Source organism: Ranitomeya imitator, chromosome 4 (genome assembly GCF_032444005.1).
Source record: "Ranitomeya imitator isolate aRanImi1 chromosome 4, aRanImi1.pri, whole genome shotgun sequence".
Taxonomy (NCBI): domain Eukaryota; kingdom Metazoa; phylum Chordata; class Amphibia; order Anura; family Dendrobatidae; genus Ranitomeya; species Ranitomeya imitator.
The window spans coordinates 208,243,534-208,357,031 of NC_091285.1; the positions used below are offsets into that span (position 1 = coordinate 208,243,534).

A 113,498-nucleotide genomic window follows, 5' to 3' on the forward strand; every position below is an offset into this window, starting at 1 on the left:
TGTGCTGCATTCCATAAATGGTTACAGGTGACCGGTTCCCGTTAAGGATGTTATCATAGTGCTTATAGTGCAGAAGTTTTATCAAGGGCTCTTTCAATACGGCTCATTTTTGCTTGAGTGCCCATCAGTGATTTTCACAGATGGCACTCATACCTGTGATGGTCTATGAAGCCATTCAAATGTCCATGATTTCCACAGAAAATGGCGCTATGTTCGATTTTGTTCCGAGGGACGGATTAAAATAGACAATGCAAGTCAATGAGTCTGTGCCAAAATTAGAATGCACTCAGATGAACCGGAATGCAGCCTGATTTTCACTGTCAGAATTAGGAATTTTTCATTTTCTCACTGTACGAGAAAATTGGATGACCGTTGGACCACACTCTAATCAGAATTGGTCCATTTTACTCGTGCATGGAAAAATCGGACATCCAAAAGAGCCCTGCACTCGATCTTGATAGAGAAAAGTCAGGGTTAGAAACCTAATGGCGGCCTTTCAACTGCATCAATGGGAGTGTCTTTGCCAAAGACACTTTGAACCGGTTCACACCGGTCTTGATGAGATGAGCATTAGTACATTACTTCATGAATCAAGAGTACGGGATTAGAGGCATACACTTGTGTGTGTGTATATCTCGACACAAATCGTACTTCACTCCTACCTCTGCCCCCTTAGTTTTCTCTGATATCCATCTATCCTCGCCTACTGTATCCTCACCCATCCCTTGTAGATTGTGAGCCTTCGCGGGCAGGGTCCTCACTCCTCCTGTACCAGTTATGACTTGTATTGTTTAAGATTATTGTACTTGTTTTTATTATGTATACCCCTCCTCACATGTAAAGCGCCATGGAATAAATGGCGCTATAACAATAAATAATGATAATAATAATAGTCCCATCATCTTGCTCTCGTCTTTTTCCAGGGGCGCAGTTACCAGTAGTTTTCAAGACGTCTTCACCCTCCTGCATCCTTAATGGGATGTTTTCAGAACCCATGACTGTTCTACAGATGATCTGCCCATCAAAGACATCTACAGGCTAAAATTGCAGATGGCAGACTCTATCCCACGCATCAGTTGGATTACAGAGCACGAGAAGACCTCCAAATGATTATTTACAACAATATATTAAAACACCAACACCGTATATTTCCTTAAGCACTAGGTGACCTCCACACCAGGAAATGAACTAGTCTTCACCCATACAAGTGATGGGAGGGAATATAAGGGTGTTGTAATGGGTTCTGAATCACATTACCAGTAGGTAATTACATCTTTTTTCTATCACCCATGACAGCTACACAGAGAATTACAGAGAAAAATAGGATTCAGGGAGGGACCACAGCCTGTAGAACGGTTCTCTCAAAGGTAAGATCAGAAGAGGAGGTCAAACCCAGTCCATAATGTTTATAAAAAGTAGAGGGAGTGGCCCACATCACCGCCTTACGTATCTGCTCAATGGATAAATAATCTTCCTCTGCCCAGGAAACTGCAACAGCTCTCAGAGTGAGCCCTTATATCCCTAGAATAACACTACCACATGGAATAAACTAATATAATAGACTAAAACTATTTAGCTACTCTTCCTAGGACCCTGAAAGGAAACAAACAGCGCTTGAGTTTGTCCCCAGGATTCTGTAACCGATAAATACTTTATCAGACATCTCCTGACAGCTACCGTATGAAGTTTCTCCTCTCCATGATTTTGGGATTAGCAAAAAAAAGAAAAAAAAAAAGAGGAAAGAACCACTTCTTTACTCATGCAAACTGGAAGCTACTTTAAGGAGATGGAGTCATTTTAAAGCCAGATCTCGCCTATCCTCCAGGATCTGTGTAAACGGAGGACCTGCTGACAGGGTCTGAATATCGACAGCACTATGAGATGAGGTTAATACCACTAGGACTGATTTTAACATGATAAATTTAACTGATACTTCGCTTTGACAAACTCTCCCTTTTGAACCAGATTCAGATCCCAAGGACGGACATTCGGACTGAGAATTGGCCTTGGCCTGGAACAGTGTCACATACGTGGATCGTTGACCCACTGTACCACAGGGCTGACTTGCCTAGTAGGGGCATAGCTAAGCGACTGTGATTTTCACAAGAGCTTCAGATGGTGGAGTTAGACTCAAGCTGCCAGGTACCACTCCTAGGTAGTCTCCAGTACTTCAGCTGCTAATCCCAGGGGTTAGTATAGCAGACATGGGCACTGGCTCAGAGTCTCTGGCTGGACAGGATTCGGACACTGTTCAGACAATACGGGTTCTGGGTCACCAGGCAGAATGGACCCAGACCCCGAGTCACAGGCAGGACTGGATTCGGATACAGGAACAGGCTCGGGCAGTGCGAACTCTAACCAGAACAAAGTTTGGTGCTGGATCAAGCACAGCCAGAATAGTTACAGGTTCAGGTACCGCGGGAGCGACTTCATGTTCAGATATTGCTGATGTGGCTTCAGGCTCAGGCACCACTAGGGTGGTTGGAGGGATCAGGGACCGCTGATGCAGCTTCAGGTATGACAGGAGTGGGGTCAGGGTTCAGGTACCGCTGGCAACAAGAACAGGCAGTTTCAGGGATGGGTTCAGGAACCTGACCACTAACTTAACAGGAAAAGACTAAACTAACACTAAGGGGGATACTGTAGATGCATCTACCTACCGGGGCGTATGCCTTAAATACTAGACACCTCCCAGCAATTGGCTGGAGGGATTTCTAAAGTGCGAGTTCTGCCCCTTTAAGAATTTTGGAGCACATGTGCACTAGGCGCACCAATGGGAGGAGTGCGCACAACCCAAGGAATCAGCGGTGTAGGGCACGGAGACACAGCTGAGCATCAAGTATGTCAGTGTGCATGCTGGAAGGGAACATGCAGGGATGCCAGCATAGCGTTACAAGCAGGCTTTAACCCCTTCACCAGTTTTGACATATCCATACATAACCTCGGATCCCGGCTCAGAAACATGCGACTTCCCGCAGCGCACCATGCTTTTGCACATAGTGAGTACAGATTTATCGATTTCGATTGGACAACCCCTTTAAGTAGTTTGGGTTCACAGCAGGGGTTGTCTTGCCAGAAAGGCCTTGGTACCAGCTAGACTGCTGGGGGTGTGAGATTTTGAAGCTGTACCACCAGCTGAACAAAGTGCCCTGTCTCAGCTGCACAGTTTGAAAAAGGTCTATAATTTCGGACCGAATATGATAGTCAATTGGCATTAAATTATATTCCTCATTTTCTTCACATGTACCTTTATGGATTCCATCTTGAATGCCCAGAATTTTCAATTTTGTTCAGGCTCTTCATTATCGTTCTGAAAGTCTCGTCTGTTTTTTTTAATCAAAATGAGAGGGGGAATACAATAAAAATCCTTTCCCTTGTTGTACTGGAATCTCCAAAAGGACGGATTTTTTGCACCAGCCCCAAGACCTTTGATTCCAAGAAGAATCCTCAGAGAAGTCCGAGGAGATGTCTCTACAAACGTCTGTGGAGGTACAGCCCGAAACTCCAGTGTTAAGACACTCAAAGACATGTATTTCCAAGCAGAGAAAAAGAGGGAGAGCCTTCCCCATTCCCAGGGAAAATGGTTACTGAGTCCCTTCCCCCCCCCCCCCCCCCCTCATGGGAGGGACCGACAAACAAATCTTGTACTCTTATTCCTCTGGTCTTCCCATTTGTCTTGATCTCTGGAAGGGTTTTCTCCGGTTATATCTCCTACTCCGAAAGGCTCTCTTGTAAGCTGGAAAAGACAAGTTAGGGAATCCTTACTGTCTCCTTTTTTCCCCAGAATGTCATCTAAAACTGGGCCAAACAGGTATTCTCTAATTTTCACTTGGCTTGAATGTCCCCTGCTAGCACTTTATCCAGAGAGTTCTACAGGTTGCATTAGAGAGTGCTGCTGATCTAGCTGCCAACCTGGCTGAATCCATTGATGTAAAACAGAAAAGCTGATAGCCCACAACAGAATTGTGGCCAAAATGTACTCCCTTGCTACCTTATCCTTCAGCTGGCTTTCTAGACGATCTAACCATACCATTAAAGACCTAGCAGTTCATGTTGGTGACATGGCTGGTGTTAAGGCCCCTGCAGAGGATTCCCAGGTATTTTTAAGAAAGCCATCTGGTTTTCTATCAAAGGGATCCTTAAGCATCTCCATACATTCAAAGGGCAATGCTAAATTCTTAAATGCCTTTGAGACAGCCACAACTAACTTTGGGGCTTTGACAAAGATTCTGGATCATCTTGGGATAAAGATATTTCCTGACAACAAATGGTTAGTAGCAATAATCAGCTGATCTATCTAATCAGTAACTGATCTCTCATGAGATAATGTGTTAGCAGTAAGGAAAGATTCTAATAAAATATACAATTTTAATATTAAACTTTTCCCCGATACAATAGTCCCGCCTTCCCCTTTTTTTGCTGTCAATGCCACTCCCGCCACCTTTAATATCGAATGTATGAAAATATATTAAAGGGACTGTCACCTGAATTTGGCGGGACTGGTTTTGGGTCATATGGGCGGAGTTTTCGGGTGTTTGATTCACCCTTTCCTTACCTGCTGGCTGCATGCTGGCTGCAATATTGGATTGAAGTTCATTCTATGTCCTCCGTAGTACATGCCTGCGCAAAGCAATCTTACCTTGTGCAGGCGTGTACTACGGAGGACAGAGAATGAACTTCAATCCAATATTGCAGCCAGCATGCAGCCAGCGAGTAAGGAAAGGGTGTATCAAACACCCGAAAACTCCGCCCATATGACCCAAAACCAGTCCGGCCAAATTCAGGTGACAGGTTCCCTTTAAATTTATTGCTTCTGGGTCCCACTAGATATAATTTGGTTCCCCTTTACTAACTACCCATAAAATCAGCTTTTATTTCATAATTGGCTTTTTGTGTAATGGTGCTGAGGCAAAAAAACCTCTTCATTATGCTTTAGGCATACACTAAGCCTGAGCAAACCAAGAATAAAAATTTCCCCCTAAAGTAAACTTTTACATTTATTATAAACAAAAGACTGACACTTTCAAATAAGAAAACTTGTGTGCACATGTGTGAACTAAGAGCAACCATCTCTATTCATAAGTTGCACTCTGCAACATAGTTATTAAGGTTGAAGAAAGATTTTGAGTCCATCTAGTTAGTAGTAGTGCTAAAGCATGTAAATATGAATGGCATTCCTGCTCTAGATAAGAAATAATGGAGATACTTGGCACATAATTTGGCCAATTCATGCATGCCCAGAAGCCAACGACAAGGCGATCTCCGGTTATTTCAGCAGGATACTAGCCATAAATTTTGGCTTTAGAGAGGTGTTCACACAAGATAGATTCCCAGCAAACCGGAGATCGCTTTGTCGTTGGCCATGCTGCAAAAAGAATGGAGCAAAGCCTCATCCAGAATTACCTCGGACCCAAAATATCAGGGAACTACGCAATCAAACATTCTGGAAACAATTGTAAATTTTCCTATAGTGAACTGTACAAAATAGTGATTTATTTGCAACTCAAAATACATGATGAATATTGCACTTGTAAACCGCTTCAACTTCAGAACTGCAATAAAAATGAAAAACAAAAACTTAGAACCAGTAAAAACTTGCCACAAGCTGTGCATGACTGAGGTTTATAAAACACAGGGATACAAATTAGGCGTTTTAGATAAAGTGTTCCGGCAGTCATACAAAAACCAAACGTAAAGTCTTATACATTCTACTAGTCCCTTTACTATAGAGGATATAGAGCCCATTGATGTAAAAATGTATATACAATTACTGCCACAATAGCAGCAAAACAACGCACTCTTACAGAGTCCATTAGCAGCAGGCAAAATTCAATACTTTCTACCAAAATCAACAGTCTTCAGTACAGGAGATCTGCGAGCTCGCAGAACACGACTGTAAGGACTGTTCTCAAGTAGTGCTTTTTGTCCAGGAGTCCTGGACAGGAGGTTGCGGAGAAACGGCCTCTTCTCGGAGCTTTGGATCGGCTGGAGATTCTCATTGTTGCATGTACGTTTTAGACCAGATGTTCCTTGTAGTCTTTGCACAGTATTGTACTGCTCTGCAATGCAAATTGCTTTCTTTCTCAGATCCATCTTCACCAGGACCATGTTGTTTTGCAGCTCTGCTAAAGTCTTTTCCTAAGAAAGATGTACATTTTCCATTAGAATGTTATAGACAATGTACTTTTACTTTGCCCTCTTAAACAACAACAGTTGTTGCATACATTTGGTAATTTATACAATAGAAATCTTTTGACTGTCACCTCTTGGGAAGCTGGGTGATAGCCAGTATGGCCATAATGGTGAGGTTATCACCCAGCTTTCTTGGAGCCCGGAAAAGCAAATTTGTCAAGTCATCTAGATTCCCTTACTGTTCTATGTACAGAAAAGCAGAAAGGGAGTCAGATATACATGACAAGTTTCACAATTACAGCTTGCATTCTAGTCAAACCATGTTGATCACACATAAAACCCAGACATGAAGTGCGCCAAGTCTCTTAGTGGATCAAAAATGATAACTATTTGTCTCTGCAGTCAATTCTCTATTTTTAAGTGGGGAATAAATTCCAAATGGCGGTTTGGGAAAAATATATTGGGGTTGTTTTTAACCCCTTCAAGACGGAGCCCACCATGCGGGAAGTAAGCGGATCATGTGCAGATGGTACCCAGGGTGGAGGAGAGGAGATTCTCCTCCACGGACTGGGCACCATGTAACTGTCAAAAAAAAAAGAAAGAAAGAATAAAAAAAAAAAAAAAAAAAAAAAGATATTCTCACCTTCCGATGGCCCCCGAAGTCCTCCCGCCTCTCAGCGGTGCACGCGGCGGCTTCTGTTCCCAGGGATGCTATGCGTGAAGGACCTGGGATGACGTCGCGGTCACGTGACCGTGATGTCATCCCAGGTCCTTCGCACAAAGCATCCCTGGGAACGGAAGCCACCACGTACACCGCTGAGGAGATTGGGGGCCGTCGGAAGGTGAGAATAACCATTTTTTAAATATTTTTAACATTAGATCTTTTTTTACTATTGATGCTGCATCAATAGTAAAAAGTTGGTCACACTTGTCAAACACGGTTTGACAAGTGTGACCAACCTGTCAATCAGTTTTCCAAGCGATGCTACAGATCGCTTGGAAAATGCTATCATTCTGCAAGTTAATTACGCTTGTAAAACGTTAGTGTTTAGTGGGAAAACGCATGCCAATTCTGCATGCGGTATACCCGCGGCAGGAGTTGCAGAATTGCAGCGGAAATTTCCACGGCAATTCTGCAACATGTGCACTTACCCTGAGAAGTCCCGAAAGCTTGCTTTGTAACATCATTTATTTTATTTGTTAGCCATTAAAAGGTATCATAACTACAAGATTACCGTATCTTGTTTTCACACTGAAAGCATTAATGTACTAAGAAAAACGAGAAACATTTTCAATTGAAGTAAAATGGTGGGAAAAATTATGCAATTCCAAAATGGTTATTTGGGTTTTGTTTTATGGAGTTCATTGTATGGTAAAAAATTATTTTGCACATGTATGTATGTAGAGGGGGCACCACGGACAAAAAAGTGGGATCACCCTGACCTGCAAGAAAATGTGAACCTAAAAGCAGCCGTTTTTAAGTTGTGTTTTCCTTATAGCTTGTTTCATATGTACTGTATTAATAAAATTATACCTATTTTTTGCTGAATCCATTGTGTGGTGATCCCCATTTGTATGACCTTCACTTTTCTCTCGGCTGCTTTTAGGTTAAAAAATTATTTTGCTGCATGATTCTCCAGGTCAGTACGATTACAGTGATTCCAAACTTGCATAGATTGAAAATCTACTCTACATATAACTTTCTATACTTATTTTTCATTTACATATCATGCAGTATCTTTTGGTTTGTGTCAATTGAACTGTGTGATGGCTTGTTTTTTTAGATGGCGAGCAGACTTTTTATTGATTTCAATTCAGAGTACACACGACACTTTGGCCACTTTTTCTAACATTTTTGCAGGGAGGTGTGGTGACCAAATAAAACAAAAAAAAATTTTTTTTCCTTCTCATTACAGCATCTACTGTATGGGTATATTTTGATTGACTGAACATTAAAGGGCATGGCAATGAGACTTGAACCTGCGATCATTCGATCACTTAGACCATATACTACAATACCATAGCATATAGTGAAAATCCTATGAAGCATAGCTTTTGGAAGAGTTTCATAGTAATATGATGACATGTTCAAGACCCTCGTCACTGCTATCTGTTATCTTGGCAGCCCATCTATGCGACGCAGGAGATGGGAGCCAATGCACGAGACCCAGCAACCACACCATATAAATGCCACTGTCAGAGTTTGACAATGGCATTTAAACAGTTACCAGCAATGAATGGAGCTCCGTTACGGCCACAGCTGCAGGCTACGTAATATTGCCGATATCATCTGCTGTTGGAGAGAGCTCAGCTCTTGAATCTATAACATCTTGTAAATACAAAAAATTGCTACCATAAACTGCTGAATATTTAGTTATAGTCCAAATCCTCGATAAACATAGCTCAGCCATTATCAGGCTATTGATTTCAGTAGCTGGAATACACAAAGATGGGAACCAACCTGTCTAGACAAGATGTCATCACAACCAGACAGGGCCTGTCTCAGTTTCTCTGCTCCAGTCGTATGGCAGCATGCCCTATCAACCTGTTGTAAAGAGGCACCAAACTTCTGGATTTCTGTGCGCAACAACCTGATGTTCTGTTGAGGGGAACAAAAAACAAGATCACAGTCAAAAGTATATTCTTCTTGAATAAGCACTAACCCACCACTAGAAGCGATCCACCCCATGACTCTCACCCAATGGGAAAGGAAGGAAGCAGGATTCTGTGCAGAAGCATGGAGACTACATCAGATTCTGGAGAGCAAGCAATTTGCTTCAAAAGTCACAATCTGTCAGGTGGATTTTTGTAACACTACTAATTACAGATTAGAGGCCCCAGTTCTCTGAAACATATTATTCTAGTTACAGTAGAACAACTCTAAAAAGTACAACTTAAAATGCGGATTAACATATTATGGTACCAAAGTAGGCATTCTGCACTATTCTAGAATGTAGAAACAGATCCAGAAAACATGGGGCCCCCATCAATACAGCTGAAATACAAGCAAAGCAAAGACAGGAAAGGACTGCAAAGCAATGGAACACAGCTGCTCCCCAGAACCTTATGGTGAGGAAAAGGTGAAAGTAGACAAAAAAGATGGTTACCCAAAGAGCTCTTGTGTGCTGAAAATCTGTGCACTTGTGATGAGAGCCCAGAAAATACTGCTGGAAAAGTAAAATATAGGAAACATTTTACAGTTTTAAAATACAGCCTTTAATCCCCACAAATTGAGAATGAACCTAGTGAGCTTGGCAAGTGGGAAAGCAAAACATGAAGGGCAGCTATATTGGCTAGACAAATAAAAGCAAAAAAGTCAATGCAATCTTGAGCACCTGAATTATTTCAGGAAGCAGACTTAGCATGCACAAAGAGCAACTCTTTATAACCCGCTTTCAAAAGTGGCTGCCTATTCGTTCCCAACCAAAAAAAGCCATATTCCACAAGCCCCACCGTGGAAACATTAAGCAATCAGCTGCCTTTGCTGGTAAAAACAGCAAGTAGCGCCACAACTGGACAAATGAAATACCACACTTTGCCCATTGAATCAAGTGTGCAACAACAAATAGTTGTGCCAATTCTTTAAAGGGACACTCACCTGAATTTGGAGGGAACAATCTTCAGCCATGGAGGCGGGGTTTTGGGGTTTTTGATTCACCCTTTCCTTACCCGCTGGCTGCAATATTGGATTGAAGTTCATTCTCTGTCCTCCGTAGTACATGCCTGCACAATCTTGCCTTGTGCAGGCGTGTACTATGGAGGAAAGAGAATGAACTTCAATCCAATATTGCAGCCAGCGGGTAAGGAAAGGGTGAATCAAAAACCCCAAAACCCCGCCTCCATGGCTGAAGATTGTTCCCTCCAAATTCAGGTGACAGTGTCCCTTTAAAGAGGACCTTTCACCAAATGTTTCATGTTGAACTGGACAATGGATGTATGGTAACAGTTCCTGCAGAGCAGAATACATTGTTTTTTCCCTCTCTACTGCAGAAATATTAGAAATCAAAGTAATTGGCATCTAATGAGTTAATATTGATTCCAAGTGGCTGCTATACAGGAAAAACACACCCTTTCTGAAGACTGACACACACTTGGCTTTAACAAAGAAAAAAAAAAAAAAAAGGAGAGAAAATGTTAAGTGCAAGAGGTTGTTAGGATCAGTGGACACATTGCATATTTGTAGTATTTTAGTTGTTTTTTTTCTGAGTAGTTTTTTTTTTTTTATAGCAGGCAAACCCTGCTCTCTTGGCAGTAAAAGATGCTGCAGTAGGTTTTGCTTTGTCTTTTGTGCATTTTTCATGCGGATATGTCATGCTACATTTGACGCTTGTGCATGCTGATAATTGTACTTCATCAGGCTTTGGCACAAAGAAAAAAACAAACAAACAAAACAAACAAAAAAAACAGCAATCCCCAATACCTGCACTTTTTGCACCACCCATGGATGAAAAACGCTGAAAAAAAAGCTAAAAGTATTGACACGCTCCATTCTGCAAAACCCAAGGTTTTGCACAAAATACGGAGAAAAAAAAAAGTGATGTGCATGAGATTTCTGAAATCTCAGACATAACTGGTACTGTAAAACGCAAATAAAGTTTGCATTAAAAACATAGCCTAAGGGTTTCCTGATGCCAGCAAAGTGAATGAGAATCCTGAAGTGTCATACACACTTTTTTTAAATGATTTCAAAAAGGTTTTAATTCTAGATAATGCTGTTAAAGGGAACCTGTCACCCCGAAATTCTGTAATGCTGTAGATAAGCCCCCGATGTGACCTAAAAAAGGAGAAAAAGACGTTAGTTTATACTCACCCAGGGGCGGTCCCGCTGCTGGTCAGGTCGGATGGGCGTCTCCGGTCCGCTGCGGCGCCTCCTATCTTCTTTCCATGACGTCCTCTTCTGATCTTCAGCCACGGCTCCGGCGCAGGCGTACTTTGCTCTGCCCTCTTGAGGGCAGAGGATAGTACTGCAGTGCGCAGGCGCCGGAAAGGTCAGAGGCCCGGCGCCTGCGCACTGCAGTACTTTGTCTGCCCTCAACAGGGCAGAGCAAAGTACACCTGCGCCGGAGCCGTGGCTGAAGATCAGAAGAGGACGTCATGGAAAGAAGATCGGTCCGCTGCGGCGCCTCCTATCTTCTTTCCATGACGTCCTCTTCTGATCTTCAGCCACGGCTCCGGCGCAGGCGTACTTTGCTCTGCCCTCTTGAGGGCAGAGGATAGTACTGCAGTGCGCAGGCGCCGGAAAGGTCAGAGGCCCGGCGCCTGCGCACTGCAGTACTTTGTCTGCCCTCAACAGGGCAGAGCAAAGTACACCTGCGCCGGAGCCGTGGCTGAAGATCAGAAGAGGACGTCATGGAAAGAAGATAGGAGGCGCCGCAGCGGACCAGAGACGCCCATCCGACCTGACCAGCAGCGGGACCGCCCCTGGGTGAGTATAAACTAACGTCTTTTTCTCCTTTTTCAGGTTACATCGGGGGCTTATCTACAGCATTACAGAATGCTGCAGATAAGCCCCTGATGCCGGTGGGATTACCTCACCCGCGATTTTCGGGGTGACAGGTTCCCTTTAAATACTTTGTATGGCAGCCACTAGAATTGTTCTAATACCCGTCGCAGAGCTAAGGGTACATGCACATTAGAATTTTCTATTGTGGTGATATTCATGGACTAGTTTATATAATAGGAGGAATCCATCAGCCCCATGTACAAGAGTATGAGTAATAGTACTGAACTATTAAAGGGAACCTGTCACCCTCAAAATGGAAGGTGAGCTAAGCTCACCAGCATCAGGGGCTTATCTACTGCATTCTGTAATGCATTCTGGAATGCTGTAGATAAGCCCCCAATGTATCCTAAAAGATGAGAAAAAGAGGTTAGATTATACTCACCTGGGTGGGCGATCCGATCCGATGGGTGTCGCGGTCCGGCGCCTCCTATCTTCTTACGATGACGTCCTCTTCTTGTCTTCACGCTCCGGCTGTGGCATACTTTGTCCTGTTGAGGGCAGAGCAAAGTACTGCAGTGCGCAGGCGCCGGTAAAGGTCAGAGAGGCCCAGCACCTGCGCACTGCAGTACTTTACGCTGCCCTTAACAGGACAAAGTACACCTGCGCCGGAGCAAGAAGACAAGAAGAGGACGTCATCTGATGAAGATAGGAGGAGCTGGACCGGACCACGACACCCATCGGATCGGACTGCCCCCCGGGTGAGTAATCTAACCTCTTTTTCTCATCTTTTAGGATACATCGGGGGCTTATCTACAGAGTTACAGAATGCTGTAGATAAGCCCCTGATGCTGGTGGGCTTTAAAGGGAACCTGTCACCCCCCCTAGGTGTTTGTAACTAAAAGAGCCACCTTGTGCAGCACTAATGCTGCAATTGGACAAGGTGGCTCTTTTATAGTTATGCTCCTTGCATACGCTGAAATATACACTTATAAAATGTGTCCCCTCATACCGTGAAATCGCCAGGGAGGCTGGACTTTCCTTCCTAATCAGACGCAGCACAGCCGTCATTCATACCCCCTAGGCGGGGCACATGTAAGCTGTTCAAAACAGCTGACATATCCCAGCTTTGATGCGGGCGTTCTGCCATCGGACATACTATTCTGTCCGATGGCAGAAAGAGGTTAAAAGGGTGGTCAATTTTCCCGAGGGGCCACATGAGAGACAGTGAAACCTATAGGTTAAAATTAATTTTGATCAATATTAACCTTATATTAATATCAATGTTATACTTAATGCTGCGCAATATTAAATATTGGCTAGCTGCTATTTCATGCTACAATAGGGCTTATTGTAACACGTTATCAGTAGAAGCTAATCAAAACCATCTATAACTGCTTTTTATAATACATACTGCTACTGTTATTTGGCATTAAAGGGAAGGTGCCGCAATTTTGTTTTTGTATTAAAAATAATTGTTTATATAAACAATTACTTTTAATACAAAATATTTTTTTTTAACTTTAATATATTTTTTATTATTAATTATTTTTGCAGCCACTGGGCGCCGCCATTTTGCTTTGCAGCAGTGTAAGAGTCCCAGCACGACACTTACACTGTGCAAAATACGGCTGCCCTGGACATAGGAGGCTGCGGTCGGGAGGCGACCCATTAGCTACAATTATAAGCTCAGCTTCTCTCTGCTCTGATGTGGCCACGCCCCCTGGGCTGTCTCCACATCACAGCAGGGGCAGGAGATCGGCGCCATCTTGCTTCAGTCTACAGTGGAGTGTACCTGTGAGCTCCACTGTGACTGAGCTGTGCTGTTAGAGGGGCAGCTCCATCTGTCTCCCCTCACACTCAGCGGCGTTCCCTGTCCTCTGGTGTGTGGCTGTAATCCCTAGAGAGGGTGAAGGAGTGCTGCCGTCTGATGTCTATCTGGAGCTGCAGAGAGGTAACAGAGGGGGATGGGGGAGGCTCTGTGCTGCTCCGACCCTGCCTCACTGTAGCTCCTCACAGGACATCAGACCCTGCATCTATCACTATACTGTGCTGAGCCATGTATCTAATCCTCTCCTGTGTGATACTGTCTGCTGAGCCATGCATCTAATCCTCTCCTGTGTGATACTGTCTGCTGAGCCATGTATCTAATCCTCTCCTGTGTGATACTGTCTGCTGAGCCATGCATCTAATCCTCTCCTGTGAGATACTATGCTGAGCCATGCATCTAATCCTATACTGTGTAATATTATACTGAGCAGTGTATCTAATCCTATACTGTGCTGAACCAAGTATCTAATCCTCTCCTGTGTAATACTGTCTGCTGGCCCCTGTATCTAATCCTCTCCTGTGTGATACTGTCTGCTGAGCCGTGTATCTAATCCTATACTGTGTGATATTATGCTGAGCCGTGTATGTAATCCTCTCTTGTGTGATACTGTCTGGTGAACCGTGTATCTAATCCACTTCTATGCACTCCTCTCCCCCCTGCATATCTTTCCCCATTGCACACACAACTCAATGCGTGCGATAACAGGAGCTGCGGGCGTCATGCTGTATTATGGCATTATGTGAGATCTATATGACGGTATTATGTGATCTGTATGGTGGTATTATGCTTGATCAGTATTGTGAGAATTATATGGTGGTATTGTGTGTGATCTATATGGCGGTATTGTGAAAACACTGGCAGTATTATGTGTGATCTATATGGCGGTATGTGAACACTGGTGGTATTATGTGTGATCTATATGGCGGTATGTGAGAACACTGGTGGTATTATGTGTGATCTATATGGCGGTATTATGTGAGAACACTATGGCAGTATTATCTTCAGAAAGCGGACCCATTCTAGGGTGGTTCTGGCTGAGCACCTGCACGCGGGTCTGGGGTAATAGAGGGGACAGCATGACCTCCAGTTAGGTGTAGTCAGGGGAAGGCTGGTGAGGTAGCTGAAGAGAGGGGTCTCATTTTTATGGTTACTATATGGCTACATTTCCTTCCCAGCGTCACCCCAGACTGCGCCTGTAGCCTCGCTTTCACACATCGCCAGGACAGGATGGGGAAGACAAGATCTGAGGAGGGGAATGGGGTCTGTATGCAAAGTCTGGATCAGACCAGGCCATCAATCCGCAGAAATGTTTCCTGGATTTCTGTGGAGCAAACAAGCAGATGGTCCATCCATGTGTATAAAAGACAGCGCTCTATGTACAATCCCTGGCTGCTCCGCACACCGAACAGGGGGCCCCTATAGACCAGCACACTGCTCTCCTGAAATACTCTGTGCTGCTGTCACCCTGCTCCCTCCACCACATATCTCCCAGAATCCTTGCTGCCTGCCATCCTCGGTGACTGTCTACTTGTCAGTATAAGGCTGCTTTCACACTAGCGTCGGTACGGGCCCGTCGTACCGACACATGCTGTGAAAGAAATGTCCGACGTGGGCAGCAGAAGCAGTCTTACGACACTTCCGCTGCCCCATTGTAGGGTCTGGGGAGGATGGGGCGGAGTTTCTGCCGTGCATGCGCGGTCGAAAATGGTGGACTCGACGCACAAACAAACGTTACATGTAACTTTTTTTGTGGCGGCGGTCCACCAAAACATGACGCAACCGTCGCACGACAGTTGCGACGTGTGACAATACGTCGATAATGTTAGTCTATGGGGAAAAAACGCATCCTGCAGACAACTTTGCAGGATGTGTTTTTTCTCCTGAACGACGCATTGCAACGTACAGCCAACAACGCTAGTGTGAAAGTAGCCTAAGGCTTTCACTATCAGTATTTGGTCAGTATTTTACCTCAGTATTTGTAGCTAAAACCAGGAGTGGGTGATAAATACAGAAGTGGTGCATATGTTTCTATTATACTTTTCCTCTATTTGTTCCACTCCTGGTTTTGGCTTACAAATACTGAGGTAAAATACTGACCACATACTGCTAGTGTGATGGCAGCCATACTCTGCAGTCACCAACAAAATGGTTGCTCATTTGGTTCCTGATCATCATCCTCTCTAATCCCTTAGCAGACACACTCAGAAGGGGAGGAGAGGAGACATCACACGTCAGCAGACTCCGCCCATAATTACTGCAGTGCAGTAATGTGAGCTAGTTGTACACTAGGTTTTTCTGAAATTTCAGCAGCTGCTCCCCCTAGTGTTTAACCCCTTCATGACCCAGCCTATTTTGACCTTAATGACCTGGCCGTTTTTTGCAATTCTGACCAGTGTCCCTTTATGAGGTAATAACTCAGGAACGCTTCAACGGATCCTAGCGGTTCTGAGATTGTTTTTTCGTGACATATTGGGCTTCATGTTAGTGGTAAATTTAGGTCAATAAATTCTGCGTTTATTTGTGATAAAAACGGAAATTTGGCGAAAATTTTGAAAATTTCGCAATTTTCACATTTTGAATTTTTATTCTGTTAAACCAGAGAGTTATGTGACACAAAATAGTTAATAAATAACATTTCCCACATGTCTACTTTACACCAGCACAATTTTGGAAACAACATTTTTTTTTGCTAGGAAGTTATAAGAGTTAAAATTTGACCAGCGATTTCTCATTTTTACAACGAAATTTACAAAACCATTTTTTTTAGGGACCACCTCACATTTGAAGTCAGTTTGAGGGGTCTATATGGATGAAAATACCCAAAAGTGACACCATTCTAAAAAATGCACCCCTCAAGGTGCTCAAAACCACATTCAAGAAGTTTTTTAACCCTTCAGGTGCTTCACAGCAGCAGAAGCAACATGGAAGGAAAAAATGAACATTTAACTTTTTAGTCACAAAAATTATCTTTTAGCAACATTTTTTTTATTTTCCCAATGGTACAAGGAGAAACTGAACCACGAAAGTTGTTGTCCAATTTGTCCTGAGTACGCTGATACCTCATATGTGGGGGTAAACCACTGTTTGGGCGCACGGCAGGGCTTGGAAGGGAAGGAGCGCCATTTGACTTTTTGAATGAAAAATTGGCTCCACTCTTTAGCGGACACCATGTCACGTTTGGAGAGCCCCCGTGTGCCTAAAAATTGGAGCTCCCCCACACGTGACCCCATTTTGGAAACTAGACGCCCCAAGGAACTTATCTAGATGCATAGTGAGAACTTTGAACCCCCGGGGGCTTCACAAATTGATCCGTAAAAATGAAAAAGTACTTTTGTTTCACAAAAAAATTCTTTTAGCCTCAATTTTTTTCATTTTCACATGGGCAACAGGATAAAATGGATCCTAAAATTTGTTGGGCAATTTCTCATGAGTACACCGATACCTCACATGTGGAGGTAAACCACTGTTTGGGCACATGGTAAGGTTCGGAAGGGAAGGAGCGCCATTTGACTCTTTGAATGAAAAATTATCTCCATTGTTAGCGGACACCATGTCGTGTTTGGAGAGCCCCCGTGTGCCTAAACATTGGAGCTCCCCCACAAATAACCCCATTTTGGAAACTAGACCCCCCAAGGAACTTATCTAGATGCATATTGAGCACTTTAAACCCTCAGGTGCTTCACAAATTGATCTGTAAAAATGAAAAAGTACTTTTTTTTTCACAAAAAAATTCTTTTCGCCTCAGTTTTTCATTTTCACATGGGCAATAGGATAAAATGAATCCTAAAATTTGTTGAGCAATTTCTCCCGAGTACGCCGATACCTCATATGTGGGGGTAAACCACTGTTTGGGCACACGGCAGGGCTCGGAAGGGAAGGCGCGCCATTTGACTTTTTGAATGGAAAATTAGCTCCAATTGTTAGCGGACACCATGTCGCGTTTAGAGAGCCCCTGTGTGCCTATGCATTGGAGCTCCCCCACAAGTGACCCCATTTTGGAAACTAGACCCCCCAAGGAACTTATCTAGATGCATATTGAGCACTTTAAACCCCCAGGTGCTTCACAGAAGTTTATAATGCAGAGCCATGAAAATAAAAAATAATTTTTCTTTCCTCAAAAATGATTTTTAGCCTGGAATTTCCTATTTTGCCAAGGGTAATAGGAGAAATTGGACCGCAAATGTTGTTGTCCAGTTTGTCCTGAGTACGCTGATACCCCATATGTGGGGGTAAACCACTGTTTGGGCGCACGGCAGGGCTCGGAAGGGAAGGCACGCCAATTGGCTTTTTAAATGGAAAATTAGCTCCAATCATTAGCGGACACCATGTCACGTTTGGAGAGCCCCTGTGTGCCTAAACATTGGAGATCCCCCACATATGACCCCATTTTGGAAACTAGACCCCCAAAGGAACTAATCTAGATGTGTGGTGAGGACTTTGAACTTCCAAGTGCTTCACAGAAGTTTATAACGCAGAGCCATGAAAATAAAATAAAAATTTTATTTTCTCTAAAATGATTTTTTAGCCTGCAATTTATTATTTTCCCAAGGGTAACAGGAGAAATTTGACCCCAAAAGTTGTTGTACAGTTTCTCCTGAGTACGCTGATACCCCATATGTGGGGGTAAACCACAGTTTGGGCACATGTCGGGGCTCGGAAGTCAAGTAGTGACATTTTGAAATGCAGACTTTGATGGAATGCTCTGCGGGCGTTACGTTGCGTTTGCAGAGCCCCTGATGTGGCTAAACAGTAGAAACCCCCCCACAAGTGACCCCATTTTAGAAACTAGACCCCGAAAGGAACTTATCTAGATGTGAGGTGAGCACTTTGAACCCCCAAGTGCTTCACAGAAGTTTATAACACAGAGCAGTGAAAATAATAAATACGTTTTCTTTCCTCAAAAATAATTTTTTAGCCCAGAATTTTTTATTTTCCCAAGGGTTACAGGAGAAATTGGACCCCAAAAGTTGTTGTCCAGTTTCTCCTGAGTACGCTGATACCCCATATGTGGGGGTAAACCACTGTTTGGGCACACGTCGGGGCTCAGAAGGGAAGTAGTGACTTTTGAAATGCAGACTTTGATGGAATGGTCTGCGGGCGTCACGTTGCGTTTGCAGAGCCCCTGGTGTGCCTAAACAGTAGAAACCCCCCACAAGTGACCCCATTTTGGAAACTAGACCCCCCAAGGAACTTATCTAGATATGTGGTGAGCACTTTGAACCCCCAAGTGCTTCACAGACGTTTACAACGCAGAGCCGTGAAAATAAAAAATCATTTTTCTTTCCTCAAAAATGATGTTTTAGCAAGCAATTTTTTATTTTCTCAAGGGTAACAGGAGAAATTGGACCCCAGTAATTGTTGCCCAGTTTGTCCTGAGTACGCTGATACCCCATATGTGGGGGTAAACCACTGTTTGGGCACATGTCGGGGCTCGGAAGTCAAGTAGTGACGTTTTGAAATGCAGACTTTGATGGAATGGTCTGCGGGCGTCACGTTGCGTTTGCAGAGCCCCTGGTGTGCCTAAACAGTAGAAACCCCCCACAAGTGACCCCATTTTGGAAACTAGACCCCCCAAGGAACTTATCTAGATATGTGGTGAGCACTTTGAACCCCCAAGTGCTTCACAGACGTTTACAACGCAGAGCCGTGAAAATAAAAAATCATTTTACTTTCCTCAAAAATGATGTTTTAGCAAGCAATTTTTTATTTTCTCAAGGGTAACAGGAGAAATTGGACCCCAGTAATTGTTGCCCAGTTTGTCCTGAGTACACTGATACCCCATATGTGGGGGTAAACCACTGTTTGGGCACACGTCGGGGCTCGGAAGGGAAGGAGCACCATTTGACTTTTTGAATAAAAGATTGGCTGGAATCAATGGTGGCGCCATGTTGCGTTTGGAGACCCCCTGATGTGCCTAAACAGTGGAAACCCCTCAATTCTTACGCCAACACACCCCTAACCCTTATCCCAACTGTAGCCGTAACCCTAACCACAACCCTAACCGCAACACACCCCTAACCACAACCCTAACCCCAACACACCCCTAACCCTAACCACAACCCTAATTCCAACCCAACCCTAACCCTAAGGCTATGTACCCACGTTGCGGATTCGTGTGAGATTTTTCCGCACCATTTTTGAAAAATCCGCGGGTAAAAGGCACTGCGTTTTACCTGCGGATTTACTGCGGATTTCACCTGCGGATTCCTATTGAGGAATAGGTGTAAAACGCTGCGGAATCCGCACAAAGAATTGACATGCTGCGGAAAATACAACGCAGCGTTTCCGTGCGGTATTTTCCGCACCATGGGCACAGCGGATTTGGTTTTCCATAGGTTTACATGGTACTGTAAACCTGATGGAACACTGCTGCGGATCCGTAGCGGCCAATCCGCTGCGGATCCGCAGCCAAATCCGCACCGTGTGCACATAGCCTAATTCTAAAGGTATGTGCACACGCTTTGGAAAACGCTGCGGATCCGCAGCAGTTTCCCATGAGTTTACATTTCAATGTAAACCTATGGGAAACAAAAATCGCTGTACACATGCTGCGGAAAAACTGCACGGAAACGCAGCGGTTTACATTCCGCAGCATGTCACTTCTTTCTGCGGATTCCACAGCGGTTTTACAACTGCTCCAATAGAAAATCGCAGTTGTAAAACCGCAGTGAAATGCGCAGAAAAACCGCGGTAAATCTGCCATAAATCCGCAGCGGTTTAGCACTGCGGATTTATCAAATCCGCTGCAGAAAAATCCGCAGAGGACCAGAATACGTGTGCACATACCGAAACCCTAACCCTAACCCTAACCCTACCCCTAACCCTACCCCTACCCCTACCCCTAACCCTAACCCTACCCCTAACCCTACCCCTAACCCTACCCCTAACCCTAACCCTAACCCTACCCCTAACCCTAACCCTAACCCTAACCCTAGTTCTAACTCCAACCTTAGTGAAAAAAAAAAAAAATTCTTTATTTTATTATTGTCCCTATCTATGGGGGACAAATGGGGGGGGTCATTTACTGTTTTTTTATTTTGACCACTGTGATAGATTATATCACAGTGATCAAAATTCACATTGGAACGAATCTGCCGGCCGGCAGATTCGGCGGGCGCACTGCGCATGCGCCCGCCATTTTGGAACATGGCGGCGCTCGGGGAAGAAGACTGACGGACCTCGCCAGGATCGGTAAGTATAAGGGGGGGAGATCAGGGCACAGGGGGGGGAGATCAGGGCACGGGGGGGCGTCGGAGCACGGGGGGGGAGGGATCGGAGCATGGGGGAGAGTGATCGGTGTGCGGGCGGGTGGATCGGTGTGCAGGGGGGGGGGATCGGTGTGCAGGGGGGGTGGTTCGGAGCACGGGGGGGGATCGGAGTGCGGGGGGGTTTGATTGGAGCACGGGGGGGTGTGATTGGAGCACGGGGGAGCGGACAGGAGGACGGGGGAGCGGAGCACAGGACGGAGGGGAGCGGACCACCGATCGGGGGGCTGGGGGGGCGATCGGAGGGGTGGGGTGGGGGCACATTAGTATTTCCAGCCATGGCCGATGATATTGCAGCATCGGCCATGGCTGGATTGTAATATTTCACCATTTTTTTAGGTGAAATATTACAAATCGCTCTGATTGGTAGTTTCACTTTCAACAGCCAATCAGAGCGATCGTAGCCACGAGGGGGTGAAGCCACCCCCCCTGGGCTAAACTACCACTCCCCCTGTCCCTGCAGATCGGGTGAAATGGGAGTTAACCCTTTCACCCGGCCTGCAGGGACGCGATCTTTCTGTGACACAGCATATGCGTCACAGGTCGGATTGGCACCGACTTTCATGACGCATACGCTGTGTCACAGGTCGGGAAGGGGTTAAAAGGGGAAATTCCAAAACTTTTCAAATTATTTTTCATATTTTACTAAATTATAAACAAATGATATTTTTTAAGAAAATGTAATCATTAATTCTTCACATTTTTACAATTTCTGAAAAAAATTTTTTTTTTGATGGCACCTTCCCTTTAACCCCTTCACCCCAAAGCCTGTTTTCACCTAAGTGACAGGGCCAATTTTTACAATTCTGACCACTGTCACTTTATGAGGTTATAACTCTGAAACGCTTCAACGGATCCTGGTGATTCTGACACTGTTTTCTCGTGACATATTGTACTTCATGATAGTGGTAAAACTTCTTCGATATGACTTGCATTTATTTGTGAAAAAAACAAAAATTTGTCGGAAATTATGAAAATTTAGCAATTTTCAAACTCTTCGTTTTTATGCCCTTAAATTAGAGAGTTATATCACATAATATAGTTAATAAACAACATTTCCCACATCAGCACAATTTTGGAAACATAATTTTTTTTTGTTAGGACGTTATAAGGGTTAAAAGTTGACCAGCGATTTCTCATTTTTGCAACAAAATTTGCAAAACCATTTTTTTACAGACCGCCTCACACTTGAAGTGACTTTGAGGGGTCTATATGACAGAAAATGCCCAAAAGTGACACCATTCTAAAAACTGCACCCCTCAAGGTACTCAAAACCACATTCAAAGAGTTTATTAACCCTTCAGGTGCTTCACAGGAATGTTTAAAAAAATTGAACATTTAACTTTTTTTTTCACAAAATTTTTACTTCAGGTCCAATTTGTTTCATTTTACCAAGGGTAACAGGAGAAATTGGACCACAAAAGTCGTTGTACAATTTGTCCTGAGTACGCCGATACCCCATATGTGGGGGTAAACCACTGTTTGGGCACATGGCAGAGCTAGGAAGGGAAGGAGCGCTATTTGACTTTTCAATGCAAGATTTGCTGGAATTGAGATCGGAGCCCATGTCACGATTGGAGAGCCCCTGATGTGCCTAAGGGTACCGTCACACAGTGAAATTTTGATCGCTACGACGGCACGATTCGTGACGTTCGAGCGATATATCTGTGACGTTCGAGCGATATCGCAATGTCTGACACGCTCCTGCGATCAGGGACCCCGCTGAGAATCGTACGTCGTAGCAGATCGTTTGAAACTTTCTTTCGTCGTATAGTGTCCCGCTGTGGCGGCATGATTGCATGGTGTAACATATATCGTATACGATGTGGGCATAGTAACCAACGGCTTCTACATCGCACATACGTCATGAAATTATCGCTCCAGCGTCGTAGATTGCAAAGTGTGACAGCAGTCTACGACGCTGGAGCGATATTGTTACGACGCTGGAGCGTCACGGATCGTACCGTCGTAGCGATGAAAATTGCACTGTGTGACGGTACCCTAAACAGTGGAAACCCCCACAGGTGACACCATTTTGGAAAGTAGACCCCCTAAGGAACTAATCTAGATGTGTGGTGAGCACTTTGAACCTCCAAGTGCTTCACAGAAGTTTATAATGTAGAGCCGTAAAAAAAAATATTAATTTTCACAAAAAATGATCTTTTTGCCCCAAATTTTTTATTTTCCCAAGAGTAAAAGGATAAATTGTACCCCAAAAGTTGTTGTGCAATTTGTCCTGAGTACGTCGATACTTCATATATGGGGATAAACCACTGTTTGAGCGCATGGCAGAGCTCGGAAGGGAAGGAGTGCCATTTGACTTTTCAATGCAAAATTGGCTGGAATTGAGATCGGACGCCATGTCGCATTTGGAGAGCCCCTGACGTGCCTTAACAGTGGAAACCCCCCACAAGTGACCCCATTTTGGAAAGAAGACCCCCTAAGGAACTTATCTAGATGTGTGGTGAGCACTTTTAACCCCCAATTGTTTCACTAAAGTTTAGAATGTAGCATTGTGAAAATTAAAAAATCATTTTTCTTTCCACAAAATGATGTTTTAGCCCGCAATTTTTTTTTCCCCCAAGGGTAACAGGAGAAATTGGACCACAAATGTTATTGTCCAATTTGTCCTGAGTACGCTGATACCCCACATGTGGGGGGGAACCACCGTTTGAGTGCATGGCAGAGCTCGGAAGGGAAGGAGCACCGTTTGAAATGCAGACTTAGATGGAATGGACTGCAGGTGTCATGCTGCATTTGCAGAGCCCCTGATGTACCTAAACAGTAGAAACCCACCACAAGTGACCCCATATTGGAAACTAGACCCCCCAAGGAACTTATCTAAATGTGTTGTGAGAGCTTTGAACCAACAAGTGTTTCACTACAGTTTATAACGCAGAGCCGTAAAAATAAAAAATATTTTTTTTTCCACGAAAATGATATTTTATCCCCTATGTTTTTATTTTCCCAAGGGTAACAGGACAAATTGGACCCCAAAAGTTGTTGTCCAACTTGTCCTGAGAACGCTGATACCCCATATGTTGGGGGGAACCACTGTTTGGGTGCACGGCAGAGCTCGGAAGGGAAGGAGCGCCATTTGAAATTCAGACTTAGATGGATTGGTCTGCAGGCGTCATGTTGCATTTGCAGAGCCCCTGATGTACCTAAACAGTAGAAACCCCCCACAAGTGACCCCATATTGGAAACTAGCCCCCAAAGGAACTTATCTAGATGTGTTGTGAGAGCTTTGAACCAACAAGTGCTTCACGGTGGCACAGTGGTTAGGGCAGCAGCCTTGCAGCGCTGGAGTCCTGGGTTCTAATCCCACCTTGGACAACATCTGCAAAGAGTTTGTATGTTCTCTCCGTGTTTGCGTGGGTTTTCTCCGGGCACTCCGGTTTCCTCCCACATTCCAAAGACATACTGATATGGAATTTAGATTGTGAGCCCCATCGGGGACAGCGATGATAATGTGTGCAAACTGTAAAGCGCTGCGTAATATGTTAGCGCTATATAAAAATAAAGATTATTTATTATTATTTAACAAGTGTTTCACTACAGTTTATAACGCAGAGCCATGAAAATAAAAAATATTTTTTTTTTCCACGAAAATGATATTTTATCCCCTATGTTTTTATTTTCCCAAGGGTAACAGGACAAATTGGACCCCAAAAGTTGTTGTCCAACTTGTCCTGAGAACGCTGATACCCCATATGTTGGGGGGAACCACTGTTTGGGCACACAGGAGAACTCGGAAGGGAAGGAGCCCTGTTTTACTTTTTCAAAGCAGAATTGGCTGGAATTGAGATCGGACGCCATGTCGCGTTTGGAGAGCCCCTGATGTGCCTAAACAGTGGAAACCCCCAATTATAACTGAAACCCTAACCCCAACTCTAGCCCTAACCCTAGCCCTAGCCCTAATGGGAAAATGGAAATAAATACATTTTTTTACATTTTATTATTTTTCCCTAACTAAGGGGGTGATGAAGGGGGGTTTGATTTACTTTTATAGCGTTTTTTTGGCGGATTTTTATGATTGGCAGCCGTCACACACTAAAAGACGCTTTTTATTGCAAAAAATAGTTTTTGCATCACCACATTTTGAGAGCTATAATTTATCCATATTTTGGCCCAGAGAGTCATGTGAGATATTGTTTTTTGCGGGACGAGTTGACGTTTTTATTGGTAACATTTTCGGGCAGATGACATTTTTTGATCGCTTTTTATTCCGATTTTTGGGAGGCGGAATGAACAAAAACCAGCAATTCCTGAATTTCTTTTAGGGGGGGGCGTTTATACCGTTCCACGTGTGGTAAAATGGATAAAGCAGTTTTATTCTTCGGGTCAGTACGATTACAGCGATACCTCATTTATGTAATTTTTTTTATGTTTTGGCGCTTTTACACAAAAACTATTTTATATAAAAAAATAATTGTTTTTGCATCGCATTATTCTGAGAGCTATAACTTTTTTATTTTTCTGCTGATGATGCGGCTTTTTTTTGCGGGACAAGATGACGTTTTCAGCGGTACCATGGTTATTTATATCCGTCGTTTTGATCGCGTGTTATTCCACATTTTGTTCGCCTGTATGATAATAAAGCGTTGTTTTTTGCCTTTTTTTTTTTTGCGGTGTTCACTGAAGGGGTTAACTAGTGGGATAGTTTTATAGAGCGGGTCGTTACGGACGCGGCGATATTAAATATGTGTATATTTATTGTTTTTTTTTTTTTTTTTACATAAATAAATGGATTTATTGGGAAATGTTTTTTTTTTTTATTTGGGGATTTTTTTTTTATTTTTTTTTTTTACACATTCTATTTTTTTTTTTTTTTTACTTTCTAACATTGTCCCAGGGTGGGACATCACTGTATTAGATCAGATCGTTGATCTGACACTGTGCATAGCACACTGTCAGATCAACGATCTGACAGGCAGCTTAGCTGGCTTCCAGCGCCTGCTCTCAGCAGGCGCCGGCTAGCCAGGTCACTTCATGACCCGGAAGGAGTCCGGCGGCCATCTTGGATCCGGGGACTCCTTCCGGGTCACCGGAGCAACGCGATCTCATTGCGTTGCTCCGGTGGGAGAGCGCAGGGAGCCCCCGTCCCTGCGCGATCCCCCTCTATGCCGCTGTCACTACTGACAGCGGCATCAGAGGGGTTAAATGCCCGCGATCGGCGATAGCGCCGATCGTGGGCATTGCTGCGGGGTGTCAGCTGTCATATACAGCTGACACCCGCACCCGATCACCGCGGCGCTCAGCGCGAGACCGCGGTGATCGGTGCGCCGTACTAGTACTGCTGCTGGCACTAATGCAGTGCCGGCAGCGCAGTACTAGTACGGCGCGTGTCGCGAAGGGGTTAAAGAGTAACCATTTACAATTTTATTTCATAAATCAGTAGCCATGGAATATAAGTAACTGCCTCTTTCTCCTCCTGAACTGATCTTTCATTTTGAAAATTTGCAATTCCCAGGTAAAATGTGTATTCAGTAAAGACAGATTGTTACATTACTGAGATGGCAGATGATCGTTGCTATTGGTAAGATTTTATATAGATGGGGAGGGGAGCTCTGCCTCTTTTACTCAAACCTCCCATCTACACAATCTCATCAGTGGCAGCCGCCATCTCCCATCTCAGTAATTGGAAAGGGTCTTTACTGAATACACATTTTACCTGGAAATTGAGAATTTTGAAAGTGAAAAATCGGTCCAGGTAGAGAAAGAAGCAGATTTCTCTGATAAGATACATTTCATAGTTTCTGATTTTCATGTGTACAATTGATTTATGAAAAATTGAAACAATGGTTAGACTAAGTATTACAACAGCTCCCCCCCACACAGTATGAGGGTCTAGCCCTGCATTCCTGTTCTGAGGATGAAGACACCATTAAAATTGAGATAACAGACAGTAAGGATCCCCATGCCATCCCATATGTACAGGCAATGTGACACTGTTTTTAGGCGTCTGGTCAGGAGAGCAGCAACCAAAGAGCCAGATGTGGCCTACAGTTTGCTTAGGTCATGTACTACACACAAGAAAAAACCCACACACACTAAAATACCATAAAAGTATGCATCAGTATCTAGTTTGTAGGCATAGAGGATGTTCTAAATTATTTTTAGTTGTTCCAACTGAATAACTCCTCTGCTTTGTATATTCTAAGAAGTGTAATATTTAGGCACACGTTGCGTTTTTTTCGCAGTTTTTCCCCGATAACGCTATATAACCGCAAAAAAACCGCATACAATAAGCATCCCATAATTTAGAATGAATTCCGCATGTTTTGTGCACAAACGCATCGCGGTTAAAAAAACGCAGCATGTTCATTAATTTTGCGTTTTTTTTTTTTTTTTCGGATTTCCCACTACAAAATGCATTGGGAAGTGTCCGGAAAAAACCGCGGCAAAATCGCGTCAAAAACGCATGCGGTTTTCTTGCAGAAAATGTCCGTTTTTTTCTCAGGAATTTTCTGCGAGAAATCCTGAACGTGTGCACATAGCCTTAAAGGGAGTCTGTCACTCCTAAAAAGAAAAAAAAAGTCATTAGCAGTATCAATTTCATTTCTGTGGTTACTTTTAAAACTATTTCATATGCAAAAGAGGGGGCTCGCACACCTTTACACCTCATAAATTCACATGCTGTGCATTTTTCACTTCCGGACTATAATTGACAACACTCAGTTGGTCAGTGCGAGAGCTGCCTGAACCCTGACCATGGCGCTGCATGTCCACACAGACTAGGATGGGCTCCCTACACTCAGAAATGTAACAAGTGGCTGCAGAGAGGAGAGGATCAGTTACGATCGCCTACAAATAGGTCAATATCAGCGAGGACATCAACCTATATTAAGTGATGTACTAAACACGTAACTGATCCGCTATCTCCCTCTGAAGTCACTTGCTACTCTTCTGGGTGTATCAATGTAGTGAGTGATGGCAGCCATCAGGAGGCAAAGAGGATAGTCAACGTAAATGTATAGGGTTGTGGTAAGGGATCGCTCCTCCTGCCAAGCAGCAAGTCAATTTAGGGGGAAGGAGTGGGAACTGCTTGCTATGCAAATTGTAGGAGAGTAAAAGGTGCATTTAACTCCTTCACAACATAGGATGTATCCCTGCCTTTGATGCAGGCTCAAACGTGGAGCCCACATCTTTCCCCGCACATGATAGCGGATTAAGAAAACGAAAAATGCAGTTAAAAGTAATTATAGGAATGAAATGCACAATTCAAATATGATTTTTTATAGAGGCTTAGTCACCTATAGAAATGACTGATTAGTTTAACTTGCATTTCAAGGGTGGAAGACTCTTTACTCATAATAAACCGTTCAAAGTTGCTTTCCTAGTATGGATCAAATTAGAAACAGTTTTCTCTGCTTGGTGTGGTCAGTTTCTTGTTTTCAATAATGCACTCCTACAGGCAAATGCCAGAATTCAGATTAAAGGTTTATTATCCTACATTCATATAATGCTACATAAACTAATCTTACCAATACTTTGCCATCTATATAAAGTGCATTAAGCCAATAAGTAAATATCCACAAATGTAGGACTTACCTTTTGCCCATCTTGAATTTTTCGATCTACATCAGCTGTGATAGTTCTGGCAGATGAAGGTGGTGCGGGAAGGGACTTAAGTCTTCCTATTTCTGTAGCAGATGAATAGTAAAGCGTTTAAACAATGACACACATACATACACTAAAACCCTAAATCTTTGTGCTCCGAATCAAAAAAATGACTAGAATCACAATGCTCTCTTCCTAAAAGTTTCCCACATGTCCTGGCCAGAGGTTAAACTAGGTATTTTGCAACCAGTTAAAAATACTACTCTTGGCATCTTTGAGGAACATTTTAAAGCCAGGAGGATTACGTAATTTGCAGTAAGGCCTTATTCACACATCTGATTTATGAGCATATGAGAAAATCAGGCAGATTATTCTGACCAGACTCTGCTCAGAGATGGGTCAGGTTTTATCTTATGGGGAGGAAAAACAAGTTACCATTCTGAGAGTCCGTGAAAATAGGATTGCCCTAGGATCAGAGTGTGGTCTAATTTTTGCACAGACCCATTGACTCATTTCAGATTTTGATCTCTGAACTATTGAATAAAAAATAAATTAATTGATAACTAAATCGGACATGTCTCCAATAATTGCTGTGGACCACTCAATCCAAAGGGGAAAGGTTGGGGTTATGGGGGGGAAAAAAAAAAAAAAAAAGACATGCGAATGATCTCATAGAATATGAGGAGGAGTGCCATCTGTGAAATCTACTGTTAGGCTGTGTGTAGACGTAGCAGATTTTTCGTGTTTTTTTTTTTTGCGGATTTTCACTATAAAACCGTGAAAAAAACGCTCACATTAAGCATCCTATTTAATAGAATGCAATCCGCATTTTTTGTGCACATGCTGCATTTTTTTCCTGAGCGGAATTGCATTCCAGAAAAAAACGCAGCATGTTCATTAAATTTGCGGAATCGCAGGGATTCCGCACAACTAGGAATGCATTGATCTTCTTACTTCCCACATGTGGCTATTCCCACCATGCGGGAAGTAAGCAGATCATGTGCGGTTGGTACCCAGGGTGGAGGAGAGGAGACTTTCCCCCACAGACTGGGCACCATATAATTGGTAAAAAAAAAAAAAGAATTAAAATAAAAAATCGTGATATACTCACCTTCTGATGGCCCCGGAGTCCTCCCGCCTCTCAGCGGTGCACGCGCCCGCTTCGGTTCCTATAGATGGTGTGTGTGAAGGACCTGCGATGACGTCGCGGTCACATGACCGCGATGATGTCATCGAAGGTCCTGCACACACACCATCTGTAGGAATGGAAGCCGCTGAGGAGATCGGGACGTCAGAAGGCGAGTATAACCATTTTTTATGTATTATTTTTAACATTCTATCTTTTACTATTAATGCGGCATTGGTTGCATCAATAGTAAAAAGTTGGTCACACTTGTCAAACACTATGTTTGACAAGTGTGACCAACCTGTCAATCAGTTTTCCAAGCGATGCTACAGATCGCTTGGAAAAAGCTAGCATTCTGCAAGCTAATTATGCCTGTAAAACACTAGTTTTCTGCGGGAATATGCATGCCAATTCCGCATGCGATATACTCGCGGCAGGAGTTGCAGAAATGCCGTGGAAATTTCCACGGCAATTCTGCAACGTGTGCACTTAGCCTTACACAAGAATCAGATGTGTGAATGAGGCCTTCACATGTTATCCTGTATATAAATGATGTAGCAGGTTCAGATTCCTAGCAATCCAGAGCAGGATTCTGTAATGTTATGTCCACAGTCAGAGGTTCAATGTGAGTTCTAGCAGCAGTTTGAACTTTCATGGAGAACAAATAATCTAATAAACTCTTAGGCTACTTTCACACTAGCGTCGGTACGGGCCCGTCGCAGTGCGTCGGGCCGACATACCGACGCACGCTATGAAGTAAAATCACAACGGGGGCAGCGGATGCAGTTTTACAACGCATCCGCTGCCCCACTGTAAGGTCCGGGGAGGAGGGGGCGGAGTTCCGGCCGCGCATGCGCGGTTGGAAAAGGCGGACCCGACGGACTGCAAAAACACGTCGCATGACGGATGCAACGTGTGGCAATCCGTCACTAATGAAAGTCTATGGAGAAAAAAAGCATCCTGCAGGCAACTTTGCAGGATGCGTTTTTTCTTCAAAACGACGCATTGTGATGTGCGTCGAACGACGCTAGTGTGAAAGTAGCCTTATTGACAGCATGAAAGGTCAAGAAAGCGCTAAAACCCTCACAGAACCTCAGCAAGATAGCCAGAGACATGCCAAAACTAAATTCTGCACAGGACTGATCCAGAGGTGAACAGTGTTTTGCCACTTCTCCCACCCCACTCCACAACATCCTGAATAAGATTCTGTTAGTGCTGAGGGACAGAGAGGGGTATAATATAAAAGACTTCCTCCACACCCTGCTACAAGATTAGCTGAGCCTTGGGGGAAGGGGGGGGGGGGGGGGGGAGGGTTTACAATTCTGACCAAAAACAGGATTTTTGGTTGCTTACCGTAAAATCTGTTTCTTGAAGCCTCCATTGGGGGACACAGGAACCATGGATGTATGCTGCTGCCACTAGGAGGCTGACACTATGCAAATAAAAAAGCTAGCTCCTCCTCTGCAGTGTACACCCCACCGACTGGCATTATACTCTTCAGTTAGTGAGAAAGCAGTAGGAGAAAAGAACAAGGTTGAAAAACCATAACCACAAACTTGAGAACTGTAAGGCTATATTCACACTTTGCGGATTTTGCTGCGGATCCGCAGCGGATTTGACCGCTGCGGATCCGCAGCAGTTTCCCATGAGTTTACATTTCAATGTAAACCTATGGGAAACAAAAAACGCTGTGCACATGCTGCAGAAAAATCCGCGCGGAAACGCTGCGGATTACATTCCGCAGCATGTCACTTCTTTTCTGCGGATTTTCACCTGCTCCAATAGAAAACTGCAGATGAAAATCCGCAGAAGAAAACGCAGTAAAAACCGCGATAAATCCGCAGTAAAAACCGCGATGGGTTTTCACTGCGGATTTTGCAATTCTGCTGCGGAAAAATCCGCAGGGGAATCTGCAGAGTGTGAACATAGCCTAAACGTGAGAACAGACATAAAACAGATAACAACAGAAACATTGGGAGGGAGCTGTGTCCCCCAATGGAGGCTTCAAGAAACAGATTTTACGGTAAGCAATCAAAAATCCTGTTTTCTTTATCGCCTCTCATTGGGGGACACAGGAACCATGGGACGTCCCAAAGCAGTCCCACGGGTGGGAAAAACAGACTTCCATCAGGTCAGAGGACTCACCACTGCCGCCTGCAAGATCCTTATGCCTAGGCTGGCGTCCGCCGAAGCGTAGGTATGGACCTTGTAAAATTTGGCGAACGTGTGGATGGAAGACCAAGTTGCCGCTTGGCAAAGCTGTAGGGCGGAAGCCCTGTGGTGCACCGCCCAGGACGCGCCGACTACCCAGGTAGAGTGAGCCTTAATCCCAGGAGGGGGCACTCTGTTCTTGACCCGGTAAGCCTCCAAAATTGCCATTCTGATCCAGTGAGCAATAGTCGCTTTAGAAGCCGGTTGGCCTCTGCGCGTGCCATCAGGAATGACGAAAAAGGAATCCGTCTTCCGGAAAGCGGACGTTCTGTCCAGATAGATCCTCACTGCCCTGACAAGGTCCAGCTTGTTCAACGATCGCTCCAGAGGATGAGTCGGAGCTGGACAAAAGGATGGTAGAACGATGTCCTCGTTGAGGTGGAAGGTGGAAACCACCTTAGGAAGAAAAGAAGGTGGGGGCCGGAAGACCACCTTGTCCTGGTGCATGACCAAAAACGGAGGACGGCAAGACAGGGCCGCCAGCTCGGAAACGCAGCGAATGGACGTGATGGCCACAAGAAAGGCCACCTTCCAAGGTAAAACTGATAGAGGAATCTCCCTAAGAGGTTCAAAGGGAGAAACCGTCAGAACGTCCAGTACCAGGTATAAGTCCCATGCCTCCACAGGGGCTCTGTACGGCGGGACAGCATGGGCTACCCCTTGAAAGAAGGTCTTAACCTGTGGCCGAGAGGCCAAGGTCTTCTGAAAGGATGGAAAGCGCAGAGACCTGACCCTTCAGGGAGCTAAGAGCCAGGCCCGAATCCAGTCCTGCCTGAAGGAAGGCCAAAAGAGAAGGCAGGGAAAAAACCATAGGCGGAACGCGGTTGGACTCGCACCAACGGAAGTAAGCCTTCCAGGTGCGGTAGTAGATCCTGGAAGACGAAGGCTTCCGAGCCTGAATCATGGTGTGAATCACCCGGTCCGAAAGGCCGGACGCTCTTAGAACCGCAGTCTCAACCGCCACGCTGTTAAACTGAGCGAACGAGAATTCGGGTGGCAGATCGGAACCCTGGGACAGCAGATCGGGCCTGTCTGGAAGGCGCCAGGGAGCGTCCGCGAGAACGTTGACAAGCTCCGCGAACCAAGCTCTCCTGGGCCACTCCGGGGCGATCAGGATGACCGGCACCCCTTCCGCTTTGATCATCTTCAACAGCTTGGGAAGTAATGGAAGGGGTGGGAACAGGTAGGGCAGCTCGAACTGTGACCAAGGAATGGCCAGAGCATCGACGCCCACTGCGAGAGGATCGCAGGACCTGGAGACGAACTGCGGAACCTTCCTGTTGATTCGAGACGCCGTGAGATCCACATCCGGAGTCCCCCATCGAAGACAAATCTGATGGAAGACCTCCGGATGCAAGGACCATTCCCCTGCCGCGAGGCCCTCGCGGCTGAGGAAGTCGGCGGCCCAGTTGTCCACGCCGGGGATATGCACCGCGGATATCACCGGAACCGTTGCCTCTGCCCAAAGGAGGATCTTGGATACCTCGGCAAGGGCCAAGGAGCTCCGGGTCCCCCCGACGGTTGATATATGCCACAGCCGTGGCGTTGTCCGTCTGGATCCGGACTGAAAGACCCCTGAGGATCCTTTCCCAGTGGCGGAGGGACAGAAAGATGGCCCGAATCTCGAGGACATTGATTGGCAGAGTTGACTCCTGCGACGACCAACGGCCCTGAACCGTCAGGTGGCAAAAAACCACACCCCAGCCGATCAGGCTGGCGTCCGTTGTCACCACCTGCCAGTGAACTGGAAAGAAGGACCTGCCCTGGGAGATAAGAGGTGACGTCAGCCACCAGTTGAGGGACCGCTTGACCCGAGAAGAGAGTCTGATCGGCCGATCCAGGGAGAAGACAGACCTGTCCCACTGAGACAGAATGGCTTGCTGAAGGGGTCGCAAATGAAATTGGGCGAAGGGAATCGCTTCCAATGTAGCTACCATCCTCCCCAGAACCTTCATGGCCGAACGGAGGGAGGGAGGCCGAGGACCCTGGAGCAAGCGTATGTCCCGACAAAGAGTGGATCTCTTGTCTTTGGGAAGGAAGACTCTGGTCTGACGAGTGTCGAAAAGCATGCCCAGAAAGATGATGCGCTGAGAAGGAATAAGGCAGGACTTCTTCCGGTTGACCAGCCACCCGAAACGGGCTAAGGTGTCGAGAACAATGGACAGGCTTTCGTGGGCCTGAGCAAAGGACGGAGCCTTGATGAGGATGTCGTCGAGGTATGGATAAAGGACCAAGCCTCTGACTCTCAAGATGGCCATCAGCGCCGCCAAGATCTTCGTGAACACCCTTGGCGCGGTTGCGAGACCGAACGGCAGGGCGACGAACTGAAAATGATCTCATTGCACTGCGAAGCGCAGGAAACGGTGATGTCCAGGAAATATCGGGACATGTAGGTAGGCGTCCTGGATATCTATAGAGCATAGAAATTCCTGAGCCTCCATGGAAGCAATTACTGAACGAAGGGATTCCATCCTGAAGTGTCTCAGGCGAACTCTCCTGTTCAGCAATTTGAGGTCCAGAATGGGACGAACCTTGCCGTCTTTTTTCGGTACCACAAAAAGGTTTGAGTAGAAACCCGTGTACCGTTCCTTTTCTGGGACGGGAACGATTACCCCGGATTTGAGCAGAGAAGCGATGGCTGCGAAGAAGCCCGGAACTAGAGCGGGATCTCTTTGAGGACGGGATTGGAAGAAACGATCCCGGGGTCTGGAAGCGAACTCTATCTTGTATCCCGAGGATACAACTTCCCTGACCCAAGCGTCCTCTACTGCGGAAAACCAGACGTCCCTGAAAAGGAGAAGACGGCCGCCCAATCTGGGAGTTGGGCTGGAGTCTTGCCAAGAGTCATGCGGAGGTGGATCTTCCAGTCCTGGAGGATCTACCCTGGGAGTAGCGAGGACGCCAGGACGGAGTGGGCCTAAAGGACACCGCCTTCTTCTCCTGACGTGCCTGTGGCCTCTGTTGCTGCTGGGAAAAGGAGTTTGATGCAGCGAAGCGACGAAAAGGCGGAAAAGAGCGAAACTGTCGTCTAGGAGGAGGGCGACGAGGCTTAGCCTGGGGGAGAAGAGAACTTGTACCCCCGGTGGCGTCCTTAATGATTTGGTCCAACTGGGAACCAAAGAGACGAGAGCCCTGGAAGGGCAGACTAGTGAGGGACTTTTTGGAGGACAAGTCCGCCTGCCAGGCCTTGAGCCAAACGGTCCGGCGGATGGCAACGGCATTGCTGGAAGCCTGAGCCGCACAAGACGCGACATCCAGGGAGGCGGAAACCAGGTATTCACCAGCGTGGGAAATCTGGTTGGCAAGTTCCGCTAATTGCGCGGGAGGCGCCCTGTCCAGGATACCTCGCCGTAGATCCTTGGCCCATTTTGAGATGGATTTTGAAGCCCAAGTGGAAGCAAAAGCTGGACATAGAGCCGCTGAAGCCGCTTCAAAAGCAGATTTCGCGAAGGATTCTATAACTATCGTTAGAATCCTTCAGAGATGCTCCGCCGGACAGTGGAAGCACCGTGTTGGTGGACAGCCTGGAAACAGGGGGATCCACCGAGGGGGAGACCGTCCAATTGGCGGTAAGTTCTGGTGAAAAAGGATATAACACCCCCAGGCGTTTTCCCCTCTGAAAACGTCTGGTCGGATTCTCTCTCTCTGGACAAGATTTCCTCGAATTCAGGATAAGGAGCGAAAAATTTAGAAGGTGGTTTGGCCCGTCTAAACGAAACCGCCTGATCTGAGGGTTTCGTAGAGGGATCCTTGATGCTACAGGTTTGGTTTATTGCCCCAATGAGGTTGTGGACCGTCTCACTCATGGTGGCGATTTGGTTAGGATCCAGCTCCGAAATATCCTCCGAGGGCACATCAGATAATGCCTCGCCTGACTCAGGGGAGGAGGATCGGTGGGACACCAACCGCGGGGGAGGGCCGTGCGGCGAGATGGAACGAGAAGAGGACTCAGACCGACGTTCCTGTCTGGACCTTTTGTGGCTAATCAAGGAGGGCTCGGGTGGCGGTTCCTGTGACCCGCTGGCCACTGCAGGGGTCTGCAGGGGTAACCGATCCAGCGCGGACACCAGGGTTTGAGATACCAGTGTTAAATCGGCCACCGACTGTGACAGAGAGGCGGACCAGCCTGGGATGGGGGGGATCACTCTCGAGCGGAACAGCCGGGGGATCCTGGGCGGTGGGAACAATCGGGTTGCTGCAGGACTGACACAGCGGGGAGGACTGACCTGAGGGAAGTTTGCCGTTACAGGACGAACATGCAAAGTACGTGACTAAGGCAGTAGATGAAGAAGAAGTAGGGGGGCGAGAGCGGCCCCCTTTAGAGGTAGACATTTTTGAGGGACCCTGAAGATGCCAGTGGGTTAGGGGACAGTGGGCAGAGGGTGGTGTCAGTCTGCAGTGCAGCTACTCACGGACCCGGTCCTGGAAGATGTCCCACTTGTCCTCGGTGGAGAAATCCCCTGAGGTGCTGTATTCTGCAATGCTGAGCCCACAGAAGATGCGGGCGAAGGGGCGTGGCGCGCTGCGTGAGGCACTGCGAGGGCTGCTGCTGTGGGTGTGAAGCGATGCGCACACCAGACGAGTGTCCCACGAGGAAGGGGGCGGAGCCAGACGCAGAGGCGCCAGTGGGCAGGACATAGTATGTCAGGGGGGGAAAAGCCCGCCCGCAGAAGCGGAAGTGAGGGATCCAAGAACCGGAAGTAGGCCCCGGCCGAAGCCGGGGCCTAAATTAGGAACTGGCGGCCGGGAAAAAAAGGGGCCGCGGCGCCGGTACAGAGCGCTGGAGCAATGCGCCGCGACGGGAGGCTGGCGGCGCAGCAGCCTGCTAGGCTGAAGGGTGCCGCAGATAACCACCTCCTGCGGCGCCGCAGCAATGCGCCGCAGCGAGAAGCGGCGCGATAGTCTGCAGGGCTGCCACGCTGAGGATGTGCCCAGGGAAAAACCGCAGCGCTGGTAGTGCGCCGCAGAAAGGAGCGTACGGCAGCCATAGAGCTGTCTTGTAAGAAGGTGCTGGCAACAGGGGATAAGAGCGCGGCGGCCAGAAAGGGGCCCCGCGCTGGAGAGCAAAAGGCCCATGCAGAATGGGGAAAATGTGGACTACCAGGACACCGATAAAATACCGGCCGCGCCGCAGGATACAGGCGATGACCGGGTGAGAGGGTCACCGTCTGGGAGCCCCTAACAAGAACCCCCCCCCCCCCTAACAAAGATCTGGGATGGGATGGGGGAAAATACTCACCTAAAACATCCCACGCCGGTACTAACCTTAAAAGGGGGTGAGACGTCCAGGGAGCTGATGGACGTCCTCGTCTCCTCCAACCGACAGGCTCTGGTGGGCGAGTGGGTGGGGGACGGAGCCAGGACCGGACTTCTGAGCACGCTTGTGTGCTAGGATCTTGGTCCTGGTGAGGGATCTATGAGGATACGGGGGTGGCAGTACACGCCGTACTCATAGTCCGTATTGTGGGAGTACAGGTGTGACTGTTCACCCTGTATCCCTCCGGAAACCTGAAAAGAAACGACGCACATTGAGGTAGATAAGGGTCTAATGAAAGACCCGTGTCCACCTCCTACAGACACTAAGCTAAACTGAAGAGTATAATGCCAGTCGGTGGGGTGTACACTGCAGAGGAGGAGCTAGCTTTTTTTAGTTGCATAGTGTCAGCCTCCTAGTGGCAGCAGCATACACCCATGGTTCCTGTGTCCCCCAATGAGAGGCGATAAAGAAATTAGAATTATGCATGAGACTTTACAGCGTAAAGTAGCCTGCACAGGAGCCAATGATACTTAAACAGGCAACCCTAACATCAATATATATATCAGCTGTTTAATGCCGCCACATGGTTTGATGACCTCTTGAAACAGTAAGGTATTTATATAGGTGAAACAATAGAGAGGGACTTGACATCAAATATTTTATACTGTAGAGCAGGGGTCCCCAACTCCAGTCCTCAAGGCCCACCAACAGGTCATGTTTTCAGGATTTCCTTTGCATTGCACAGGTGATGCAATTATTACCTGGGCAAGATTAAGGAAATCCTGAAAACATGACCTGTTGATGGGCCTTGAGGACTGGAGTTGGGGACCCCTGCTGTAGAGGACCCTGTGGCCCACACTCACCAGTTCAGGGAGAACAATACCACACCACCCACTCAAGTGTAGCAGAGAGCATCTCCCGTTAGGCCTCTTTCACACTTCCGTTGTTGGCTGTGCATCATGGTGCAGTGAAATAACGTGTCAACGGACGTTGTGAAAATAGAGGAAAACGTGTGTGACGCATCCAGTATTATATTATTATACATTATTAAATAATTGTCTATGGGTCACTTCCGTCTTTCTGTCTGTCACGGAAATCCCAAGTCGCTGATTGGTCTTGGTTGTTTGGTCGTGGTTGTTTTGCCGCAACCAATCAGCGACGGGCACAGTCCGGTGGCAAAATGGCCGCTCCTTACTTCCCCCAGTCAGTGGCCGCTCCATAATCCCCTCCAGTCAGCGCTCACACAGGGTTAATGGCAGCGTTAACGGACCGCGGTGTAACGCACTCCATTAACCCTGTGAGACAAATTTTTTACTATTGACGCTGCCTATGCAGCATCAGTAGTAAAAAGATCTAATGTTAAAAATAATTAAAAAAAAATAAACAATCATTATATACTCACCTTCTGTCGGCCCCCGGATGCAGCCCAGGCCTTTCCCGCTCCTCGTGACGCTCGGGTCCATGCATTGCGGTCTCACGAGATGATGACGTGCAGTCTCACGAGACCGCAATGCACTCTTAGGAGCGACCACCACAGTCTGGCCGCGAAATGTACGCTCCATACTCCCCTGCACTCAGTGCCCCCTCCATACCCACGCCCAGTCAGCGCAAGATTGCCATGGGATTTAAATCCCGCTCCCCTGATTGGTCACGCCGGCTGGGCTGGACGCTTCCAAGAGTGCATTACGGGCTCGCGAGATGATGACGTAGCGGTCATCTCGCGAGACCGCAATGCATGGACCCGAGCGTCGCGTGGAGCGGGAAAGGCCTGGGCTGCATTCGGGGGCCGACAGAAGGTGAGTATATAATGATTTTTTTTTTTTTTTTTAATTATTTTTAACATTAGATCTTTTTACTACTGATGCTGCATAGGCAGCGTCAATAGTAAAAAATTGGTCACACAGGGTTAATGGAGTGCGTACACCGCGGCATAACGCGGTCCGTTAATGCTGCCATTGACCCTGTGTGAGCGCTGACTGGAGGGGAGTAAGGAGCGGCCATTTTACCGCCGGACTGTGCCCGCCGCTGATTGGTCGTGGTTGCTTTGCCGCGACTTGGGATTTCCGTGACAGACAGAAAGACAGACAAAAGACGGAAGTGACCCTTAGACACCTACTATATAATTGTCTAAGGGTCACTTCCGTCTTTCTGTCCTTCTGTCTGTCACGGATATTCATTGGTCGCGGCCTCTGTCTGTCATGGAATCCAAGTCGCTGACTGGCCTTGCCAGCTGCCTGTCATGGCTGTCGCGACCAATCAGCGACGGCCCCAGTCCGATTAGTCCCTCCCCTGCAGTCGGCGCCCGCTCCATACTCCCCGCAGTCACCGCTCACACAGGGTTAATGCCAGCGGTAACAGACCGCGTCATGCTGCGGGTAACTCACTCAGTTACCGCCGCTATTAACCCTGTGTGACCAAGTTTTTACGATTGATGCTGCCTATGCAGCGTCAATAGTAAAAACATCTAATGTTAAAAATGATAAAAAAATAAAAATAAAATAAATTATATACTCACCTTTCGCGACGCTCTGGTGACCGCTCCATGCAAGCGGCAGGTTCCGTGCCAAGGATGGTATGGGAGTAGGACCTGCCATGACGTCACGGTCATGTGACCGAACAACAAGAGGCCCTCGGAAGGTGAGTATATGTATTTTTTAACCTGTGACATATACGTGGCTGTGCAATATACTACGTGGGCTGTGCAATATACTACGTGGGCTGTGCAATATACTATGTGGACATGCATATTCTAGAATACCCGATACGTTAGAATCGGGCCACCATCTAGTGTACACATATATACATATACAAACAATCAGTAGATTTGGTTTCCAGTACCATCTCTATGCTGATGACACCCAATTATACACTTATTCTCCTGTTATCACGCCGACCTTTTTAGTAAACACCAGTGAGTGTCTTACCGCTGTCTCTAACATCATGTCCTCCCTCTATCTGAAACTGAACCTGTCAAAAACTGAACTCCTCGTGTTTTCTCCCTCTATTAACCTACCTTTTCCTGACATTGCCATCTCCGTGTGTGGTTCCACCATTACTCCAAAGCAACATGCCTGCTGCCTTGGGGTCATACTCGATTCCGAGCTTTCATTCACCCCCCACATCCGATCACTGGCTCGCTCTTATCTGCATCTCAAAAACATTTCTAGAATTCGCCCTTTTCTTACTTTCGACTCTGCAAAAACTCTTAGGCTACGTTCAGACTAGCGTTGTGCTAGTGTGCGTCGGGCGACGCAGCGGCGACGCACGCGTCATGCGCCCCTATGTTTAACATGGGGGACGCATGCGTTTGTTTGTTGCGTTTTGCAACGCATGCGTCTTTTTTGCCGCAAGCATCGGACCAAGAAAACGCAACAAGTTGCATTTTTCTTGCGTCCGATTTTTAGCAAAAAAAGACGCACGCGTCGCAAAACGCAGCGTTTTTTGCGTGCGTTGTGTCGCCGACGCAGCGGCGCACAACGCTAGTCTGAACGTAGCTTTACTGTTTCACTTATTCATTCTCGTCTGGACTATAGTAACTCTCTACTAATTGGCCTCCCTCTTACCAAACTTTCCCCCCTCCAATCTGTCCTGAATGCTGCAGCCAGGATCATGTTCCTCACCAACCGTTACACCGATGCCTCTACTTTGTGCCAGTCATTACACTGGTTACCCATCCACTCAAGAATCCAGTACAAAACTACTACCCTCATCCACAAAGCACTCCATGGCTCAGCACCACCCTACATCTCCTCTCTGGTCTCAGTCTACCAACCTACCCGTGCCCTCCGCTCCGCTAATGACCTCAGGTTAGCATCCTCAATAATCAGAACCTCCCATTCCCGTCTCCAAGACTTTACACGTGCTGCGCCGATTCTTTGGAATGCACTACCTAGGGCAATACGATTAATCCCCCCAGTTTTAAGCGTGCCCTAAAAACTCATTTGTTCAGATTGCCTACCACCTCAACGCATTAACCTAACTATCCCTGTGTGGCCCATTAAAAAAAAAAAAAACATAATCAGGTTCCTTGCAACATGTTCTCATACACCAGTTAATAGCCCTCTGTGTCTGTACTGCTACATACTTAGGCAGTTAACTGGTTCATGCAGCTTTACATGAATACCTGAGCCTTACACTATGGCTGGTCCGAATAACTAAAGCAATTGTTACCTTCCACCTCTTGTGTGTCTCCCCTTTTCCTCAGATTGTAAGCTTGCGAGCAGGGCCCTCATTCCTCTTGATATCTATTTTGAACTGTGATTTCTGTTATGCTTTAATGTCTATTGTCTGTACAAGTCCCCTCTATAATTTGTAAAGCGCTGCGGAATATGTTGGCGCTAAATAAAATTATTATTAAACATATACATACACATACATACATACATACACACACACATATATACACACACAGTTGTGGCCAAGAGTATTGACACCCCTGCAATTCTGTCAGATAATACTGTTTCTTCCTGAAAATGATTGCAAACACAAATTCTTTGTTATTATCTTCATTTAATTTGTTTTAAATGAAAAAACACAAAAAATTGTTCTAAAGCCAAATTGGATATAATTCCACACCAAACATAAAAAAGGGGGTGGACAAAAGTATTGGCACTGTTCAAAAAGTCATGTGATGCTTCTCTAATTTGTGTAATTAACAGCACCTGTAACTTACCTGTGGCACCTAACAGGTGTTGGCAATAACTAAATCACACTTGCAGCCAGTTGACATATGCCAGAAACGTCATACATCATATGCCAGGGTTACATTGCAACATGATATAAATATTACCAGGGAGGGAACTACCAGTGCTGTCAGTATGGACTCCTGGAAACATAATTAACGGTAAGCTTAATACCTATTTTCCAGGACGTCCCTCCTGACAGCACCCCGGAGAGTACCAAAGCACCTCCTCAGGGTGGGATTACCGCTTGGAGAACCTTTCTCCCAAATGCAGTATGTTGACCAGACAAAACATCAAGCTTATAATGTTTACAAAAGGTGTTGGCGCTAGCCCATGTTGCCGCCTTACAGATCTGCTCTAGAGAGGCTCCTGCCCTCTCAGCCCAGGAAGTAGCTATCCCTCGAGTAGAATGTGCATGGAGACCCTTTGGAGGTGGGAGCCCTTCTGACTGATAAGCCTCAGAGATCATGGAGGTGATCCAACGAGCGATAGAGGCCTTCTTTCCCTTACTCTTACCTCCAAATAAAATGAACAAATTTGGGTCAATGCGCCACGAGTTGGTGGCTGCCAGGTAGTCTAAGACTGCCTGTCTGACATCGAGAGAATGGAGAGCTTTTTCTTTTTCATTAGCCGGGTTATTACAAAAGGACGGTAACACGACTTCCTGATTTCTATTTTAAACTGTTCCCACCTTTGGAATAAAAGAGGGATCCAATCTAAGATTTAGGCTATCCTCTCTAACCTGGAGGTACGGGTCCCTAGTGCACAGGGCTTGAATCTCCCCCACCCTCTTAGCTGTAGTAATCGCAACTAAGAATGCTGTTTTACGAGTGAGGACTGGAATGGGCATATTATCGGCCGAGGCGTAGACGTTTTTACAAAGGAATTTGAGGACCAGATTAAGGTCCCAGAACGGCGACAATTGTCTAATGGTGGGGCGCAACCTCTGGGTGGCTCTGATAAATCTAACTATCCACGGGTGGGATGCTAGGGGATAGTCTAAAAAAGAGCTAAGTGCAGAGATCTGCACTTTCAAGGTGCTTGGTTTGAGACCTGTGTCAAACCCAGCCTGCAGGAAATCTAGAATTCTGGGTAAGTCGGGAGTGCCTGCCGTAACCTCAGACCTGCCACCCTCCAGACAGAAACATTTCGCGATTTTCAAATAAATTGCCGATGTGACTGGCTTCCTGCTGGATTTAATAGTAGCTATCACTTGATCCAATAGCCCTCTTGCCTTCAGGATCCATGCTGAGAGATGGAGATTCTCTGGGTTCGGGTGGTACACTGGACCCTGGTGGATTACATCTGCCCTGAGAGGAAGCTCTACTGGGCTCTCGATTGCCAGGTCTACTAGGAGAGAGAACTAACTCCTTCTCGGCCAAAATGGGACAATCAATATGACTCGAGCTCGATCCTCTTTGATTTTCCTGAGAACAGCTGGAATCAGTGCTAGAGGCGGGAATGCGTACGAGAGGGGTTCCGTACATTCCTGGCTCAGACCATCGATCCCTTGCGGGAGATCTTGAGGGTTCAGTGAGAAAAAGCTTGAGAACTTTGAATTTCTCCTGTTTGCAAATAGGTCTATACTGGGAGTTCCCCAGCGAAGACAAAGATCCTGGAAGATTTCCTGGTTGAGTTCCCACTCTGTTGCAAACACCCGTCTCCTGCTCAGATAGTCTGCTATGTCGTTCTGGGAGCCTTGTAAGTGAATTGCCGAAATGGATAGGACCGAATTTTCTGCCCAACGAAATATTCTTCCCGCCAGCTCCTGAAGCGGATGGTGTCTTGAGCCTCCCTGATGCTTCAGGAAAGATAGTTGTAACGTTGTCGGACAGTATCCTGACATGGCAATTTTCGAGGGTGTGTCGGTTCATTCTTAATGCCTCCCAGACAGCATACAGCTATTTGAAGTTGGAGGAGCTGTGAACGACATCTGCTGGCCACCTTCCTTGTAGGATCCTGCCTTTTAGATGAACTCCCCAGCCCCAGGCGCTGGCGTCTGTAGTTACTACTACATAGGGATCGGTAGACCATAACACCCCGATTCTTAGCTTCTCTGGTTGTTTCCACCAGAGGAGAGATCTTCGTACTGGATACGTCAGCCTTAAAGTACTGTCCAGAGAAGACGGACGACGATCCCATTTGAAGAGGATTAATCTTTGCAGAGGTCTTGAATGGAACTGTGCCCATCTTACACACACACGGTATGCAAGCCGTCATCAGGCCTAGTACTCTCATGGCCGTCCTTATTGATGCTCTGCGCTCTAATAGGAGCCTGATCTGGATTGCCTCCAGCTTGGTCTCAGGTAGCAGGGATATCCTGTTTCTTGAATCCAGACATACTCCCAGGAATATCTTTTTGCATTCCGAAGTCAGGTCGGATTTCTGCCAGTTTATGACCCATCCTAACTGTTCCATCACAGATACGGTTCGGTTCCTGTGGTCTGACAGAATCTCTGGTGTTCTTGCGACCAGGAGAAAGTCGTCGAGATATGGGACTATTATGATCCCCTGGTTTCTCAGGAAAGCGACAATTTCTGACACCAGCTTTGTAAATACACGAGGTGCTGAGGCAAGCCCGAACGGAAGGCATTGAAACTGGTAGTGACAGGTCCCGGACGGCAGCACCACCGTAAACCTCAGAAGCTTCTGAGATGAGGGGTGGACGGGGACCTGATAATAGGCACTCTTCAGGTCGAGAGTGCACATCACAGCATCCCGATCTATAAGGAGAATTGCTGAACGTATGGACTCCATACGGAACCTCTTGTACCTGACCCAGGCATTTAGAGGTTTCAGATTTATTATTGTGCGAGAGTCGCCGGATGCTTTTGCTATGGAAAAAAGAGAGTAGTGTCCCTGGCCTACTTCTAGTGGTGGTACTGGGATTATGACTTCTGAGGAAAGCATATCCTGTAAGTCTATCATCATGGGAGAGTCTCGCATAACCATCATGGGCACGATGAATCTGTCTGGTGGAGGGGAGTAAAGTTCGATCCTGTAGCCTTCTGACACAGCCTGAAGGACCCACTGATTTTGAGTGACCCGTGCCCAATTTTCCGCAAAGTGGCAAAGCCTTCCCCCGATAAGAGTGGTGTCATTGCGTCTTAGATTTAGAAGAGGGGCTGAAGAAGAAACTCCTGTTCTTATTACCCTGGCTACGGGAACCTCTATTGAATCCTCTATTGGATCTACCCCCTCTGTAATCGGGCTGTCTCCTGAAGGGAAAACCTCTCCGAAAGGACTGAGACCTCTTAGGCTTGTCCTCCGGAAAACCCTTCTTATCAGAGGCTGACTCTAGAATAGTGTCTAGGGAAGGACCAAATACCCTTGCTCCTGAGAAGGGAATTGAACATAATTTGGTCTTAGAGGCATTATCACCTGACCAGGATCTTAGCCAGACCGCCCTTCTAGCTGCGTTGGATAATGAACCACTTCCAACTGAAAATCTAACAGATTCAGCTGTCATGTCAGACAGAAAAGCCATGGCAGATCTCATGATGGGAAGAGAGCTTAGAATATCGGACCTTGGGGTTTTATTGGATAGATGCTCTTCCAATTGACCCATCCATAGATACATAGACCGAGCTACCCGCTATGTTAGTCTTAATTAGGGCTGCGGATGATTCCCAGGCCCTCTTTAGCAGTATGTCAGCTTTCCGATCCATGGGATCGCGCAGGTTTAATGAGTCCTCGAATGGTATGGCTGTCTTTTTGGCAACCTTTGCCACCGGAACATCTACTTTGGGTATCTCTTCCCATAGTTTGTCTTCTTCCGGCTCGAAAGGTAGACGAGCTTTGAAGTCTTTAGACAATACCAGCCGACGTTCTGCTTCCTTCCACTCCTCCAGTATCATGGCCTTGATATGCTCACTAACTTGGAATACCGTCTGCCTACGTGACATAAGACTCCCAAACATCAGGTCCTGCCTGGACTGAGGTTTAGAGGTCTCTTCTATCTGCATTGTGCTCCGCACAGCCTGCACAAGATCATTCGTCTCCTCCACCTGGAAGAGGTATTTCCTCTGGTGGTCCTGACTCCCTGAAGGAAGTTCACCCTCTTCTTCTGAGACAAAGTCCTCGGAGTCAGACTTATCCTCAGAACTATACACCGGCTCTCTTAGGTCTCGCTCCCGTCTGGCTCTCTGGCGGCTGGGAACGGGGCTGGATTTCTCCACAATACTGGACAAAGAAGCCTGAACCTCTTCACGTATTAGGGACCTCATCTCTGACAAGAGTGCCGGCTGTTCGTCCCTCATAACCTTAGATGTGCAATCTGCACACAAGGTTTTCACATGAGTGTTCGGCAGTTTCACATTACATATAGGGCATCTACTGGATTTCCCGGAGGCCTTGCTGGACTTCTTAGCTTGACCAGAGGGGGCAGCGGGGGTTCCCTTATCCTTAAATGACGTAAGGTAGGGAGTAAGTAATGGGGTATGTACCTGCGTGCAGATAGGGAGGTCTGCGCTATGCGCACTCACCCCTTCCTCGGCTGGCATGTTTCCTTCCATGGTCCGATGTAGCAGGTCCCCGCAGCTCTCCACGCTGGACAGGAGCACTTCAGCTGCTGTGCGTTCCACACTTGGAGGGCACACACTTCCCCCGCTCTTACAGCGTCACCGGAAGTGACGGTAGCGGATGCTGCGAAACCGGAAGTGACGCGGTTCACTGGGACTTCCGCCTGAAGATGCCGTGCAGGATGCAGTACCGCTCTGGATGCCGCGAAATCCTGCCGCCTGGAACCGCGTCCGCAGCCGAGAGCCTCCCTCCGGGAGGAGCGGCTGCCACCAGGAGCTTCGTCACTCCTGGTCTTTGGAGCAGAGGGACCCCCCTCTGGAGGGTTTCTGCCCTGAGCCTCTTGACAGGTGGAAGGGTATTGGCAAGCTCCGGTAAGCTGCGCAGCATCTCTCGTGCGTCCCTTGCAGGGACAGGAAAAACACTGAGGATTGGGGGTGGGACATGACCTATTGAACTCTCGTGTGTTTCCTGTCCCAGCAAGGGGAGGAGGAGGTCCTCCAGGGTGCTGTCAGGAGGGACGTCCTGGAAAAAGAGGCATTCAAAGAAAAGAACACGGTCCCTATAGTCAAACATGGCGGAGGTTCCCTGATGTTTTGGGGTTGCTTTGCTGCCTCTGGCACTGGACTGCTTGACCGTGTGCATGGCATTATGAAGTCTGAATACTACCAACAAATTTTGCAGCATAATGTAGGGCCCAGTGTGAGAAAGCTTGGTCGCCCTCAGAGGTCATGGGTCTTCCTGCAGGACAAGGACCCAAAACACACTTCAAAAAGCACTAGAAAATAGTTTGAGAAAAAGCACTGGAGACTTCTAAGGTGGCCAGCAATGAGTCCAGACCTGAATCCCATAGAACACCTGTGGAGAGATTTAAAAATAGCAGTTTGGGGAAGGCACCCTTCAAATATCAGGGACCTGGAGCAGTTTGCCAAAGAAGAATGGTCTAAAATTCCAGCAGAGCATTGTAAGAAACTCATTGATGGTTACCAGAAGCGGTTGGTCGCATTTTTTTTGGCTAAAGGTTGTGCAACCAAAAAATGATATGAAATGATCAATGTTCTGCATTTTGCTTCATTGTGTTTTTCATTTAAGACAAATTAAATGAAGATAATACCTAAGAATTTGTGATTGCAATCATTTTCGGAAAAAAATGAGTATTATCTGACAGAATTGCAGGGGTGTCAGTACCTTTGGCCACAACTGTACATACACATACATACATACATGTACAGTACAGACCAAAAGTTTGGACACCTTCTCATTTAAAGATTTTTCTGTATTTTCATGACTATGAAAATTGTACATTCACACTGAAGGCATCAAAACTATGAATTAACATGTGGAATTATATACTTAAAAAAAAGTGTGAAACAACTGAAAATATGTCTTATAGTCTAGGGAGGGAGGGAGAGGGAGAAGGAGAGGGAGAGGGAGAGAGATCTGGATCCGGTTTTCTCAAAAATGTACATGTACATTCCCCTCTTTGGACATTGATTACATGCGTTACGTGCGGTTCCATAGCGTTTCCAAATGTTAATGTGTTCAATTCCTGCAATGTGAATGTATTTAATATGTGTTGTATACAAAATTAGGGATAGAATAGAAAGTAGTATAGAACAATAGTGTGATTGGAATAGAGGGGGCATACTAGAGATAGGGAATAAGAGTATTAGCTTGGGTATAGGCAGCATAGGGGTTTTCCAGACTGAGGAGTTACAGAGTAGTGTAGTGCAGAGTTAGAGAGCAGAGCCCGGGCAGCCATGCCCAGGGCAAGTTGTGATGCAGCAATGAATTGGGACAGTCTGACAGCCGTGGGGATAAGGTTGCATCGGCAAGAAGGGGCCCCCAGGCTGAGTGTCGTGCAGACAGTCATCTGTAGTGAATTCTGTGGCAGAGCTCCCTCCTGTGGTCACAAGGGGTACTTCGGCTGATTCTGTCTGTGAGCTTCCGTTGGTGGAGGAGAGTGGTACTGCGGCTTCTGAGTTTCCTTCCTCAGGTGATGTGGTGAAGTCGTTAGGTGCTGCTCTATTTAACTCCACCTAGTGCTTTGATCCTGGCCTCCAGTCAATGTTCTAGTATTGGACCTGTTTCCTCCTGGATCGTTCCTGTGGACTGCTGCTCTGCATAGCTAAGTTCTGCTTTGCTATTTTGTTTGCTGTTTTTTCTGTCCAGCTTGTCTATTTGTTTTTTCCTGCTTGCTGGAAGCTCTGGGACGCAGAGGGTGTACCTCCGTGCCGTTAGTTCGGTACGGAGGGTCTTTTTGCCCCCTTTGCGTGGTTTTTGTAGGGTTTTGTGTTGACCGCAAAGTTACCTTTCCTATCCTCGCTCTGTTCAGAAAGTCGGGCCTCACTTTGCTAAATCTATTTCATCTCTATGTTTGTCTTTTCATCTTAACTCACAGTCATTATATGTGGGGCTGCCTTTTCCTTTGGGGTATTTCTCTGAGGCAAGGTAGGCTTATTTTCTATCTTCAGGCTAGCTAGTTTCTCAGGCTGTGCCGAGTTGCATAGGGAGCGTTAGGCGCAATCCACAGCTGCCTCTAGTGTGGTTGGAGAGGATTAGGGATTGCGGTCAGCAGAGTTCCCACGTCTCAGAGCTCGTTCTATGTTTTTGGGTTATTGTCAGGTCACTGAATGTGCTCTGACCTCTATGTCCATTGTGGTACTGAATTACCTTATCATAACAGTACTGGAGGCACAAAGTACTAATGATTCTCAATAGAGGGGAAAAAAGTTCTGAGACCATTTTTTTTTCTCTGCACTGTGTTTTGCCTTTTTTTTCCCCTAGACATTTGGGTGGTTCAGGACACAGGTGTAGCGATGGACATTAAAGGTCTGTCTTCATGTGTGGATCAGCTCACGGCAAGAGTACAAAATATTCAAGACTTTGTGGTTCAGAATTCTATGTTAGAACCGAGAATTCCTATTCCTGATTTGTTTTTTGGAGATAGAACTAAATTTCTGAGTTTCAAAAATAATTGTAAACTATTTCTGGCTTTGAAACCTCGCTCCTCTGGTGACCCAGTTCAACAAGTTAGGATCATTATTTCTTTTTTACGTGGCGACCCTCAGGACTGGGCATTTTCTCTTGCGTCAGGAGATCCTGCATTAAGTAATATCGATGCGTTTTTCCTGGCGCTCGGATTGCTGTACGATGAACCTAATTCAGTGGATCAGGCAGAGAAAAATTTGCTGGCTCTGTGTCAGGATGAGATAGAGGTATATTGTCAGAAATTTAGAAAGTGGTCCGTACTCACTCAATGGAATGAAGGTGCGCTTGCAGCTATTTTCAGAAAAGGTCTCTCTGATGCCCTTAAGGATGTCATGGTGGGATTTCCTATGCCTGCTGGTCTGAATGACTATGTCTTTGGCCATTCAGATCGGTCGACGCTTGCGTGAGCGTAAATCTGTGCACCATTTGGCGGTATTACCTGAGCTTAAACCTGAGCCTATGCAGTGCGATAGGACTTTGACCAGAGTTGAACGGCAAGAACACAGACGTCTGAATGGGCTGTGTTTCTACTGTGGTGATTCCACTCATGCTATCTCTGATTGTCCTAAGCGCACTAAGCGGTTCGCTAGGTCTGCCACCATTGGTACGGTACAGTCAAAATTTCTTCTGTCCGTTACCTTGATCTGCTCTTTGTCATCGTATTCTGTCATGGCATTTGTGGATTCAGGCGCTGCCCTGAATTTGATGGACTTGGAGTATGCTAGGCGTTGTGGGTTTTTCTTGGAGCCCTTGCAGTGTCCTATTCCATTGAGAGGAATTGATGCTACGCCTTTGGCCAAGAATAAGCCTCAGTACTGGACCCAGCTGACCATGTGCATGGCTCCTGCACATCAGGAGGTTATTCGCTTTCTGGTGTTGCATAATCTGCATGATGTGGTCGTGTTGGGGTTGCCATGGCTACAAGTCCATAATCCAGTATTAGATTGGAAATCCATGTCTGTGTCCAGCTGGGGTTGTCAGGGGGTACATGGTGATGTCCCATTTCTGACTATTTCGTCATCCACCCCTTCTGAGGTTCCAGAGTTCTTGTCTGATTACCGGGATGTATTTGATGAGCCCAAGTCCGATACCCTACCTCCGCATAGGGATTGTGATTGTGCTATCGATCTGATTCCTGGTAGTAAATTCCCAAAAGGTCGACTGTTTAATTTATCTGTGCCTGAGCACGCCGCTATGCGGAGTTATGTGAAGGAGTCCTTGGAGAAGGGGCATATTCGCCCGTCATCGTCGGCATTAGGAGCAGGGTTCTTTTTTGTAGCCAAGAAGGATGGTTCACTGAGACCTTGTATAGATTACCGCCTTCTAAATAAGATCACGATTAAATTTCAGTACCCCTTGCCGTTGTTATCTGATTTATTTGCTCGGATTAAGGGGGCTGGTTGGTTCACCAAGATAGATCTTCGTGGTGCGTATAATCTTGTGCGTATTAAGCGAGGCGATGAATAGAAAACTGCATTTAATACGCCCGAGGGCCATTTTGAGTATCTAGTAATGCCATTCGGACTTGCTAATGCTCCATCAGTGTTTCAGTCCTTTATGCATGACATCTTCCGAGAGTACCTGGATAAATTCCTGATTGTGTACTTGGATGACATTTTGATCTTCTCGGATGATTGGGAGTCTCATGTGAAGCAGGTCAGAATGGTGTTTCAGGTCCTGCGTGCTAATTCTTTGTTTGTGAAGGGATCAAAGTGTCTCTTTGGTGTTCAGAAGGTTTCATTTTTGGGGCTCATCTTTTCCCCTTCTACTATCGAGATGGACCCTGTTAAGGTCCAAGCCATCCATGATTGGACTCAGCCGACATCTCTGAAAAGTCTGCAAAAGTTCCTGGGCTTTGCTAATTTTTATCGTCGCTTCATCTGCAATTTTTCTAGTATTGCTAAACCATTGACCGATTTGACCAAGAAGGGTGCTGATGTGGTCAATTGGTCTTCTGCTGCTGTGGAAGCTTTTCAAGAGTTGAAGCGTCTTTTTTCTTCTGCCCCTGTGTTGTGTCAACCAGATGTTTCGCTTCCGTTCCAGGTCGAGGTTGATGCTTCTGAGATTGGAGCAGGGGCTGTTTTGTCGCAGAGAAGTTCTGATTGCTGGGTGATGAAACCATGCGCCTTCTTTTCCAGGAAGTTTTCGCCTGCTGAGCGTAATTATGATGTGGGCAATCGAGAGTTGCTGGCCATGAAGTGGGCATTCGAGGAGTGGCGTCATTGGCTTGAAGGAGCTAAGCATCGCGTGGTGGTATTGACTGATCATAAGAACTTGACTTATCTTGAGTCTGCTAAGCGGTTGAATCCTAGACAGGCTCGTTGGTCGCTGTTTTTTGCCCGTTTTGACTTTGTGATTTCGTACCTTCCGGGCTCTAAAAATGTGAAGGCGGATGCTCTGTCTAGGAGTTTTGTGCCCGATTCTCCGGGTTTATCTGAGCCGGCGGGTATCCTCAAAGAGGGAGTAATTGTATCTGCCATCTCCCCTGATTTGCGGCGGGTGCTGCAAAAATTTCAGGCTAATAAACCTAATCGTTGCCCAGCGGAGAAACTGTTTGTCCCTGATAGGTGGACGAATAAAGTTATCTCTGAGGTTCATTGTTCGGTGTTGCCTGGTCATCCTGGAATCTTTGGTACCAGAGAGTTAGTGGCTAGATCCTTTTGGTGGCCATCTCTGTTGCAGGATGTGCGTTCTTTTGTGCAGTCCTGTGGGATTTGTGATCGGGCTAAGCCCTGCTGTTCTCGTGCCAGTGGGTTGCTTTTGCCCTTGCCGGTCCCGAAGAGGCCTTGGACACATATCTCTATGGATTTTATTTCGGAACTCCCCGTCTCTCAAAAGATGTCAGTCATTTGGGTGGTCTGTGATCGCTTCTCTAAGATGGTCCATTTGGTACCCTTGTCGAAATTACCTTCCTCCTCTGATTTGGTGCCATTGTTCTTCCAGCATGTGGTTCGTTTACATGGCATTCCAGAGAATATCGTTTCTGACAGAGGTTCCCAGTTTGTTTCGAGGTTTTGGCGAGCCTTTTGTGGTAGGATGGGCATTGACTTGTCTTTTTCCTCGGCTTTCCATCCTCAGACTAATGGCCAGACCGAACGAACCAATCAGACCTTGGAAACATATCTGAGATGCTTTTTTTCTGCTGATCAGGATGACTGGGTGTCCTTTTTGCCTTTGGCTGAGTTCGCCCTTAATAATCGGGCCAGCTCGGCTACCTTGGTTTCGCCGTTTTTCTGCAACTCTGGGTTCCATCCTCGTTTCTCTTCAGGGCAGGTTGAGTCTTCGGACTGTCCTGGTGTGGATACTGTGGTGGACAGGTTGCAGCAGATTTGGACTCATGTAGTGGACAATTTGATCTTGTCCCAGGAGAAGGCTCAACGTTTCGCTAATCGCAGACGCTGTGTGGGTCCCCGACTTCGTGTTGGGGATCTGGTTTGGTTATCTTCTCGTCATATTCCTATGAAGGTTTCCTCTCCTAAGTTTAAACCTCGTTTCATTGGTCCGTATAGGATTTCTGAGGTTCTTAATCCTGTGTCTTTTCGTCTGACCCTTCCAGATTCTTTTTCCATACATAACGTATTCCATAGGTCATTGTTGCGGAGATACGTGGCACCTATGGTTCCATCTGTTGATCCTCCTGCCCCAGTTTTGGTGGAGGGGGAGTTGGAGTATATTGTGGAGAAGATTTTGGATTCTCGTGTTTCAAAACGGAAACTCCAGTATCTGGTTAAGTGGAAGGGTTATGCTCAGGAAGATAATTCCTGGGTTTTTGCCTCTGATGTCCATGCTTCCGATCTTGTTCGTGCCTTTCATATGGCTCATCCTGGTCGTCCTGGGGGCTCTGGTGAGGGTTCGGTGACCCCTCCTCAAGGGGGGGGGGGGGTACTGTTGTGAATTCTGTGGCAGAGCTCCCTCCTGTGGTTACTAGTGGTACTTCGGCTGATTCTCTCTGTGAGCTTCCGTTGGTGGAGGAAAGTGGTACTGCGGCTTCTGAGTTTCCTTCCTCAGGTGATGTGGTGAAGTCGTTAGGTGCTGCTCTATTTAACTCCACCTAGTGCTTTGATCCTGGCCTCCAGTCAATGTTCTAGTATTGGACCCGTTTCCTCCTGGATCGTTCCTGTGGCCTGCTGCTCTGCATAGCTTAGTTCTGCTTTGCTATTTTGTTTGCTGTTTTTTCTGTCCAGCTTGTCCATTTGTTTTTTCCTGCTTGCTGGAAGCTCTGGGACGCAGAGGGTGTACCTCCGTGCCGTTCGTTCGGTACAGAGGGTCTTTTTGCCCCCTTTGCGTGGTTTTTGTGTTGACCGCAAAGTTACCTTTCCTATCCTCGCTCTGTTCAGAAAGTCGGGCCTCACTTTGCTAAATCTATTTCATCTCTACGTTTGTCTTTTCATCTTAACTCACAGTCATTATATGTGGGGCTGCCTTTTCCTTTGGGGTATTTCTCTGAGGCAAGGTAGGCTTATTTTCTATCTTCAGGCTAGCTAGTTTCTCAGGCTGTGCCGAGTTGCATAGGGAGCGTTAGGCGCAATCCATGGCTGCCTCTAGTGTGGTTGGAGAGGATTAGGGATTGCGGTCAGCAGAGTTCCCACGTCTCAGAGCTCGTTCTATGTTTTTGGGTTATTGTCAGGTCACTGAATGTGCTCTGACCTCTATGTCCATTGTGGTACTGAATTACCTTATCTTAACAGTCATCAGCTCGAACAGGACCATTCCGAGGAGGATACGAAGCTTGCGGCAGGGATTAGGTGAAGCTGAGATGGCGAGCCTTTTATCCTTTAATTTCTAAGCTGGACCAGGGAAATGGCAGGCAGCTGGTGGGCCTAAAGGCACAGACGGGGCAGTGATAGCCCAGGAAAGGGCAGCGATTGCCCAAAGCTAGGCAGGGATTGCCAGGAAGAACAGAGGTTGCCGGGAAAGCCTTAGAGATGTCACTCTCTATACACTGTGCCGCATCTGTACTGAAAACCTTGTTAATTACTAAAGGTGAACTGTTTGGAATGAAAAAGGAGTCTGGAGTGGTTTGTGAGACCCGTGGATCTAGAGCCGGAGTGACAGAAGACGAGTAGACTCCGGAAGCTAATGTGAGTGTCCTGTTGCGCACATTACACACAAGGCAGAAGGGACATATTTCTTCATTTGTGAGGCACCAGGGTGTAGGAACACTACAGCTCGTTGCCACAACTACCGCCATGGCCGCCTAACAGTACCAAGTCGGGTGTGAGAAGGAAGCAGTCTCATTAAAACCAACTCGACTGTGCCCAGTACTCAACAGTGTAGCGAGAGCGGTTCTTGTTACACTAACCAGCGTGTCCTGCTTCACCAGGACGCGTACAGCGAGAGGTGGGTGGTACGTACATGTGTCTGCATTCATCAATCACAGGAATGGTCAGCGTGATGTGGGCACTGGCAAGCACAAAGGAGTGTATACTTAGCATCTCCTGTGCCCAAGCATGGGGTCACCTTCATAAAGGTAGGCTACTAGTTCATTGCAAATGTGCCAATACAACTCTAAGAGTAGATTTAGCACATGAGTAAGATGTTCATTGCTGATAAACATCCATCAATATCATAGATTAAAACATTTTGGGAGCCATGAATGCAGAAAAGTTGTGTCTCCATTCTTACCCTCATTTTTTGAACGCAATTCCTCTTTTAATTTCACCATTTCCAGTTTGAGTCTGTTCAAAGCAACTGACTCGTTTGCGGCTATACGCTCAGACCTACGTACAGTAGTTTCATTATCCTTTTTATTTATGCTGGTGTCTACAAGAACAGATGCTGTATCATTAGCGGATTCCTCCAGAGCAGCCTCTAGTTCCTGAATGTGTTGATCTCGTTCCTAAATAACAAAAAAATTATAATATATAATTTGTATGTTGTTGGATCTTTAGCTAATAAAAAAAAAAGGAAATGTACAGCTGCATGTACATATAACCATTGAAATGATGACATTATAGATAACTACTTTTGAGCTGATAGACCACACTGAAAGCAACAAAATGTATTATATTTCACAAATGTCTACATAATAAGGAACAAGTAAGGCTTCTTTCACACTTCCGTCGGTACTCGGCCGTCACCAGGCGTCGGCGCGACGTACCGACGGAAGCTTCTGAAATTTTGAGTGATGTGAGCAGCGGACGCAGCATTTCAACGCGTCCGCTGCTCATTGTAAAGTCCCAGGGAGGAGGGGGTGGAGTTCCGGCCGGGCATGCGCATTAAAAAATGCAGGAGAGGACGTACGAAAAAACGTTCCCTTGAACGTTTTTTTCGATACGACGGCCCAACAGATACCGACGCATCCAGTGCATGACGTATGGAACGTATGTTCATACGTCGCGATGAGTCGGTAATACAAGTCTATGTGAAAAAAAATGCATCCTGCGGGCAACTTTGCAGGATGCGGTTTTTCCACAGAATGACGCATTGTGACGGTCTGCAAAAGACGGAAGTGTGAAAGAAGCCTAAAGCAGTAGCAGTCAGTACAATTAGAATACATACCTTGCAAATAAACAGTACAAGTGACCCTATAACAGCTTTGTAAAGAGATCCCTTAGGCTGGGTTCACATTGCGTTATGGGCGTAAACGCGGTGTAACGTAGTCCGTTAAGGCCGCCATTAATTCTTATGTCAGACACAATGGGCGTGCGCTAGGGATGTGCCGTCATTGAGTGACGGACCCGAGACGCGGGCTGCAGCGTTTCCGGGTCCATCACTGCTAGCGTAGATAGAGCTAACAGATGCTCTATCTGGGCTAGCGATGTGACAAGTCGGCACTTGCGTCAACAGCAGCCCGCTAACGTATATGTTGAACGGGCTGCTGTTAACACAGTGTGAACCCGACCTTACAGAAGTCATGATATGACCGTAATGTCGTTGATTTAAAAGCAATTTTCTTTCTTGCTTCATTGGGGGACACAGGTTACCATGGGGTGTATGCTGCTGTCGCTAGGAGGCTGACACTATGCAAATAAGGAAACGTTAACTCCTCCTCGGCAGTATACACCCTCCGATAGGCACAATGCAACTCAGTTTTTGCTTAGTGTCTGTAGGAGGCAGACCTGGATCTAACCACCAGATCTGCATTATTTTCTTTTACAGGATTTTTGCGTGTTTATTAATTATTTCCCTTTCAGATTCACTTCTTCGGGTAACAGGGTTCAGCTTCTCACCCTGTTTTTCCCACATTTAAGCAACCAAGAGAGCAGTGTGGTACTTGCCGCATTGCCCACTCTCGGACCAGCTAGCAGGACTTTGTCCTCTGTCACCCTTACGGGTGTTTCAGGGTGACTTCTAGGTGGCCAGTCCTCGCCTTTTCCCCTCCTCACCCCTCTCCGAGGAGAGGGCTGAGAGGAAGACTGTGGTTACCTATGGTGACATCCCCCCTTCTCGTAAGGGCTTGACGCAGTCTTCTGTACCGTCTGGAGATGGTGTGGGAAGGAGGATCTTAATCCCAGGACCCTCTCACAGGGTCAGATTGGAGAAAGGATCCAGAAAGAGGAATCTGTCTAGCTCTTCATACAGCTCTCCAGAACCTGCGGCACCATCTAGAATACCCCTCTCCACCCGTTCCCCCTCATCTGAGGCGGACGTCGGGACGGATGTATTTTCTCATTCAGTCTGATTCAGATGCAGATCAGACCTCTGGCACGCAGGACATGGTAGACAGCCTTATTTCGGCTATTATTTAAACCCTTGAACTTAAGGAGGAAGATTCCACCTCCCAGGAGGACTCCGTTTCATTCAAACGGGTGAAACGACCCTCTTGAGTTTTTCCCAGTCACAAAGAGTTTGAGAATACTACCTCTAGACACTGGGAGCAACCCGGAAAACGTTTTCCAGGAAGAAAGCGTCTGGATATTTTGTACCCCTTTAAGCCCTTAAGCACCAAGGGTGGTTTGCACGTTAATGACGGGGCCAATTTTTACAATTCTGACCACTGTCCCTTTATGAGGTTATAACTCGAACGCTTCAATGGATCCTGAGGATTCTGACATTGTTTTATCGTGACATATTGTACCTCATGATAGTGGTAACATTTATTTGATATTACCTGCGTTTATTTGTGAAAAAAACAAAAACGGAAATGTGGCGAAAATGTCGCAATTTTCCAACTTTGAATTTTTATGCTCTTAAATCACAGAGATAAAAGGGGATTGGGCGCACTGCCATATAATTATATAAAGACATTTATGAGGGTGCGGTAACAGTAATAAACACTATACTGAGAATCCAAAGAGAAAAGCATTACTGCAACAAGTCGCACACCTGCAATTAATGAGCAACAAAATACATAAAATACAAGCTGATTTTATTGACAGATCAAAGAAAAAAAAAAAAAAAACACACCATAAACAATAAAAACGTAATTAAAAACATATAAGCCCCATCAAAAACACGGACCATAATACAGTGTAATAAGGTAACCCAAAATTAACCCAAATGGCTCATGGGGTACAGCGCAAAATTGTAAATAGCGGGACGGTGCCAAAATAGTAAGCCAGGATGCACACAGTGCCAGGCCAACAAAACAATAGTAGGCACAACAATATGTCCCAAGCAGAAGTAAAAAGAGGCGAGCCCAAACAATGGCTAATGGGAAACCAGGCTTCGTCAGGGAAGATCTTCCCTGACGAAGCCTGGTCCGCCGGGCGATACGCGTGGGGCATCACCACACCAGGTTGTATCTTTGTGGAAGGTTATCTCCCGTTTACCTTCTGTGACCCAGTGATTTCACCATATATAGGTTTCCCATTAGCCATATATGTTTTTAATTATGTTTTTATTGTTTATGGTGTGTTTTTTCTTTGATCTGTCAATAAATTCAGCTTGTATTTTATGTATTTTGTTGCTCATTAATTGCAGGTGTGCGACTTGTTGCAGTAATGCTTTTCTCTTTGGATTCTCAAATCACAGAGAGATGTCACACAAAATATTTAAGTAACATTTCCCACATGTCTACTTTACATCAGCACAATTTTGGAACCAAAATTTTTTTCTTAGGGAGTTGTAAGGGTTAAAAGTTGACCAGCAATTTCTCATTTTTACACCACCATTTTTTTTTTTTTTTAGGGACCACATCACATTTGAAGTCATTTTGAGGGTCTATATGATAGAAAATAAAGTGTGACACCATTCTAAAAACTGCACCCCCAAGGTGCTCAAAACCGCATTCAAGAAGTTTATTAACCCTTCGGGTGTGTCACAGGAATTTTTGGAATGTTTAAAACAAAAAAAATGAGCAATGAACATTTAACTTTTTTTCAGAAAAAATTTACTTCAGCTCCAATTTGATTTATTTTACCACGGGTAACAGGAGAAAATGGACCCCAAGAGTTGTTATACAATTTGTCCTGAGTACGCCGATACCCCATATGTGGGGGTAAACTACTGTTTGGGCGCATGGCAGAGCTCGGAAGGGAAGGAGCGTCATTTGACATTTCAATGCAAAAATTGAAAGGAAGACTTGGGTCAGCCAGTGGGAAACCACAGCCTGCAGTATCTTCCTACCCAGGTCTGCATCCGCCTGCTGGGTTGGGCATAGGTAGAGCCTGAATGATGCTTTTGTGGTCAATCCTCAAAAATCCTCAAGTGGACAAACTAAAAACAGTGTGAAACTCAATGCACTGATTAGTCAAGAATTGGTTGCTATCAGTCTGGACTTCATCAAGATGCCGATATCAAGCATGCAAGCCCAAATTGCAGAAGTCTGAGAAATAAGGGGCAACACCATAAGCTTTCATTACTTATTTAGGACTTACCGTAAAGATCTCTCAGCCTTCAATTGAGAGAGAGACCATGGGTGCATGCTGTTGCCACCTATTACAACCTACATGAAAACTTAGCTCCTCAGAAGGCTACACCTGCCTACTGGAAACAAGACAGTGAAAAAAATAGGAGAAGCAGAAAAAAAAAAATTACAAAGGAAAAACCACACAACACACGCCCAAACGTGGCAACAAAACCAGGATGGGTGCTGTGTCCCCTAATGAAGGCTACGAGAAAACAATTTTATGATAAGTCGCAAAAATCCTCTTTCCCAAGCACTTCATTGTGTATTAAGAAAAAAACATGGAATGTACAAAAGCAATTCCCAGGGTGGAAAATATATGAATGGAGGAAAAAAGAGGGATTTTTGGTTCTTACTGTAAAATCTCTTTCTTGGAGCCTTCATTGGGGGACACAGGTAACCATGGGTGTATGCTGCTGTCAGTAGGAGGCTGACACTATGCAAATAAAGAAAGGCAACTCCTCCCCGGCAGTATACACCCTCCGACAGGCATCAGGCAAATCAGTTGGTGCAAAAGCAGTAGTAGGAGCAAGTATAAACAAACTCAACCTATGTACCAACCCAAAACAACGGCACGTTGGCCAGCACAGTACAACATAAAGGGAGGGTGCTGTGTCCCCCAATGAAGGCTCCAAGAAAGATTTTACGGTAAGAACCAAAAATCCCTCTTTCGCTTCATTGGGGGACACAGGTAACCATGGGATGGCCAAAAGCAGTCCCAAGGGAGGGGATAATATGCAGAGAGAAGGAGACTCAGGTTGGCCGGTGAGAAACCGCCGCCTGAAGAATCTTCCTACCCAGGCCTGCGTCCACAGTAGCCTGAGTGAGCACCTTGTAGAACTTTACGAAGGTGTGAATGGACGACCACGTAGCGGCCTTGCCAACCTGCGAGGCCGAAGCTTGGTAGCAAACTGCCCAGGAAGCTCCCCGGAGGAGGCTGTTTGTCAAGGACAAGATATGCCTCCAGAACCGTGGAATGGATCCAACGAGCAATTGTGGATTTGGAGGCGGGGAGCCCCTTCCGACGACCTTCCAAGATGACAGACAGAGGATCAGACCGGCGAAAAGAAGCAGTTCTGGAAAAATAGATTCGGATAGCCCTGACCAATTCCAGCTTGTGAAGAGATTTCTCCAAAGGGTGAACTGGGGAAGGGCACAAGGAAGGAAGGACGATGTCCTCATTGATGTGAAAAGCCGAAACTACCTGGTAGAAAAGGAAGGAATCGGCTGCAGGACCACTTTATCCTGGTGTAGAATCAGGAAGGGAGAACAGCAGGACAACGCTGCCAGCTCGGAAACTCTCCTAATTGAGGTGATGGTGACCAAGAAGGCCACTTTCCAAGAAAGAAGAGAAATGTCCTGGATAGGTTCAAAGGGCGCACTCTGGAGGGTGCCGAGTACGAGGTTGAGATCCCAAGGCTCAACCGGAGGATGGTAAGGAGGCACTATATGGGCAACACCTTGAAGGAAGGTCCTCACCTGGGGAAGGGAGGCCAGGTCTCTTTGAAAGAGGATGGACAAAGTGGAAACCTGACCCTTCAAGGTACTTAGGGAGAGGTCTGAATCGAGACTCGCTTGGAGGAAACCAAGCAGTGAAGGAAGGGAAAAGACCATAGGGAACAAACTGTTGTTCTATGGTAGGTATGTGAAGATGCCGGTTTCCTAGCTTTTATCATGGTTTGTATGAAGCTGTGGGAAAAGCCTGCGTCCTTCAGGACCGCGGCCTCAACGGCCATACCATTAAATTCAGAGACTGAGAATTTGGGTGGAAGAGGGGCCCTTGCGATAGAAGATCCGGACGGTCTGGGTGTCTCCAGGGAACGTCCGATAGCATGTTCACTAGCTCCGCATATCAGGCCCTCAGAGGCCAATCTGGAGCTACTCAGAGAACGTGAACCCCCTCTGACTATCTTTTTTACGATCCTCGGAATCAAGGGAAGAGGCGGAAACAGATAAGGCATCTGAAATTGGGCCCACAAGGTCAAGAGGGCATCGCAGCCGACAGCCATCGGATCCCGAGACCTGGAGATGTACTGGGGAACCTTGTGGTCTGTTCGGGAGGCCATTAGGTCGACATCTGGAACGCCCCACCTTTGACAGATTTGGTCGAAAACGGCGGGGAGAAGAGCCCACTCGCCCGACACGAGCCCCTGGCGGCTGAGGAAGTCTGCTTCCAAATTGTCCACCCCTGGGGATGTGGATGGCCGATATGGAGGGAATGTGGTTCTCCGCATCCGTAGAATCTTTGCCACCTCCCTCATGACCTGCTTGCTGCGAGTCCCTCCCTGGTGGTTAATGTAAGCCACGGCTCTGGCGTGGTCTGACTGAATGCTGACAGGTTTTCCTGTGAGGAGGGACTGCCAGTGGAGAAGGGCCAGGAAGTTTGCCCTGATCTCCGAGAGATTGAACATTCCAGCGGCCGTGAGATGGAGAAAGATCGCACCTCACCCCTGGAGACTGGCGTCGGTGGTGATGACCTGCCAGTGGAGGGGAGAAATGACCTCCCTCGAAGAATGGAGGTGGACAGCGTCCTCCAAGTGAGAGATTGCCTCACATTGAGAGGGAGACAAACTGGACAGTCTAAGGAAAGAGGGCTCCTGTCCCAAGTGGACAGAAGGGCCAGCTGGAGAGGGCGAGAGTGAAATTGAGCATAAGGTACTGCTTCCATGGAAGCTACCATCTGTCCTAGAACCCTCATGCCGAGCCGTAGAGGGGCCGAGCACTTCAGAGCCCTGATGCCCTGCCGAAGGGACATGAACGTCTCCTTTGTGAGGAAGACCTGGGCTTGAATGGTGTCAAATTCCATTCCCAGAAATTCTAGGCATTGGGTTGGAATCAAGGAGGACTTCTGCATGTTGATTATCCAACCTAGACGGACTAGCGTGTCCAGAGCGATCTGGAGATTCTGGGCCAGTCTCGGCGAGACGGACCCTTGACCAGTAGGTCGTCGAGATAGGGTCTTCTTATAATCCCCTTCGATCGAAGGATGGCCATGACCGCTGCCATTACCTTCGGAAAGACCCTGGGGGTGGACGCCAGGCTGAATGGGAGAGCTGTGAATTGATAATGTTGCTCTTGGATCGCAAAACGAAGGAACCTTTGATGCTGTATACAAACAGGAATGAGTAGGTACACATCCTGGATGTCCACAGAACATAGAAATTCTTCCGGTTCCATGGATGCGATCACTGAGACTCCATCTTGAAGTGTCGAATCCGGAGGTGATGGTTCAGCTGCTTGAGGTCTAAAATTGGGCGGAGAGAGCAGTCTTTCTTTGGAACTACGAACAGATTCGAGTAAAAAACGTTTGTGGTAAGTAACTGGGACGATTACCCCTGAGGCGAGGAGTGAAGCAACGGCCTGGAGAAGCCCTGGGACATGGGAGGGCCGTTTGGGTGGACGAGAGAGGACAAAACGTGTTCCTGGGGGCGAAGAAAATTCTATTTTGTAGCCTGAAGTGACGATGTCCCCGACCCATTCGTCGTCGACAGCCGATAACCAGGCCTCTGCTCACAGAACAAGTTCTGGTGGGGGTGACCCGTCATTTTGAAGAAAATCTATGGCCGTGAGATCCAGAGGGCTTAGAGGAGCGGCTTTTAGCTCTCCAGTGAGGGGTAGGCCTGAAGACAGGTTTCTTACGTTCCCCTTTGGTGGTAGACCGATCCTGTTGAGAGGCATCACCAGAGGTGAAGGACCGAAAGGACTGGGGTCCCTTCCTATTGAAGGGACGTCTAGGCTTAGATTGAGGCAGAGAAGTACTTTTACCACCAGTGGCGTCAGATATCATTTGGTCCAGCTGTGTGCCAAAGATCCTTAAGCCCTGGAAGGGCAGACTAGTGAGGGATTTTTCTTTAGAAGCGGGGTCTGCATTCCACGCCTTCAGCCAAAGAATTCGGCGAATGGCAAGGATGTTGCCGTTAGCCCTTGCGGAGCAAGCGGCCGCATCCAGAGAGGCATTTAAGAGATATTTTCCTACGTGGGCAATCTGATCCGCTAAATCCGCTAGCTCCTCTGCAGGAGCCGAAGCTACAATGCCTCTACGCAGGATCTTGGCCCAGGCCGAAACAGCTTTCGCCACCCAAGAGGCGAAATTAGGACAGAGAGAGAAGCCAGAAGCTTCAAATGCTGATTTGGTTAAAGTCCCAATTTGCCTATCTGTGGGGTCCTTTAGAGACGCCGCGTCAGGGATGGACAACACAGTCTGCGAGGATAATCTAGACACAGGTGGATCTACTTTAGGTGATTTGGACCATTTGTTGACAAGGTCTGAATCAAAAGGGTATAAAGTGTCCAGACGCTTCCTTCCCGGAAAGCGCTTTCTGGGATGTTCCCAGTGTCTAGAGGTGGTGTTCTCAAACTCTTTGTGGTTGGGAAAAATTCTAGAGGGACGTTTCAGCCGTTTGAATGAAACAGAGATGGCCTGAGAGGTTGCCTCTTCCTCCTTAAGCTCAAGTGTTTGAATAATAGCCGAAATAAGGCTATCTACCACATACTGCGTCCCAGAGGTCTGATCTGCATTCGAGTCAGACTCCGACTGAGAAGCTAAATCTGACTCGACGTCCGCCTGCGAGGAGAGGGAACGGGTAACATAGTTATTAAGGTTGAAGAAAGACTAAGTCCATCTAGTTCAACCCATAGCCTAACCTAACATGCCCTAACATGTAGAGAGGGGTATTCCGGCTGACGTAGAGTGATCCAATGAACTTGATGAGGATCTAGACAGAGTCCTCTTCTTGGTTCTTTTTTCCAAGTCTGCCCCTGTGAGGGTCCAGGTCAGGTGCGAGCGAATCGCCGTGAGATGCGTTCGTGGCACTGGTGGCAGTAGTTAGAAGCGGAATACGTTCCAGGACCTGAACCAGGGACTGAGACACTTTAGTTAAGTCAGACTGACTGAGAAATAGCAACAGCCCACTCCGGGGGAGTGCACTCATCCCGAGTATTAGGGACTTCCTGACGAACGGACATGGTGGAAGGACTGCAGGATGGACAGAAAGGAGACAGCTGGCCTGCAGCCCACTTTTTCTTACAGCGGGCACAAGCGTAGTGAATCACCGTGGGGATATAGCCGGGGGCCCCTGCAGGGTTGGGCATAGGTACAGAGTGAATGATACCTGAAGCAGGTTGCCAGCAGGCGATGCTGCTTAGGGGAGTACAGGCTGGGGGAGGAGAACAGTAAAGCCTACCAGACACCAGGCGCAGCGGCAGTGCAAGAACCTGTGTATCCTGCGAAGTGGCAGAGATATCCCACCAGAGAAGTGCAGTGCTGTAAACAGGCGCGCGAATAGAGCGCGCTGGAAAAAAGGGGGTGTGGCCAGCCACAAGTGAAACCGACGGCCTTATAGGCTGTTGCAGAAAGGAGGCATGGCCCACCCGAACACGACCAATGCCAGTGCTGGGCTCTGGAGGAGGTGTGCCCAGCGCTGAAGAGAGACGGACTGGGAAAGCCGAGGAGGTGGTGGTGGGGGGGGGGGGATGGGGCGTGGATTACCGGAACAACGTCTGCCGAGGAGAGAGGCAGAGAGAAGCATGCATGGCTGCAAACAGGCACGAAATTTGAATAAATGGCGTCCGAAGGGTTAAAGTTACCGGCGGCGAGTGCTGCAGAAGGGGGAATGCTGCAGCTGGCTGGCGGGGGCAGAGAGGAAGAAAATCTTGTACCTGAATGAAGAGCCATCCCTGTAGCCGAGGATCACGTCAGGAGCCCTCGCAGGGTCCTGGAAGAGGGGATCCTCCTTCCCACGCCACTCCGCGGCTAAGAAGACGGCGTCAACCCCTTAAAAAGGGGGGGGAAGTTACTGCAGGTGACAACCGTCTTCCTCCCAGCCCACTCCGAACAGAGGGATGAGGAGGGGAAACGGGCAAGGACTGGCCACCGAAAAGGGCACCCTGAACACCCATAGGGGTGACAGGGGACGAAGTCCTGCCCAGCGGGTCCGAGAGGGTGTGATGCGGCTGATACCACAGTGCTCTCTCGGCCGCATAATGTAGGGAAAACAGGGTGAGCAAACTGCACCCTGTTATCCAGAGAAGAGGTCTGAAAAATAAAAGGGAAAAAGATTAGTAAATGTTACGGCCGCTACTCACCGCTCCTCGTCTGGGTCCCGCCGCGCTGTCTCCGCTTCTTCTCCTGCTGTCGCCGCTGCTCCTCTCGGCCGCTCGTTCTCCAGGTCCCGGCGTGCTGGTCCGTCTTCCTCCATTGCTGCTCGTTCCTGCAGCCCGGCTTCCGGTGGGCGGTACGCTCGTCCTCAGCGGGCTCCTCCTCCACGTCTTAGACATACTGCTCCTGCGCAGGATCCTGCGTTAGGCATTCCTTCCTGGTTTCCTGATACCGGATGTGTCTCTCCGGTGTGCTGCAGCCAATCCAGGTAGAGTGCCTACTATTTCAGGCCGCCTCCTTTGCTAGGAGGTGCCTGAGTGTCTTTAGCTTTAGCTTTTGCCTCCGGTCACGTTGCTGCTGTGTCTCTGTGTCTCGTGCAGGTTATCCCCATTTCCCTTCAGCTCCGTCTTTGCTCTCCTTCTGTTCCAGTTCATCATTCCCATTTTCACTCATCTCTCCTCTCTCCCTACAGCTCCGTCTCCGGTATTCCACTACTCCAGCCTGTCATTTCATTCCCGAGTCCTCAGTCTCTGGTCCCGTAGTCCTCGGTTCAGGTTTTCTGTTTTTGCCTCATCCTCTGTTTTCTCCCTTTCCTGAGCCGCCCCTCTTGGTATCTGCTACCGTGGATAGGAGACCTCTGGGGCTGCTCCTAACAGCCCCTGTATAGGGGTTGGTTAACATCTGGTTTACTCGCCCAGAGGTAGGTCTACCACGGTCCAGAGGGTCCACTCTCGTTCTTGCCCCTGAAACGTTAGAGTCAACACACAAAACCCTGTAAAGGAAAGATAAAGCGGATCTGGTGTTAGATCCAGGTCCGCCTCCTACAGACACTAAGCAAAAACTGAGTTGCCTGGTGCCTGTTGGAGGGTGTATACTGCCGGGGAGGAGTTGCCTTTCTTTATTTGCATAGTGTCAGCCTCCCAGTGACAGCAGCATACACCCATGGTTACACCCATGGTGTGTCCCCCAATGAAGCGAAAAAGAAATACCTCATGTAGCCACCCGAGCGACTGCCACTGGCAGCAACTTTCTGCACAGACATGCATATTCACAGGCAAAGGAGTGAATCCTCTAGAATTTTAGAAAAAGTATGGACAAAGTCCAAGTAGCGGCCCTATAAAGTTGCATAACAGAAGGCAGATTGTAAACAGCCTAGGAGCTCCACATCTGGGTGGAGTGAGCCTAAACCCCTGGCGAGGGCATTTTGTTCTTCACCTTATAAAGGTTTTCAGAATAGCAGACCGAATTCAGGGAGCAATCGTCACATTGGAGGCAGAGGCATCCTTCAGGGATAACAAAGTCTGAACATCTGAAAGACATCACCTGGAAATCAATAAATTTTATTTTGTATCCGAAAGATATGTTCCACAAAAGGAGACAGCTGTCCACCAAAAGAGGTTTCCTTGGTGAATAGTGCCAGGTCATGAGGAGGAAAACTTGGTGCTTCCAGTTAATGAGGACTTGGCAGGATGATTGTGTGGATGCCAAGAGGAAGCAAGCTTGAAAGGATGGCCTCTTCTCTGAAGGGGCTGAAGGTCTCTTGGTAGATGAACAAGAAGTGCGGAAGGTAGCAAAACTCAGGCTACTTTTGCCTAGCTGAGGATCGTGCAGGTCTAGCTTGTCCAATCAGGGTGCCAGAGCCTTGGATGGCCTGTAAGGAATTGCTTGTTTGCAAAATTAGCTTTTCATCAGTTAAGTTAAAAAACAAACAAACAAACAAACAAAAAAAAAAAAACAGGTGGATTATGTTGCTTGATGCCTGAGTGGAATAGCTAACCGATTCAAGAGAGGTAAAGCAAAAGAGGATTATGCTCACGGGCAATATTTAACTGCCTTGGCAAACCATGTATCAAAGTACACAAGGCTGAGACCTGGGTTTAAGCGCAGACTTGTCCATGGATACAACTTGTCTGTGGGGTCTTTTAGAGAAGCTACATCAAAGAGTGTTATCAAGAACCACGACTCTACCAGAGACCAGAAGACTAGGTGGCAACAACATCTGCTGGAAAATGTTAGATACAAAACCACCATGTGTTTCTATGTAAAAAGAAATTTCAGGTTGCGCCAACCACTTCCTTGTCTAGCACCCTCAATGAATGCAGCACGTCTGACCCTCCTGAAGGACAGTCTGCAGAGGCTGAGGTATCCACTTTCTTTCTCCTTAACATTCAGGGATTAGTTCAAAAGAGCAGACAAGACTGTTGACCATTTTCTCCCAATTTGAGCACATGGTCAGAATCCAAATCACAGTCAGATTTGGTATTATAGTCATATACCCGAGGTGGCCGAGTCTCAGTGAAGGAACAGTGGTATGGCGAGTGCAGTCTAGGAGTTGTGGAAAGAGAAATTATGAACTCACTTTGGGCTGCTTAAACGCTGACATGATCTGACATGTTGCTGTAGAGTAGGCGATAGGTGTGACTCAATCTGGGCAATAGTCAGAGCACCAGGTGCGGTAGTAGAAGTGAGATACTCCACAAGAGTGACCAAAGTCTGGGACACCCGGGGCAAGTCAACTAGAAAGATTAATAGCTCAAGCCATGGAGCACCTGATCAGAATCCAGATCAGAGTCCCAGCCTCCTGTTGAATTGAGCGTGAAAAGGAAGTCAAATCAGCTGCAGCCTGGACTTCTTCATGTTCGATTTGTCCAAAGGCGGGGACATTGACGCCAGTGCCAATTAGGTGTCGCCGTCACGTGTCAACACTTCACGGAAACGAGTGCCAACACAGCTGGATTGACGCCAGCATGATAGGAGAGTATAAATAGATATCATTTTCTTGGAGTCAAACATTCTGATCAAGAATGGGAATTTCTTTTTTTCATCCCCAATGGGGCACTTTTATCCCATGTACAAAATGAAGTGGCAGGTTGGATGCCTGGAAAAAGCTGTGAATAAAAGTTCCTTGGTTTGTCCTTTGATGCAAGTCCCAGCAGCTGGATCCTCACCTATCAATAATCTCATGTATTCAGTGGGAAAGGTGATCACTTGTTTTCACCTGACAACCTCTTTAAACGATAGTTAGCAATATAGATACTTAAAAAAAAAAATCATATAACTGCAAATGTACTTATCCAGCCTCCAAGACACACCTCCAACTCCTGCTTGTAATAGTTTGTAAGGGATTCCTTCAGGTTTTCCAGTCTACCATCATACATCTCTTCCAGCAATTCTCGCTCATCTTCCATTGTCTCACTTCAGAGAAATAAAGACACTTTAAGATTGTAAATTAGCAAGTAAAATCCTTAAAAATACCTAATAAAACCTTACCTGAACTGAGTCTTTTGTTGCTGCATGATTTCCATCATGTCATCACAGACTTCTTTCCGGATTGTTGCTTCCATGTCAAGATTTTCTTGAATTTTTTTCGTCAGAAGTTGTTTTAGATTTTCTACAACTTGCAGCAATTCCTTAGAAAACAAATAAGAGTAAGCATTCAACCTATGTACAATAGGTGTTCTCAGTGTTAGGTAAAAAAAATATGTCACCAACTTCTCTATTAAATGTTTTCATATCGGTTTCACAGTTGTCTTCTTCATCAGATTCCTCTTCCTCATCTGTATAACTGCGATTTGCCAGAATACTACTCTCCTTGATGAGGGACTGAATGGTTGGAAGACTTATTTTCACTGGTGGTGCTTGGACTAGCTGTAAAAGTATACATATGGTGTTAGATAGCCTCAGGATAAGGGCTGAGTCAGACTGCCTTAAAACTCATGCCAGTTACATTGCACTGTAGGAACTGGCATGGCACCTCTCCTGACCAAGACAGTATGATGCATCTCTATGCAGCGGTCAAGCCCAGGTCAGGAGAGCCAACAGCCAGTAATAATCTTTATTTTTAATATAGCGCTAACATATTCTGCAGCACTTTACAGTTTGCACACATTAACATTGCTGTCCCCGATGGGGCTCACAATCTAGATTCCCTATCAGAATGTCTTTGGAATGTGGGAGGAAACCGGAGTGCCTGGAGGAAACCCTCGCACACAGGGGAAGAACATACAAACTCCTTGCACATGTTGTCCTTGATGGGATTTGAACCTAGGACCCCAGCGCTGCAAGGCTGCAGTGCTAACCAATGAGCCACCGTGCTGCCAAGGTTTACAATGCGATTCTCGCAAGAGAAATACAGCAGTCTGCCTCTGCCCTAAGCTCTCTATACTACCAATTAGCCGTTTGAAGGGGATGTGGCACTCCGTGTAACATCACTTTCCCTTTTTTGTTCACTAAGCATAGATTTGTACTTTTAGTACCAGCTATGACTGGTGTTAATGCTCAGCCCCGTTTACCTGTAAGCTGTAGAGAGCTTTAATAGCATGCATAACCAGTAGCGATGAGCAGACCAGTGGATGGGTTTTCTCAAGTTCGATTTGGGTACAAGAACTTGACCTGAACCCTATTGAAGTCAATAGGGGGCTTGAACGTCCGGGCGTGGTAAACCTTACTGAAGTCCCTGTCGGTGACAGCGGCTGGGTATCGCGGTTCCCACGCAGAGGACAGCGTGTGAGCCAGCACCTGTGACTGGCGGTAAACTTGTCACAGCTGGTCAGACACCGGCTGCTGACTACTCCTGTCATCAGCGTGTCCTGCTCTTGCTGATGGCAGCGAGAGCAGGCAAAGCTGATGAGAGTATTCACCAGCTGGCGTCTAAATTTATTCAAATAAAAGTAGTTTTTTGCGTGTTCATTTTTAGTACGGGTTTAGTAATGGGGATGACTGACATCTTCATTCCTATCCCCAAAAGCAAATTACCCCGATAGCCACCGCACCACGGAAAAATTAGGAAGAGGCTAGGTTAAGCGTCAGAACTGGCATCAAATATGATGCGCCACTACTGGGGCAGCTACAGGCTGATATTTGTAGATTGGGTATAGCCTAATAACCATGGACATTTCCGGCCTACTAACATCAGCCATGGGATGTGAGATTTCCCCTAGCTGGTTATTAAAAATCAGGGGAACCCCACGCAGGTTTTTTTCTTTCCATTTATTAATTACTAATAAATAAACAAACAATGATGAGAAATAGCGAGTCTGGTACTAGAAATCCTGCAAGACACGGTGGCTGTGAACTCAGAGTTCACAGCCCCCGGGTCTACCAGCAGCTCTGAGAAGGGTGCACCCCTTCTGAGGAAGAAATCATCGAAGCATGCATCAAGGGGTTACTCTGGAACTCTCTGAACCCTGGGTATTTATTTATATACTAGATGGTGGCCCGATTCTAATGCATCGGGTATTCTAGAATATGCATGTCCATGTAGTATATTGCCCAGCCATGTATTGCCCAGCCACATAGTATATAGCACAGCCCACGTAGTATATTGCCCAGCCACATAGTATATAGCAGAGACGCGTAGTATATTGTCCAGCACAGAGCCACGTAGTATAGAGACTTAAAAAAAAAAAAAAAAAAAAAAAAAGATATACTCACCTATAGCCCCTTGAAGTCCTGCTATACTTACCCTCCGCCGCCTTTCTCGCTCCTCTCCACGCTCCCGGGACCGCTCCATTGCAAGCGGTAGCTTGCGGGCCTGTCCCAGGGCTGGTGTGAGCAGGACCTATGATGACGTCGTGGTCACATGACCGCCCGTGACGTCACGGCAGGTCCTTGTCGCACATTAGCCCTGGGACGGGAGCGGAAGCTGCCGCTGGCAATGGAGTGGTCCCGGGAGCGTGGAGAGGAGCGAGAAAGGCGGCGGATGGCGAGTATAGCAGGACTTCAAGGGGCTATAGGTGAGTATATCTTTTTTTTTTTTTTTTTTTTTAAGTCTATACTACGTGGCTCTGTGCTGGGCAATATACTACGTGACTGGACAATATACTACGCGGCTCTGCTATATACTACGTGGCTGGGCAATATACTACGTGGCTGGGCAATATACTACGTGGCTGGGCAATATACTACGTGGCTGGGCAATATACTACGTGGCTGGGCAATATACTACGTGGCTGGGCAATATACTACGTAGGTTTTTTGTTTTTGTTATTATTTTTAACATGACATTTTTGCTATTGATGCCGCATTGGCAGCATCAATAGTAAATCGTTGGGGACACACAGGGTTAATAGCAGCGGTAACGGAGTGCGTTACACCGTGGGCCGTTACCGCTGCCATTAACCCTGTGTGAGCGGAGGGGATTATGGAGCGGGCGCCGGGCAGTGAGTGCAGGGGAGTAGGGGAGGGAGTAATCGGACTGTGGCCATCGCTGATTGGTCGCGGCAGCCATGACAGGCAGCTGCCGAGACCAATCAGCGAATGAATAACCGTGACAGAAGGACAGACAGACAGAAGTACCCCTTAGACAATTATATAGTAGATCTCCTGGCTTGGACTTATCTATATGTCTCTATGTGATACTACTTATCTATTTTACTTTGAGCTATGGTGTGCAAAAATTCTTTGTCTCTGAATTCTTCTTAACCTCATTAAGCTTTGCTAGGAGTAACCAGAGACAAACCCCAGAAGTGTCCAGCTAATACATTTATGTTCTTCTTTGCACCTTAATTATTTGCATCTTACACTTTATTCACTTGAATGTTACTCTTTATCACTTTATGCATTTGCTCATATATGAATTAGAGTCTGTTCTGAAAGGCGTTGTACTTCATGCATAATTTTGGACATAACCCATCCACCTACCCAGTATTGCTTGCTTTCAGTTTCTGTCTGGTTTGTTTACATCTCCATTTTTTAATCTTTTTTAAAAATTGTGTGTTCCAACAAAATTATTTAGTCTTCACACAACTTGTGTATGGAGGATTTTTCTTTTCTATATAGGTTTTTTACTCTTATAATAGTCCAAGAGTCATCTATAGACATTGTTTATTACAGAGCTAAGGAATACAATAAATACATTTATATATCTCCATTTAGAACAATGTACATAAAATACATTTTAGTAGATTTTAATTAGGTGATACTTCAGTTTATTTACCTGGCTTGCAATGGCTGAAAACTTCATAGCGTGTAAGGTCTCATCATAGGTAGAAGAGCATTGATTTATATTCACAATCATGCAAGATTTTCCCCTCCCCGTGAAGAATGTTTGAAAGACACGGGTTAATTTGCTGTCCCTGAATGGAACCACATTCTGCCTCAGTCTAGGAGAAAAGAGCAGCACTGTGAGACGCACTCCTCTTCAGAGGAGCATTTTGTTCAACAACTAAAATGGTACAATTTTTCTCAGTGCACAATCTCCTACATGGAGTTGAGCTTGATTTAAAAACACAGGATTCAGAGCAGTCAGTAAATAGTATTTTTAAAGTGTTTGAAAGCAGGATGTACAGTATGTATGAACCAAAGAACATGTAATGTACAGCCAACACATCACATAGTAATCTCACTTGTTTTGCTGATTTTGTCTCAGTGCAGAAATGCAGCGGCCCAGAGTATGAAGAGATGTATTAATATTTGTAGCTTCCTTTAGCCGATCCCCGCTTCTCTGATCTTTGCATCGTTCAGATCCAGCCAAATCACAGAACGTTAACCTTTTAAAATAGCATGTATTAAAAAAAAATAAAATAAATAAAATAAGGGAAAACACAAGAGCAGCCAATTAAATAAAATCTGAGCACACGCGTTGCATTTTGTAAAATATGAAGTGATCAAGTTAAAAAGGATGTACTTACTCACTAATCTTTGGTGTGAAATCATTTTTGCCTTGCAAGTGGAGAATCCGAATGGAGAAGATGCTGTGACTAAAAAAGGTGAGAAAATAAAACAATTTTACCTTATAAAGTAAACTATTGCTTAAAATAAAATCATTGAATTATTGACAAACATGCATTTAATCTCACCTTCGGCTAGAATTCTGATTTAGGTGGGTGCTTGCGAAGCTTTGATTTTTCCTTCCAACCTTCAGCACTTTCCAAGCTTCATCAGCATTCTGAACATTAATCCAGTTTAGATCTGTTGAAGGATAACATATATACGCTTAATTATCAATTTCAAAAAAGGCAAATAAGGTAGAAAATCCATAAAACCATTGCAATTAAGAGCCTTGTCCAGCCACAGAATGTTGTAAAATAAAATAGGTAATCCTCACTATACTATTCCTCTGCTACTCATGTTCCAAATGGATATGCAACCACTGGAGCCAATCACTAGCCAAACCACTTACCATTCCATCACATAAGATGGTCTGCAGTGGTCACGTCTGTCTAGACTAGATATGAGGGAATATCGTTGGCTCCCTCCTTATTCGGCTCGCTAACAGAGCTTACCGAAAAGCTGCAGCGGGAGCCCGGATAACTGAATCGCTCCTGATAATCAGCTGTTCGGCGCTGCATGTGTCGCGGCTGAGTGAGAGGCACAACACACAGGCTCTCCATGCATGTGTTGTGACTGTCACACAGCCGCGACACCGAACAGCTGATCATTAGGAACGATTCAGGTATCCGGGTTCCCGATGCAGCTATTTGGTAAGCGCTATTAGTGAGCCAACGATATTCGCTCATGTCCAGTCTAGACCAAACAGAGGTACAGAGAACGGTGTTGAAAAGGAAGTGTCAGGGTTTAAGTAAGGCGAAACATGTATTAGGGTTTTTTTCAGCTTGGTTTCACAGGATTTGCATGTTCATGAAATTCTGGGCAAGCTTGTTTTAATATACCTAAATAATCACTAAATGTATTATTCCTTTAAAACAGGAGCTGAAATATGTGTTAACCCAAGTCTTGTTACCTTTAACATAGGGATTTCCATTCCTGTCCTCACACAGTCTCAGTGTGGTTCGTTTGCGATTTGGCCCAGATGGCAATGGTTCCAGTAAATCATATACAAATTCATTGTAAATTTCAAAGTATGAGACCCAAATTGAAATCTGCACATCAGCAGGGTCATGTAGTGAAACAGCATCTTGCGGTCCCCAATGTGAAGTGGTCTCTGTCATGGAGATAAAAGGTTGACCGTTAAAATTGCCGATTATCGCCAATACAAATAAATAGTAGGGATCCCGATGAAGAACAATGGTACCTTCAAGCTGACTGCTTGTTTGGTTTTCATGGTTTGTAGAAGAGAGACCACCAATACCACTGTCAAAGCTCATACTAGAGCCAGCTCGTAGCCGAGATTCATTGCCGCCACTTTTCATAGGTGTGAAAAGTTGTTCCTGCAAAAGCCAAAATATAAGCTGCTGTATCCGTTGTATAGATCATCAAGGTGTGATTGGTGGAGGATCTGAAACCTGATGTCCCCACCAACTAGCTGATGTGTGCTCTGGCAGCAGCTAGAAGTAAGCAATGGATGAAGCAGGATACTGCAGCTCCATACATTGTTCACTGGCCATTGCCGAATACTCCAGTTTATCTCCTATTCATTTGAAAAGGAGAAACTGATGCAGGAATAGGTGATCAATATGTTAAACCAGGACATCTTTATTGGATTCATGCTTCCCAAATCATGCATGAATCACAGTCTGGCTGTGAGATGGAAGAAATAACTGCAAGAGGTTGGCAGTGTTTCAGAGAAACCCTAGTTTGAACAGATTGTTGGGACTATAGGGAGAGACCTGACCCGCCCAATGCTGTCCTCCGGCTGGCTTCTTCCAGCAAAGCTCCAGTTTGACAGAACCTCTCCCTTTGTGGGTATTCAAACTAGGATTTCTCCAATACGCCATAGCATTTAAAGAGACATATCTGGCTGCAATTGCTGAGCTATGCTCTAATTCATGTCGCTTGTGGTTTGAACACCATGAATCTAATGACAGGTTGCCTTACAAAAAAAATAAAAAATAATTAAATCTCATGTATAAATAAGGATATTACTTCCTATCATTTTTATCCTCTGCAGCCTTCAAATCTACAACTATAGCCCATTTTCCTAAACTTTGAGTGAGCTGCTAGGATGTCTCCCATACACAGCATACATAGGATAGGAAATCCTGGTTTCCAACCCTCACACATAGAAGTAGCACCATCAAAGGTCAGTAATGAGTCAATCCAGCACTGGGATGAAATAGCACGACACTAATTAGAAGCAGCATCATCTCTGTGGGCGTCTGCCTCTGCCTCTTTCACCACTCCATATAGACTTTTTTGTAACCTGTCTGTAGCTAGAAAAGCGTATCCTCACTTGGAATCTCCAAAGTCACAAGTTACCAGTAAAACTCGAGAGTGAATGATCAGCATTGTAGTACTGACTGCTTATCTGTTACAGAAATTTACAATCTTCATTTGCACTATTGATATATGGATGATGGAGACAACATTAAAGGGTATTCTCATTTTATTAAATTGCTTTAGACAGCATGAAAATAAGCAAGTTTGCAAATTACTTGCTTTTTCTATCTGCTGTCATGAGAGCTTTTATCTTACATAGCGTACACATGGAGCTTGGCCTCCCTTGACAGAATTCACATGGAGCTTGGCCCCTATAGCCTGAATGAGTGCACACAGCAGTTACATTACAAGAGAGAAGAGAATGTCTAACATACCAGTGAAGTCTCTACAGCCAACTGATTTCTACATAGCAGTTTGCTGCTCACTACCCTCCTTCTCCGGTCCTTACAAGCTGCTGACGCAAATCTTACAAAAAAAAAAAAAAAAACACAACACCAACCAGCCCCCACAAGCAATTCTCCTAATCATGACTCACTTTCCTGACGTATGTGTTCAAATAACCCATTTTTCTCTATATGTATATAGTAATAGAGGTTTGTTCTGAAGTCTACACTGATGAAAGCTGAATGTGTTTTAGTGGAACTAAAACACTCAGCACACGCTCTGCAATGCTACACCTCTCCCACTGACAAGAAATGTCACTTGAGAGTGTCCCCGCTTCCTTACCCAGCCAAATAAGACCCCAAACGAACAGAAAATACAGACATTACAGAATGGATAGTTGCTCAAGAGACAGCCTTTAAAATGACACACTCTTTAAATCTTTGCTTCATTTATTAGTTTATGGACAACATGACTAACATAGCTGCACTCACCTCACGCAAATTACAGAGCAGAGAAACTTTCTTTAGCTCTTCTTGACGCACTTGTTTGCTGTCCAGCCAGATTACCTCATTGGACAGAGGTTTGAGGTCTGAACTTTTGTACAGACGGTCTTGAACACTATTGAAAATAAGGGCAATGGAGCGAGGAAGAATACCACCATCCTTGTTAGTCCCTGGTGAGTTAAAAACAAATATAGGATACAGAGACAATGCAAATCTGAAAAAAAACAAACAAAAAAAAACCCACACCGAACTAACTTGCCTTGTATAGTGTATGTTTTTCCCGAGTTGGTTATTCCATATGTATACACTAACCAGTTTTGACCATTTAGGGCATCTTTTACCATATGCTTCATAGTTTCATCAAAAAACTGTTTCTGTCCAACATCTGGTCCAAAAATCTATTGAGAAGAACACAATGAACCACCACTAACACAAACAAAAAAAAAAAATAAAGTCTGGAAACGTGATATAAATTTCCTTACATGAGAGAATGTAAATTTGTGCGCACTCTGTCCCTGCCAACGTTCAATGTGTCTCATGGCAAGAGAGTCTTTGGGGGCTCTCAAGACCAATGTCTCCTGATCCTCTACCACAACACAACCCTGTTAAGGGAGAAAAACATAAATAAAAAAAAAAAGTTTGGCGTGAAGGAACACAAAACACACACCATTAATTGGCTTTCAACCATCACAGAAACCGCTCATTTTCCTTACCTGGTCTTCTTTTTTCTCTAGCTCACTATCTACAAATGGTCGAATCCTGACATATACCATAACTTTATCGGTGCTTTCATTAGCTGATATCTAGAAGTATAAATAAGAAAGAATAAATAAAATGTGAGCACCTTCATTTTGCGAAATAACTCCAGATATCTGTTAGTGACAAAATTAAACATTGCTGCTTTGTGGGCTTCTAAAAATGGAAAAACCAAATATCCTGCAAGCCATCAGCAGGATTGCCAGTGAGGCAAGTTTCCACCATGAGCATTTGGTGCGTTTATGATACTGCACACTTTTGGAAGCATTTCTGCTGCACCAGTTTGTTTAGGCTACTTGCGGTTTTTCATTGTGTTTTATTACAATTTTTTCAAGTGTGATTTTTATCTCTTTTTGGTATGCCATGTTTTAAATTAAACTGCTTTGATTTTGGAAATTTTCTGATAGTTTTATAAAATCTGAACTATTGGTACACATGTTCAGATTATATGCGCCTTTACTGCAGAAACGCACTAAAATTACGGTAGATATTTTTGCTGCAGATTGTCCACATCTTATTCAAGTTTATGGGGAAAATTGCACTTAAAACTTGTATTTACCTTTTCATAAAAAAACAAACAAATGTACTTTTTGTGGTAACTGAACCTAAGGCTTTTTTTATTTTTACACTGCATTTAGCAGTGTTTGTTGGTAGTATTTGAATAATAATCTAGACAGCTCATCACACCAGTGATTTTCTTCACAAGCAAAATATGGACCATTTCCAACAGTGTATAGACTCAGATTTTCATCACTGTTTGGTCAATGTGTCCATTTTTACCATCAGCGATTTTCTCATATGAAAAATAAAATTGCAAAAGCATTGCCAACCCATCAAAAAGGTAAAAAACAGCCATCGCAAATATTGCAATTTTTCATGGACCGGTATGCGTGGGGGGGGGGGGGGGGGGGACGACAATAAAAACCAAAACAGCTCCAGAAACTATAATGGGTACATGTTCTATGAAAAATACAAACGCGTACATAAACTAAGGCTACGTTCACATTTGCGTTCTGCTGGGCTGCGTCGGGCGCAGCCGCGGCGATGCATGCGCCCCTATAATTAACATGGCGATGCATGCGGTTTTTTTGCCACAAGCCTTAGGGCGCAGAGGACGCAGCAAGATGCATTTTTTTTTTGCGTCCAAAATTCGGCAAAAAAGGACGCATGCGTCGCAAAACTATGCGTTTTAGCGTGCATTTTTGTTTGCGTTGTGTCGCCGACGCAACATCGCACAACGCAAATGTGAACGTAGCCTAACTTAAATGAGGCCTAAAGCATAACTTTTATATGTAACTTGTCAAAGGTCTAAACCACTCATCCATACCAGAGAAGTCTGTCCTAGTCCGGGTGAAATGCAGGAGAAATCATCAAGGAGATCTTTCCGGACACCCGCCGCACAGTCAGCAGCTGTAGATTCAAACACTGGACTCTCCTCATCATCAGATAGCACACCGAGCCCCGGAGAAATTACATTGCATGTCATGTTTGGGCTGTTAATGTCTTTTCCTATAAAAGAAACAAAGCCAGATGAAGGTCATAAGAAGTTTTCAGTAGGTAGTACTTGTAATGAAAGCTCACATTTCTGCTTGTATATTGCTCCCTCATCAGAATAGAGAGATCTTTGAAATCTCAGCTTTTGCTGGTACTGTAAAACGCAGCTTATAATGTTCATAAAAAGCGCAGCACAAACAATGTGTGAGTATAGCCTAAAGCTCAGCACTAGTTTTGCTGTTCCACATTCAGCCATTGGTGGTTTGTTCTGGAGTGTACACTACCATCACTGTTTACACAGAGATAACAGGACATTTAACCCCTCAACAACCACCGATACGCCAGTGACAGTTAAAGGGTCTTATTCCTCAGCGCCGTTAAACGTCGCTGAGGAATAAGTGTATAGCGCCCCCCAGCGTCGGAAAATCTCCAGGGTCTCGGCTACCAAATATTCCATTCGTTTTTCTCCTCTGATATGAGATATATATTCTATCTATCCTATTCTAACCTGTCACTGTGATACTGTACGCCAGACATGAATTACCAGCTTTTTCAAAGGACACCGTTGCGTTTAAAAAATAAATAAATAAAAAAGGATAACATTGGTCCGAGTGCAATCCGATGTTTTGGCGGATTGCACTTGTCTGTATTTCTCGCGAGTATGAGCCCTTACTGAGTTAACGTTAAGTGTAAGGAGAGAAAAAAAAAAAAAAAAAAGTTATTTTTTGGAACGATGGTCTCTCTCTTTTAATTGTGGAACTTATGGTCCTGGACAGCCCACAACACCGGCTACCTGTGGCCTGCAGGGGCGCAAGTCACTCACAGCACCAGTCAACATACCCAGCCAGGACCCACATTTTCATATAGTGTGCTGGGGCGTAAAGGGAGACTAGTGCTTCGTCTGTGTCTAGCGCCCTACGCTACACATCATACAAATACCCAAACCAAACTTCAGAGGGTGCATACTATTTTAGAGCAAAAAAATGCCCTGTGACATCTGTTTTACCCACAGAGAATGTATTAGTGACTATTACCATACTTTATGTGCTAATTCACTTCAAATATAAATTAATTCAGTGCATGGAATAGTTCAACACGCATTCATCTATGTTGAACGGTTTTTCCTTAAGCAAATCAACTTCTAAGGCCCCTTTCACACATCAGTATTTTGTCGTCAGGCACAATCCTGCGAATTTTGAAAAAAAAAAAAAACGGATCCGGCGAATGTTGCCGCCAGATCTGTATTTTCTCATAGACTTGTATTAGCGCCCATGGCCTCACGTTTCATCCGTCGTTCGCCAGTTGAGTCGAAAATTGTTTATCCAGTGGCCAGAGAAAACAGACATAGTAACTTTTTTTTGTGTCCGTCGAAAAAAAATGGACTCCGTCGCCATCCGTCGTTTGCTAGAATGGAAGCCTATGGCATCTGATCCGTCAAATGACGGAATCCGGCGACGGATTCAGTTTTTTTTCAACATTCGACGGATTGTGACTGATGGCAAAAAACTGATGTGTGAAAGCAGCCGACACCAAAGGGTTGTCATGTTTGAGCAGAACAGCTCACTTTCAGTCACACCTCCCTTCCATACCAAACATGTTAGGCTACTTTCACACTTGTGTTTTTTTAAATATGTCGCAATGCGTTGTTTATGGGAAAAAACGCATCCTGCAACGTTGTCTGCAGGATGCGTTTTTGCCCCATAGACTAACATTAGCGACGCATTGACACGTCGCAACCGTCGTGCGACGGTTGCGCCGTGTTGTGGCAGACCGCTGGGAGCAAAAAACGTTACATGTAAAGTTTTTTTTCTGCCGACGGTCCGCCATTTCTGACCGCGCATGCGCGGCCGGAACTCCGCCCCCACCTCACAATGGGGCGGCGGATGCACTGGAAAAATGCATCCGCTGCCCCCGTTGTGCGGCGCATTCACTGCTAGCGTCGGAAAGTCGGCCCGACGCACTGCGACGGGCCGAGTCCGACGCTAGTGTGAAAGTAGCCTTAGTCAAGATTTTAAAATAACCAATCCTCAGATAATGGAAATAAAGTAGTGGAGTCTAAACAGCAGTCAACAGCCGACATTTGTTTTCAGTGATCATTATAAACTTTAATAAATAACCCAAAATAGCTAAACAGAAGTTCATTATCTAACGAGCTTCTGGGATTGGTCCAGTGCTGAACAAGATTCTCGTTATTACTCAGCATAGCTTTTCGTGTCAAGGCCTGATCTGCCTCCATGAACCCCCAGATAAATAACATGTTTGAAAGTGAGCCCAACAAATGGTATATGAGGGTGTCCGGACCATCCTGCCAGCAGGTTTGGGAAGAATTAAAATGAAGGATCGAGAATCTCTAAGTTTAATATCCTTTTTTTTTTGTTCCTCACTTCACACCAGAACAGAGTCACCTGCCAAAATCTTTAGACTAAAGGTACCGTCACACTAGACGATATCGCTAGCGATCCGTGACGTTGCAGCGTCCTGGATAGCGATATCGTCCAGTGTGACAGGCAGCAGCGATCAGGCCCCTGCTGTGATGTCGCTGGTCGGGGAAGAAAGTCCAGAACTTTGTTTTGTCGCTGGATCTCCCGCTGACATCGCTGAATCGGTGTGTGTGACGCCGATTCAGCGAGGTCTTCGCTGGTAACCAGGGTAAACATCGGGTTACTGAGCGCAGGGCCGCGCTTAGTAACCCGATGTTTACCCTGGTTACCATCGTTAAAGTAAAAAAAACAAACACTACATACTTACCTACCGCTGTCTGTCCCCGGCGCTGTACTTCTCTGCTCTGGCTGTGAGCACAGCGGCCGGAAAGCAGAGCGGTGACGTCACCGCTGTGCTTTCCAGCTGCCCGGCGCTCACAGCCAGAGCAGAGAAGTACAGCGCCGGGGACAGACAGCGGTAGGTAAGTATGTAGTGTTTGTTTTTTTTACTTTAACGATGGTAACCAGGGTAAACATCGGGTTACTAAGCGCAGCCCTGCGCTTAGTAACCCGATGTTTACCGGCATCGTTGGTCGCTGGAGAGCGGTCTGTGTGACAGCTCTCCAGCGACCAAACAGCGACGCTGCAGCGATCCGGATCGTTGTCGGTATCGCTGCAGCGTCGCTTAATGTGACGGTACCTTAAAACCTCATTCGGACAGCAGTGATAAACAGTCCGAGTATGGACCACAATGCATGGACAGGCCAAGGGTCTCCTGAATAGAACTTGACAGCTCATAAGGCATATATGAAGCTGTCAAGTTTGGGTCAGGAGACATGCAGCCACTCACACATGTCTGAGCAATGCTTTACCTAAGTTTTGCCTAATGACGTCAGCGCAGAGCCCTGAACTTCTTGCCTAGAAAACTGGCCCCATGGTAAAGGTGGCCACAAATGACCTAGGCAACAAGCAGTTAGTTTCAGAATTAACAATCATTCATGTTCTTGACAAAGGATAGAATGTTTTGTTACAAGCTCAGCTTGTTTTTACAACCAATTTATAATTTTAACCTATTATGAAAACAAGACCCTTTAAATTTTCAGAAATGTCAACTTTTATGCCTGTGGGGATAACGGCAGGGGGAATTGTGCCGATCCCATCTCTGCCATCAGTTTGTAAAGGAGAGATTATGCAGATCCCACTACTTTCACCAATATTTCAGGGAAGGAAACTCTGCTGCCTCCAATCGTCAGGACAATTACACAATTAACTGACGACGTGGCTGTTTCCACTACAAGGCCAGTCATTGGGGAAGCCACAGTGAGCCTATAGTATGTACACCTCCGATTTCAGTGAATGGAATATATAGCTAAGATATTTACGACATACAATGCAGCAACGCTGAGATACTCAACGCCCTGACTGCGCGACGTGATCCCTGGTGTGTTCCCTGCCTCCCGCTGTTGTGTGCGCTATAGTTCCTGGTGGTGCACTTAGTGGGCGATGCCCTGCTATTAAAGGGGCAGAACGCACATGGTAAAATTCCCCCAGCCAATGGCTGGAAAGCAGGGCCGCGCATAGTAACCCGATGTTTACCCTGATTACCATTGTAAATGTAAAAAAAAACAAAACACTACATACTCACATTCCGGTGTCTGTCACGTCCCCGGCGTCCGCTTCCCTGCACTCCTCCTGCATCCTGTGTAAGCGCCGGCCGTAAAGCAGAGCGGTGACGTCACCGCTGTGCTTTACAGTCGGCACTCACAGTCAGTGTGGGAAGCTGACGGCAGGGGACGTGACAGACACCGGAATGTGAGTATGTACTGTTTTTTTTTTTTTACTTTTACAATGGTAACCAGGGTAAATATCGGGTTACTAAGCGCGGCCCTGCGCTTAGTAACCCGATGTTTACCCTGGTTACAAGTGAACACATCGCTGGATCGGCGTCACACACGCCGATCCAGCGATGACAGCAGGTGATCCAGCGACAAAATAAAGTTCTGGCCTTCTAGCTCCGACCAGCGATGTCACAGCAGGATCCTGATCGCTGCTGCGTGTCAAACACAACGAGATCGCTAGCCAGGACGCTGCAACGTCACGGATCGCTATTGTTCTCGTTCAAAAGTTGCTCAGTGTGAAGGTACCTTTAGTAACACTCTATATCTCACTGTACATATGGGATTCACATTGTTTGTTAATCACCCTGGTTGAGGTCAGAGCTCTTTACCTGATATACTGATTCTAATTTCTACTGATACTCCTCTGGCTCTCATCTTTAACCCCTTTCTGCCATTAGACGTACTATTCCGTCCATGTGGGGTGGGCTTTACTTCCCAAGGACGGAATAGTACGTCATAGCCGATCGGCCGCGCTCACGGGGGGAGCGCGGCCGATCGCGGGCGGGTGTCAGCTGCTTATCGCAGCTGACATCCGGCACTATGTGCCAGGAGCGGTCACGGACCGCCCCCGACACATTAACCCCCGGCACACCGCGATCAAACATGATCGCGATGTGCCGGCGGTGCAGGGAAGCATCGCGCAGGGAGGGGGCTCCCTGCGGGCTTCCCTGAGCCCCCCGCAGCAACGCGATGTGATCGCGTTGCTCCGGGGGTTTCCCACCTCCCTCCCTGCATGAAGTCCCGGATCCAATATGGCCGCGGATCCGGGTCCTGCAGGGAGGGAGGTGGCTTACCAAGTGCCTGCTCAGAGCAGGCACTTGGTAACGCTGCACTGCTCTCAGACAGATCGGTGATCTGTCAGAGTGCTGAGCAAACTGGCAGATCACCGGTCTGTATTGTCCCCCCCTGGGACAAAGTAAAAAAAAATTTTTTTACAAGTGTGTAAAAAAAAAAAAAAAAAAAATCCTAAATAATGAAAAAAAATATATATATATTATTCCCATAAATAAATTTCTTTATCTAAATTTAAAAAAAAAAACCAATAAAAGTACACATATTTAGTATCGCCACGTCCGTAACGACCCGACCTATAAAACTGGCCCACTAGTTAACCCCTTCAGTAAACACCGTAAGAAAAAAAAAAACGAGGCAAAAAACAACGCTTTATTATCATACCGCCGAACAAAAAGTGGAATAACACGCGATCAAAAAGACAGATATAAATAACCAGGGTACCGCTGAAAGCGTCATCTTGTCCCGCAAAAAATGAGCCGCCATACAGCATCATCAGCAAAAAAATAAAAAAGTTATAGTCCTCAGAATAAAGCGATGCAAAAATAATTATTTTTTCTATAAAATAGTTATCGTATAAAAGCGCCAAAACATAAAAAAAGATATAAATGAGGTGTCGCTGTAATCGTACTGACCCGAAGAATAAAACAGCTTTATCAATTTTACCAAACGCGGAACGGTATAAACGCCTCCCCCAAAAGAAATTCATGAATAGCTGGTTTTTGGTAATTCTGCCTCACAAAAATCGGAATAAAAGGCGATCAAAAAATGTCACGTGCCCGAAAGTGTTACCAATAAAAACGTCAACTCGTCCCGCAAAAAACAAGACCTCACATGACTCTGTGGACTCAAATATGGAAAAATTATAGCTCTCAAAATGTGGTAACGCAAAAAATATTTTTTGCAATACAAAGCGTTTTTCAGTGAGTGACGGCTGCCAATCATAAAAATCCGCTAAAAAACCTGCTATAAAAGTAAATCAAACCCCCCTTCATTACCCCCTTAGTTGGGGAAAAGTAAAAAAATTTTTAAAAATGTATTTATTTCCATTTTCCCATTAGGGTTAGGGTTAAGGCTACAGTTAGGGTTAAGGCTACAGTTAGGGTTAAGGCTACAGTTAGGGTTAAGGCTACAGTTAGGGTTAAGGCTACAGTTAGGGTTAAGGCTACAGTTAGGGTTAAGGCTACAGTTAGGGTTAAGGCTACAGTTAGGGTTAAGGCTACAGTTAGGGTTAAGGCTACAGTTAGGGTTAAGGCTACAGTTAGGGTTAAGGCTACAGTTAGGGTTAAGGCTACAGTTAGGGTTAAGGCTACAGTTAGGGTTAAGGCTACAGTTAGGGTTAAGGCTACAGTTAGGGTTAAGGCTACAGTTAGGGTTAAGGCTACAGTTAGGGTTAAGGCTACAGTTAGGGTTAAGGCTACAGTTAGGGTTAAGGCTACAGTTAGGGTTAAGGCTACAGTTAGGGTTAAGGCTACAGTTAGGGTTAAGGCTACAGTTAGGGTTAAGGCTACAGTTAGGGTTAAGGCTACAGTTAGGGTTAAGGCTACAGTTAGGGTTAAGGCTACAGTTAGGGTTAAGGCTACAGTTAGGGTTAAGGCTACAGTTAGGGTTAAGGCTACAGTTAGGGTTAAGGCTACAGTTAGGGTTAAGGCTACAGTTAGGGTTAAGGCTACAGTTAGGGTTAAGGCTACAGTTAGGGTTAAGGCTACAGTTAGGGTTAGGGTTTGGATTACATTTGCGGTTGGGAATAGGGTTGGGATTAGGGTTAGGGGTGTGTCAGGGTTAGAGGTGTGGTTAGGGTTACCGTTGGAATTAGAGTTAGGGGTGTGTTTGGATTAGGGTTTCAGTTATAATTGGGGGGTTTCCACTGTTTAGACACATCAGGGGCTCTCCAAACGCAACATGGCGTCCGATCTCAATTCCAGCCAATTCTGCGTTGAAAAAGTAAAACAGTGCTCCTTCCCTTCCGAGCTCTCCCGTGTGCCCAAACAGGAGTTTACCCCAATATATGGGGTATCAGCGTACTCAGGACAAATAGGACAACAACTTTTAGGGTCCAAGTTCTCCTGTTACCCTTGGGAAAATACAAAACTGGGGGCTAAAAGATAAGTTTTGTGGGAAAAAAAAGATTTTTTTAATTTTCACGGTTCTGCGTTATAAACTGTAGTGAAATACGTGTGGGCTCAAAGTTCTCACAACACATCTAGATAAGTTCATGGGGGGGTCTAGTTTCCAATATGGGGTCACTTGTTGGGGGTTTCTACTGTTTAGGTACATCAGGGGCTCTGCAAACGCAATGTGACGCCTGCAGACCATTCCATCTAAGTCTGCATTCCAAATGGCACTCCTTCCCTTCCGAGCCCTCCCATGCGCCCAAACGGTGGTTCCCCTCCACATATGGGGCATCAGCGCACTCAGGACAAATTGGACAACAAATTTTGGGGTCCAATTTCTCCTGTTACCCTCAAGAAAATACAAAACTGGGGGCTAAAAAATAATTTTGGGGGGAATTTTTCTTTTTATTTTCATGGCTCTGCGTTAGAAACTGTAGTGAAACACTTGGGGGCTCAAAGTTCTCACAACACATCTAGATAAGTTCCTTGGGGGGTCTAGTTTCCAATATGGGGTCACTTGTGGGGGGTTTCTATTGTTTAGGTACATTAGGGGCCCTGCAAACGCAATGTGACGCCTGCAGACCATTCCATCTAAGTCTGTATTTCAAATGGCGCTCCTTCCCTTCCGAGCCTTCCCATGCGCCCAAATGGTGGTTCCCCCCCACATATGGGGTATCAGCGCACTCAGGACAAATTGCACAACAAATTTTGGGGTCCAATTTCTCCTGTTCCCCTTGGGAAAATACAAAACTGGGGGCTAAAAAATAATATTTGTGGGAAAAAAAATTTGTTTTATTTTTACGGCTCTGCATTATAAACTTCTGTGAAGCTCTTGGTGGGTCAAAGTGCTCACAACACATCTAGATAAGTTCCTTAGGGGGTCTACTTTCCAAAATGGTGTCACTTGTGGGGGGTTTCAATGTTTAGGCACATCAGTGGCTCTCCAAACGCAACATGGCGTCCCATCTCAATTCCTGTCAATTTTGCATTGAAAGGTCAAACGGCACTCCTTCCCTTCCGAGGTCTCCCATGCGCCCAAACAGTGGTTTACCCCCACATATGGGGTATCAGAGTACTCAGGACAAATTGTGCAACAACTTTTTGGTTCCAAATTCTTCTCTTACCATTGGGAAAATAAAAAATTGGGGGCGAAAGCATTAAGCTACTTACTGGTAGCGGCATTTTTCGGAGGCCCATGACAGCACTACGAGAGAGGGGATCCGCCCTTCAGGAACAGGAAACCTACAGATACAAAAGGGCGGTACCTCTCCCCATGCATCAGTTGTATATTAGAGCCTGAGAGGACTACCGCGGTTAGTAGCACACAAATATACATTATATCCAGTTTATGTACAAAAATAATCCATCATATTGAACTATATACCATACGTGAGATCTATCTATCTCATTATATACATTATAGGAAGTGCAACCCCCACGTGAATAGGGAGGGAACTAAGGGTGCTGTCATGGGCCTCCGAAAAATGCCGCTACCAGTAAGTAGCTTAATGCTTTATTCGGACTCCCATGACAGCACTACGAGAGAATTACAGAGATGTAAACTACCTTAGGGAGGGACTATAGCCTGCAGCACCCTTAACCCGAAGGTGAGATCAGAAGAGAACCCCAAGTCCAACCTATAGTGTTTGAAAAAGGTGGAAGGGGATGACCACGTAGCCGCCTTACATATCTGGTCGATGGAGACTCCAGATCTCTCAGCCCAGGATGCAGCCATGGCCCGAGTGGAATGTGCCCTCAGATTCTGCGGAACAGGACCTCCACCTGCAGTATAAGCCAGAGAGATAGCCTCCCTAATCCACTTTGCTAACGTGCACTTTGACACTCTAAGACCTTTCCTGGGACCTTGGAAGGATAGAAACAACGCCTCCTCTCTCTTCCAAGCATCAGTGACTGATATATATTCTAAGAGACACCTCCTAACATCTAACGTATGGAGTAACTCCTCTTTGGAATTAGAAGGATTAGGGAGAAATGATGGTAGAACTATCTCCTGAGATCTATGAAAATCTGAGGCCACTTTAGGTAAATAAGCTGGATCTGGTCTGAGGACTACTCTGTCCTGTAGAAACTCTGTATAGGGGGAGAGCCTAGAAAGAGCCTGTATGTCTCCTACCCTACGAGCAGATGTAATCGCCACCAAGAATGCTGTTTTGAGGGATAGTAATTTAAGTGAGGCTGAATGTAAGGGCTCAAACGGTTCTTTAGTCAAGGCTGAGAGGACTAGATTGAGATCCCAAGGCATTGACCTATTCCTGTGTATAGGTCTGGATCTACTAGCTGCTTTGATGAATCTTGATACCCAATAATTACCAGCAATGTTACAAGAAAATAGGGCCCCTAGGGCTGAGACTTGTACTTTTAGAGTACTTGTGGATAGATTTAGCTCTAGCCCCCTCTGCAGGAATTCTAGAATCTGGTTAATTGGTAAACCCTCTTCGATATTAAAATTTGAAGAGGCCAGAAACTTCCTCCAAGTTCTAGAGTAGATCTTAGTTGTTATGAGTTTTCTACTCTTCATAAGGGTATCAATGAGATTTGGAGAAAATCCTCTGTTTTTTAACAGTGACCTCTCAAAGACCATGCCGTCAAATGGAGACCCTTCACTTGTGGATGGTTGATCGGACCTTGATGAAGTAGGTCCGGGATGTCCGGCAGTACCCAGGGGTCTTCCACCGACATGGTCCTGAGCCAGGAGAACCAAGCCCTTCGGGGCCAAAACGGAGCGATCAGTATGATTCTCGCTTGATCCTCCCTTATCTTTCTGACCACCAGAGGCAACAGGTTTAGCGGGGGAAACGCGTAAGCCAACCGGAAATCCCATCTGATCAGGAAGGCATCCACTGCCAGCGGATATTCCCTGGGATTTAAGGAACAGAATTTTTTCACTTTTCTGTTGTCCTTGTTGGCAAATAAGTCCACCTCTGGATGACCCCACCTGCGAACAATCTGGTTGAAGATTTTTGTGTTCAGAGACCATTCTCCTTGTCTTAAGGTGTTTCGACTTAGAAAGTCCGCCTTTATATTTTCCTTCCCTTTTATGTGTACTGCTGTTAAAGATAGAAAATGGTTTTCCGCTATCTGAAGCAGGCGGTCCGCTATTTCCATCAGGGACTCGGAGCGTGTTCCACCTTGGTGATTCACGTAGGCCACTGCCACCTGATTGTCGGAGAGGATTTTGACATGGTGACCCTGTAGATACACGAGGAGTTCCTTAATTGAGGATTCAATTGCCATCAACTCCTTCTGATTGGAAGAGGCAGATGTTTGGGGGTCCCATAGACCCTGGACTACAACAACACCCATGTGTGCCCCCCACCCCGTGGGGCTGGCGTCTGTTGTGATTACCCGAGTCACCTGAGTCACCCAGGGAACTCCAGCTGACAGATTGTCTTCCTCTAGCCACCATCTAAGAGATGCAAGAACCCCTGAACTTAATGTCATCTGACCCTGCAAGGAACCCTGTAAGACTCTATCATAATGTAGTACGTCAAACTGTAAAGGCCTGGAGTGGAATTGGGCCCAACGGACGGCGGGGATACAGGAAGTTAGGGAACCTAACAAATTTCAAAAACCTGACCTGCACATCCAAACATAGACTGAGTGTGAACAGGTGCTGAACCCAGAGTCGCCAACTCGTATATAGTTAAATAAATAGGGCAGCACACTGCAGCGCCAAAACATGCAAACTTGAAAAAACGAAATTTGAACTGCATTACTGCACTAGAAATATGAAAAATGAGAGCTTTTAGCGCACAAAAATGGCCAATTTTATGTGTACCTCGTAGCCACGTTAAGGCATCTCTCTTATACGAGGTCCTACGTTTGACCTACCTCACTGAGAATAAACGTCTCCATCTGAATGGGTACATGTAAAAACCTCTTCTTGGACTCAAATTCTCTCTCTATGTGGAGGGGTATTGGACCTACTATAATTAAAACACCTGAAGCTAGGAGGCGGGGAGTGCACGATCAGAAGGCTAGAGAATACATTTCAAAAACCTGACCTGCACATCCAAACATAGACTGAGTGTGAACAGGTGCTGAACCCAGAGTCGCCAACTCGCATATAGTTAACTAAATAGGGCAGCACACTGCAGCGCCAAAACATGCAAACTTGAAAAAACGAAATTTGAACTGCATTACTGCACTAGAAATATGAAAAATGAGAGCTTTTAGCGCACAAAAATGGCCAATTTTATGTGTACCTCGTAGCCACGTTAAGGCATCTCTCTTATACGAGGTCCTACGTTTGACCTACCTCACTGAGAATAAACGTCTCCATCTGAATGGGTACATGTAAAAACCTCTTCTTGGACTCAAATTCTCTCTCTATGTGGAGGGGTATTGGACCTACTATAATTTGAGTCCAAGAAGAGGTTTTTACATGTACCCATTCAGATGGAGACGTTTATTCTCAGTGAGGTAGGTCAAACGTAGGACCTCGTATAAGAGAGATGCCTTAACGTGGCTACGAGGTACACATAAAATTGGCCATTTTTGTGCGCTAAAAGCTCTCATTTTTCATATTTCTAGTGCAGTAATGCAGTTCAAATTTCGTTTTTTCAAGTTTGCATGTTTTGGCGCTGCAGTGTGCTGCCCTATTTATTTAACTAAGGGAACCTAACAAAGACATAGCCTGTCTAAGGGTCATGGATGGTTTATTAATTGCTTTTAACACCTGTTGTTGGATATGAAGTAATTTATCAGGTGGAAGACAGCATTGATGAGACTCGGAATTTAACAGCAGCCCTAGGAACCTCTGGGTCTTTAGGGGTTGCAAACGGGACTTATCGTAATTTACGATCCAGCCCAGATTTTCCAGTTTAAATATAGCTGTTTTAACCTGAGCCAGGCAATGGTCTACTGAGTTCCCCACTATTAGGAAATCATCCAGATACGGGACAATGAGGATATCGGATTCACGTAAGTGCGCCATAACCTCCGCAACTACTTTAGAAAATACCCGGGGAGACGCTGAGAGGCCGAAGGGAAGGGCTCTAAATTGAATATGGCGAACAATACCTCCCATAGACACCGCCACACGTAGAAACCTCTGAAAGTTTTCGTGGATAGGAACATGATAGTATGCATCCTTTAAGTCCACAACTACCATGAAGCAGTGCTTAAACAACATCTTTATTGCAGAACTGATTGACTCCATTTTAAACGTGGTATTAACCAGGTATTCATTAAGGGATTTAAGATTGATAATAGTCCTGAACGACTTGTCTGGTTTTTGAATCAGAAAAAGAGGAGAGTAGAATCCTCTTCCTCACTCCGGAACCTCAATCAGTACATTTTTACGGCATAAAGTCATGACCTCTGACTCTAGGGCCGTCTGCTCAATAGTGGAAGAACGCAAGGGGGTTAGCATAAACTTATCCCGAGGCCAGTGAACAAATTCCAATTTTAGGCCTTCCGATATAATACCTCGGACCCAGTCACTATTCGTGATGTTAGTCCATGCGGAAGAGAAGGTTGACAATCTCCCTCCCACAGGGATTGCTAGTCATTGGTCTGGTTTCTTACGTTCATTTGAGGAACGGCGAAACATGTAACCCGTACCTTTCCTGCGTCTATCCTCCCATCTAAAATTTTCTCTAGAGGGTGAGGACGCGCGCTTCCTTCCACGACCAAATCTCCTCCTGTTGAATGGACGCCGGTAAGAAGCTGATGACAAATTCGGGAATTTTTTCTTATCATCCCCAGCCTTTTCGAGCAGCTCATCCAAAGTTGGCCCAAAGAGATATTCCCCTTTACATGGGATAGCGCATAACTTGGATCTTGACTGGATATCCCCCGACCAACACTTCAACCATAAGGCTCTACGAGCCGCGTTGGAGAGTCCTGCTGCTCTGGCTGCCATTCTGACCGAGTCCACCGATGCATCTGACAGGAAAGCCGCAGCATCCTGAATCACTGGAAGCGCACCTAGAATAGAATTCCTGGAAGCGCCTTCTTTAAGCTGGGATTCCAACTATTCCAGCCAGACCATTAGGGATCTGGCTGTACAAGTCGCAGCCACTGCTGGCCTCAAAGATCCGGCTGCCATCTCCCAGGTACCTTTAAGGAAGGTATCCGCCTTCCTGTCAAGGGGGTCTTTAAGGGAACCCATGTCCTCGAAAGGTAATGCTGCTTTCTTAGATGCTTTCGCCACCGCAGCATCTAATTTAGGGGCCTTGTCCCAGGTATCCACAGCCGCATCTTCAAAGGGATACCTGCGCTTTAAAGCTGGTGGCAAAGAACCTTTCTTCTCCGGTTTTTTCCACTCCCGGAGAATCAGGTCTTGAATTTTATCATTCACCGGGAAAGATCTGCGTTTCTTGTGTTCCAAGCCGCTGAACATTAGCTCCTGACGGGAAGGCTGAGTCTTAGGCTCTTCTAGGCCCATCGTGCCTCTGACCGACTTGACCAGTTTATCCACCCGGTCTAGAGGCAGACAGAATCGGCCAGAGTCCTCTTCTGATGACGAGGAAGAGAGAATCGAGCCATAAGAACCCTCCTCTTTATCTTCCTCCGAAGAGTCTGAGATCACCGAAGCTCTTTGTTTTGAACTTCCCGCCTGGGACAAAGACCGCAGGGATTCCTTAACTTCCATACGGATCATCTCCTTTAGACTAGCCGTAGAAGCAGATTCTTCCGCTACCTAGGGGAGGACAATAAGGGAGATACCATCTATCTAGCCTGATGTCACTCAACCCCTCCACTCCTGTAGACCTCACCGTCTGTTGTATACAGGAGGCACACAATTTTTTAGGGTAGGAATCTGGTAAAGGAACTTCACATAGGGCACACTCCTTATGTTTCGACTTTGCACTTCTCTTCCCCTAGAATGACAAAGTATAAGGGGCCCACGTCACTGAGTGAACATTCACGTAGATCACTTACCAGTGTACGCCAAAGAAAAAGGTACCGGAACACGAGGGGGCTCCTTGCCAGTCGAAGCTCTAGATCCTTGCCTGGACGAGCTTTTACGGCTGGACTGGTCACTTCTGACATGCTCCTTTCCCACGGCTTCCTGCCGCACTTTATCCAGAAGCTGAGGCTGCTGCTCACCATCATCTGCCATGATGAGACTGTGGCCAAAAGCAGGGTTCTATCGCCAACACCTGCTTATATCCCCTGTATTCCGGTCAGCAGGCCACCTGGCGTGTTCCCCATTGGTTCCTGATGATCAGGCTGCAGCTGGGATGTTAGCGGTGGTAATGCAGAAGAAACCGGCGACCGGACCATGGGCGCCGCCATTTTGGAAAAGACCGCGCATGCGCAGCCCACCGCAAACCGGAAGCGCCTGCCGGCTCCACCCCCCGGCGCCCCAGCGTTCCGGAAACGCTCAGTGAGCGATGCAGGACGCCGGGAATGCCCAGCAGTGCTCCGGACGGCGCTCCACTTCCGACGCCGCAACTGTACCACCGCACCACACCGCCTGACCCAGGGGGGGGAAATGAAACCTACCAACGCCGGCTCTCGGAGACAAGGAATCCTCCGGACCCTGCTCCCTGCTGCCAACGCCACTGACGTGCAGTCCAGCCTGGACCACCGTGGCGTCTCCAGGACTTTCCGCACCGGTCGAGGTAGGAGACCCCCCCGCTACCAGATTCGACCGGCCGGCCTGGGCTCCTTACGAGATGAAATCTGTAGGATCCTGTCCCTCCAGGAACAGGAAACCAACTGATGCATGGGGAGAGGTACCGCCCTTTTGTATCTGTAGGTTTCCTGTTCCTGAAGGGCGGATCCCCTCTCTCGTAGTGCTGTCATGGGAGTCCGAATAAAAGATCATTTTTTTTACAAAAAATATTTTTTATTTTTACGGTTCTGCATTATAAACTTCTGTGAAGCACTTGGTGGGTCAAAGTGCTCACCACACCTCTAGATAAGTTTCTTAGGGGGTCTACTTTCCAAAATGGTGTCACTTGTGGGGGGTTTCAATGTTTAGGCACATCAGTGGCTCTCCAAACGCAACATGGCGTCCCATCTCAATTCCAGTCAATTTTGCATTAAAAAGTCAAATGGCGCTCCTTCGCTTCCAAGCTCTGTCATGCGCCCAAACAGTGGTTTACCTCCACTTATGTGGTATCAGCGTACTCAGGACAAATTGTACAACAAGGTTTGGGGTCCATTTTCTCCTGTAACTCTTGGCAAAATAAAACAAATTGGAGCTGAAGTAAATTTTTTGTGAAAAAAAGTAAAATGTTAATTTTTATTTAAACATTCCAAAAATTCCTGTGAAACACCTGAAGGGTTAATAAACTTCTTGAATGTGGTTTTGAGAACCTTGAGGGGTGCAGTTTTTAGAATGGTGTCACACTTGGGTATTTTCTATCATATAGACCCCTCAAAATGACTTCAAATGAGATGTGGCCCCTAAAATAAAATGGTGTTGTAAAAATGAGAAATTGCTGGTCAACTTTTAACCCTTATAACTCCCTAACAAAAAAAAAATTTTGGTTCCAAAATTGTGCTGATGTAAAGTAGACATGTGGGAAATGTTACTTATTAAGTATTTTGTGTGACATATCTCTGTGATTTAATTGCATAAAAATTCAAAGTTGGAAAATTGCAAAATTTTCGCCATATTTCCGTTTTTTTCCACAAATAATCGCAAGAAATATCAAAGAAATTTTACCACTACCATGAAGTACAATATGTCACGAGAAAACAATGTCAGAATCACCGGGATCCGTTGAAGCGTTCCAGAGTTATAACCTCATAAAGGGACAGTGGTCAGAATTGTAAAAATTGGCCCGGTCCATAACGTGCAAACCACCCTTGGGGGTAAAGGGGTTAAGGAAGGAAGCACTCCGATTAGGAAAATGGAACACTCCCAGCAAACTGTGCCTCCCAGAAAACGAACAATGACAGAAACCCACAAACCCTGATTTTTATTAGTTCAAGGTTAAGCCTATATAGCTCCCCTTGATGAGCTCATATGGGGGGCTGGTTGTGGGGTGTGCTAGGCCTTTAGAGGATTAGGAGATTCTCAAATTCCAGGATATCTTCGCCCCTGGGAGTCCAAGCAGGGAGATATCGTCATGTTTCCTATCACAATTGTACCTTTCTAGAGAGAAATACAGCATGTATAGCATCATTCATCTGATTATTAAGATGGATGTGGTCTGCCAGCCTTACGGTGATGTGAGTGAATGCTTTATGTTCGTCAGTTTGCTACGACACTGAAAATATATCTCATAAATATCGGATCGATGCAAACCCCAATAGTCATCACTGACCACTGGCTTCAAAAATTCTGGGACCAGTATTTTGAACAGCGGAAGCTCTTGCCTCAAAGTGTACTTTTCCGCTTCAGAATATACGAATCCTAGCCTTGGTGTCTGGTTCTCAGAGGAGATTTAATTTTGTAATTACCCGGTCACTGCAGGAGGCCCTACTTCCATGGAGGTTGAAATGTCATCTCTTTTTCACTTCCCCAGCTATTACTAATCCCATATGTTCAATGTGAGGTCTTTATGGATTTTAATTTTTCTCTACAATTGTCATGCAACAAACTAGTCCACCTATCTCTGAGGATCTCTCTCTATACCTATGCACACAAATATCACCGGTTGTATGAAAGCAGGATGAAATGCTACTCAAGACAAGTCAATTCGACAAGACTTGACTCAAACATAGCTATCTATACAAGCCATGTGATCCTGGTTGATAATTTAAAATGCCAAATCAGTAAAACTAGTTTTTTTTTTTAAATTTAAGGTACCATCACACTTAGCGACGGTGCAGCGATACCGACAACGATCCGGATCGCTGCAGCGCCGCTGTTTGGTCGCTGGAGAGCTGTCACACAGACCGCTCTCCAGCGACCAACGATGCCGGTAACCAGGGTAAACATCGGGTAACTAAGCGCAGGGCCGCGCTTAGTAACCCGATGTTTACCCTGGTTACCATCCTAAAAGTAAAAAAAACAAACACTACATACTTACCTACAGCCGTCTGTCCTCCAGCGCTGTGCTCTGCTCTCCTCCTGTACTGTCTGTGTGAGCACAGCGGCCGGAAAGCAGAGCGGTGACGTCACCGCTCTGCTTTCCGGCTGACCGACGCTCACAGCCAGTACAGGAGGAGAGAAGAGCACAGCGCTGGAGGACAGACGGCTGTAGGTAAGTATGTAGTGTTTGTTTTTTTTACTTTTAGGATGGTAACCAGGGTAAACATCGGGTTACTAAGTGTGACCCTGCGCTTAGTTACCCGATGTTTATCCTGGTTACTAGTGAAGACATCGCTGAAGCGGTGTCACACACGCCGATTCAGCGATGTCTGCGGGGAGTCCAGCGACCAAATAAAGTTCTGGACTTTCTTCCCCGACCAGCGACAGCACAGCAGGGGCCTGATCGCTGCTGCGTGTCACACTGGACGATATCGCTAGCGAGGACGCTGCAACGTCACGGATCGCTAGCGATATCGTCTAGTGTGACGGTACCTTAAGTGCAGACGATAAGGATCGACTTTTTAGTGCGCAGAAGGTATCACATCTGAATTTTTTTTTTCATCCAGGTCTCTTTGTGTTCACTATTTCAGCAGGCACACATCTGGTCGTCATTTCCCCTTCAGCCATGTAGGAAAAGGCAGCCCAATGGTGAGATTTCCCTATAGCAGTAATCTAATCAGTGCTAAGAAATGTCATCCTCCTCACTAAGCTATATAACAGTGCCATTTAGTTTAAATATTTACTTCTGAAGAGAGTTATCACTTTCTTAAAGGGAACCTGTCACCCCCAAAATCGAGGGTGAGCTAAGCCCACCAGCATCATGGTCTTATCTACAGCATTCTGTAATGCTGTAGATAAGCCCCCAATGTATCCTGAAAGATGAGAAAAAGAGGTATATTATACTCACCCAGGGGCGGTCCGATCCGATGGGCGTCGCGGTCCGGGGCCTCCCATCTTCATACAGCGACGTCCTCTTCTTGTCTTCCTGCTCCGGCGTACTTTGTCTGTCCTGTTGAGGGCAGAGCAAAGTACTGCAGTGCGCAGGCGTCGGGCCTCTCTGACCTTTCCCGGCGCCTGCGCACTGCAGTACTTTGTTCTGCCCTCAACAAGTCAAAGTATGCCTGCGCCGGAGCGTGAAGACAAGAGGACGTCATGGTATGAAAATAGGAGGCCCTGGACTGCAACGCCCCTCGGACAGGACCGCAGCGGGACTGCCCCTGGGTGAGTATAATCTAACCTCTTTTTCTCATCTTTCAGGTTACATCGGGGGCTTATCTACAGCATTCCAGAATGAGGAAGATAAGCCCCTGATGCCGGTGGGCTTAGCTCACCTTTGATTTCGGGGGTGACAGGTTCCCTTTAAAGGGCAAGTTCACACTAGGCGTTTTGCAGTGTTTTTTATGCTAATTTTCAGCTGCATTTTACAGTACCAGCAAAGGCTGAGCTTTCAGAATCTCATGCACACCACTTGTTTTGTCTGTCATCAGTATTTTGTGCTTTGCATGGCTTTTTGTACAACAGCGCATGTCACTTTCAGCATCTTTTACCCATTGAAATGAATGGGTGGTGAAAAAAAAAGCACCAAAAACTCAGGTATCAGGTTATGCTGCGTTTTAAGTGCCAAAACCTGATTCTATAGGATTTTTTTTTTCCAACACTAAACTTTATCAGTATATACAAGAGACAAACCTAGCATGCCAAAACTGCAGCAAACTAACGCAGCAAGGAAAACATGCTTCTTTTCCCGCAACTTCTTTGTCGGATAACAGCCTGCTTGCTCAAACTGTTATATTTAACAAAAGTGGTAACGGAGGTCACAAACATTACTCTGTATGCTATACAGTTGCACACATATGTCACGGAAGGATAAAAATTGAAAAATGTATACTAAGGAGTGATGAGCGAACGTGCTTGGATAGGGTGTCAAACAGCGGGGACTTGAACATATTTTTCAAGCATGCCGAAGTCACTGGGTCAGCACTCGAGCATGCTCAGAAAACACCTTATCCCAGCACATTCATCACTAATACCAGGTCTTTAGCTCTGCTTTTCAATGTGATCTCTAACAAGAGTCTGTGTGATTTAGGCTACTTTCACACCAGCGTTTTTTAAATCCGTCACAATGCGTCGTTTTGCAGAAAAAACGCATCCTGCAAAAGTGCTTGCAGGATGCGTTTTTTCCCCATAGACTTCTATTGACGACGCATTTGCGACGGATTGGCACACTTCGCATCCGTCTTGCGATGGATGCATCGTGCTTTGGCGGACCGTCGGGAGAAAAAAAAACCCTACATGTAACGTTTTTTTCTCCCGACGGACCGCTTTTTCCGACCGCGCATGCGCGGCCGGAACTCCGCCCCCCACCTTACAATGGGGCAGCGGATGCGCCAGAAAAATGCATCCGCTGCACCCATTGTGCAATGCAGCAAACGCTAGCGTCGGGGAGATTCCGACACTAGTGTGAAAGAAGCCTAAGGCTTCTTTCAAACTTCCGTTGGAACGGGGCCGTCACAAAGCGTCGGCCTAACGTATCGACAGACAGTGGTGGTTTTCTGCACAACGTGGGCAGCGGACGCAGTGTTTCAATTTTTTCTTACTGCTCCCCATGATTCGGGGCAGATAATAATGTGTGGCAGCCTAGAGAAACGCTTCCAGAGAAAAGGCCCATATCTCTGGGACAATATGGCAGAATGTCCAGGGGAGCAGCAGGATAGAGCTGGTCACGGGTCCTCGGGCACCAGATACTGAGGAGCTCCGTGCCGAACATGCCAGAACCCTGCTGGTGACCGCACACACTGGGCTGCAGCTCATTGATATGACTGGGATAGAAGTCGCCATGCACACACTACCGCTGAGGAAACTGGCGCAGCGTGCAGGTCTCATGACTGAAATGTCGCAGACAGAAACCACAACCCAGCCGCACGCGTCCTATAACAATGGGAAGGAGGTTTACTACCCGGGCAGTGCACACACGTGGAATAGCGCCGCCGTAAACCCCCGGGTGCCCGCACTTACCGGTAAATAGAAGCACAGCTCCGGTCTCCACCGCACTCACAACCGGCCAACTGTTACTAACTAAACTTTCAAAACAGGCGCCGTGGTGTCGAGCCACTCACAATGCGCTATGTAAGAGCCAGCCAATCACAGAGCAGAAAATTCCAAACTGTCCAATCAGAACACATGAAGCGCCGCCTATCTTGCTTGAGGGTGTTGATCTGACCCGCGCACACACAGGTAGTGAGCGACGTCCCAGTTCCGGCATATGAGTGGTAATAATCGGTCACGTGTCCGGCAGTATGGACGACGTTATTAGTCCGCTGCTGACGGATTGTGTGAGCCATGTGACGCCATAGAGCTGCAGCCATTCACCTCTATGGGCTCATCCGGCTTGTTCCATGGATGCCCCCGCATGTCCTGTATGTGACAAAAAACCTGCAAATGATGGATCTGGCCCACACAGGCCACTGAACTCCATTGTCTTTGCAGCCTATAGCACGAGACTGAAGTTGGTTTCTTATTCGCCAGTTTCTTATTCGGCAATTTTTTATTTTCTGTTTTTTATAGGTTTAACAACTAAAAATAAGCATCACAATAATAACATACAATGCAGTGAGGTGCCCTGATGCGAATACGCTTAAAAACGGCTGCAAAAACAATAAAACTGGCACAAAAATGGGCATCAAAGTGGGCACCAAAGAGCGCCCGAGAAAGGGTTAAATGACTTTGGGCCACTGATCTCACACTGCAGACATATAGAACAGGGCGCCCCACATCCAAACCAGTTATTTCCAGCCTGGCCCCAATGGGTTCTGGGTATCAGAACTGGCATCAAAGTGGGCAGACAGTAAATTTTTGCCATTTGGATAAATAACTGATGTTTTTAAGGGGTTAAATGCCTTTGGGCCACTGACCTGACACTTAAAATACACAGATGGTGATGCCATGCATCAAACCCAGGTCCCTCCAGCGTGGCCCAAATGGGTTCTGGGCACCAGAACTGGTGTCAAAGTGGGCAAACAGCCCATTTTCACAGATTTGAATAAGTAACATGTTTTTAAGGGGTTAAATGCCTTTGGGCCACTGATCTGATACTTAAAATATACAGACAGCGATGCCCTGCAAGCAACCCTGGTCCCTCCAGCGTGGCCCAAATGGGTTCTGGGCACCAGAACTGGCATCAAATTGGGCAAACAGCCCATTTTCACAGATTTTGAATAAGTAACTGATGTTTTTAAGGGGTTAAATGCCTTTGGGCCACTGACCTGACACTTAAAATACACAGATAGTGATGCCATGCATCAAACCCAGGTCCCTGCAGCCTGGCCCAAATGGGTTCTGGGCACCAGAACTGGCATTAAAGTGGGCAAACAGCCCATGTTCACAGATTTGAATAAGTAACTGATGTTTTTAAGGGGTTAAATGCCTTTGGGCCACTGATCTGAGTAGGACCCATCAGAGGGAGATCACCTTGCCGTGGTTGATGGGCACACATGAATTGGCCAATTTATGCGCTAAGAATCTTCATTTCATGTATAACTGTAAGTTTTATGAAAAAACATTTTTTGAAATTTTTTTGTGAAAAAACATCCTTGAGAAGTATAATTCATATTGAATATTTGTCTGTGTTTTCACATGGCCTAAATTCATGTACATGTGCTGCTGTGTTCTTTTTTATCCATATATCTATATCTATCTATCTATCTATCTCTCTGTCTATGTGCGTAATGGAGTTTGGGTTGCACAAATGTAAAAGAGGAGGTTGGACAAGACATGACATCACAAATCTTTTTTTTTTGTTCAATAATACATCTTTATTTAGCTTTCAAAAACGCATACAAAAACGCATCAAAAACGCTGCAGATTTAGCAAGAGCTGCGGATTTAGTGCTTAAAAATCCGATGGCAAATCTGCAACGTGTGCACATACCTTATCTGACCAAGATGAGCACAGACCACTCGCCTCTGCTTCACACCTGAACGCACTTTGTTGCACATATATTGTATAGCATAAGTCTGCAAGACTTCAGTCTGCCCCGTGTATCACATAAGTGTATCATAGATGTGTGATGCTCAGACTTAATTCCAGAATTTAATCAGAAGGGAACTGAAGGTAATTGGATACAGTCACTGTAAACAATGTTTCTGGTTTTTTTTCACTCTCAGCCCTATAATCCTTCACTTTTTGCTAACCCCCTAACCTCTAGACCTAGTAAGGAACTGTTCAGCTCTTCTTCAATCCTTACCATCCATCTCACCTCCTCAGAACTGTTCTTCAACATACAATCCTCTGTCTCCAAACACAGACAGCCCCCTCATGCCCTCTCCTGCTCCTACCTGCTAACACTTTCTCTGCTCCTTCTCACTGTTGGTGATATCTCTCCAAATCCAGGTCCTCACCACGTTCCCACAGTCATTTCTGCCTTCCACGCTCTATCACAACTTTCCGTAACATCTCTAACCTTATACCCATTCGCCCAGCCCCCGCTTCCCCAGTCCCACTAACAGGAGCTCTGTGGAACGCTCGCTCTGTCTACAACAAGCTTTCCTACATCCATGATCTTTTCATTAATTACAAACTTTCCTTCCTCACCATCACCGAAACCTGGCTTGCCCCCTCTGACATAGCATCTCCTGCTGCACTCTCATATTGTGCATTCCACCTTTCACACACACTCTGTCCCAGCAGCAAGCATGGTGGAGAAGTTGGTTTTCTCCTGTCAGATAACTGCTCCTTCACCCACATCCCACTGCCACCTTCTGTTGCCCTCCCTTCCTTTGAGGTGCACTCTACTCCCCCTTTAACCTCCAACTGGCTGTCATTTACCGCCCCCCAGGGCTAGCCACCACCTTCTTTGACCACTTCACCACCTGGGTACTTCATTTACTCTCTGCTGACATCCCCACTATCATCATGGGCGACTTCAACATCCCCATTGACACTTCCCTGTCAGCTGCCACTAAACTTCTATCTCTCACTTCCTCCTTCGGCTTCGCTCAATGGTCTTCTGCAGCCACTCACAAAGATGGCCACACACTGGACCTCATCTTCACCCGCCTCTGCTCCCTATCTAACGTCTCTAACACACCTCTACCTCTTTCTGACCACAACCTGCTATCAATCTCTTCCCTCTCATCTCCAGGTCCACAATCCCCACCCCACAAACTTGCACACCCTCGCAGAAATCTCAAACACCTCGATCTACACTCATTCTCTGAATGTCTTCTCCCTCTTACAGACATAAGTTCCTTACACAATGCGGACGCCGCTGTCGCTTTGTATAACACCACAATAGCTGCAGCTTCTGAATCGGTTGCCCCTCTTGCACATACCAAAGCTCCCAAAATCAACAGACAACCTGGCACACCAGCCTGACCAAAGAACTGAGGCGAGCTTCCAGGGCTGCTGAGCGCAGATGGAAAAGATCCAACTCCAACGAGGACTTCCCCGCATTCAAACAGTTTCTCACTAATTTCAAGACCACACTCGCTGCAGCAAAACAAACCTACTTCTCATCTCTCACCTCCTCCCTGTCTCACCACCCTAAACAGCTATTCAACACTTTCAATTCTCTCCTCCGTCCCCCAGCACCCCCTCCCTCTCCACTCATCTCAGCTGAAGACTTTGCTTCATTCTTCAAACACGAGATTGATGACATCAGAGAAAGCTTGGGCATACAACCTCCACAACCCCTATTCCTAAGTATTCAGCCACCCTCCTCCAAAACCAGCTTCTCCACCATTATTGAAGACCAATTTTCCTCCCTACTCTAAAGATCACATCTCACCACCTGTGCACTTGACCCGACCCCATCCCACTTCATCCCAAACATCACCACAGTCTTCATCCCAACTCTAACCCATCTCTTCAACCTATCAATAACTGCTGTTTTCCTCTCATGCTTCAAACATGCCTCAATCACACCTATCCTCGAAAAGCCCTCTCTTGACCCATCCTCTGTATCTAGCTATCACCCAAGATCACTTCTCCCCTTTGCCTCAAAACTACTGCAACATGTCCATTTCGAACTGTCCTCCCATCTCTCTTCTTGCTCCCTCTTCAACTGCTTACAATCTGGCTTTCGGCTGCATCACTCTACTGAAACTGCCCTAACTAAAGTCACCAATGACCTGCTGACTGCCAAAGCCAAGCGACACTACACTATCCTCCTCCTCCTGGACCTGTCCTCTGCCTTTGACACAGTGGACCATTCCCTATTATTACAGACCCTCTCATCCCTTGGCATCACAGACTTGGCCCTATCCTGGATCTCATCATACCTAAAAGACCGGACATTCAGTGTCTCCCACTCATACACTACCTCGCCCCCATCTGTCAGAATCCCGCAAGGTTCAGTCCTAGGGCCCCTGTTCTTCTCCATTTACACCTTTGGACTGGGACAGCTCATAGAATCTCAAGGCTTTCAGTATCACCTCTATGCTGATGACACACAGATCTACATCTCTGGACCAGATATCACCACCCTACTAACCAGAATCCCACAATGTCTGCAGGGCTGCCACTAGAAATTTCGGGGCCCCATACTGGCAACATTTTCGGGGCCCCCTTGAGACTCCGCCCAGGCTCCACCACAGCCCCACCTCCAGGCTCCACCCCTCGAACTGTCCACAGTCCCACCGCTCTCTCTTGGAAAAACTCCACTTCTCACCTATCGCACATTAACAGTTCCCATCACCAGATCACACATATAGCCGGCAGCTTTTGTTTTGGCCAAAAGATTTTTTAAGCCGCCACCATAACACGGTAGACACTTTTGGCCGGGTCCTACTCTACTGTAACCTATTAAATATTTGTTAAAATATGCAATACAATTTAGGTATATTTTTATTTATTTTTCAATTTTTAAAATGACCAATAATATCACATACAAAGAACAAATACCGCTACACCATAACCAGACCGCATATTACCACTACAGTGATCGAATAATATCACATACAAAGAACAAATACCGCTACACCATGACCAGACCGCATATTACCACCACAGTGATCGAATAATATCACATACAAGGAACAAATACCGCAACATCATGTCCAGACCACATATTACCACCACATAGTGACTGAATAATACAATTCTGATCAGTAATTAAAAAAAAAGCACCATACTATCACTATAAGTGCCATTATACACAGGAGATTTGTACTTAGTATGCAGTGTCTGTGTACAGATAATACAGTGATAACTTGTGAAATTATACACAGGAGCTCTGTATATAGTATACAGTGTATAGTGTCAGTGTATAGGTAACACACTGACTCACCAGTGACGTCTCTAGGTGAAATCCTTCATCTTTCATCCAGCACGGACCGCCATCATTTCATCCAGCCAGGACTTCTCTCTGCAGGAAATAACACAGTTATCTCGAGCTCTGCTTGTAGAATACATTACTTAATTTTTCCCAACTTCTACATTACACCACATGAAGAAAAAGAGGCGACATAGTGTCACTCTACACAGTAACAGGACCGCCCACTCATTTAAAACAGTATACTAAAAAAATAAAATAAATACATCACTGCAGTAATAATATCCCTAAATTAGCCCCGATGGTAATAATATTCCCCATCCTGGCCACCATGTGTTTCATTCCTGGCGTCAGCCATATGTTCTCCCATCCTGCCCTCATGAGTATCCATTCTGCCCCATATGATCTCCCCATCCTGCCCCATATGATTGCCCCATGTGATCTCTCCATCCTGCCCCATCTGTCTACATCGTATCCATCCTGCCCCATGATCCTGCACGATCTGTCTCCAATTCTGCCCCCAGTGTCTCCAATCATGCCCCATGTCTCCATTCTGCCCCCTATGTCTCCAACCATGCCCCCATGTCTAAAATCCTGCCACTTGTCTCCAATCATGCCCCATGTCTCCATTCTGCCCCCTATGTCTCCAACCATGCCCCCATGTCCAGCATTCTGCCCCCGGGTCTCAAAGTCTGCCCCTGTGTCCAGCATTCTGCCCGTCACTGTGTTCAGCATTCTGCCCCACTGTGTCCAGCATTCTGCCCGCACTGTGTCCAGCATTCTGCCCCCACTGTGTCCAGCATCCTGCCCCCACTGAGTCCAGCATTCTGCCCCCCTGTGTCCAGCATTCTGCCCCCCAATGTGTCCAGCATTCTGCCCCCACTGTGTCCAGCATTCTGCCCCCACTGTGTCCAGCATTCTGCCCCCACTGTGTCCAGCATTCTGCCCCCACTGTGTCCAGCATTCTGCCCCCACTGTGTCCAGCATTCTGCCCCCACTGTGTCCAGCATTCTGCCCCACTGTGTCCAGCATTCTGCCCCCCAGTGTGTCCAGCATTCTGCCCCCCAATGTGTCCAGCATTCTGCCCCCCTGTGTCCAGCTTTACTGCCCCCACTGTGTCCAGCTTTACTGCCCCCACTGTGTCCAGCTTTACTGCCCCCACTACGTCCAGCACTCTGCCCCCACTGTGTCCAGCTTTACTGCCCCCCACTGTGTCCAGCTTTACTGCCCCCCTGTGTCCAGCACTCTGCCCCCAATGTGTCCAGCTTTACTGCCCCCACTGTGTCCAGCTTTACTGCCCCCACTGTGTCCAGCTTTACTGCCCCCACTGTGTCCAGCACTCTGCCCCCACTGTGTCCAGCTTTACTGCCCCCCACTGTGTCCAGCTTTACTGCCCCCACTGTGTCCAGCTTTACTGCCCCCCGTGTCCAGCACTCTGCCCCCAATGTGTCCAGCTTTACTGCCCCCACTGTGTCCAGCTTTACTGCCCCCACTGTGTCCAGCTTTACTGCCCCCACTGTGTCCAGCTTTACTGCCCCCACTGTGTCCAGCACTCTGCCCCCACTGTGTCCAGCTTTACTGCCCCCACTGTGTCCAGCTTTACTGCCCCCAGTGTCCAGCTTTACTGCCCCCCTGTGTCCAGCACTCTGCCCCCACTGTGTCCAGCTTTACTGCCCCCAGTGTCCAGCTTTACTGCCCCCACTGTGTCCAGCTTTACTGCCCCCCTGTGTCCAGCACTCTGCCCCCACTGTGTCCAGCTTTACTGCCCCCACTGTGTCCAGCTTTACTGCCCCCACTGTGTCCAGCTTTACTGCCCCCAATGTGTCCAGCTTTACTGCCCCCACTGTGTCCAGCTTTACTGCCCCCACTGTGTCCAGCTTTACTGCCCCCAATGTGTCCAGCTTTACTGCCCCCACTGTGTCCAGCTTTACTGCCCCCACTGTGTCCAGCTTTACTGCCCCCACTGTGTCCAGCTTTACTGCCCCCCTGTGTCCAGCACTCTGCTCCCACTGTGTCCAGCTTTACTGCCCCCCACTGTGTCCAGCTTTACTGCCCCCACTGTGTCCAGCTTTACTGCCTCCCTGTGTCCAGCACTCTGCCCCCACTGTGTCCAGCTTTACTGCCCCCACTGTGTCCAGCTTTACTGCCCCCACTGTGTCCAGCTTTACTGCCCCCCTGTGTCCAGCACTCTGCCCCCACTGTGTCCAGCTTTACTGCCCCCACTGTGTCCAGCTTTACTGCCCCCACTATGTCCAGCTTTACTGCCCCCCTGTGTCCAGCTTTACTGCCCCCACTGTGTCCAGCTTTACTGCCCCCACTGTGTCCAGCTTTACTGCCCCCACTGTGTCCAGCTTTACTGCCCGCACTGTGTCCAGCTTTACTGCCCCCACTGTGTCCAGCTTTACTGCCCCCCTGTGTCCAGCACTCTGCCCCCACTGTGTCCAGCTTTACTGCCCCCACTGTGTCAAGCTTTACTGCCCCCACTGTGTCCAGCTTTACTGCCCCCCTGTGTCCAGCCTTACTGCCCCCCTGTGTCCAGCACTCTGCCCCCACTGTGTCCAGCTTTACTGCCCCCCTGTGTCCAGCTTTACTGCCCCCCTGTGTCCAGCACTCTGGCCCCACTGTGTCCAGCTTTACTGCCCCCCTGTGTCCAGCTTTACTGCCCCCCTGTGTCCAGCACTCTGCCCCCACTGTGTCCAGCTTTACTGCCCCCCTGTGTCCAGCTTTACTGCCCCCCTGTGTCCAGCACTCTGCCCCCACTGTGTCCAGCTTTACTGCCCCCCTGTGTCCAGCTTTACTGCCCCCCTGTGTCCAGCACTCTGCCCCCACTGTGTCCAGCTTTACTGCCCCCCTGTGTCCAGCTTTACTGCCCCCCTGTGTCCAGCACTCTGCCCCGGCGCCCCCCCCCCCCCCCGATCGCCGCTGTCAATAAAAAAAGTTAAAAAAAGGTTCTGCTTACCTGGCCGCTCTCCTGTTCTCTCCACGCAGCTGCAGCGTGCACTCGCCGGCGACTGACAATGATGTCAGACGCCGGTGACCTGCACGCTGCGGCTGACGTCAGCTACCAGCCTCAGATTGGCTGGCGGCTGTTAACTATTGACGTGCGGGCGCGGGCCCGCATGTCAATAACGCGCCGTTAAACAGCTGCAGCGCTGGCCGCCGCTAAGGGCCCGGTTCAGCCTGCGGCTGCCGGTAGGGGCCCGGTGAGCAGATAAGACGGGGCCCGATGCGGGCCCCCTCTGCTCACCGGGCCCCATACGCCAGTCACGGCTGTAATGCCCTGATGGCGGCCCTGAATGTCTGTCTGCTATTTCATCCTTCTTCTCTGCTAGATTTCTAAACCTTAACATGGACAAAACAGAATTCATCATCTTTCCCCCATCTCACTCGACTCTCCCAACAAACCTATCCATTAAAGTAAATAGCTGCTCACTCTCCCCCGTCCCACAAGCTCACTGCCTCAGGGCAATCCTTCACTTTGATCTCTCCTTCAAACCACATATCCAGGCCCCTTCCTGCCGACTTCAACTCAAAAACATCTCCCAGAACCATACATTCCTCAACCTAGAATCTGCAAAAACCCTAGTCCATGCCATCATCATCTCCCGTCTTGACTACTGCAACCTCCTGCTGTGTGGCCTCCCCTCTAACACTCTCGCGCCCCTCCAATCTATCTTAAACTCTGCTACCTGACTAATCCACCAGTCCCCCCACTATTTCCCGGCCTCTCCTCTCTGTCAATCTCTTCACTGGCTCCCCATTAGCCAGAGACTGCAGTTCAAAGCCCTAACCATGACATACAAAACCATCCACAACCTGTCTCCTCCATACATCTGTGACCTCATCTCCCGATACCTACCAGCACGCAACCTCCGAGCCTTACAAGATCTCCATCTCGACTCCCCTTTTATCTCTTCTCACAATCGCATACAAGATTTCTCCCGCGCATATCCCCTCCTCTGGAACTCTCTACTACAACATATCAGACTCTCGCCTACTGTGGAAACCTTCAAAAGGAACCTGAAGACCGACCTCTTCCGACAAGCCTACAACCGCAGTAACTACCGATCCACCAAACCGCTGCACGACCAGCTCTGCACCCACCTATTGTATCCTCACCCATCCCTTGTAGATTGTGAGCCCTCGCGGGCAGGGTCTTCTCTCCTACTGTACCAGTCGTGACTTGTATTGATTAAGATTATTGTACTTGTTTTTATTATGTATACCCCTCCTCACATGTAAAGCGCTATGGAATAATAGAATAAATGGCACTATAATAAAAATAATAAAGGTATCACTCCGAGAATACTTTTGTCATCATTGGGCAGAAAAGTATTCACATCGATTTTTCTGGCTAACACGATATAACATAGTAACATAGTAACATAGTTATTAAGGTTGAAGGAAGACTTTAAGTCCATCTAGTTCAACCCATAGCCTAACCTAACATGCCCTAACTTGTTGATCCAGAGGAAGGCAAAAAAACGTGTCAAAGAGTAAGCTCCACATTGGGGAAAAAAATTCCTTCCCGACTCCACATACGGCAATCAGACTAGTTCCCTGGATCAACGCCCTATCAAGGAATACATACTACATACATACTTAGTAAGGCCGAAAAAAGACATTTGTCCATCCCGTTCAGCCTATATTCCATCATAATAAATCCCCAGATCTACGTCCTTCTACAGAACCTAATAATTGTATGATACAATATTGTTCTGCTCCAGGAAGACATCCAGGCCTCTCTTGAACCCCTCGACTGAGTTCGCCATCACCACCTCCTCAGGCAAGCAATTCCAGATTCTCGCTGCCCTAACAGTAAAGAATCCTCTTCTATGTTGGTGGAAAAACCTTCTCTCCTCCAGACACATATAATGCCCCTTGTGCCCGTCACCTTCCTTGGTATAAACAGATCCTCAGCGAGATATTTGTATTGCCCCCTTATATACTTATACATGGTTATTAGATCGCCCCTCAGTCGTCTCAGTCGATGTCACAATATAATTTGTTATTGAACATCTGAAGAATCGGGAAAGCCCCACTGACGTAACAATCAGAAAATGAAAAAAAGGTGCAAAGCGTTGGATTAATTTGTTGCAACTCAAAAAGTAATTAATTGAAAGATAATCATCCCAAAACCAAAAAGGTTGGGAAACACAATGATGAATCGGGCCCTCTGTGTTTTTCTTCCAGCGGTGGCCATCTTTTCAGACGGCACATAAACATAATCGACTACTTTCTTGTGCCCCTTAAAAAATAAAAAACAATCCATTTATGTATTTGTAGTCCATGGCGCGGTTGGGGTGTCTGTCTGAATCCCATTTTTCTGGTATTCAGAGGGAACCCCCAGACAAACTGCATAGGTGTATTGCGATTAGGGTCTACTATCTATGGAGCTGTAGTCTATAATAGAGTGGGAGCGAATTGATTCACATGCCCCAGTCCACATCAGCAGTGTGTGGCCGCTGACAGGAGCCCTGAATACCGCCTTCTATGTGACGATTGCCTCAGCTTCTCTTTTGATTAGCCATCTGACACAATGTTATCGTTGCAGTGTGAGGATGGCTTTCCTCCTCTAATAACATTGTCAGCTCTGCTGTACTGCCCCTCCTCCACATTGCCTGTGCAGAGAAGAGTCACACTTATGTTTTTTGTTCTCAAAGTAAATTTTGAGCGTAGCAGACATTAGGGTCATTACTGACACAGCTCTGGACAAGAAGGGGACAGTACAGCAGAGCTAACAGTCCTGTGCAAGGAGGAGAGCTGATAGAAGGGCTTGTAGTGTGACACAGCTAAACTCAGCTGCATTATCCCCCCACAAGACTCATGCAGGAGATCAGAGCATTAACATTACATCTCACACACCGAGAACCCTTAGCTATGGTGGGGAGTGTTCTTTTTGTGCAGTGTTGCTGCTTGCCTATAATTTGGCAATTCATACAGGGAGAAGAAATACATGCCATCAGTGAAAAATATATGAATACCGCACTTTGACTTAAAGGGGTATTACCATCTTTAAAATCCTATCCCACTATGTAGTAGATATAATAATAATGTTAGCAAATTCCTCCAATTAGAAATGTAGGATCTTGCTTACCTCATGTGCAGGCATTGCAGTATTTTAGGTATCCATGGTTGCGACCACTAATAGCTAACTAACTGTCACTATATACAGTGGGGCAAAAAAGTATTTAGTCAGTCAGCAATAGTGCAAGTTCCACCACTTAAAAAGATGAGAGGCGTCTGTAATTTACATCATAGGTAGACCTCAACTATGGGAGACAAAGTGAGAAAAAAAAATCCAGAAAACCACATTGTCTGTTTTTTTATCATTTTTTTTGCATATTATGATGGAAAATAAGTATTTGGTCAGAAACAAACAATCAAGATTTCTGTCTCTCACAGACCTGTAACTTCTTCTTTAAGAGTCTCCTCTTTCCTCCACTCATTACGTGTAGTAATGGCACCTGTTTAAACTTGTTATCAGTATAAAAAGACACCTGTGCACACCCTCAAACAGTCTGACTCCAAACTCCACTATGGTGAAGACCAAAGAGCTGTCAAAGGACACCAGAAACAAAATTGTAGCCCTGCACCAGGCTGGGAAGACTGAATCTGCAATAGCCAACCAGCTTGGAGTGAAGAAATCAACAGTGGGAGCAATAATTAGAAAATGGAAGACATACAAGACCACTGATAATCTCCCTCGATCTGGGGCTCCACGCAAAATCCCACCCCGTGGGGTCAGAATGATCACAAGAACGGTGAGCAAAAATCCCAGAACCACGCGGGGGGACCTAGTGAATGAACTGCAGAGAGCTGGGACCAATGTAACAAGGCATACCATAAGTAACACACTACGCCACCATGGACTCAGATCCTGCAGTGCCAGACGTGTCCCACTGCTTAAGCCAGTACATGTCCGGGCCCGTCTGAAGTTTGCTAGAGAGCATTTGGATGATCCAGAGGAGTTTTGGGAGAATGTCCTATGGTCTGATGAAACCAAACTGGAACTGTTTGGTAGAAACACAACTTGTCGTGTTTGGAGGAAAAAGAATACTGAGTTGCATCCATCAAACACCATACCTACTGTAAAGCATGGTGGTGGAAACATCATGCTTTGGGGCTGTTTATCTGCAAAGGGGCCAGGACGACTGATCCAGGTACATGAAAGAATGAATGGGGCCATGTATCGTGAGATTTTGAGTGCAAACCTCCTTCCATCAGCAAGGGCATTGAAGATGAAACGTGGCTGGGTCTTTCAACATGACAATGATCCAAAGCACACCGCCAGGGCAACGAAGGAGTGGCTTCGTAAGAAGCATTTCAAGGTCCTGGAGTGGCCTAGCCAGTCTCCAGATCTCAACCCTATAGAAAACCTTTGGAGGGAGTTGAAAGTCCGTGTTGCCAAGCGAAAAGCCAAAAACATCACTGCTCTAGAGGAGATCTGCATGAGGAATGGGCCAACATACCAACAACAGTGTGTGGCAACCTTGTGAAGACTTACAGAAAACGTTTGACCTCTGTCATTGCCAACAAAGGATATATTACAAAGTATTGAGATGGAATTTTGTTTCTGACCAAATACTTATTTTCCACCATAATATGCAAATAAAATGTTAAAAAAAACAGACAATGTGAATTTCTGGATTTTTTTTTCTCAGTTTGTCTCCCATAGTTGAGGTCTACCTATGATGTAAATTACAGACGCCTCTCATCTTTTTAAGTGGTGGAACTTGCACTATTGCTGACTGACTAAATACTTTTTTGCCCCACTGTAAGTGGTCGAAACCATGGATAACTAAGCTACTGGAATGCCCTGAACATGGGGTAAGCGTCATGGCGAATCAGAAGAACTATACTACATTTCTAATTGGAGGTATTTGCTAATATTATTACATCTACTACATATTGGGATAGGATCTTAGAGATATGAATACCCTTTTAACAAAAGTTATCTCATTAGGTGCCAATGCTTTGATTGCTAATAACTCCACAACAGAGAGACGAAATAAAACAAAATTAAAAAGCTTTATTCCACTGTGCGGCCACTATAACATCTTGTGTCCAGTTCAACATGAAAAATGTTCTCTTCTTTAAAAGTCAAAATGAAGAGGTGCATTTTTAGTCTTGATTCAATTGGGATGATATCGCCTTGATTGATGCAGGCAAATACAACGTTCGGACTGGCCATGGTTCTGACCCTAGCATGACAGCCTTATAAAAATACATGTCAGGAGACATGAGGCCAGTCCATGTATTGCAGTCTGTGCTCGGGCCAATTTTCATGGACGTCTGAATGAGCCCTGATGCCCATAATTCTGCAGAATAGCATAGAGAGTGGAGGGACCACATGTCTCTATAGCGCAGCACTTAATCTCCTATTACAAGCGAGTCCCCTGATGATTATGCTTGGATGAAACGTGTTGGGACACCACCTGAGGGAGAGTGCAGGGCATGTTTAGTACAGGGGCAGTTGTGGCCTGCCCTTGTCAGGGTGGGAGTCTGGGGGATTGGCCATTGCTATCCCCATTGGGGCCGACAGGGTTTTGCAAGACGCTGGTTCGTCAGGTGATTAAACCATTTATGCTGGCATAAAAGTCATTGTTCTTGGCAGCACATCAGGAGTTGTGCTGCAGAGAACATGATTATGGCACCAGAATGAGTGTAACAATTGTCCCATTCCCATCAGTAAGTCAATGTAAACAGGCCAGTAAAGATCTACTACCGATCTACTGATATATAGTGTAATTGCACCTTACGTTCCCACATTCCGGATTTGCTGTGATTTTGACGCTGCAGAATGTCCGCACGATTTCCATACTTATTATGAAACTTAGCGGACACACATTTACGTTTTTTACATATGCGGATTTTCCTAATTAATCCAAGTGTATGGGGAAAATCCGAATGCAAACCTGCAAGAAAAATTGACATGGTGCTGATCTGAGAGACACTCTGCTTGTCAGTGTCTGCGGGTGATCCGAAGGTGCACATAGTTGCACAGTGGACATTGGATTTCCAGAAATCCCATCCATTTTACTGTAACATCTGGCTGCTGCTGATTTGATGCTGCATAAACACGAAGCATGAAAACCCCAGCAAATCCTGAACGGATTGAGCTACACGGCAACTTTAGACGCGACACGTCGAGTGGTCAAAGTTACCTAGGCATAGCTGCTGTATACAAATCAATGGGATAGTATTGTGAGGGTACTGCGACTGCACCAAGCAATCCTACCGTGTCTGAGTTTTTGGCGATTTGCTTCTCACAATCGCAGTACTCTCAGGGTCGCAATACAAACCCCATTCAGTTGTATTGCACTGCGATGTAGCAGCAACACCTGCAAAGTTTGGCCACGTGACACATAGCCCTGGCCGAAATGTTACCGTTTGATACTAACTTTTTGACGTGTTCTAGTTGCCTATTGACTATTTCCAAGTCGATTGGTACTCATTTCCTGGCCAGTTTTCACTGTAACAGAATGATATTGTTCTTTCCCCATATATCATCATATTATCGGCGGCACATCCTTTTTACCCGTGGTGATGTGTTTCCTATGATTTTCATGCTGGTAGAGATGAGACAAAATATTCACACTACCCTGGTCCGACATCCACAATGGTATTAAATGACAGCTAGAACAGAGCTTCTGTGGCTGGCACTCAGATACCGCCATCTCGGGCATCACTGCTATCGCTAGGTACCTCTGTCTCATGTACTTGGAAGAGGCGCCTAGGATGGCGACATTTGACCGCTGACCAAGGACGTTGGCACTGCCCTGTTCTGGCTGCTATGGAGCACCATAGTGGACTGTGGAGCAGGGTAGTGCCAGTGCTTTGCTCATCTATATATGTAGGCAATCACCCAATGAAAGAGCTTTCTGTTCCACCTCCAGGTGATTGTTGGAATGTTTCTGTGCACCCAGAATCAGGAAGAAGCGC

General features: G+C 46.3%; 1 protein-coding gene across 3 annotated transcripts; it reads right to left on the bottom strand.

Annotated features, from left to right (window-relative positions):
* Positions 1-5,468: 5,468 nt before the first annotated feature.
* KIF20A (kinesin family member 20A) lies at positions 5,469-98,552 on the bottom strand. 3 transcript variants are annotated; one of them, XM_069764337.1, is made up of 20 exons: positions 98,300-98,552; positions 77,933-78,114; positions 76,563-76,652; positions 76,332-76,451; positions 76,109-76,247; positions 75,838-76,019; positions 73,878-74,013; positions 73,587-73,787; positions 72,703-72,814; positions 72,535-72,603; positions 72,250-72,393; positions 71,841-72,006; positions 68,396-68,551; positions 68,174-68,313; positions 67,996-68,098; positions 54,642-54,855; positions 28,223-28,314; positions 9,240-9,299; positions 8,594-8,731; positions 5,469-6,138 (listed from the first exon to the last, which is right to left on the bottom strand). In XM_069764337.1, the coding sequence occupies exons 2-20, from the start codon at positions 78,089-78,091 to the stop codon at positions 5,830-5,832; spliced, it is 2,730 nt and encodes a 909-aa protein (XP_069620438.1). In that variant the 5' UTR covers positions 78,092-78,114; positions 98,300-98,552; the 3' UTR covers positions 5,469-5,829. The 3 variants fall into 3 exon arrangements, with proteins under 3 accessions (XP_069620438.1, XP_069620440.1, XP_069620439.1); XM_069764338.1 differs by having other exon boundaries at positions 5,607-6,138; positions 9,240-9,296; positions 98,300-98,381; XM_069764339.1 differs by lacking the exon at positions 9,240-9,299 and having other exon boundaries at positions 98,300-98,381.
* Positions 98,553-113,498: the final 14,946 nt, after the last annotated feature.

Coding starts and splice junctions, on each gene's coding strand:
- KIF20A (XM_069764337.1), bottom strand. CDS start 78,091: ATGACATGCAATGTAATTTCTCCGGGGCTCGGTGTGCTATCTGATGAT. Junction 76,020..76,108: donor AAAAACATACACTATACAAG/GCAAGTTAGTTC, acceptor TTAACTCACCAG/GGACTAACAAGGATGGTGGT. Junction 74,014..75,837: donor TGCTCTGTAATTTGCGTGAG/GTGAGTGCAGCT, acceptor TGGCTTTTGCAG/GAACAACTTTTCACACCTAT.